Source organism: Phacochoerus africanus, chromosome 15 (genome assembly GCF_016906955.1).
Source record: "Phacochoerus africanus isolate WHEZ1 chromosome 15, ROS_Pafr_v1, whole genome shotgun sequence".
Classification (NCBI taxonomy): Eukaryota; Metazoa; Chordata; class Mammalia; order Artiodactyla; family Suidae; genus Phacochoerus; species Phacochoerus africanus.
In genome coordinates this window covers 131518056-131659720 of record NC_062558.1, presented here as the reverse complement: position 1 = coordinate 131659720, position 141665 = coordinate 131518056, and the positions used below count along the sequence as shown (strand labels likewise).

Sequence of the window (141665 nt, the reverse complement as noted above, 5' to 3'; positions counted from 1 at the left end):
TGAGTGGAACCATCTGGAAGACACAGGAGAAGACAGTCCTGCCTCTGCCCCTGCCCTGGGGCCTCTGTTTCCAGCTTTTGAAAGGCAGCTGTTGAGACTGAACCTGAATGATGTATCTTCCTGCACATACGCCCTCGCCGGCACTGACCTAGGAGCCCAGGCTGTCGGACCGTGGTCACAACCCAACTCAAACAATCCACGTGCTCTGTGGTGGCCCAGGCGGGGGGGGGAGACCGACCCCCACCCCCAGGCAGGCCCCTCTGGTCACCCCCCCCCCCACCCCGTCCACGGTCCCGCCAACAGGGGCGGCCCGAAGGGAAGCCCACATGTGAGAGTTCCCGCTGAGGGCAGGGAAGAAAGCCGGGAGAAGGCAGGGTTTGCTGGGACCTGGTGCCATCAGCCCAGGATCCCCCTTGGCCACCAGAAAGGAACAGAGGAGTATTTGTTATTCTTTAAAATGTGTCTTTTAAGCATCTGGCAAGTCACCGTACGTAAAAGTAATGCATGTTCCAGGGAAAGGAGGGCTGGAGGGAATAAAGCCGACTATTCACTGTCTGGCCCGGCGTGTTTGACTTGAACCACAGTCAGAAGGACGAGTGGGCACTTGACATTTCTTCTCAAGCTGGGTGTCTGATGCATTGCCAGACCTCGATGGGCAGCGGGAGAGGCCTCCTCTGTGTGCTCCCCCCCAACACCGTAACTTCCCCTGAGCCACTCCACGTGGAACCCTTTGTGGGGAAAAGACGCAGGGGGCCCACACTTCACTTCTTTGTTCCCACACCAAACTGGGAGTCATGCGACTCCCAGCTTCCCGTTTAAGTCACGCCACTTGGTAGCTGTGTTTCCGTGGACAGGCCGCTGGGCTTCTCTGTGCCTCGGTTTAAGGATCGGTGGAGAGCTGATGGCAGATTTGCCCGGGCGAGACTGTTGGGGGCGAGGGAGGAGCTGGGAGGACGGGAGGGAGTGACACACACATCCTACCGTGTAAAACAAACGATTAACAAGAAGCTGCTGTGCCGCCGAGGAAGACCGACTCCATAGTTTGTAATAACTTATATGGGAAAAAAGACTCGATATATTTACAACTCATTCACTTGGCTGTATACCTGCAACTAATACGACATTAAAAGTCGGTTAGACTCCAATAAAGTTAAAACAAATAAAAAAACCTTCTTTAGATCAGGGATTGGCACACTTTGGTCCTGGCCCACAGGTCAAGTCTAGCTTTTGTGTAGCTGGTGAGGTAAGAGAGGTTTTTACTTTTTTTTTTTTTCCTGCATCGCCTGCGTATGGAAGTTCCTGGGCTAGCAATGGAATCGCAGCCACAGCTGTGGCAACATCAGACCCTTTAACCCACTGTGCCAGGCCAGGGATCAAACGGGCGCCTCTGCAGAGACAGTGCGCACCACAGGGGGAACGCCTACATTTTTCAGTAATTGAAAATGTCAAAAGAAGTATCATATTTTGTGATGTGCACAAATTGTATGAAATTCACATTATACCCAGTGAAACAAGCCAGACATAAAAAAATAAACGTTGTGTGATTCCACTTACATGAAGTACTCAGGGTCATGGAGAGACAGTGAGTAGCAGGCTGGTTGCGGAGGAAAGGGGAGATGAGTTATTGTTTAATTGGCATGGAGTTTCTTTCGGGGAGGATGGGAAAGTTCTGGAGCTGCATGGTGGGTGTTGCCTACACGACAGCATGGATGTGCTTCATGCCACTGAGCTGCACCCTTAAAAACGGAAAAAACGGTCAGTTTATGCTGGGTGTATTTTACCACAGTAAAATCATGACATGAAATGAAAATTTCAGGGTCCGCAAATCTAAGTTTTACTGGACCGCCACCATTCCCATTCTCTTCTGCATCATTTCAGGCTCACTTCTGGATCAACTACAGGGTTGACAAGGGGCAGCAGAGATCGTATGGCCCATGAAGCCTGAATTTTTTTTTTTTTTTTTTGCCTTTTCTAGGGCCGCTCCCGTGGCGTATGGAGGTTCCCAGGCTAAGGGTCTAATCGGAGCTGTAGCCACCGGCTTACGCCACAGCCACAGCAACTCAGGATTTGAGCCGCATCTTCAAGCTACACCACAGCTCACGGCAACGCCGGCTCCTTAACCCACTGAGCAAGGCCAGGGATTGAACCCGCAACCCCATGGTTCCTAGTCAGATTTGTTAACCACTGGGCCATGACGGGAACCCCGAGCCTGAATTATTTCTATTTGGCCTTTTGCAGAAAATAGTCGCTGAACTCTGTTTAGAGACATAAAACCTAGGGCTTTTTTCAAGGGGGGCACAACTTTATATCAGAACAGCACCTTCAGCAAAGGAAACCATGGTCACAACCAAGAGACAGCCCACAGAATGGGAGACCTCGGGTGCAAGTGAAGCAACGGACAAGGGATTCATCTCCAAAATATGCAAACAGCGCATGCATTTCCATATCGAAAAAACTAACAACCCAATCAAAAAATGGGCAGAAGGGCTAAATAGGCATTTCTCCAAAGAAGACAGACGGATGGCCAAAAACCACATGAAAAGCTGCTCGACATCACTAATTATTGGAGACATGCAAATCAAACCACAAGGAGGTATCACCTCACACAGGTTAGAATGGCCATCATCAAAAAGTCTGCAAACCATAATTGCTGGAGAGGGTGTGGAGAAAAGGGAACCCTCCTGCACTGTTGGTGGGAAAGTCAGTGATGCAACCATTATTGAAAGCAGGATGGACGTAACTCAGGAAACTAAAACTAGAGCAACCCCATGATCCAGCAATCCCACTCCTGAGGATACATCTGGAGAAAACCATAATTTGAAAAGACACACACACTCCAGTGTTCATGGCAGCACTGTTTATAGTAGTCAAGACATAGAAGCAATCTAACTGTCCATTGACAGAGGAATGGATAAAGGTTGGCACATATATACAATGGAATATTATTCAGTCATAAAAAAACAAAATAACACTGTTTGCCACAACATGGATCGATCTAAGTTTATCAGGTAAGTCAGAGAAAGACAAGTATCATATGATATCACTTATATGTGGAATCTAACAAAAATAATACAAATGAACTTATTTACAAAACAGAAATAGACTCAGATTTTGAAAACAAATTTATAGTTACCCAAGGGGAAAGGGTGGGGGAGGAACAAATTTGGGAGTTTGGGTTTAAGAGATGCACACAACTCTGTATGAAATAGATAACCAATAACGACCTACTGTATAGCACAGGGAACTCTACTCGATACTCTGTAATAACCTATGTGAGAAAAGAATCTGAAAAAGAATGAATATATGTGTCCGTCTAATTGAATCACTTTGCTATACATCTGAAACTAACACAACATCGTAAATCAGCTATGCGCCAGTGAAATTAAAAAAAAAAAAACACAACAGATTGACAACCTGTATCCCTCTATATTCAGGCATCTCTGAATTCAAGGTGTCATTTGTAGAGTCATAATGCTGAGACAGAGATAGTGACATTGGGAGTCTGGCTCTGCCACAAATGGTCTGGGGGTCTGGGTGGCTTTGGGCGAGTCCTTTCCTTCCCCGGCCGCAGCCTGCTCAGAGGTGTGGGGGTGCGTGTGGGCCCCAGACTCAGAGTTCCTGGGTTTGTATTGATCCAGTTAGGGCCACATCATAGCTGTGGAATACTGGACCAGTGACCGCACCACTGTGTGCCTCAGTGTCCCCGTCTGTAAATGGGGATGCTAATAACCTATCAGAGGATTTCGAGAGTAGCTCTGTGTAATTGGGGATAATGAGTAAGTTCTGAAAGTAGGTGATGATTGCTCATCCGTGTGAACGAACTTGACCCCAGTGAACTATATACCCTTGAAATGTTTCATATGACACATTTTATGTTATGTACATTTTGCTACAAAAAAGACCCACAAACCATCGGATGTACCTGCAACACGTAGCTTGCGCCTGGTGTGCAGAAAGCACTCAGTCCATGCAAGCCATCTATGTGGTGAAGTGTTGAAACCAGATGATGGTGAAAAATTATGGTAGTGCTTGTGATCTGATTGAGCGTGTTCACTTTGGGTCTCAAATTTATTTCCCACACACGAATCCCCAAAAGCAGAAGCTTCTGGCTTGGAGATCCTCACAGACAAGCAGGGGAAATAGGGTAGATGTTGGGCTTTCCTTCCCCTGGAAGGAAGCTAAGGACCCAGGGAATGTGCTGGAATTCTTCCTACCTGATGGTACCCAGGTGGCCAAAATGTGGCTCCCCTCCTCCCATAGTCCCACCCAGCGCTTCCTCGCTAAGACTCAGGAAACAGCCAGCCTGAGATGACCTTGCCTAATGATCTTAGTATGTGGAGCCAAGGCGAGGTCCTTGCTGGATTTCTTTTGGTACCACGAGCAAAGAGTTTCCTTTAGGGATGATTAAGAACGTTACTGCTGCATAATTAATTGTCTTAAAACCAGCTCTTCCAGTGCAGTTGACCTACTATTTTTTGTAAGCTCTTCTAGGGCCTTGGTTGTGTTTCCAAAATAATTGGAAAGCTAAGTTAATATAGAGTGATGGGTTCATTGCCTTAAGAGGCTTGCCTCATCTCATGGAAACAGGCCCCAAACCCCGTCATTTCTAACAGAGTTAGAACCAGCTGGGAGGCCACTGAATTATGCAAGACTTCTCTTCAAGGTAAGCTTTATCTCTGGCTTTTAAAACACCATGAAGACGTGTTTGTGGAGAAAGGCAGCTGCAGCCCAGCCCTGACGTATCATCACCCCGAGAGCTCTTGTGCCTGGAAACTGACCCCCATGGAAGGTTCGTGCTGACACGAGCGGGTCAGGATTGGAGCGGGCTTGCTGGAAATCCCAATGTATGCTGCCCAGCGGCAGCTCAGATTTCAGCCTCAGGTCTGCCACAGTCTGTGACCATCCGTTGGGCCATAACTTAATTCAGTAAATCAACATTCCGCCAAAGGAGACGTTTTCAGCTGGGGTGGGGAGGGGCGCGGGGGCTTCTGCCCAGCCTTTTCTTGGCAGCCTGGCTTGGAAGCGGTGTGTGCCTTCACCCTTGTCCGATCCTTAAAGACAGGATGGAGAGCCGGAAAACTTTAGCCTGTTTAAAAGAGACTCATCCATATGGGGCCCCCTGACAAGACCTGGGGTGTGCTGGAGGTGGAAAAATGCGATGATCGCACTTTGTGTGGGAAGTGGGGAGGGGGCGTGGAGGGGAACCGGATAATTTTTTAGCAGGAAAAGGCATGTGTCGGGCCTGGAGTTGAAAGCGATTCTGTAAACACAGTTTTACAAGCAGCATACTCAATAGACTCCTAGGGGCGGCCGGGGGAGCTTCGTCGTGAAAGATTCTCTTCTACAGGATGTGTCTTATCTTTTGTAACAGTGACATTTTTGACTGTTCACAGTTGCCCGGGGGAGGGTACAGGCATTGAGAGAACTGGGAGAAATTGGGGGGACTAAGTGGCTGAAAGGCATGTGATGTGTGCCATCAGGCAGCGTTTGGTGCCGCAGATGCAGTGGTGGGCTGTAAATGTTCAACCAAGGAAACTCCTGATGTACACCGTTTGCCGATTTCCATGGTGCACATATTCCCACCATGGCCAAGTTCACGCCATCCACACAAACACCCTGGACTTGGTCTTGGCAACAAGTTGGTTCCTGTGAGCTAGGACGAGCCAGCTCCATCGCATGCATGCGGTACAGGATGATTCTCCAGGATTTACGCGAGAAATGGAAATGTGCACGAGGAACAAAGGGCTGGAGGAGGAAACCTATTGGGTGTAAACTAGGCTCTGTTATTTAGGAGGAAATGTAACCCATCACTTTGCATTGGAGGTAGGACGTTTTGGCAGGGATGTGTGGGGCCTCCTGGAGAATTTTCATGCTTTAATACCTGGGTTCCCATTGGATCATCAGAAATGTGATGACTACGAAGCAGCGTTATCTTTAGAAACAGACACGTGAACAGGTGGACACATGCAGGTGACACATAGGGAGCAAGGTGGAGGGGAGTGAACCATGACCAGGTGTCTGCATTGTGCACCAGTAACCAGGATGGATTGCTGAGCTCTGAAAGGCACAAAAGAAGATGGGAGAACATGGAGTTCCCGTCGTGGCGCAGTGGAAACGAATCTGAGTAGGAACCATGAGGTTTGGGGTTCGATCCCTGGCCTCGCTCAGGGGGTTAAGGATCTGGCGTTGCCGTGAGCTGTGGTGTAGGTCTCAGATGCAGCTCCGATTAGACCCCTAGCCTGGGAACCTCCATATGCCATGGGTGAGGCCCTAAAAAAGACAAAAAAGATGGGGGAACTGAAAGTAAGTGGCTCGTATCACACCTGACATCAGCATGCCAACCACCACTCATGCGGTTACAGACTAGGCAGTAATGGCTTGCACTTCCTGGAAGAGAGTCTGGGAGATGCTGCAGTCCCGCACCTGCAACGTGCTGCTGTGTGGCCTCCGGCAAGTTTCATAACTTCTCTGGGATTCACTGGCGTCCTTTGCAAACTGGAACCTTACAGAACTGCTGTCAGCACCTCACAGTGCCTCTCAGCAGCGCTTCTGTTGTTGAAGGCAGGGAACTTAGCACCTGCGGTGTGACCCTGAGCCTGGGGTCTGCTATTCGGCAGTGTTACTTCTGGCCACTCTTAACCTCCTCAGGGCTCACCAGCTCACTAGCTCCATGAGTCATATAAGTGGCTTGGATCTGATGATCTCCTAAAGCAGATAGGAACAGCCAGTGTGACCAGATGCTCTTGCTCCCCTGAACAGTCCTGGTTGACACCTGCTGTTCTGGAGTAATTATTATAGCTCCCTATTTCCTATCAAAAGTGTCCCTGTTTGAGCAATAGTGTATATGGTCAATTTTTTTTTTTCTTTTTGCCATTTCTAGGGCTGCTCCTGCGGCATGTGGAGGTTCCCAGGCTAGGGGTCTAATCGGAGTTGTAGCTGCCGGCCTACACCACAGCTCATGGCAACGCCAGATCCTTAACCCACTGAGCAAGGCCAGGGATCAAACCCGCAACCCCATGGTTCCTAGTCAGATTTGTTAACCACTGAGCCACAATGGGAACTCCAATTTTTTTTTTTTTTTAAGGGCCACTCTTGTGACTTGTAGAAGTTTCTGGGCTGGGGGTCAAATCAGAGCTTCAGCTGCCAGCCTATGCCACAGCCGTCACAATGCCAGATCCAAGCCACCTCTGCGATCGATACTGCAACTTGTGGCAGTGCTGGATCCTTAACCCACTAAGTGAGGCCAAAGATTGAACCCGCATCCTCATGGACACTAGTCGGGTTCTCAGTCTGCTGAGCCACAGTGGGAACTCCTCTATGGTCACCTTCTAAGGGCTGACATTTCTCAAGTACTTCCTGCTTGCCAGGTGATATTGGTGCTTTATAAGTGTGATTTCATTTAATCATTTTACCTTCATGTCATCACTTAAGCTGATGAAGACACAAGTGCAGAGAAACTGAGGTCACACCAGCAATGCTCAGACAGAACTGGGACCCAGACCAAGATCCTAGATCTGTGGGAAGCCAGCGTCTGAGGCCCTCGTAGCCAGCGTGCTCCACTGCCTCTGCGTTGTTCAGTCTCTCAGCAGATGTTTGTAGAGTGCCTGTAATTCTTTGCTAGTCCCATGGTTTGGCAGAGGGTTCTGGAAACAAGTTCAAAAAACCCTCCCTGTGAAGTTGGTTATTGCTAGTAAGGAAGAGGCTCATTAAGGAGGTCTGTGTCCACAGCTGACGCTGGAGGCTTTTGTGCATGAATGATGCATACAACGCCCACCCAGGCCTCAAGGAATTGTTTGTGTTTTGTTTTTGTTTTTGTTTTTTTTTTGGCTTTTGTCCTTTTAGGGCCGCACCTGCGGCATATGGAGGATCCCAGGCTAGGGGTCTAATCAGAGCTATTGCTGCCAGGCTACGCTGGAGCCACAGCAACGCAGGATCTGAGCCGCCTCTGCGACCTACACCACAGCTCATGGCAACGCCAGATCCTTAACCCACCGAGGGAGGCCAGGGATCGAACCCGCAACCTCATGGTTCCTAGTCGGATTCGATTCTGCTGTGCCACAATGGGAAGTCTTGTCAAGGAATCTTGAAGTAACCAAGCTTTGCCCTTTCTTTTCTTTTTTTTTAAAATGATTTTTATTTTTTTCCATTATAGCTGGTTTACAGTGGTCTGTCAGTTTTCTGCTGTGCAGGAGGGTGACCCAGTCACACAGACACATATACATTCTCTTTCTCACATTATCCTCCATCGTGCTGCATCGCGGGTGACTGGGTATAGTTCCCTTTTCGGCTTGATGCTTTCGGGGGAGGCTGACCCAAAGTGAAACGTTAGCTTAAGGAAGGCACCGCTGCCTAGGTGTGTTTCAAGCAGGGCACATTTCAGCTTGATAAATGTTCTTTATCACACCCAGATGTGGCTCAGATTCCCAGAGGTGCCCAACCCTGATGCCAAAGAAAATCAGGGAGACCTACCAGGGGCTTAAAGAGACAGCACAGCTTTTCAGGTACAACAGTGGGCTCAGTACGGGGTTACAGGGACTTCGAGACAAAGGGCAAAAAGAAGGAATCCTGTAGGATCCGTTGGAGGGTGAAGGTGAGGGGCGGGGCGGTGTCAGCTCTGCACTCACGCACAGTCATTTAAGGAGAGCCCCCCACCGCCGTGTGTCAGGCACTGCTCTAGACACGGACCTTGTGTGACGCTTACACAGGGCTTCTCTGTGACTCCCGACCGCCTTCTTTCTCTCTGTAGCCACTGCAGGTTTGTTTGTGCTGCACCAAATCCCAGAGAACTACACGCCCTGCTGACTCTCAACTACCTACCGACAAAGTTTTGGTCTGTTTCAAGGCTGGGTGAACAATTCCAGGCTCCTAGATCTGGCTGGTTGTTATGTGAACAACATCTGTTTCCCCTGATGGGAAAGCGGGGTGGGTGATGCTGGCCTGGGCACAGATGGGCACCCAGGCCAGGAGGTTGGATGCTTGTGGGCTGTGTAGCCGAGGCTGAGTGCCGTTGAGTCCAAAGTCGTGCTTTCCCCAGCACCCTGGGGGCCCGAGACTGAGTACAGCTCTCAGGGTCTTGGAGTTTCAGGAGTGGAAAGAGGCAGCTCCAAGGAGGGTAAACTGGCTGGTGCAGAGGTGAATCTCGTGGTTTCAGTCCACACAGACAAATCCACCTTCCATGGCTCGGCTGTCCATCCATGCCACACACCTGGCTGGAATAGAGGGGTTTTTTAAGGCAAAGGCAAACTTAGTTCTTGTTGTGGCTTGTTAGGTCAAGAACCAACTAGTATCCATGGGGATGCAGGTTTGATCCCTGGCCTCTCTCAGTGGGTTAAGGATTTGGCCTTGCCACAAGCTGCAGCATAGGTCATAGATGTGGCTCGGATCCAGGTTTGCAGCTGCAGCTCCGATTTGACCCCTAGCCCAGGAACCTTCATATGCCACCGGTGTGGCTATAAAAAGAAAAAAAAATGGTAAATTAATTTGCCTAAGTTTCCTGATTGTCCTGGCACCTGGTGGAGCCCCTCTGAGCTCCCCCCCCAACACAGGGGGTTGTTAGAGTGGCTGCCAATTATGAGCCACTTGGCTGGGGTTGCAGAGAGTCTTCCGTGTTGTGTGACCCCTGGACCAACAGCACCAGCATCATCTGGAAGCCAGTCAGACATGCGGCATCTCAGGCTCCAGCCCAGAGCAGCTGAGTCAGACTGCATTTTCATAAATTTTGCATGTGCACACCCACGTTTTAGAGGCTCTGCTGGGTGATGGGAGACCCACTCAGATGGAGGCAGTCCGCCTGGAAGGTTGGGGCCCAGAGTCCGACAAGGATGAGGTCCTTCTGGTGCTCCTGACTTGCACTGGTTTATTTTATTTCCCCCATTGCTCCAATTTGTAATTGTGTTGGTTTATTTACTTCCTTACTGTCTCGTCTCCTCCAGAATGTCCATGTTATGGGGACAGCAAAGATATTGTCTTATCAGTTCAGGATCTTTAGTGCCCGTGGCCAGAGTCCCACACAGGCAGGTGCGCAAAAATTATTAGCACATTGGCTGGTTGGTTGGATGGATGAAAGAAAGAAAGAATGAATGTGGAGAGAGGGGACTAAGGGAAGAGGCCGTGGATTGGCTGACATTCCCTGAAGCAGGTCTTGTCGGCTGCACTCGCCTGTAAAATATTTGTCACTCTTTGTCACAGAGCTCCATTAGTAGAAACGTGTGACGCTCACGGGTTGACTGTAAGGGGTGTAGCCTTGTCAGAAAGATCCTTTAGTCCCCGAGCGCCGTGCTTGTCACATTTGTTTCAGCTGGGAAACTCTTTGTAAATGAAGTCTGATGCGGAAATCCAGCCTAGGTGACACTTGTAGCTAGGTGTTCATTGCCTGGGATTCCAGGTCAGGGGACCCTGGCATACTTAGCCAGCGTTCCCCACACGGTGCGGGGTGGGGTGGGTATTCTCCTTGGCCACTCTTGGGGGCTGGCCTGGGTACCCCCTCACCTTGAGCCTGCTTGTTTTGACCTCGCTTTTTTTTAGAACACAGAGCTCTCCTGTTCCTCCCCTTTCGTGATGGGCATCGATCGGCTGACACCAGTGCCCCTCTGCAGACAGGGCGCCGAGTGATGCAGGCAGGGAGCCTGCCCTGGCTACACCGGGTGAGCATTTTGTCCTACTAGGCAGGTAACCGCAGAAAGGTCCCTGGGACAGCAGTGTGGCTGGGGGACCAGCGCCTGCTCCCCATGAGAAACATCCCCTACCTGCAGCTGCTTGTTGCTGTCGAAGATGCTTAGTGAGAGAACATGGTCAACCAATCCTTACCCACCTAATTTGCAGATGTGAAAACTACAGCCAGAGAAGGGCAATGACCTGTCTTTGGCCCCTAGTGGCTGAGCTCGGACAGCTCTTCCTCTGCCTCCCTAGACTGGCCCTGTCTTTTAGCAAAAGAAGAATGCAGGAGTTCCCGTCCTCGTGCAGCAGAAACGAATCCGACTGGGACTCATGAGGTTGCAGGTTCGATCCCTGGCTTTGCTCAGTGGGTTAGGGATCTGACGTTGCTGTGAGCTGTAGTGTAGGTTGCAGATGCGGCTCTGATCTTGAGTTGCTGTGGCTGTGGTGTAGGCCAGCAGTTGTAGCTCCAATTAGACCCCTAGCCTGGGAACCTCCATATGTTGTGGGTGTGGCCCTCAAAAGACAAAAAAAAAAAAAAAAAAGAAGAAGAATGCCAAGCACTGGTGAGTGCTATAGACTGAAGGTTTGTGTCCCCCCAACCCCCACCCCAAGTTCATGTGCTGAAACTTTGTCCCCAGATGATAGGAGGAGGTGGAGACTTTGGGGGGTGGTTAGGTCAGGGGGGTGGAGCCCCTGTGAATGAGATTAGTGCCCTTGTTAAAGAGACCACAGGGAGCTCCCTTGCTTCTTCCCCCACGTGAAGACACAGCAGAAAGACGGCCATCTGTCAGTCAGGAAGAGAGTCCTCCCCAGACACCGAATCTGCTGGTACCTTGACCTTGGAATCCAGCCCCCACAGTCGTGGGAAATAAGTGTTTGTCATGTAAGCCACCCGGCCAGGATTTTGGTTACAGCAAGCCAGGCAGAATAAAGCAGGGGCTCACTGGCGTGATGGGCTGTGGGGGTGGGTCCTGGGGAAGTGGCTTGTTTTCCTCTGCCTCGAGTGTCCACTCACTGCTGTGAAACTCAGCCGAACCTTTGTACCGTATTTGGTGGCTCCATCTTTCATCACGTGTGGGGATGTGATTGTGTCGCTCTAAAGGCAGCAGCGGAGAGCGTTAGTTCTGGAATTGTTTGTTCATAACGTGTTACTGTTTCAGATAGGTCTTTGGTTTATAGCCGCGGGATCGCAATCGCTGTGACCTTGTAATGATACCCAGGACGGATAACACGACTCGCTTCTGCAGCGAGGAGCTGTCCCCCCGGGCCCTGGGCCTTTCTTTCCCGTGGCCCGCTTCCCACTTGTACTGATTAGGGATCACCCACATTCCCGCCTGACCGAGGGCTCTGAGGGGGCCTCTTGGTCCCATTGGCTGCTGTCCCTGGCTCTGGCACCCCGGGTGCTGGGTCAGTGTTGATTGAATGACTGAGTACACGTGTCTACAAGTCCGTGGAACTTGTCTGGAGCTTCTTGGTTATTTATTGCCTGTTGGTCCACAATGAGGCCTTTTTATCAGATGCTCCCCCTCCCTCCCAGATGGGCCTTGACGTGGAGACCGACCATCTTTTTTTATCTCATTTCATTTGATTTGAAATTTGCTTTGGGAATACCTTGCAAAAGAAAGCAGAGGGGCCTGTTGAGGAGTTCCTGCTGTGGCCCAGTGGGTTAAGAAGTCGACATGGTATCTGTGAGGATGCCAGTTCCATCCCTGGCCTCGCTCAGTGGGTGAGGGATCCCACATTGCCAGAAGCGGCTCAGTTGCAGATGCAGCTCGGATCTGGCGTTGTTGTGGCTGTGGTGTGGGCTGGCTGTGGCACTCTGATTTGACCCTGAGTCTGGGAACTTCCATTTGCTGCAGGTGTGGCCCTAAAAAGAAAACAAAAGAAGGCTCTGTTGCGATGGCTGATTGGCTGTACCATTCGTCACAGGGTGGAGGTACCCAGTGGTGGCTGTCCCACCCCGCCAGGCCGCAGTCACATGCTATGGAATTGTCTTGGGTTGGGAAACCGCTTTCTGGAATGAAGTGCGGTTTTCACATTACTCGTTTGGGAAGCTGTTTCGGACACCCACACCTATCCCCCTGCTTCTCTAGGGGAGCGATTGGACTGGCCTTCTGGGTGTGCAGGGGGTCCTCTGGGGCAGCTCAGATCCCTGCTGGGCTGGAGGTCTACTCTCTGAGTCTGTGTATGTGACGATAACACGAAGGGGCGAGATGACCTAAAACACCAAAGCAGGCGTCTGTCTCTCTCTTTCCTGCATGTTCTCTACGTCGATTGAAATTGACTAGGGGGAAATTAAACCCTAGGCTGACACTCCACTCCCTTTAGATCACAGCACTGTCACATAGAAAAGAGGTGCTGGAAAATGTGTTTGGAGCTTGGGATGAAAAAGTGGGGAGAGAAGGGTATTTCCTAGTCTCTCCCACCAGAAGATCCAAAGCAGGTCTTCAGGTCTCCCATCCACGAAGGCCTCCTGTTTGCATCAGGAATGTTCAAATTCAAAAGGAGAAAGGAAAAAGATGGCTAGGCCAGGACAAGGGGCTTCATAGCCAAGGGCCCCCCCCCCCCCACCATCACCCCCCCCCACCTTGGCCATCACTCACTCATCGAGGGAAAGCTGGAGATGGACAGTCCTGTTTCCACGACGTCGTGCCTCCAGCTGTTGACCTCCCCGCCAGTTCCACGTTTCCATCCAGGACACCCATGTGACTGATCCTTCTCCCCAGGCTGCGGTGAGTCTGAAGCCGGCCAACTTTTATGCCAGCGTCTGTCTTTTGCACCTTAACAACATGGCCAAAGTGGAGGGTCATCCTTTATCCCCGTGGGTGGGTTAAAGATGGCTGTGAATTCTTTGCCACTTCTCTCCTCAAGAGGTGAAGCCCCTCTCTACTCCCCTTGACTTGCTTGGACCAGTAGGACCTGGTGGAGGTGATGTTATGGAGATGACATTTGAGTCTTCGCACATGTGCAGCTCCTGCTTCCAGGGCTCCTGCTGGGAACGCAGTGCTAGCCTGTGAGATGCTCGTGCCTGTGGGTGGCCGCGCAGGTGGGGAACTGAAACGCTTCTGCCCATCTGAGCCCCCAGCTGATGACCAGTGCAGATGGCTGGCCACAGGGCTAAATGAGAGGGGTCCTTCCAGCCTAGTTAAACTCCCAGATGAGTGCAGCCCCTAGTGACACTACCATAGAGCAGACAAACCCCCAGCTGAGCCCAGTCTGCCCACACAACAGCCATACCTACCGGGATGGGCTCTTATGCAACAGTGGGTAGCTGAGCAACCGGACGGTGGGCTTGCTAACAAGATTTCTGAAGGCTGAGATGCATTTTCCCCTCTTCCTATAAAATGCAGTGTTTAGCCAGGATGTAAATTTCCAATGAAAAATGCCTCGGGTTGGCGAATTCTTTAATGTCAGAGGCGGGAGGTGGGGGGGCATGTAGACTTTGTCATCCACGCTTCACGCCATAGCAACACTCCTGGTCCGTGTCACCTGGCAATCCCTGTCATCCCTTTGGCATGCAGAAGCCTTTCTTTCCTTCGGCCACTTTCTCAAGCTATTTTTTGCAACATGGATCACATGGTATTATTGACATACCTTCCCTGCCCCCAGCTCCAACCAGCCAGCAGCATCTAGATGCTTCTTTAAATCAAAGCTTGGCTCCTGTGGCCACAAAGTGCCAAAGCTCGTCTTTATTTGCCTTTGGAGCGCGAGAAGGCCCGGCAGAGATGGGGTACCCAGAACCTCGGTGCTGCTCCCTGCTGTCTCACGTCTGGGGGCCCATTTTAGCAACACTCAGGATATCTCAGCCAATGCTAGGGGTGCCGCCTCAGAGCTAAATGGACTAAAAGTTAATCCACTTTTATGGCAAGCCAGCCTGCATTGTCGGGGCAGGAAGGGAGGCCTGGAGGGAAGAATGGAAGCCTCTGGGAAGGGTGCAGCAGGCTGGGAATCTCGCCTTCCTGCCTGTGCCCCAGGGGAGCCTTGCTGGGATCCCTGTGATATGGCTGTGCTGCGCTCAGCTGGCAAAAAAAAAAAAAAGCACAACGTGTGTTACAAGTTCAGTCTCATTTGGGGCAAAATGAGGACTAGAGCCTGGGAGACAGCCTCTCAGTTGGCTCTGAAGAGCTGCTCCAGAGTTTGGGGCGAGGTCAGTGTGTATATGATTTCAGCGAAGGGGTACATGCAGGCGAGCACACCTTATGGCAGAAGGTTCCTGCTAGTCACGAGCAGATGTCTCCGGTCAGGATTTGAGTGCCTTCCTAGGTATGAGGAGATGCAAGAACGTGGGCTCGTAAAATCTCCTCCTGAAAAATATGTCGTTATGGGAAGGCCTGTTCTGCCAGTTTTGCCCAGAGCGCAGAGGCCTCATTCCTGATCTCTGCCCTGAGCGCCCTTCAGGGTGAGTTGAAGGTGAGCGACTGCAGCGGCTGGTGACCGGATCCTTGTAGAGGAAGGTGGCAAACAGCAATTTCTAGTTGGCACTGCCAACCCAAAATTCGACCTCTGCTATTGTCTTCGGTCGGGTTCCCATGAAACAGATTCTACAGCACAGGAAGCTTGTCGGGCGTGTCCGTGGGACCCACACTGTGGAGAAGCAGAGGAGGCAGGACTTGGCCAACGTGGAGTAAGGGCTTAGCCAACCCCCCGGGCACCTCTGGAGCTGGGACGGCCCTTTGGAGCTGGCTCTCGCTGGTCGAGGGAGGGCCCAGACTTGGGTGCCCCCACCTCATTCCACCAATGTGGTTACCAACCATCATGGGGCTGAGGAGGGCTCCTGGCCCGTGGGCCTTTCAGTCCCCGAATGAGTGGGTTGCCCTTCTGATGACCAGTCACTACACGTGGGCTGTCCAGGGAGGTGACATGACCTTGGGAAAGGGAGGGTTTCTCTGCAGCCGAGGCCAGTTCCCCTCAGGGCCTGGCTGAGAGCCGTGGCTGCCGCCACGCACAGAGGCTGAGGCCATGAGCTGCCTCTTCCCGAGGGCCACCTGGTGCCCGCCCGGCGCCCACCACAGCCTTGTGTTTCCTTGAGGTGCTCCTGGCTGCGGACAGGAGGCAGCTGGGGTGAAGGCTGCTGGAGCAGGCCCACTCGTGCTGGGAGCTGCGGCCTGGTGGCCTCTGCTGCGCAGGTGTGCGGCGGAGGCGGCGTTAGGGTCTAAGGTGGGTGCTACAGGTGAACATTCAGGTAAGAGGAGCCTTGGAGAGCCCTGAAGGGTGTGTTCCTGGCGGTACCCCCCCACCAGCTTGTCCTCAGGGCTAGAGCTGGTCTCTGCTTCCTTGGACCTTAGAGATAGGAATCGGCTTGCATTTTGGAGCCATGTGGTCGGCCGGAGAAGGACGGGCGCTCGCTTCCGGATGGAGGGCGCTCGCTTCCGGATGGAGGGCGCTCGCTTCCGGATGGAGGGCGCTCGCTTCCGGATGGAGGGCGCTCGCTTCCGGATGGAGGGCGCTCGCTTCCGGATGGAGGGCGCTCGCTTCCGGATGGAGGGCGCTCGCTTCCGGATGGAGGGCGCTCGCTTCCGGATGGAGGGCACGGACGCGGTGGCAGGTGCACAGCGTCAAGATGAAGGGCACCGGGCGCCCTGTCTCTCCGTCGCCCGTTGCCTGAAATGGTGGGGAGTGTGGCCTGAGCCCTTTCACCTGTCTCCCACTGCCCTCTTTCTCCTGCTCTCTCCCTCTTTTCTGCCCCTCTCCCTTCCTCCCCTTTCCTAACACAAAACCCTGGACGCAGAGTTCCCGCTGTGGCTCCGTGGGTTTAATGCCCCAGCTTGTCTCTGTGGGGGCGGGTTTAACCCCCAGCTGTGGCACAGCTTGTCGCTCCAGGTCACAGTTCCTGCTTGGATTTGATCCCTGGCCCAGGAACTTCCATATGCTGTGGGTGTGGCCAAAAAAGAAAAAAAAATTCCTTAAAATAATTAAATTAAAACAAAACCACCCCGTTAATGTGTGGACAGGACGCGGCTCCGAGGGACGGCAGGAAGACTCTGCATCTGGAGATCAGACCCAGCTCCTGGGTCTCTCTCTGCCACCTATAAGGCAAGAACTTGGCCAGATCCCCCAAGACGTCTCTGGGTTTCTGTCCCCTGAAACCCGGGCTGCGTGTCCCCGGGACTGTGTGCCCCTTGCAGACTCCTGCTGCCTTGCTCACCATCGCGCGGTGGCCACCAGGAGCAGGACCGGGTCCCAGGTGGCTCTTCAGTGACCTGAGGCACCAGAGAGTGAATGAGTGAGTGAACCAAGGGCCAGCTTGGAGGCTTCTGGGGGCCGCTGTGGGAACATGCTTTATGACCCGGCCCCCTAAGAAGACATGTCCTTTTTTTTTTCTTTCTTTTTTCTGGTCTTTTTAGGGCCGCACCCTTGGCATATGGAGGTTCCCAGGTTAGGGGTAGAATCGGAGCTGTAGCCGCCGGCCTACACCAGAGCCACAGCAACGCCAGATCTGAGCCACGACTGCAACCTACACCACAGCTCACGGCAATGCGGGATCCTTAACCTACTGAGCAAGGCCAGGGATCGAACCTGTGTCCTCACGGGTGCTAGTCAGGTTTGATACAGCTGAGCCACAACAGAAACTCCCTAAATGTCTTGCCTTTGTGACACCTCCGATCGAGGGAGGAGGTGATGAAATCTCGAGGTTCCCTGAGGTGGAGAAGGGGTGAAGCTCAGAGCCGAATCTCCTCCCTCCTCCTTCTCCTGTCTGCGCCACCCACGAGGGGCAGCAGGGGAGGCAGGCAGATGCCTGTCTAAGGTGCCTCAGCGTCCCAGTAAGAGGGGTCCCCACGTTAAAGACTTGGCTGGCTTCTCAGCTGGCTTACCTGACCGCCCCCCCCCCCCCCCCGCGCGAAGCTGGCGGCCCCCACCTGGCTGGTGCGGTGGGCCCGCGTGGACGGCCCCGGATGTCCTAGAAGGTTCTGCTGCTTGCACTGTCCCTCCCCCACATCCTAACAGGGAGTGTTTCCTTTTCCACACGGACCCAACAGGAGGGCCCCATAAACCGGGTTCATTAACCAGCTGAAAGGCGGGTAGCTGGGGACCCAGGGCCTTGACGCTAGGAAGATTCAAACATCACCATGTCTGTTTATTTCTTTTTAAGTTTCTGAGCGAATGTATACTTCTGCATGTTTAGAGATTGGCAGCCCTGGAAAATGAAGTTTATTTATCCACCAGATCCACATCATATAAACAGCTGTAAACGCCCCCCCCCCCCCCCCCGCGGCTGCAGCGCTCCGCTCTGACCTGCAGGCCTGCGTGCGCTGCAGCTGAAAGGCAGCTGCATTTCTTGCCTGTTCTGCCCTGGACTGGGCCAGCTGATGATGCCCGCGGGAGGTGGAGGCCTGAATCCTGGGACTCAGGTGGGGCCAGGACCCGTTCTCCACTGCAAGTAGTGGGGGTGGGGTGGAAGAATTGGGGTCCGGCTGCCTCCTGTCACTTCCAGATCTTCATTTGTTTCTTCCTTCAACCCGTCGTGCCCTTTGCCAGGCCCTGTGCTGGAGCCTGGCGATGCAAAGGTGAGCCACGCAGCCCCTGGGAGCCCTGCGCCCCAGAGGTGAGAGCTCCGAGGGGCTGTGTCTTGGAGGGCTTGGTGACTTCTCCCTGGGGGAGCTTTCAGCCCCAGGCCAGCCTGCCTGTCTCTTCCCTTCCTCCGGCAACGACAGCTGTCTCTCCTCCTCCCAGCTCTGCTCCCATCTGTGTGGGGGGAAGCGGGCTTAAGGACGGTTCCGGAAACGAGGCGAGGTCAGGACGCTCAAGTGTTTGGAAGTCGTCCCCGAGAGGGACCGCCGAGGCCGCCGCTCTCCTCAAGCTCTCTTGTGGCGGGGACTGCTCTGTGTTTGCACGTGTTCTAATTTATTACACGTGGAGGTACCAAAAAAAAAAAAAAACCCCAAAGATGGAGTGAGATTCCTGGACTGCTGAAGGCGTCTATCAAACCTTTTCCTCCTTTGCATTTAAAGTCAGGCCAGCGAAATAGTAATAGAGGCTCAAGGGTGGTAATTAGCCAGTTCCTTGTGCCTTGTTTGTAGGCCAGACCCCCAAAGAATTATGGCCCCAGGAAGGCTAACCTGGCCAGGGGGATTGGATGTTAGTGTTTTTCTTTCTGGAAAGAGCAGTTCACATTCATAAGATGGATTATCATCAAACCAGGAAAGGCAGAGGGTGCAATTTCTGGCCTGAAAATTACTCTTCTTCTGAGCCTTTCCACCACTGAGTCAGCACTTGCTTTATCTTCATTTCTCCCCTGAGTTTTCCACCCGTGTTTCCTAATAGGAAGGCCTTTTCCCCAGCCGGCGGAGCAGTGGGGTTTCCGGGCGGCACAGCCTCTCCACTCTCCCCCTCTAATTGGCCTAACCCGCCAATGGGCACAGCCACCGAGGGGCGGCCTTCCAGCACAGGTGGGCTTGGAAGAGTGGCCAAGATGTGGATTTGGACAGCCCAGGAAAAGAGAGAGGGCATCGGAGGCAGAGGGGCAGCCTGAGGAAAGGGCTCGAGGCGGGGGGGGGGGGGGGAAGCTGAGTGCAAGATGAGAAAGGGACCATCAGGACGGCAGGACAGAGGAGGCACCATTTCTAGGCTCCTGCTCCCCGCCCTGCCCCCTACTAGCTGGCCCAGGCCGTGGTCACAGTCACCAGGAGTGTCTGAGGCAGACTGGTGCATGCCAGCTGCGACTGTTCATTAAGCACCTTTGCCGAGGGCCCTTCTGGCACGACCTTGTTTTGGGGGATGAACTATGTCCCTTCTGCTCCCCACCCAATAGGTATTGAAGTCTTAGCCCCAGTATCGCAAATGTGACCTGATTTTGAAATAAGAATCTCTGCCAATGGAATCGGGTTAAGATGAGGTGGTGATGGGAGACCCTCATTCAGTGCGATCTTCATCCAGTATGCCCCTCAGTCATTCCTTCTAAAAAGGGGAATTTGGACACAGACATACGGGGGAAGACCCTGTGATGACAGAGGCAGACACTGGGGCGAGGCAGCTGCGATCTATTAAGGACTGCCAGCCCCCACTAGCACCAGGGCATGAGAGAGGCCTCTCTTCCGAGGTTTCAGAGGGAGCATGGCTGGCCCACACCTTGATGTGGGGCTTCTAGACCCCAGAACTGTGAGATGGTAAATTCCTGTTGTTTGAAGCCACCTCGTCTGTGGCGCTTTGTTTCAGCAGCCTTAGGAAACAGAGGCACCTTGTTTTACCCCAAAACATCACTATTCCCAGCAGTGGTGACCAGAATAAGGCCTCCTCTGGTCCCTCCGCCCTGCCCTGCCCCATAGACATCCATTCCCTAGTCCCCAGAAGCTGGTAAAAGGACTTTGCAGGTGGAATTGAGGTTATGAACATTGAAATAAGGAGAGTCCATGGTGGACCCAATCTAATCACGCGAAGCCTTAAAAGCAGAGAACTCTCTGTGCCTTGAGCAGAAGTGCTGCAGGAGAGGGAGGCGTCAGAGGGATTCCGAGCATGAGACACACTTGCTGTGTTGTTGCTGGCTTGGACAGTGGAAGAAGGGAGTGGAGAGAGGCTTCTGGCAAGTGGTCAGCCAGGAAACAGGACCTGCAGCCCCAAGGAACCATGTTCTGCCAACAACCTGAATGAACCTGGAAGCACATTCTTCCCCGGAGTCTCCAGAAAGGAACGCAGCTCTGCTAACACCTTGAGTTTCATGGAGCCCTCCCAGACTTCTGAACAACAGAACGGGATGTAACTAAATGTGAGTGGTGTCAAGCCGCTCAGTTTACAGTAATTTGTTACAGCAGCAGGAGGGAACTAGCACACCATAACATGTCGTGGGAACCGACACCCACAGAGCTTGACACGCAAGTTCCATGGAGAAGCTGGCAGGGGAAGCCAGGTTTGACAGAAACCAACATCCACGACTGACCTGAAGCTGAAGGCATTTGTGACAAAGGCGGATGACAGTAAAGCAAGCCCTGATACCGAGAATGTCACTTGACAAGACTTGACAGAGGGGATGGGAGGGGTGGGCAGTGGGATCCAGGATCCCCTGGGCTGGTATGCGGGGTGGTACCCAGAGCAGATGGCTGACACTGGTGGAGTCCTGAGAAATCCCTGGGAATTGAGCAGGCTTGAGCAGAAGATGGGCTTTGAGAAACGAAGCCAGGTAGAGCAGCAGGGGCTGGGACTGCACGGCGACCAGAAAAAGAGTATGGGGGGACATATTTGTAGCGGGGAGGTCTGCCTGCCTCCGTCTTGGACCAAAGTTCTGTTTTGCTCATCAGTTAGCTCCCCAGAGGATGGAAGAGATAAGCTGAGGAAGCATAGTGGCTGAGAGGGCTGTCATCCCAGGCTTTATGGCCAATCCCCTGGGGCAAGAACTGCCCAGGGCATGGACCCCAGCCACACCTTTTTTATAGACACTTGACCGAACACCTTATCTTCTTCAACAGCGTAGTCAACACCGCAGTTACTACGTTATTCAAGAGGAAGCACGGTTTCATAATAGAATATTATCTTTATCACCAAATATTCAAATAGCGCTGTCAGTACATATATTAATTAGGCCCAGGGTGGAAGGAAAAGGCAGTTGGTTCCCAGTGGTCTCTGGAAAGAATGCCCAACTCTCTTGGACTTGCCCCAATCGGTCACTTTGTGGGAGTGCCTTCTTTCTTGTGTCGGGCTGCCATATAAAACATAGAACAATTCAGTTCAATCTGAATGTCAGGTAAATAATGAATATTCTTTGTAACGGGAGTATTTCCATGCAGCATTCGTTCACACGATACTGAGGAATACTTATGCTTAAAAAAAGGTTTTGTTGGAGTTCCCGTCGTGGCTCAGTGGTTAATGAATCCGACTAGGAACCATGAGGTTGCGGGGTTCGATCCCTGGCCTTGCTCAGTGGGTTAAGGATCTGGTGTTGCCGTGGGCTATGGTTTAGGTTGCAGACTCGGCTCAGATCCCTTACTGCCGTGGCTCTGGTGTAGGCCAGTGGCTACAGCTCCGATTAGACCCCTAGCCTGGGAATCCCCATATGCCATGGGAATGGCCCTAGAAAAAGCAGAAAGACCAAAAAAAAAAAAAAAAAACCAAACAAACAAAACCACTTTTGTTGTTTATCTGAAATTCTAATTTAACTGAGTGTCCTGTATTTTTAGTACATAGTGAAATTTGGCACCCCTTTCCCAGTGGTAATCTGAAGTAGTGTCTTGTCTGACTTGGAGGAGGCTAACAAATGTCTCGATTCCTGTTTTGAAGCACATGGGATTTTTACAAAGAAATAAATGGGTCCTTTCCTTGTCTCCAGAGGTTGGGACAAAATAATGCCTCAGTTGTGTAAAGCGAAGAACCTACAGGTCGTCCCGATGAGCCAACACTGGAATGAATTTCCATGTGATACTGAGAAGACTTTAGAAGAAAGAGAGCAAATACTTTGCCCTAGACAGCTGGAACTGCCCCTCGAATCACGACATGGTTACAGCCGGAGCTCCCACTTTGGCACAGAGGGTTGAGTATTTGGTGTTGTTTCTGTAGCAGCTTAGGTTACTGCTCAGGTGCGGGTTCAATCCCTGGCCTGGTGCAGTGGGTTAAGGATCTGGCATTGCTGCAGCTGTGGAATAGGCTGCAGCTGTGGCCTGGATTTAATACCTGACCTGAGAACTTCCATATGCCCCTGGGTGTGGCCAAAAAAAAAAAAAAAAGGCATGGTTACATCCAATATTTCCCACCTATCAATAAGGACACCGAGGCACAGAAAAGCCAAGTGACTTATCCATGGTTAATACGGCAAAGAGAAGTCGTAGGAAATAAGGCCAGGGTTAGGATGAGGCTGCAAAGAGGGCGGTCTGAATGTCTCTAGCCTGGAAATAATACCAGCTAACATAATCTTGATCACTTGACAGGGACCAAGCACTTTACCTGAAGCCTCCCACTCAGTCTGCACAAAAACTCTTTTTAAGCAGGTATTCATGTTACTTCACTTTACAGAAGAGGATGTGGTCAGAAGGAGCAGATGTGAGGTCCATGGCAGGCAGAGCTGGACCCCAGGTCCCGCCCGTGTTCTCAGCCACTGTAGGACAGCAGAGGATGCAGCTTACAGCCCTACAGGCCAACGGAAAGAGGAGCCAGTCTCAAAACTGAGACAGCTGTCATAATCTGAACGGGAAGGCCAACTGCCTTGGAGGATCAGAAGAATCAGCTCTTTGGTCTACACTTCCATTCATCAGCTGAAGCTGCTGCCCAACCAAGACCTTACGCGGCCCCCACCACCTGCTTAGGGAATCCCAGCAGCCTAAGGGAAAAGCACTTGCTCTGAAACCAGGCTCTGTCCATCACGACTGTGATTTTGGACAAGGTCTCAATGTTTTAACTGCCCAATTTGTAAACGGGGGGTGAGAGTGGTACCCACCTCAGAGAGTCCTTGTAGCTGAAATGTGACAACACATGAGGCCATGATCACAGTAGCTTGGAACAGAGTAAGCACCCCGTAAGTGTCAGCCCCCAAGCACCCACTCTGTGCTAAGAGAGCCGCGGTCATGATTCTTGCGCATAGGGAGCCACCAAAGCTCCCCCCGGCATCAGGCCCGCGTCTCTCTGGCACCCGGTTTCATGGGTGCAACGTCCCCACATGTCATGGGTACTTAATATGTGTCGGATCAGGTTGAATAAACTCAAAGCCTCAAAGCTCAAAGTGATGAAGGAGCAGGGGCGTGGACCCCACCTCTGGGTAGAGCAGCTGGCAGAGACTGGAGGCGGAAGCTGTCCCAGAATCCTAAGGGATTAGGGAGCCAGGTCAGCTGCAGTGGACTCGGAAAAACCAAACCAAAGGGGAGAGGGGTGCGTGGCTTTCAAAAGACAGCCCAGATCTGGGCACGGACTGGCCTTGGTGGGAGACGAGCTGGAAATCCCTGGAGGATGGCAGTCCAGGTGGACACTGGGGCTGGAAGTCCAGACTGGGCCCAGGGCTGGAAGTCGAAGCTGGTGTAAGGATGAGGGTGAGGGTAGTTCTCAGGTTTGATCCAGGTGGAGAGATGATGCCACAAACTCGGAATGTGGGGGCAAGGCCATGCCGTGGACAGAGAGGAAGCCAGAGATAGGACACACAAGGCCAGGCTCGGATGGAGATCACGGCCAACCCCCCCCCCCCCCCCGCCCCCGCCCCCGCCCCCGCCACGGCCCCCGCAGGATCCTGGGGCCCCAGCCTTTGGGGCAAAAGACATTTCATTCCAGCTGTGCTTCGACAAGCACCAGGATTCCTGCTGCAGACACGCCAGCATTAATCGCTCATCACCTGGACAGCCTGCTCGGTGTCGGGCCACCCGCCCATTCATCCCGCTGGGTTGTCCCCGCGCCGCGGGCCCCGCCTCGTCCACCCGCCCACCCGTCCACTCTGTGCGCGCAGGGGACGCCCGCGGCCACACGGGGGCGCCAGCGCCCGCCGCGCTCCTCCGCGTTCCTCGGCGCAGAGCCCGGAGAACAAAGGGAGCTTTGGGGACTTCACCTCCCTCACCTGGAGACACCTGCTCCCGGGAGCCGCCGCGGGCCGAGCGCCACGCCGGCATCCGGCTCCCGCGAAGGAGTTAATTTTTGTTCAGAGCTGCTCTTAGAAATCTGTTAAAGAAATCCCTACCCCCCTTGATGGCCTTTCTCTCCAGCCTGGGGACAAAATACAGGACCTCTGGGACTCTAAAAGGGTTACTGGGTTTGTGGTTTTACGACGAGTCCTGCTCTGTATTCGCTGTCTCCTTCCCCGAGTTTACCAGGATCCTGGCCACATCATTTTTCTCCCCTTCGCTTTATTAAAATGAACTTCTTTTGACGTTTGGACGAAGTCAACACACCCTCGGGGACATGGTGTAACAAACCAAACGCAGAAATCCAGAGAAAAGAGGGAGGAAGGCGCCATGGAAATCGAGTCTTGCAAGGAAAGGAAACTTCCCCTGCACCCCTAGGTCAGCCTTGCCCTAAAATGGCTTTGATTCTCGAACTTCTAAATAGACTTCGTGCACTAGGGGCAGAACCCTATGTGAATGTTCCCACACGGCTTAATTAGGAAACCCCTAAAGAGCCTGAGTTACAGTTACAATCTATCAACAAGTGTCTATTGAGGGCCTGTAGGCACAAAGGCAGCTCATGAGCCGCCCACGACTAGCCAGGCAGCATGCCAGGCCCTGGACTGCAAGATGGGAGAGGCAGGCTGGGCTTTTCTGGGCGTTATAATCTAGTGGTACCCAATTAATCCCTCTACCCCCAAAGCGTTGTCCACAGTCATTTTGGACTGGGCTTTCTCCCAGGGTGTTGCCGTCTTTGTTCAGCCAGCCTTAGTCCCCCAGGGTTCATGGCTCTGAGCACAGGGCTGCGAGTGCCTGAGGATCTGAGGGAGCTGCAGTCCTCCTAGAGAGGAATGGAAGGCCTACAGAAACTCCCAGAGAGACCGGGGACTGCTTCAGGGGGCCCCAGAATCAGAAGGTGATGCTGCAGGCACCTCATCCCTGTGATTCAGCCAAGAGTAATATTGTATGTCCTGCAGAGTCTGTCCTGGGACTCTGCCGTGCTCCTCCCATTCTGGAGAGCAGAATTCCCATGTCTAAACCCTGCTGGTAGCGTAAGACATGGAGGGTGTGTGGGGGTTGGGGGAAGAAAGGCAGGAGCGGTTCCTGGGGACTCCCTTGGCTGAGGAGATCTTTTTGGAGGAGGAAGGGGAAGGGAAGGGAACTCTCTAGCGAAGTCTGTCTCATACGGTGTTGTGCCAGAGTGACAATTTCCTCTAATATCTCCACTCTGGTGGCCCTAGTTTCATGTGGCTACTGAGTACTTTTTTTTTTTTTTCTTTTTAAGGCCACATCTGCAGCATATGGAAGTTCCCCTGCTAGGGGTCAAATCAGAGCTACAGCTGCAGGCCTATGCCACAGCCGTAGCAATGCCAGATCCAAGCCACATCATCAGCCTACACTTCAGCTTGCGGCAACACTGAATCCTTAACCCACTGAGTGAAACCAGGGATCAAACTTGCATCCTCGTGGACACCAGCTGGATTTGTTACTGCTGAGCCACAGTGGGAACTCCACTCCTGAGTACCTGAAATGGGTTGGTTCTACCAAAGAGCAGACCTTTAAGTGTTGATGTAATTTTAATGAATTTAACTCAGAATAGTTACATTGGCTAGCAGCTGCCATATTGGACGGCCCCGGGCAGTGACAGTGGGCATGGGTGAGGAGGCGGCAGAAGGTGGCCATAGGACCTCATGGTTCATCTCTTCCCAGTTCGCCCTGCAGCAGCAAAAATCACCTGCATGTTGTGCTCCAGTCCACTGGGAGGTGGTGGTGTTGTGGGGGTGGCGGTCACGTGCAGGGTGGGATGGGGGAGGGCAGGGACTCTTGCAGCCAAGCAATGACAAGCCATACATTGCTCTTAAGCAGCAGTGGGCTGAGGTTAGAGGACTTTTCTGGCAGATACTGTTACTCATAGACAAGGCTCCTAGACTATGGTTTCAAATACTTCCAAGTGGATGCTGACTTCCTGTAACCAGTTTGCCCTTCAGTGATGGGAAAATGACAACTTCTCTGTTTCTCTGGAGGCAGGGAATGTTCAGAGTTGGGAGGGGCTGGAGATCATGGACAAATTTCTCTTTCCAGCTAATCGAGAGGGAGACCTCAATGATTCCAAAGTAGGTGATGCCAAAGGTGGTGGGGTGGGGATGGGGTCATGTTCAGTAACGCTGTGGGAATCACCCAGTCCGCCACAATGTTGGGATGAAAAGCCAGGTCTTCGGTGCCCTGGTCTTGGGCTCTTTCTACTGCAGGTTGCCTGTCAAACCCTCTGACCTTGGGTGTTGTAGACATCACCTCTGGCTGGTTTGGCCAACCAGTGAATTGACTCATCAGAGTTCCTTCATGTGTTCAGATTGGCAGGTGCCAGGTAGGAACCTGCAGCATGAGGGGTGGTACTAGGGGACAGTGTTGAGGCCAGCGTACATTTCCCCAGTTATTCCCCCTCCTGCTATCTTTTACGGCGATTTTTGCCTTTCTTGAACCAGAATGCGACCGAGGTGTCCAGATTTCTCCTCCATTGTGTTTTAAGCAACAGACCCGCTAACTGGTTACCAGGTTGCGCATAGCAAACGTGCAGTGGATCTGTAAGCCTTAATCTTTCAAATGCAAGCCTTGGCAGTTCTTCAGACTCTTCCATTTCCATTTGGTTTTATCATATCACTTTTATAAAATGGTGAGAGTCCCTTTATGAGCCACACATGTCGGCCCTTCCATCTGACCGTATTTTGAAGACTCTGCAAGTTCAGCTGTAGGTGTGTGAAAGAGATGACAGCCTCGTGCCCCTGAACCTGAAGGTTCTTGGAAATATTAACAGCAAGGATAACCCTCCCACGGATCCTTCCTGGAGCACCAGAAGAAGAAAAAATGGGCTGAACGCATGGTGCGTGGGTAATTTCTCTGGAAATATTGACATTTTGTGTGGCAGTGAATTCCGCTCAAAACATCTCCGTTTTATACCCAGTTGAAATGCCTACAAAGAGCTGAATCACCTGGTATAAATAGGTGAAAGTGGCTGACTTGCTCTGGTGGCCACCGGTGTGAACCCCAGCCTGACTGAGAGACCAGATTTCGGGGTTTCCTCGCCATTAACTAGTGTGGTGGCCCTGAGGCTGTCATTTCCCCTTTCTGCGCCCTGAATTCCTTCGCTGCAAAATTCAGGAGTCAACGTAATGGTTTCATACACTCTTCCCCACCGTTCGCCCAGTCTCCCTAGGAAGACCTCTCCATGTCACTCAGGCCTCTTGGAAATCCAGCAAGCCATCAGAGCAGGACATAGTGGCCGTTTTTATCAGATGCGCCTCATGTTTTCTAAGAAGCTCTTTCTTGGGGGGCTGAGCTGTTCACCAATGTTAAAAGGGTCTTCTGCCCGGCCATGCCCCCTCCACCTCCCTCGTCGCCCCAGTCTGCTTCGGTGAACAGTGGGTACCTATGAGCCTTGTAATGCCTTCCAACAGGGTGGCTGTTTGCTGCCTTGCCTGCCACAAGTCATCTCAGGCGGGTTTGGGGGTAGGTGTAGCTGGGCCCTTGGGCTGGGGCAGAGGGGGATGGGGAACCCAGCAGCGTTGGCTCTGAACTCCCTTAAAACCAGGTTCTTAATAATGTCCACGGGGTGCTAGTGGGTTCTTAGCTCTTCAGTGAATGACTTTAATTCTTCCAGTAGTCCTACGAGGGGGGAATAATAATAACAGCTCATAATAATCGTAGAGAACAAGTTCCATTTCCCCGGGGCCCAAGAGTCTCTCTAGAACCGCGGGAAGTATCTGCATAAAAAGGTCTGACAGCTTGTCACACCTTAACTCACTGAATGCTCTGCGTGACCCTGTTGCTACAAGAGAGGTACTTTTGCTTTCCTAATTTTACAGCGGAGAAAAATGGGAGACTTGGATAAGTTAAGTGTTTGTCCAGGGAAATCTTGGCTTTGAGATTTAGGCCTCGTTCTAAGTTTAGAATCATTGACGATGGTCAGTGCTTTTGCTTCCGTTAAAATGTCATTAGCTCCCTGAGGATGGGCCACCGAGCCCTCCCGACCCAGCCTAGGCTTAACTGCCCTTACCCTAGACCTTGGACTACTGGGGATTTCTCCGTTCAATGCTTCTTTTATGGTACAGACTTTATTGAGATGTAGGTGAGAGAATGAAATTCGTAGTTTTTCTGGGCGCCCAGAACCACATTAATAGGGCTCATTAGCATTAAATGTCCGTAGCCTTTTTTATTCCTCTAACTTTTCTATCGAGCGAAGGAACAGCCACCCATTAAAGAACAAATTATTAAAAGAGAAATTCCAGTTCTTTCAAGGAGAGAGGCCAGGGTTGCCCCCGACCCCCACCCCTTCTCTTCCTGGAACCAAAGGGCTGCAGTGTACCCCCCGACATTTATGGGACGTCGGAGTTCTGGTGTCCCCATTTTCCTTCCTTCCACTGATGTATCATTACTAGAGTGACAAAGAAGAGAAGGGCGTCTTGAGGGCTTTTGAAAAAAAAATGGGTGACTACTCAAGACATTTTGTAAAGAGGGGAGAATGACGAGGAAAAGGGACCTCAGTGGGGGGTGGAGGGACTGTGAATGTGGCCTTGTCTGGAGGTTCTTTCAGCCGAAACCTGGTGCTGGCGCTCGTGGTTCAGTTCAAACTGTCACCTTTAGTTCTTGCTGGCTTTTCTGCCCTCGGCCCTGAACCTCAACAGATTGGGGCTTATTTACCTATTCACACTCGGCCGTGGAAGCTCATTAATAGGCTTATTAGCCATACCATTCACGGGAGGCCATTGACAAAAGGGGTTCCAGCCACTTGAAGAGGGAAGAGAAAAAAACTGTAAAGAGATTATTTTCTCATTCAGAAGCCTCGCTGGTGTGAAAGCTCTCCTAGACCCTCTGAGGTCACTTGAAGCCTAAATATGATGACAAGATTTTTTTTTTTTTTTTTTAAATTCCAAACGTGCTTTTGCTTTTCTCAAAACCAAAGAGTTTGCTGCTGTGGGCTTGTGGGCTTCGCTCACTTAAAAATGTCCACTCTTAAAGGAAGAAGGGGCTTTTTCATAGATTGATGTCTTTTCATCCCTATAAAGAATAAATTCTCCAGACTGCGTCTGGACACTGAAGTAGGTGTTCTTATTTGTCATTTTCAGTGGAAGGCTTCCTTTTTATTTGGTGTACATAGAGCCATTAATGAATGGGGGACAGGGAGGACAGCTTCCTGCACCAGTAATTTATGTGAGAATGTGTTAACAGCATTTTCAATGGCTGATGGATTCCTTGCAGGATGGGAAAGGAATCTGTCTAGAGACACTTGTTTCCCATTGGCGGGGAATATAAAGATGTAAGTGCCAGCCTCCAGGGCAGGCAGACACTCAGCCAAGTCGCTTTTCGTGCCCCCCCCCCCCCGCCCCCCTGTCTGAGAAGCTGCAGAAGTATTGATGTGGTCAGAGCAACTCGGGTTTAGCGGATGGCTGAGGGTCACCTGGCTGAGATGTCCGTGAATTCAAAGGTCTTGGGACTGATCCAGGTTAGAAGCCTTGATCAAAAAAACAGCCCTTTCCCAAGCATAGGGACTGATCATTTTGCTGGAGAGTCGGACTATTCCTTTTGCTGTCAAATCGCCAAATATAAATTCAGAGCCATTCGCCTGAAGCATTTCAATGGGTTTGTTACTACTGGCTTTTAGGTTATTTTACACAAGAGTTTTCTGAGATGTATGGCGAAGAAAAATGATTTTCTAATGATGTGGCACCTTGAAAAAATATTTCCGTAGATGTTGTGAAGTGTGCAGTGCCAATGACCCATGAGCAACTGCATTTCTAAATGCAGGAAAAGTCGATTTCCCAGGTCGCTTTGGTACTACTGCTCCATCCATCTTCAGGACTCAAAAGGACTTCTGGGTTTAATGACCTTTTCTAAGGAAAAATAATTAAGGTTTGTATCTATATTGTCTCGGACTTAAGGTACCACTGCCTAGGAGCTGGTTGAGTGAGGAAGGAAAGTATATTAAAGAATAAATTATCCCATTGACACAGCCTAGTGGGAAAGGTAAAAGGAAAATATGAACTTTAACCAGTTACAGCTTGGCATTTAGTGGAAGACTTTTAAGACTCCGAGAGAGGGAATTGATTTGCTCAAGGTCATACAGCTATTTATAGCAGACACGCGACTTTTAGAATCTTCTGAATTTCTTTTTATTGGTCCGAATATATATTACCAAACACCTTTCACCCCTCCCCCACCCCAGTTTTGTAGTTTCCCCCTAGATTCAAAGTTAGGTTCTGCTTCCGCCAGTAACCAGTTGTTTAACCCCGGACAAACAGCCTCTCTCATCTTCGTTTCCTTCTCAGAAACTGGGACTATTGCTTTGCAGTGTGGCGGTGCCGATTGAAAAGAATCTCTTCCGTGCACCCTATTCATAGGAGGGCCTCCATAAACATTCGTTTATTTTCTCATCTATTGTTTTAAGGGCAGAGAAGTGCAACGTCCAGCAAGCATTCCCAAGTGGCTGCATCGCCTCCCAAAGTTTCGGTTGCATTACCCCCCTCCCGCAGCCTCCCCCCCCATACTTCGTAGACGCATTTTAAAGCCTCTTTGGGGGGTAGAGCAGGCATTCAGTCATTCGTTTTGACTTGAAATAAAACAACGTAACGCAACCACCCGACAAACCGTCGGTCAGGCTAACTCCCAAGGGCAAGAAGGAGGCGGGGGCGCGGGACCGGCCTGATTCACAGAGGATGCTGCTGCCTCGCTCCGACCCGGTCCCGGCCGGTGTCTCGGGGCCGCTTGCCGGCGTCGGGAGCCGCGCGCAGTCCGGGCGGCGGCGGGGCGCGCGGCGCTGATTGGCAGAGCGGGCGCCGCCGTCCAGGAAACGGCTCGGGTTTCAGCGGGGGCGTGACCCGCCGGGAGGGGGCGGCGGCGCGGGCGGCGGCGGCAGCCGAGAGCGCCGCGGAGAGCCGAGCGGGCGGGCGGCGGGTGCGGAGCGGGCGAGCGCGGCCGCCACAAAGCTCGGGCGCCGCGGGGTCTGCGGGTAGCGTAGCTGGCCCTGCGCGGCGACTCCTTTCCGGGCTGGCGGGGCCGGGCCGCGAGCCCCGGGCGCCCCGAGGCCGCGGCTTCCCTGCGCTCTGCGAACGTTCGCAAGTTGCGAGTAAAGTTTGGTGGAGGAAACGCCAAGCCTGAGAGTCCTTTCTTCCTCTCGCTCCCCAAATCCGAGCGCAGTCGGCGGGCGTCATGCCCGCGCGCCTCCGCAGCTTGGGGTGCGCGTGAAGCCTCGGAGCCTTGGCGCTGGCCAGGACTCAAGGACCACTTTTTGGGGGGAAGCTCGTCGCTTGCGCCATCCTGACCCACGCCGGGCGCGGGGACAGAACTGATTGCCGAGGAGCGTTGCCATTCAAGGTAATCGGCGTGTGGGGTGCCTCGGGGAGCCTCGCGAGGCGGGAAAGTGGGCTCTGTGGGAGCCCGGGAGGCGGGTGAACCGTCCCCCGAGCGGAGGGCTGGCACTGTGGAGCCTGCTCCCTGTCCTTCCTCTTTGGCTGCCTAGGTGATGGGGGAGCTGGGTGCGTGCTGACGACTGGCGTTAGGGAAATTCTGCCTCTACCACCCCCATCTAGATGCTGACATCTGCCTTTGGCGCTGACACTCCCCCTGTCAAACTCCGGCTGGCGCGCTCTCGCTGCCCGGGTGCTTTCCTCTGGCCCCAGAGCTGGCAGGCGAGCAGCGGGGCTGCCTCGCTGGTGGCACAGCCCCGCAGGTCCAGCGCTCGTAGGAGCATCTTCGGGGTGCCTCGTTCCGCGGCCGGAGGAGCGCCAGCCCCGTCCCATCCAGGCCCCGGGCAGGGGCCCTTTTCCCGGAGGGAGCCGCTGGGGTGGGGCGGGCGACACCTCCGTAGGGTAGGCAGTGCTCGGTGGTGGCACAACTGGGGAGAGGGCTGCTCTGGTGCCCGGCGCCCCTCGCCCGTAGCCGCCGTCGGCGCTAGGGGGAGCGCGGCGCGCCTGGGGCTAGGGGGCGAACTGGACCGACTTTTTCTAGTTCTCTCCCTGCTCTGCCGGCAGCAGCTCTGAGATGTCGAAAGCGCAGGCGAGTTCTAACTTGCGCGCTCATTCTTTCAGCGACCGGGCCGCGCCGGGGAAACAGCCGAGGGCCCGGCCTGGCGCGGGCTCGGACCCTCGCGGCCACGGGGCCAGGCGCCGGGGTCTGGCCAGGGGGCTAGGAAACTCCGCCGCTCCCCTCGCCGCCGACTCCCTACCAGACTCCTCTCCGGACCTTCTTTCCTTTAGCCCGATTCAATAAAACCTACCCTTAAAGGCAAACCTGCTTTTCACTCATTATGTGTTTGGTGTGAAACGCTATCAACATTTAAAACCCCATTGTCCCCTCGGTCCCAAATCCCCGTAAATCTTCCTCTGGCCTCGACTCATTTTCATCTGAAAAGCCTGTTTAGTTTGAATAGAAAAGCAATCAGGCGCCCCTCTCCCTCTCCCTGGAATGTCAATTAAAATGCAGATTTCTCTGAGCTCTTTAGCGCCCCGAGAAGGGGGAGAAAGCCGCGATCTGCCGGGCTAACAAATGAAAGAACGGCTACGGGGAAACCAGGTTGTTGGTGCTGAGTTCTGCCCAAGCTGCTGCAAGTTCTCATTGGCTTGCCGGCCTTAACAGCGAGGGGGAAGGCGGTCCCGGGTCAGCCTGTGTTTTGTATTCTTGGCGATTTCAGTATGGTGAGAACTCCCCAGCTCTGCTGCGTTTGACCCCTTGAGAGCTCCCTTCCCAGTTCAGCCCTGGGGAGAAGGGGCGCCTAGGGCAGCTTTGAGCCAGGAGGTGGATCTACCCCCTTGGGGGACCTGAGTGCCTCCCCCTTGCCTGTCACTCTTGGTGATGTGAAATCTACCAGGAACAAAGCTGGGGAGTGCTGGGCTGGCAGGCAGACCTCCACTTAGGGGTAGATGCTCAGTTAAGGCAGACGCTGTATTGGCTTGCCTTCTTGGAGCCTGTTTTTGGGGGGTAGAGGTGGGGAATGTTCTAGTAAACTGAGGAGCCCAGCGTAGACCTGGCGCAGAGACCACTTCCCAGCCAAGCTCTCTCACTTGTCGCTTTGCCCGTCTTTGGGGGCAGGCTTGTACCGAGATGAAAATGGACCAGGGGAATGGGTGGCCGTGAAGAGCCATCCATCACTGAGAAGGTGACAGCTCCTCCCTTGCCCAGGCGGGAAGAGAGTTCCCTTTCAAGGGGAAAAAATAAACATGCTCGGGCTTTCACTGAGGCTCAGACTCCAGGAAGGATTAGGGTATTGAAGGCAGGAAGCTGGGATTGTGGCCGCCAGCGGCATGCTGGGCCTGTGTTCCCAACACTGAGCCTGGGGACCTAATTATCCTGCCTAGGAGGTCCCTCTATACTTCGTCCATTCTGATGAGGAGTTGTACAGACCTGCCGTCCTGGGCCTCCACTTCCCAGAGACTTGGGGAGTTGGGGGCGGCCTTGGGGCCTGGACCTGGAAATGGTGACAAATCAAGTTTCTGGTGTGAGCTGATGGGATGAATGAATTGCTTGGGACTTAGCTGAGGTCACTCACTGTCCACCTCCCCCCTGCCTAGGGCAAAGGACGCCCCTCTGGGCTGGGACAGGTGGATGATGAGGCTGGCCAAGCAGCCTGGGGCCAGGCTCCTGCTAGGATTTAAGGTTGTTCCTGGAGTTGTGGGAGAGGCAGAAAATTCCCATGCATTCTGGAAATGCTTAGTAAATCAATGAGAATGTGTGCTTTACTCCCACACACATGTAGAAATAGATATGGAATTATCTTTCGAGGCTCTTAACTTTAAGAGGAAAGGAAAAGTCAGCCCCCCAAAATCCTTCAATCTGAAAACACGAAGTGGGCACTCAGGCTTTTCCTGCTTTTGCTTTCTTTGAAGCAGAGAGTTTTTTTTTTTTTTATTATTATTCTTCCTCTGGAGATAGTGCGGCATCCTCTTTCTCCTTACCCTTTTTAATCCTTACTCAAGGCTACAAGTTTTTTTCTGATGTAGCTTTGGGGAGGCTCAAGAAGTATTGAAATCCTGTGTCATAATTTGAAACATCAGGTTGGCATGCAAAAAGCATGGGGTTTAGAGATTTTTATATTAAAGGTCTCACCCCCACACCCCCAGTCCTCTAAAACGACTTGTGATTGTTTGAATCCAGTTCTTTAAAGTTTACGCATTTCGGTTCTGTGCTTAGTAATTGATACTGATTTAAAGTTACTTGGAATATCTTAAGCTTGGAAAGTTCTCTTTGCCTTTGATCAAATGGGTGAACAGAATAGAAAGTTGAGCACCCCCTCGTAACTTCTACTCTGACATCTTAGCCAATAGGTTAGCCTATTGAGCGTTGTTGGCCCAATCACATACCTTGGCAGTAATTTACATATCGTCGTCATCATCATCATTAGTAAATGCCTGCGTTCTTCCTCAGAGTTTGCAACTGCTGCGTTTCTTAACCCTCTGACTAATTTGAAGACATTCACGAGGCCTGGGCTGCCATTAGTCACAGTGGAAGGGAATTCAGGCTTCGAATCTTTGGGGATCAGCTGCTTTGAATGTATTGCAGTTCCGTTCATCCTTTGTAAGTGGCTGCTTGGCGAAAGATTGAAATACCTTTCTGCGCTTGAAAATGAGTCTTGACAAGTGTAAACTGATGGGAATTTTTGGTCGCCTTCCTGGGGTTCTTTTTATTTTGCTGGTCCCCTTTCTTCCTGAGGACTCTGGTGAGGGTGGAGCACACCGCTCAGCTCCAGCCCCCAGAAGCAGACGCCTCTGAAGCCCAGCTGGCCTCAGAGAAGTTAGCGAGACTGGGTATGCCAGCCCGAGCACTCTTAACTTGCTTTTGTACTTGCCCTTGAAACTAAGGTCATGGTGCTTCTGCTTTTTGAGGGCTGTGGAGGTGACAGTGGAGGGGGGAGGAGAGTACTCTTTGCTCAACTGAAGTGGCCACACGTATCTGTGTCCCGGAGCTACTTTTTTTTTTTTTTTTTTATATCTGTTTCTTAAACACAGGCTTTTTAAACAGTCAGCCCAACACGTTTCTGTGGACCAGTCTGATGGAAACCCCTTGGGAGTGAGGTGCGGATGGAAGGCATTTGCAGATGATGAAAAAACCGTTTAACCCACTTGGGTTGAAATGAATTGGCATTGGGGGAGCCTCACTGACTCGCGAATCTCTTTCCTCCAGAGGCTGCAGCAGCAGCAGAAGCGGCAGCAGGGCCAGCAGCGGCTGCCGCAGCACCTTGGTTCCTGAGCCCACGGCCGGCCGAAGGCGTTGCTGCTGGCTGTCCATGCTCGTAGAGGAAGTGTGCAGATGGGATTAACGTCCACATGGAGATATGGAAGAGGACGGGGGATTGGCAGCGTAACCATGGTCAGCTGGGGCCGCTTCATCTGCCTGGTTGTGGTCACCATGGCAACCTTGTCTCTGGCCCGGCCCTCCTTCAATTTAGTTGAGGATACCACGGTGGAGCCAGAAGGTAGGTTAAGTTGACTTTCAGGGTACCAAGTTTGTTTGGGGATTTGTCTGGGGGCTCTGACTTTTCAGGTCAAGGCCTGGTTGAGGATCAGCCACCCTTTTATTGCAAACGAGCAAAGGAAAGTCAGAGAAATTGGGGAGAAGGCTCCTTGCTGTAGCACTGCAGGCAGAGTGGTGTAGTTTGGTGGTTTCTTGGCGTGTGCGTTTCTCTGTGCTGGGTGAGGGGGCAGCGGCAGCTGATCCAGCGCCCAGGGGAGCTGCGGAAGGGGAGCGTGTAGATAAATGCTGTCTAGCGCTTCCTGCAGGAGCACGCTTACTGCAGAGTCTTGCTTACAATGTAAAGAATGGCTATTTTCTGACAAAAGGGAGATTGCCAACATCTGAAATGCTGACATTTTATTTTCATTGTCTAAGAAGCAAAAGCTGCTTCTGAAGTTCCGCACAGGGATGCTTGACACGTTACATTCTTTTTAGCCCTTGTAATTCATAATACTTCAGCCGGCCGTCACACAGCGGCAGATTCTATTTTAGGTCAGTTTGAAATGTACCTGGGCCTTTCCCGAATCTATGAGGACTTCCAGATGTAACAGGGCGTGCATTGGCGTTTGGGCTTTGGAGATGGAATTTTCAAGGCCTACGAAACAGGGCTGCATTATCCCGCTGGGCAGATTTGGAGCGTCTTTCCCAGGTCCTTCTGAGATGACGGTAGCCAGGCCTTGACTGGGGGAGCCCTGAAATCTGTCATCAGTAGGGAATATTGGTGGCTGAGTTATTTTTCGAGTGGTAATCCGAGAATAAAACGGCAGATCCCAGCACTCATCGCCACTTAATGAACCTGTTTGCCGCAAGCCCACCTGGTGCCGGCTGAGCTGTGGGGCCCTCGGCCAGCCTGAGCGGGCTGGGGTCAGCCCAGCTGTTCTGGAAAGGCACCCTGCGCTGAAGAGGACTGAGAGCCCGTCCAGGACCAGACGGGAAGCAGGGCTGTGTCCGAGATGAGAGGATGCAAGGGGTGGAGGTGGGGGGGTGGGGTGGGGTCCCACTGAGTCACCAAAGGATGAGGGCAACACTTTTTCTAAAAGGGTCCAGCAGTCGTAGGAGGAGGCAGGGGCCCTTTTTCCTGCACGGAGCTACAGAGGCTTTGGAATGAGCAGGTGTGGTGACACGGCAGTGGCCTCAGGGCTCCGGGAAGGGCGTCTGGTGGGACTCCAGCTGTGACAGTGCTGACCTGTCTCCTTGTGGCCTCAGCACGAATGTGCTGTGGTGTGGCAGCTTTCAAGGGCTTCACGTGAGGGAAAAGGGTCCCCGCTTCTGAAAGTCTTGCCTGTACTTTTTCAATTTTGCTAATAATTAACATGGATGTTTCACTAATTGCTGGTGTTCCCCCGGGAGTGGAGGGTCAGCACACACCGCGCTCCGAGGCAGCTGAGCTGGGATTTCCTACCGCGTGAGCCCAGGAATGGGCCAGGTTGGGAATAAAATGTCATCTTTCATTTAGACTTTTGGGGCAGCATTATTGGGAGTTTATTTCAACATCAAGTGTAAAATGGTCCTGGAGGACTTCTTTTTATTGTATTTCATTATTGAAGAGCGTTTAAAATGTGCATGTATATATTCAGGAAGAAAGAGGTGAGGTGGGGGTTGGGTTGGGGGGGACAGTGGACAGGGATGAAGTCCCCTCGGTGGTTCTTTGTGTAACAATGTGTGTCCTGCAACATGAGTATTGTTGGAGGTCAGTCTTCTCCACCTGGTATCTGTGGGTGCACTTGGGGGTGGAGGGGAGGTCTCTGGGTTCCCCGAAATGGTAGGTCATATTTTGTGCATGTCTTTCTGTGCATGTTTCTGAGTTCATAGCTCCTATGAGATTTGCGTCCAGAGTTGTAAGAGGTTAAAAGAAAAATAAAGGCTCCGTGGAAGGCACAAAACTCCGCAAAGAAGGGGCTTTGGCAAAGCGTACAACCCCCTGGTTCTCAGTTTCCCTTTCTGTCATCTGCGGGTTGGATGAGACACTCTAATCCAATACGTTAAAAGAATATTAATACCCTCTGCAATCTTCTGAAAGGCGGCTGGGAGAAGCAGATGTGCCTGGACACAAGGAGCGGTTGGCATGGGGTCTGGCATGTGATAAACACCTGGGGCGTGTTATCATTGTTCTCAGTGAGCTGGGCACATGCAGCTTCCCAGTCCCGCAGGCTGGCAGTCCTGTGGCTCCGTTGCCACAATGTCAGGAAACATCCAGGCTTTCGGAGACAGTTGAGAAGAAAGTTGCTGTCCGATGGAGGCGGCCCTTCGTGTTCCCAGGCGGCTGTGTTTGCTTTCTGCAGGCTCTACCCTTCCGCCGCCTCTTACTCCAACCCCGGCAGCCCATTCGAGCCCCAAGACGAGTTCTTCCGTGGCTGGCGTTGTGCTTTGGTGTCAGAGGTTATGAGGAAGGCCATCTAATTGTCGATGAGAAAGAGGAGTTTTTCGTAACTGGAAGCAGGCTGGGCAGGCCAGCTCCAGTTTTAGGCTGTGTCCTGGCGAATTGGAGAGAGACAGACCGATGAGAGACCGAGTCCCCCCAGCACTGGTGTCTGTCAGTCCCTGCCGGTCCTCCTTGGTGGGTGTCACGATTGCTGTGGTTAAAATTATTTCAACCTTGCAATCCTTCTATTCTGTGGCACAAAGGCCTTATCTGGGAAGACTTTTTGGTTTGCTAATTTGGAAGCTCCGTTTAGATAATGTGTATTGGGCTGAACCAGAGGAAAATGTGATTGAGTTCCCGCAAGGAGCCTGCGCTCTCCCACTAGAGGATCCTTCTCCAATTGTCTCGGCTTTTGTACGGTATCGTCGTATCATCATCTCACACATCACATCGTCTGTCATGTGTCATTTGTCTTCTGGACACGTCCTGATATAGTAGCAGTGCGTTTGGGTCGACTCAGCTGACTTAAGAAGAAAATAATCGCTAGGAGATTTTCGTCGTTACTACTCCAAAGTACAGATGACTGTTTTCAAGGGGTCGTTCATTTTTGTCGGGGGCCAGCTGTGAAGGGTGTAAACTCAGTTGTTGACTCAAGGGGGCCAGGCCTCAATGCCAAGGACTGTTCTGTTGATTAAGATGCTAATTATTTAAAGTATTGTCAAACCTGATTACCCTGTGGAGGAGGCACCTCTTACTTTCACGTTCTTTCTGCCGTCGTCACCTACTCTGGTTAATTAAGTCATTGTTGATATCTATGACATCTTTGTTTATGCCAGCCCGGTAGGAGCTAAAGGAAAAAAACGGCGTTTCCAACCCAAAACCCATAATTACTTTCCCACCCTCCACAAGTGTGATTCTGAAAAAAGCAACAACCTGGGAAGAAAGTAGTTTGCTTTTTTTTTTTTTTAAATGCCAAATTTTTGGCATCCTCCTAAGGGGTGATGCGGTCCTTGGCCAATGTGAGTTGGTCCAAAGTTCAAGAGCAGAGTGGTTGAGGAGGGGGCCCACGTAGAGACCTCCCTAAGTCAGATTTTTGCAGTATGGTTTAAGTCCTTTGTTAGAAGTATTGTAAATGCCGTAATATCAGCCATACGCATTTAATTGCAAGTTGAAAGAAAAGAAAAAAAAGAATATATCCGCATACCAAGAGTGAATGATTTAAAATAATCTTCTGTTTTGTATTAATCTGCATCTTTGTCCCTCAATGTGAGTGTTAATATTTAAGAGTTGACTGTAACTTGATAGTTACCTTAGGAACAAGGACTTATTCTTGGTAAATTAAACCAAATGCAGGCTTATGCAGTTAAATACACAATAAAGAAGTATACATTCTTTATTAGTATATAAAGTATTGCACAATTCATAGACAAAGAGCTGTGTTTAATATTACTTCTAGAGCAAAAATTTGGCAAGCTGCAGGAATTGGTATTTGTATACTTTCTATACTGGCTGTCGTTCTCATCTCAATTTGAAGAGTGAGTGAGTGTGTGTGTGTGTGTGTTTTGCCTTTTTGTTTTAGCCAGTTAAAACACTGACTACCTACTGGGGGACTAGTCGCCCCACCCCCACCCCCCAGGCCACAACTGAAGACTTGTTCCTATCAAGCTTTTCTCACTCATTTTTGGGTGAGAATTCAAATAGCTCGAGCAACCCAATATGAGATGTTTCCAGTATCAGACTTAATGAATAATTACATGGTTATGAAATAACTGGGGTGGTGTTTAAACAGGAAGAGTTTTGTTTCATGTTTGCATTTTCAAGAAAATGTGTCCAGGTAGCCCTTCGGCTTGCAGTCTCTCATCTGGATGTTTGCTTATCCAGGGTCATTGTTAAAAGGCTACCCCCCCCCCCCCCCCCGTTTCATCAGAGTCTGGCGTAATTTTAACATTTCCATTAAGGATGCTGTCTACTTTTAGTCTTGAAAGGAAAACGTGGGAAATTGAGCTCTGGGTGGCAGCATCTCAGGCTCAGTAGGAAACATAGCTTGTGTGCTACTTTCCACTCTGCTGGTTTGATGCTTAGCAGGGCGGCTGGTCTTGGTTGGCAGTTCAGAAGTGATCATTTGAAAGTTTTTCAGGCCATCCCACAGATGCTTCTGATCTGCTGGGGTTTGATGTGGCTGTGCTGAAATGCCCATGGCCTTTGTTATTGTTTTGTTTTCCTGGAGGGATGACTTGAGCCTTAGGTTTTGCATTCTTTTTATGCTTTTGCTGTATCCAAGTAAGATTTAGAGATGGCTCTGCTTTTCCAGCTTTCCTGGCATTGAAACGCCAGATGTGGTTAACTGTGCCGCACCCTCACCCCGCGTCCTTCTCTCCAACTCTCCTTCTTAGCGTTTCTTTTGACTGACAGAGACAGTGTCGAAGGCCATGTATGGCTGAATCATGAACCAAATGCACGAGGCTGAATGGTTGGCCTTACACGCAAGAGGTGGGCTTCTGATCATTGGTCCAAGATGAACAAACCCTGAAGAATTCCCCTTTGACATCGTGTAGGGGCTCTTGACCTTGAAGTGTTTTTAAAGCTGTGTGCAGCTTGTGTCCCCATTTTGGGGACAGTGTTTATCTTCATGGGAAACCTTAAGGCTCTCTGGCAGCCTGAGAGTCTCCACAAACTGGCCACTTCCTCCTGCGTGCCCAGGTAGACCTGGAGTGACCCAGCCAGGTTCAGCTGGGGCTCCCTTGGGTCAGGAAATGTGAGGAGGTGGGAAGGTAGTGTGGCCGAGCTCTGAGAAGAAGTCTGGTTGAACAGGCTGCTGGCCTCTTCATGGTGATGGCCCCACATGTCTTAAAGAGGTCACCTTTTGAAATTACCAAAGGTCGCCCTCTCCCCAAGTTTTCTCCCCCCTTTCTCTGATTGTTACCGTACCACTTTAGAGCATGATGGGAAGTTCGCAATGGTAGCTGCATCCGTAGTAGGTGGTGGTTGCGAGCGTTCACTGGCCACTGCTTGTCTCACTTCAAGCATTTACCATTTATATATTTGTGCAAAAGGATCTTTGATTATCGGGCCGGATCACGGTTGTCCTTGAAGAGTGCAAATCAAGGAAAATAGGCAAGCTTTAGATTTTCAGTTATTTAGGTTTTAGGAAACTTGTGCCCTGATGGAGTGTTAAGATGTTGGGTGTGAGCTGTTGTCAAGTTATTCCACTTTGGAATACCGTAAGTCATTACGTCCCATTCTGGACTTGGGCCATTTCATGGGAATATTAAAAATTTCAGCTCTTTTTTGGACTGTACTGAGTCAGGGAACCAAGATGTGACCTACACTTGTTTAACCCTTTGTTCAGTGAAAACATGGTAAATTTAAATTCTACGTCATGTCTGAATGGACTGCATGTGTATAGAATGTCATTAGTGGCGAACGTGTTTTATGAGGAGGTCAAAAACAGCGCTTATGAGGAAAATGCCGAAAGATACAGCACTGAGGACAAGGGGCATACGGACTTCATGATTTATATATAGCCCTTTCCTTGAAAGATAGAATCCAACTCTGAGCTCTGACGTTAATGTAAAATTAATACATAAGCTCTGTATCAAATTGTCATGACTGTTTTCTAACACTAGAACTCCAAGTTGCGATATGTGACTTTTTTTCCTAAAAGGCCAGTTTACTGTTAAGTTTTTCCATACATGACCAGTGTCATGTTTTAAAAATATCAAGACATTGAAAAGGCCGTGTGTGCGCATGTGCGTGTGTGTGCGTGTGTGTGTGTGTGTGTGTGTGTGTGTGTGTGTGTGTGCGCGCGCGTGTGTGTGTGTGTGTGTGTGTGTGTGTGTGTGTATGTGTGTATGTGTGTAGGGGAACAGGGAGGAGGTGGGGAGGTGCTGTAAAATGCATATAAAGATCTTTGCAGTAGTGAGTTTAGGGTTTAAACTCTTTGAAAACCCTCAAACTTCAGGTAGTTAGTGGACACTGGGATTGCCCCAAAGAGTGTGAGAGCCTTCAGGGCACCTCCTTGTGGTCCCACTGAGCCTCCTGGACGTCTCAAATCGGAAATTACTCAAATCTTTAAAAGACCAGGAATCCTCTCTATAGTGAGCCTCACTTCTGTATCTGACGTCTTTTCCCCCCAGAAAGGAATAAAATCATTGTGAGTGGTCTGTGATGTACTTTCTGGGGACAGAAACGCACAGAAGGAACTTGGCCTTGGGAGCCTGGCAAGTCTATCTCTTTACATCTCTTCCCTATCTGCTGGTGCTGTGACCTTGGATAAGTTAGATAACCTCTCCGAGCCTCTCGCTCTCTGTCCAAACATGAGTCTGATAATGTCTGTCTTGCCAGGGGACCATGCTGATTAAATGCAAGTGTATGCGAAGCCCTTCCTGTAGTTCCTGCAGACAGTAGGTGCTCAGTAAGTGCTCCTCAGTAAGTTTCCTCCTCGCCCCGCCCCACCTCCTTGTCTGGTAAAAACTGAGATAGGATGTGAAATCAGTATTTCAGGGATGTTTACCTACCATGCACAACGAACGACAGATCTTCTGACGAGAGGCATTTACGTTAATTAAAATAGAAAGGAAGCTCTAGGCCCTGGTTTTATTATCTTGGGTGTTTACAAGTCTGGATTTCAGAAAGGTGATCCGCTTACTGCTTGCCCTCCAAGTGGTTCAGGGTGAATATTTATTTTTCCCCTTCTGGAAAAAAGTCAGTGGCCGCCAGGTGATCACGGCGGGGCATGTGCTTGTGAAGATCAGTATATTTCGGAGAGGAGGTCTGTGTGGGATGGAGAGAGGGTTATGGGATGGGCGCAGGGGGAGGTGAGATGTGGCGGGTTCTGCTTTTGTCCTGGCCCCTGAGGGGAGCTCCCTGCCAGGCTGGTCTGGGGTGTCTCCCTCTGGGCAGCCTGCTGGGCCTTCCTAGGTGCACAGGTGGCTGGGCTTGCAGTCTGCCTGGAAGGGAGCTCGAGGAGATTGCCCACGGTACTAGAGGAGAGAAGCTGAGCCGTCCTTTTCACGTTATGCCCTCTCGGGATTATGATAGAGCAGGTGGGGTGGAGGTGGGGGCAAGGGGGGTCAGGATGGATGCGGTTGCGGTCAGTCTTCGAGCCCCTTCCTTGAGAGGAGGAGGATGCACGTGATGATAACAGCAATTCTTATTGTCATCCGTGAAGCACCTCCTCGTGCCCACCATGGGCTAGGTACCTTAGCGTCTTATTTCTAATTTTTTCTGCCAGCCTTAGTGAGGCTGTACAGTACGGTTTAAGGTGTGCAGCCCACTGATCTGAGTTGCATATACTGTGAAATGATTACCAGAAGCTTAGCTGACAGCCATCATGTCATAGAGACACTAAAAAGGAAAAGAAAAAGGGGTATTTTTTTTTTTTCCTTTGTGAGTGAAACTCTTTGGCCTTATGCTCTTTTTTTAAAAAATTTAATTTTATTGGCGTATAGAGTTGGCTTACAGGGTTGTGTTCGTTTCAGGAGTACAGCAAAGTGAGCAAGTGCCTGTACATACGTGTTCTTTTTCCCACGTGGGTCACCAGAAACTGCTTTTAACAAAGAATCGTTGATTTACCATGCTGTGCCAGTTCCTGCTGTACAGCAAAGGTACCCAGGCGCGCGCACACCCCCCCACACACACATATATTCTTTTTCTCCTATTATCTTCCATCATGGTCTATCCCAAGAGGCTGGATACAGTTCCCTGAGCTGTAAGTAGGGTCTCATTGCTTATCCATTCTAAATACGGATGTAGTCTCTTCACAACTTTCTTGTATACCAACCATGTGGCAGTGTTAACTCTAGTTGTTGCATTGTCCATCATATCCCCAGGACTTCTTTCTCTTTTTAAAAATGTATTTCTCTTCTTATTCTCGTTTTTAAGTTTTATTAAAGTATCGTTGGTTTACAATGTTGTGATCATTTCTGCTGTCCCGCAAAGTGATTCCGTTATACATAGAGACATATCCATTCTTTTTCAGATGCTTTTCCCAGGCAGATTGTCACAGAACATTGGGCCAACTTCCCTGTGCTCTACAGCGGGTCCCGCTGGGCCAGTCTTACAACCGGAAGTCTGTACCTTTTGAACCTCCTTCCTTCAAATCCTCCTCCCTTCACCATCTCTCATCTTAATCATGCAGCTGAGCCCACCTCTTTGTATTCCTAGTTTCTGGAGGAGAGTCTTGAGTGAGACTCTTGGCAGTGAAACAGTTCCTCCAAGATGCCATAGTTAGTGAGCGTGGGCCCAGGTCTTGGAGTAAATTTACTGGGGCAACAAAGATTTCCCACTGACTCCCCTTTCCTGGGCAGGAGAGTCTTTTGTGGGGTGTGTTAGGGGCCCCCTCCTTCTTGAATCTGTCATTTGTCTCTTAAACACGTAAGGACTCTGCTGGTCAATTCTGTTTCTTCCCCAGATCCACATCTAGTCCCCGAAAGCTGCCTGAAGGAAAATCACAGGCAGTAAAACCATTCCAATAATTACCACTTTGTGATCCTTCTGGAACAGCTTCTGGTGGTGTGCCGATTATTGGTAAGAAGCTAAGCCTCTCTGAGTCCTAGTCAGTGACCCAGGCTGAGTCACGTGGCAGGAGCCAGGCTGGGAGGGGCTGGCCGGCAGGCAGCAGCACCAGGCCCTCCTTGGTCCAGTGTTTCTGGTGGTCTGCCCTGGGGCCCACTCCATGTTTAGTTTTGGTCGTCAGTTTGGTATTGTGTCAAGCTTTTCTACAGCATTTCTGATTTGAGATTGGGTCAGGGTCCACTCTATGCAGCCTGGTAGAGCTGGGGCGCCTGCAGCCTGTGGTCATGCAAGTGACAAATGCTGGGTCTTCTAATGTCAGAGGCTAGGAAAGAAAAAAAAAAAAAAAAAAGGAAAAATTCCAAGAACGAAAGGGCAGAAGCAGGAACACCTACACTTCCTCTAGTCTTGGCCAGAAAGGGTGTCCCGAGGGGAAAAAAGAGGCTGGGGAGCAGAGGCCATTTTACAAGCAAACAAAGTTGAGTTTGGTGGGGTTTTTCTTCTTCTTCTTTTTTTTTTTTTTTTTTTTTTTTGCTTTTGAGGGCCACACCCATGGCATATGGAGGTTCCCAGGTTAGGAGTCATCGGAGCTGTAGCAGCCGGCCACAGCCACAGCCACAGGGATCCAAGCCACGTCTTTGACCTACACCACAGCTCATGGCAATGCTGGATCCTTAACCCCCTGAGTGAGATCAGGGATCGAACCCTCATCCTCATGGATCCTAGTTGGGTTCGTTAACCACTGAGCCATGAAGGGAGCACTGAATTTGGTGGTTTTTTTAAAAAAGTGAACTCTTGAGTGGTTCCAGCTAGATGTGGAGGTGAAGCAAGGCGGGTTCCATCAGCTGAACTTGGCGCTGGTCACCTGCTCCGTGGATGCAGAAGACCCAGGGGCCTTCCGAAGGGGGCTTGAGTCGGGGTGGAAGGAGACGTGACAACATTTCCTCTTAACCTGGCAGCCCTGGTGTAGCCGCAGCTCCCAGAGCCGAGGTCGTTGCTCTGGGACACCTCTCAGCTTGCACCAGAATGGCTGTGGCTTCTTTGCGTTTGTTCCCTCCAATAAGTTGTTTGAGACCCTGCTGTGTCCTTCTTTGTGCCAGGCTCCGGGGGATAGAATGGCAGCAAAGAAGTCTCAAGTCCAGTTGAGTGGGGGGTGAGGGAGGGGTTGGCATTTGTTAAATAATGACCCAAGGGTGGGGAAGGCACTTCTAATCCCAGGTGGAGCATGGTGTGTCCCAGGGATTCTGGGAACCCAGAGGAGGCTGGTGTGCTGGAGAGGAGGCAGGAGAAGTGGGCTGGGCCAGGCTGGGCTGCAGGCAGCCTTCGTGCCACGGTAAGGATTTTCCTGGGTCCTTCACCTGTGCAGCTTCCCGGGGCTGGTCCAGAAGGATGCAGGCACCACCTCGATGTGTCAGCAAACCCACCACGTCAGCCCTAGTCAGTCCCAGTCAGACGTGCCCCCTGGGTTGCTCTGTGCCCAGTTTGGACATCCTCCTGGCCTCTCCGCTCTCGCCCTTAAACATGGCAAGTGGGGAGATCCCAGGTGGCCCTTAGACCTTTGAGTGGGTCATTTCCTTCTGGTCCTCCACTGTCTGGATTCTTGCCCACCAGGCCAAGGTGGAGGCAGGGAGGTGGCCCAGGGAGCCAGGTGGCCCCAGGCTGGCTAGTGAACATGATTCTGCTCCCCTCTTGGGGACCTGGCCTGGGGACTCGAGAATCAAATAAGACTCCCCACTCTCCAGGGAGAGGGGTGCACCGTCTTGGTTTAAAAAAGTTCCTGTTCACGTCTTGGGACCGCAAGATGCTGCCCCCGCCCCCGTCAGCGCTTCCGAGATCCCGAGCTCCCTTGTCAGAGGGGCTCTTTTGGGCGGTGGGGACTCTGCAAAGTTTGTTTGTTTTCGGGAAGCTTTTACCTCTGCGCGACTCTGCGGCTTAGGTTGGGGAGAAAGGTTAACCGCGGTGGCGCCTGTCGTGGTCTGGAATTTCCTGAATGAACGCGGTTTCATTCCTCCAGCAGAGGATCCCTCCGGGGAGAATTTTTCTTTTCTCTCCAGGTCACCGGAGAAGAGTGATCCCTGCGGCTCTGCACTGCCTTGCTGGGTCCCTGCAGGGCCCAACTAGCGGGGGAGGTGCCCCCGCCCCGACTTTCCAAAGACCTCTCCACGGGGTCATTCTGATCCAGCTGCTCGCCCAGGACCCCTCGGGCTACGAATCTGTGCCTTCGCCTGAACGCAATTTCAGCAGCACAGGCCGGGCCTGAACTTGCTGAGACAGGGCTGCCAGATCAAACCCATTCAAATGAGGAGGCCCATCTGTTTCCCAGTATCCAGCTGCTGTCCCTTCGTTTGCAAATGGCCGGGATGCTGCTGCGGGGGTGGGGGTGGGGGACCAGTCTGGGGATACCTCTGCTGGCTCTGAAAGGGGTGTTGCCCCTGGGGTCCTGCTGAGAGAAGAAAGGCCAAGCCCTTTAAGTAAACTTGCTGAACAATACCCCAAAAGGTCCCCAGTCGGAAAAGCTGGAGGCTGCCTTGCCCTCCAGGAGTAACTCCCCTCCCCCTTCCCCTTTTCTCCCTTTCTTTTGTCCCTGGGGCCCCTTTAAAAGTAGTCTTCTATTCCGAAAATACTCACCCTGGGAGGGGCTGGGGAAAAAAGGCACCTAGGATTTGGACATTGCTCTGACCTTTAAGAGACTTAGGGGGCAGGTGTATCCTCTCGAGTTGGCCCAGTTTATTGACTGTTTGTGTCTGAAACAGGGACATGTGAGCGGGTCCCGGCAGCAGCTTCTGGGAGCCACAGGTAACACTTAGTGTGGAAAGGCCGCCGCCCCTGAAAACCTGCTTCTGGAATGTCGTCAGACCGCTGGCTTTGGGGCACGTCTCTGGAACACAGGCCGATTACCCCACTCGCTGCAGCCCAAGTCCTCAAGCTTGTGGCCTCCGGGTCTGGCGTTCAGGGTTTTTTCAGCAGCTGTGGGGTGGGTGTGTGGTGACCCATCCCTGAGCCCAGCCGGCATCCCCTTTTCCAGGGAATTCTGTTGGGGTTGCTCTGCTCCCCACCCCCCAACAAATAGCAGGCATCTCACATTTGTTGGGTGGGTGAATAGTAAATGGTATTTTAATAAGCCGCAGGCCTCTCTTCCCTTAGGCAAGTAATCAAACAGGTGTTGTACATGGCTGTTGATAATGCCGACTGTTACAAGAGCCTTGGATGTTTGGCTCTACTTGGGAACATTCCAGAAAGCCCCACTTTGGGAGCTTACAGATAGACGATGTGTCAGGTTTGTTCATTTGAAAGAAAACCCTGGGTTGCGTTTTTTTGTTTTTTTTTTTTTTTTTTTTTTTTTTTTTTTAGGGCTGCACCCACGGCATATGGAAGTTCCCAGGCTAGGGGTCAAATCCGAGCTGCAGCTGCAACCTACACCATAGCTCACGGCATCACCGGATCCTTAACCCACTTAGCAAGGCCAGGGATCAAACCTGCGTCCTTATGGGTGCTAGTCAGATTCATTAACCACTGTGCCACGATGGGAACTCCAAGAAAACCCTGTTTTAAAATCAAATGAATATAAGTTGAGGTTCTCACGTGATTGGAAACATAATCTGCTGACGAGTTAGTATCAGGCTACAACGCACACCCAGTAGCCCAGCCTGCCCTGGCCAGTGCTGCAAGGTCATCAGGCAGGGGACCCCTGCCTGGGTAGGGGCTTCTCTCAGATGTACCCCCACCCCCCTTTCTAGAGGTCTTCCCAGGCAATCTCTGGTTTTGTTCCTATGCTGACCTTGACATAGCCCAGAAGTAGCCTGTTCTACAGACCAGGACTCTGAGGCTCAGGGATGAGAAGGGCCACCCACCTCAACAGGGTTCATCACGGCCAGTCTCAAACTTGTCTTTAGGTATTGGAGCTGAACTGCTCACAAGGCAGCCCTTGGACCAGTAGCAGCAGCATTACCTGGGAACTTGTGGGAAGGCCAGAATCTCAGACCCCCATGTCAGGCCTCCTGACCCAGGAACTTTGGAAATGCCTCCCCCCGCCCCCACCCTACTCCCCGAAAGCTGTGTTTTAACAAACTGTCTGGGTGGTCTTGATGCAGAGTAAAGGCTGAGGAGCACAGGGCACCCCGACCCCCAAGAAGCTCTCAATTGGAGTGGGTGGGTGCCTGGGGGGAGGCAGACTGTATTTGGCTGTGAATCCACTAGGTGGATAAACAAAGACCTGAGGAAGTGGAGATGGGAGCCATGCAGTCTGTCTTCATGGGAATCAGAGGAGTTTTCACAGAGGAGACATTTGAGCTGGGCTTTGAAGCCTGAATAGGAGCTTACCATGCAGAATGTTGGGCCAGGGGATGCGTGTAGAGGGAACCGTGCCCATGTGACTAGACAAGCCTTGGGTGTGAGGGAGAGGGTGGAGAGAGGTGTGGGGCCAGGAGCAGCGGAGGTCTTAGTGTGGGTGATGCTCTTTGAGTTGTACCCTTTCAGCATCTGGAGTGGTCTGTGACTTTTTTTTAAAAGTAGAGCTAAGATTTGCTTTTCAGAAGCTCACTCTAGTGGCTCAAATTGGGTACAGGGAGTGGCCCACGAGTGGTGGGTTGGGGGCGTGGCAGAGGCCTTTGAGAGATGGCAGAGGCCTGGGAGGTGGGCCTGTGGGAGTGAAATCCATCCTTGCTTTCTTTCTAGCGCTTTTACAGAGAGAGAGTGAATGGGGCCGGGGGGTGGGGGGCTGTGAGATGAGGTGAGAGCAACAAGGGGGCTTGAGGGCAGATGTGGAGCTTGGGTTGATGCCACTCGGTGACTCTGCTCAGCGACAGGCCAGTGCAGGAGGACGAGGTTGGAGGGCATCCACCTGTTTTGGACAGGACCTCTGTAGACAGCCAGGTAATGTGTTCCCTCGGGCAGGTGGAAGTATGAACTTGCAAGCAGGGACTTGATGGCCTTGCCCGGGAGGGGGTGGGAGAAGCTGCAGAGATGGAGGCGATCAGAATGTAGGGAAAAGGACCAGAAGAGCCAGGGGTGGAATTCGGAGCATCCACAGGTCCGGGGGCCGGGGGGTGGGGTGGGGGGGGAGGAGGAGCTTCCAGAAGAGCAGGAAGATCTCCATGCACGTTTCTGTTCTTGAGAGTGCTCGTGTGTACACACACACACACGCGCGCGCGCGCACGCACGCTAGCTGAATGCTGCTCTAAATAAACCCCCAAAGTGTGTTAGGGAGTCTCTCATTTGTAAGGCCCCCGTCCTCCCATCAGTGAGAAGACCTGGTTGGGAGGAATGATGATTTTAGCCGCAGGTCTGACTGACAGCTGGTGCCTTTTGAGTTCTCACTAAGTGCTGGGTCTTGTTTCTTGGTGCTTTCCGTGCACCGTCTCTGATGGCCTTGTTTCTTGTCTTGCAGGGAAAGACAGGTGAAGAGATTAGAAAGCTGAGGGCCCTGTCCCAGGTCACACAGTCTCTAAGTGGCAGAGCTGGGACTCAGGCCTGTTCTAAGTCTGGTCTTTTAACAGCTCCCGCTGGCCCCTGCCTTTTCTGAAGACGCTCCGGGGAGGGGACGGAAGCGAGACTTCAGGCCGAGGTACCAGGGAGGGCTCGGGGAACAGCTACGGGAATTGGAGGAGCATCTGATTGGAAAGGTGGCCTCCTCCTTTGCACAGTGAGAGGGCTGCTTGGGGCCAAGGGCCACCACCAGAACTCAGGGGGCTGGAAATGTTTCAGGGACCAGGGATTATATTTTCAGCATCGGGGATGATGCGTGTTCCTTTCACAGGCGCGGCTTCTGCATGGCCACCCTTGACCTTAAAGATTGTGCTGATACAGCTCAGGCAGATGGCCGTCATCCTTCATTCCTTGACCTCCTCGTGAGGCCCCCATCCCCGCTCCCCCTCCCCCCACTTTCCCTTCTTGCTCATGGTGGTACAGGGAGTACAGATGCTTCCCGTGGAGAAAAAGAGATTTCCTCGTGCTCTGGGTCAGTCAGCAGGGCCAGCTTTTTGATGATGTGTTTTTTCCCTGGAATAGTGTGCCCTAGGAAGCCCAGAAGATTTTGAGACATGCCAACCTCCTCTGCCATGTCTGGCAAACGTGTTTCCAGAAGGCGAGAGTCATGGGGCCTGGCTGACCAGGTGGCCAAGCTCCTCTGACCTGGGGTGGGGGGACCACTTTGACATAACCCATAGTGCAGGTGTCTCCTTCCTGGGGACCAGAGGATGTAACGGCTTGTTTCTCTGGGAAATGGTTTTTGAGCAAAGGGCTCGATTTTGAAGTTCTTGCCCAAGCAAAGCTGCCCATACCTAGGGATTTTATGCAGATAGTTCTGTTGGATACCTGCATCCTGGTGGCCCAGTGGGAATTTTGCTCTCCTGAAGGTAAGAATTTGATGCATGTTTTGTGATCAAGAGGAAACCTCTTTTATACCTCTCATTCTCTCCTTTGGAGAACATTATAATTAGAGCCTAAAACACTGGATCAAAAGGAGATGGGATGCAGACAAAATAGGGGGTGAATGTTTCGTCTTTTGGGGTCCAACTCTTGGGCTGTAATAGCGACTCACTCTTACCTGGGTGCTCTCCGAGACACTCATTGACGTCTCCATTTTTATTTTCTCATGGGCAGCAGCATCATTTCTTTTCACTAACTCGGAGAGCTGTTTGCCATGTTCCTCCAAGACAGACCTAAATTGTGGGAGGGGTTGTGCCTAAAGCTATCCTTTTGAATGATGACCATTTTGGAAACATGAGCCATTATCCCGTCTGATCACGGGGGCTCTGAGCCAGTCTAGAGTTTGCTGGAACAGTCAAGCCACAGTGGCGGAGGTAGCTCTTAGTGGTTGTTCTGGCCCTGGTGATATTGACAAGGAGAGCTTCCAGTCCTGCCCTGAGTCTCCAGGACTCCCCTGCAGTGGGTCGGAAGAGAGCAGACGGCAGCCTGGCAGCCTGTTTACTCATCTGTGCTCCACTGCTCGGACTTCTCTTGGGCCCCCATTTTTCTGTTGGCAGTGTTTCTTGAGGTGGAGAGCTTTCATCTTTATATTGTGCAGTTTTTCGTCTCCGCCCCCCATGAAAGAACAAGTAGTACCCAGGCCTTATAAGGCCTCTGTTTGATGTCCGGATTTTGTCTTCTGCAAGCCCGGTCTTGTAAAGGGGAAGCTTCCCGGCTGTCTGAGCTGAAACAGCCACACAGCCAGCTCGGCCGCTGCTGTCTGGATGTCTGCAGAGCCCCCGTGCTGGGGCACATGAAGGGGGGGGTCACTTCTGATTGTGGGGACTGCTGTACCTTTAGACCTTTCTGCTGCTACGTTTTGAGGCCACCTCGGAGGAAACTGTGCCTTAGAAAAGTGGGGACCTGGCGCTTCCGAAGCCCCTGAGCTGTAAGACACCATGGATTCCTGAAAAGTAGTGCCAGGTGTCTGTCTGTCCCGACTCCCTCCGTGCCAGGTGGTGCAAAGTCCTCCGGCAGTGCTGTGTACAGGAGGGCTTCTGTGTCCTCTTCCTGTGGGCAGAAAATGGTGTGTTGACCATTAAAACTTCTTACTGGACCTGTGGTGTGGCCACTGCAAGCCACCGTGAAGGCCAGGAGGGCAAGGAGGGGACGCCTGGAACAGCCTCTTACCTGCTGTGTGCCCCACGGCCTGTGGCATCGCAGTGACATTTGCAGCAGCGTCCTGTGTGTTTCTTCTCTCAAGACAGGGGCAGCCCCACAGCCGGGATATTTATTCTTGGGCAAGGTGGCTGGATTATCTGGGGCACCAGGAAACCAAGGCTGCCGCCGATGCTGGTGGTAGTGCTGTTCCCATGGGAGCCCCGTTCGCCCACACCCTTCGCAGGCCAGGCCTCCGCTGGCTCTGCAGACACCTGCCTGCGTTTGGTCCCCTCCCTCCCTTCCTTCCGTCTGTCTCTGGAAGAGGGGTCTGTTTGGGGATTTCTTTCTGGCTTTTTCCCTCTTCCTGGAGGAATGCCTTGAGGGCTTGCATGCCCCTGACTTCCTGAGACGAAGACACCTTGGGGGATGTGCTCCGGGGTGACCCCCCCCCGCCCCTGCATCCTTGAAGCTGGGGCTCCCGCTTCTTCACTGTGAACATTGTGACCTCTGAAGAGACACGGGGGCCCGAGGAAGCCCCAGGAAAGGCTGAGTCTGACCTGTGGCAGAGTTTGTTGTCCCCTTGGCACCCACCCTCTCTTTCTTCCTTAATAGTTTAAATCTGTCATCCGTTCTCCGCGAAACGGTTGGACAGGGCAGGACGCGGGTTTCCATCTGTTCTCTGTTTGCATTTGGGCGCCATTTCAAAAACCACACGGGAAAAATTTACAGGCAAACATTATAAAAAGTGACAGTCTGAAGTGCTGCGATGGCTGGTTTGGCAACACCCAGTGTTACCTGAAATAGCTCCCTGTTCCAAACGCCCTCTTGCCGCTTCCAGGGTCCTGACAGCCTCCCGATGATGCCGGGGAGGGTTCAGCCAGTCGTGTGCAGTGAGTCACAGAAGCCCCGGCCTTGGCTGACTTTGCCAAGAACCCCTCTTCCCCTGCCCCCCCCCCAAGTCTCTCTTTACCTCCAGCAAGGATTGGTTTCCCCGTGTTGATTTACCGGGGAGGTAAAGCTGGTGACGTCAGCATGATGTCACATGGAGAGGCTGTGGCCTCTACCCTGCTACCGGGTGCCCAGTTGCCCTTTCTTCCCAGGTGGAGGCCCCTCCGTTCTAAATTCCAGTAGCTTCTGAGCAATCTGGCCCTGGAGTTTCTTAGGAGCAGGAAGGAGCTGAGCCCCTGGCAGGAATCACACACCTGGTGTATGCAGGGGTGCCTGTCACCCGGCTGCCACTTAACACCATTCACTTTTTGATGAGCTAGAGAGTTGCTCCTCTCCCGTTTTTTTTTTTAGTATCCAGTGAGTCCATTTATTGGCAAGAAGCCATGTGATAAGATGCCGCCAGCACTTCTCAGGTGGTGGAATGAAAACTCATGGGGAGAAAGTTCAAATTGATGCAGATGAAGATCTGCATGGCCCTGCCCGTCATGCGGCCTCAGCAAGTAGAAACAAGTGCCTTTTCGTCCTCCCAGAAGGGAAACCCAGCGCCTTGTTTGTGTAATGCAGGGACAAAGAGTGTCCAGCACTGGTGTACGTGCTCCAGCCCTCTGCTTCTTTGTAGATTGCGCTGTCTGTTAGGAAAGATGTGAGGAAACGTGTTCTGTCTGTGGAGGCCTCTGAAAGAGCCCTCGGTGGGTGGTGAAGCGGCTTCTGGAACTTTCTCCCACTGTGTTTTCGAGAACAGACGCAGGAGGTGTTGGGCTGTGTGCTCGGTGTGGCTTTCTCCCCTCCTCTGTGGAAGGAGGCTTAGACCTGTGCCAGAGCACCAGAAAAAATAAACGTGGAGATGGTCCCCTTGCTGTAAAATGGATCGTTGAGATCCCAGCGAGGGCTTTGCCCCGTGTCCGCTGTCACGTTTTAGGGAGGAGGCCGTGCAGCGTGGTGGCATCTTGGAAGGTGATCATGGCAGGGTTAGAGGGGCTGTGAGGGTGTCACTGATGTGAGAGGGAGCTGGCCTGTTGTCCCCATGGAGCGAGGTGAGGTCGGTACCCGGGGGGAGCTGGATGCAGGACACCCAGGAGCATGAGGCAGAGCATCATCTGGTGGATGGCAGTGCAGAAGAGAAACCAAGCCCCAGTGGCCACATGGGAGGGGCACGGATGGAGCTGCCTCCAGTGAGCCCGTGGTTTGGGTCCCAGGCTAGTAAGTGTCCGTGTTCTTGGCATCCTAGCCTGGGATGTCAGGAACCCAGCAGCTGGGCCCCAGGAGCCGCTGGGTGGCCTGGATGGGGATGGGTGCAGCACCCCCCAAACAACGTCTGCCTCACTTGCCCTCCTTGCCTCTCTCCCCAGCCTCTCCCCACTTCCCCATCCATTCCCCCATTCCCCCAAGATGCACTTGATGTCCCCCTTGCGGATGCAGGGGGTTCCCCAAAGACACCGCAGACCCCCAGATGAACCTGTTGTGAAATGACCATCTGGGGGAGGGAGGAGCACACGCGTCCTGAATTTCCCATGGCAGGAGTTACTGGTTTCAGACCTTGAAGGTGGATGGCTTGGTTTTATGGATGAGCATCGTTATCTTACTGATGTATTTAGGGGAGTGATTTTCCTCTCCTGGAAGCTCATCATCTAATGGGAATACTGGGGGGCAGTTGCGACCTGATGTTCTGGAAATGAAACCCCCTCTGAGTACCTCAGGTCACCTTGCCAGTCCTTTTGAGCTGGGAGCCCATCATCAGTAACATTGTTTTGTATCCATGGTGATACAAATCCAGATAGCTCTGATTATGCCCCGAAAAGAGGTCGTGTCTTCAGCCTTGAAGAATGACAGCAGTAGTGACCATCATGGACCCAACCACTCATAGTTGGAAGATTAGGTTCATATTGAATGGCTCGTGGGGTCCTCGATATAATATCCTCTGTTTTGGGCATTCTTGCTCCTCAGTAGATGGGGGTGCTGAGGCCGAGAGGTTAAGCGGGGGAGGAGTGGGCTTGGAACTCAGGGCTTCATCCTCTTCTTCTGCAGGTAGCACCCACTGCACCTGTCTGATTCTGAACAGGATGTGGTCCTTACTGTGCGGTGTTACCTTCTTCTACAGTGGCAGGTGATGGTATCTTTATGGTGATGTTGAGCCAGCATCTCAGATACCCCTGCTTTCAGCAAGACTTTCTGGTTTACCTATTTCAGATGAAGGAAAAGATTCTCAGTGAAAATACCTCTCTTTAAAAATGGGTCACTTTCTTGTACAGCAGAAATGATCACAGCCTTGTAAATGAACTGTACTTCAATAAAACCGAAAGAAAAAAGGGGAAATCATAATTCCACCTTTGTCTGGAGAGAGATTTTTCTGCATCATAATTGCCAGTGCCTTGTTTAAAAAATTTTTTTTAAATTTTATTTTTAACAGTCATAGAGCTTTTTTTCCACGGCCTCTGTGAAATTGGGACACGGCTTCCCTTTATCTGAGGGCCAGGACAAAAGCATGTTGGCTGCGCGGGTCCTGGGCTCTCCTTTAAGGGAGGGAAGTCTTGTTGCTACTGTCCAGCTGCTTGCCTGCTCAGTCAGCTCTTCATGACCAGTTCTGGCTCAGAGGAACGCAAATTCTGCCGCGTTTGGTGGCTTGATGACCGTGCAGTGTGGTTGTAATAAATATGGATGGTTTTACCATCCAGGTTAAGCCAAGTGTAAGTTCTAACAGGGCAGGTGCTGTTTCAGTAATCAGTTGTTCGAGACCCAGGACCTAAGTGACATCTGATTCTCACATTGAGCAGCTGTAAAAGGGGTCGGGCCGGGCGGCCTTTGGGGCTGGCCGTTCCTCCGTTGTATGGACCTGACTCTAGGATGAGGGAGGTGGGAGACAGTCTGAGATTTGGGACCAAACTGATTTCTTGGTTCTTCCCACTGCCTCTCTTACCTGCATTTCTCCCCTCTCCCCCTTTTCTGCTCAGGGGCCAGGGGTCCACATATTTCTGTCACCGAATGCAGGTGTTATGACTTAAAACAGCCTTGGGAGGTCTCCTCTGAGGACCTTCTTCTGAGTTCCCAGGGACACATCTTTTACTCTTGGCCCTTCCCTTCTCTCCAGATAAGGCTTCTCTGACCAGCCTATGCAACAGGGGTTGGCAGACTTGCTGTAAAGGGCAAAGCTGTAGATTTTTTAGGCTCTGCCGGCCATCAGGTATCTGTTTCAACCCCTCAGCTCTGCCCTCGTCACACCATAGTGGCCCCAGACAGTGCAGAGGTGAACGTGCGCGGCTGTGCGCCTGTGAAGCTCTGTTGACAAAAACAGGCGATGGCTGGGCCAGGCCTGGGGTAGTTTGCTGGCTTCTCTCTGCTCTAGAGCCTAGAATCTCCAAGTGTGCTGCAGACCTGCTGTGTTCTTCTTCCTGACACTTGGGGCCACCCCACATACTTTATAGTTTTGTAGATTTTACACACACACACACACACACACACTTTTCCTTTTTTGGCTGCACCCATGGAATATGGAATTAACCAGACCAGGGGTGGAATCTGGGCCACAGCCGTGGCAATACCAGGTTCTTAACCCACTGTATCACAGCGGGAACTCGTAGATGTTATATTTTTTTTGTCTGTCATCCCACTGTAATTAGTATCCTACAAATGCAGGGCTGTTTTTGTTTCCTGTTGCTTCCCGAGCATCTAGAATAAAATGCAGCCCATAGTAGGTATTCAATTAATAATTGTCGAATGAGAAAAACGCACTTTTGACATGTAGGCGGCTTGTCAGCCAGGGCTTTCTCCACGTGTTGTGGGACCTGTTTTCTGTGTTAAATTTGACTTCTGTTTTCTCGCCTTTGGTGTGGTTCCCTCTTTGTGTTCCTGTCCTGTTCAACGTCTGGGCCCTTGTATGGAAGCCCTGGTGGCCGGGGAGCCCTGGGCCTCTTGGTGGTGGTGGCGGGGGAGGGTTTCTAGAACCAGATGTACGCAGCCCTTGTTGGTCCTTCCACACTGGGACTGAAACGCGAAGTAACTTTATTTCAATCTCATGTGGCTTATTTGTCCAGACCACACTCACAAGGACAGAACGGCTGCCTTGTGATGCTGCCCGGATTTGACGCCGTCTCAGAGCTGGGAAGCTTTGTGTTTGCCGGGCCTGGGACTCCCGGTACCATTCATAGTTCTCACTGTGAGGCATGAAAGCCGATTGATTCACGACCCTCGTGGGTCCCCGCCAATGGCTCTGGCTGTTCTCCTCAAAGACACGTGGTTCCTTTTCACTCTGTTCGCAGAGGCTGGGTGCTGCTGGGCCCCGTCATGCCCGGATTTTGGGGACCGTGATCCTGTTCAAAAAGGTCACCTTGTGTGTGTCTGCCTGGGGCAGGGGAAGGGGAGGGGCCGCAAGGAACGGGGAGACCACGGCCAAGGATGGGGCTCTGCCGGGGAGGCCAGAACCCGGCGGTTTGGTGGGGCTGGTGGGCAGGAGGGTCCTGCCGCTCTCAGCAGCTTCTGTTTAGGATCCATTTCAGCGCCCATGGGGACCGCCTCCTGACTCCTTGGGGCACTTTTCTCCCTTTGGTTTGATGTTAAGGCTTCCAGGCTGTTGTCATTTTTAAGAAAACCAGTGTGTTCACCCAGCTCAGAACTAAGTCTCCAGATCAGCAACTTTCTTTCTTTCTTTTTTTTTGGCCACATCCACAACATATGGAATTGCCCAGGTCAGGGATGGAACCTGTGCCATAGCAGTGACCTGAGCCACAGCAGTGGCAAAGCTGGATCCTTAACCCCTTGAGTCACTGGAGAACTCCCAGATCAGCAACTTTCTGATCCGAGCCTGAGAGTAGAAGCATTTCTTTTGAAGAAGCATGGTTTTGTGACAACAGGCAGAGTCCAGCAAAAATGTGTGAGTGGGTGGGTGTGTGCGTGTGCGCATATAGCCATGCAGTCGTGTTCAGTGAAACCATTTGTAAAACACACATTCTTACAAACGGCCACAGTGATAGACTTGCACGGGTTTCACAGTGCAAGCAGGCTTTGGATTGGCAATCGACGTCAAAGGTTTCTCGTCCAGCATCCTTCCAAGCTAGGTTTTGGGTTTGCGTTTGATGCTCTACAGTTTGCGGAAAATCAGGGGGGCAGCTTTGGCTCCGGCTGGATGCAGAAGCTCCTCTGCTCTTTGGTGAGGGCAGCTTCCTGGGGTGCGGGGGAGAGGCGGATGCCCCCGGGGCCGTTTGCAAACCATAACCATGAACTGCCTCTCCTGGGAGTCGAGGGGCCGCCACTGACCTTTATTGGACATTCTCTCCTTTTCTTCTTTCCCATCTGTCTCCATCTTCTCTCTCCCACCTTTCTGCAGAGCCACCAACCAAATACCAAATCTCCCAACCAGAAGTTTACGTGGCTGCGCCCCGGGAGTCGCTAGAGTTGCGCTGCCTGTTGCGAGATGCCGCCGTGATCAGTTGGACTAAGGATGGGGTACACTTGGGGCCCAACAATAGGACAGTGCTTATTGGGGAGTACTTGCAGATAAAAGGTGCCACGCCTAGGGACTCCGGCCTCTATGCTTGTACCGCTGCTAGGAGTGTAGACAGTGAGACTGTCTACTTCATGGTCAATGTCACAGGTGAGTTGGCCTGCCAGCCCTCTGCTCTCTCTTCCCTGTAGCCACAGAGTGTTCCCGGACAAGTGAAATCATGGTGGGACCTGCTAATTGGATGCCAGGCACAGAGCTTCACAGTTAGTCCTTGATCGGTGTTTGAAGTTCTTCAGCGGGACCTGGTACAGCAGAGAGGCTGGTCGCTAAAAAATGACAGGATTCTCATGTGCAAAGTGACAGGTTTCTTTTCAGATGGCACACTTTCTAGAAGTAAAAACACTTCCCTTTTTTTTTTTTTTTTTTTAACCTGCCTACCACCGGCATCCTTGGCATTTAGAACATAGGATTGAAATGTGGATGCTGAAGATTTCTGATGCCTTTTATTAAAATTTGAGTTTCTCTCCTTGACTCTTCTTCCACGCGGGGAGGGGGCACTGCACAGGCCCCTTCTTACAGCCGAGTTTCAAGTTCTGCTTTCAGAATATTATGATCGATTATCTTCTGTTATGATCAGAAGGCCACACAGGGGTGGAGTTTTTCTAGGGACCAGTTCCTTTCTTGAAGGAGACCCCAAGTGCTGAAAGGTCGTGTTGGAAAGAATGTTTGGATATGACACCATCAGTCAGTTTGTGGGGGACTTGAATACCATTGGAAGCTTAAAATCCAGTTTCAGCATCTCCAATTTTATAGCATGTTTAAATAACTTGAAAGCAGAAAACACTGAGAATCATAATATAGACCAACTGTCATCATGGAGAGAAAACTTAAGCCCTTAAAACCATCTTAACTAAACACGGCGTCAGACGCTCTGCCTGGGCTCCTGGGTTGTTGCTTTCCCTGTGTCCAAAGACTGAGTTGTAGATAGATGATCGCATCCCTTTGCTTTGCACCAAGACAACCATGGCTGTGTTCTTTTGAATGCAGATGCCATCTCGTCCGGAGATGACGAGGACGACACCGATGGCTCAGAGGATTTTGTCAGTGAGAACAGTAACAGCAAGAGTAAGTAATCGCTGCCTCCAGAGGTCCCCGCGTGAGGAGAGCTTGGTGGGAAGTCCTGACTCTAAGCTGTCTTCCTGTCGCCTCTCTGGGATGCTATTGCCTGCAGCCCTCCCCTTTCTCCGCTGAGTCTGTGCCCTTGACTTGCAAATCTGAGAATAAACCAATGTTTCTGTACACCCTTCTCTGCTGTTTGTCCTTTCTTATTGTGTCAGTAGTCACTTTCTTTTGAAATCAGTTAGGACTTTTCCTCCCTGCTTCCTCCCCCGCCCCCCGCCCCATCCACCTTGCCCTCTCACTCTTTGGAGATGTACAGCCAGCAGAGCCGCGTAACAGCCTGGTCTTCTTCATAACTGCTGGCGATGCGCGATGCTTGGCTTGACCCAGTGCTTCTCCCCTGGGGGTGACTCTTTTCCTTTCCCTTCCTCGGGGGCTCACTGGGCCGTGTTTGGTTATTTCAGCTCGGGGTGGGGTGGGGGTTGGTTCTAGTGGCATCTAGTATGAAGAGGCCAGGGACGCTGCTGATACTCACCTTTACAACGTACGGGACGATAGCATAACAAAGAATAGTTTGGTCCCAAATGTCCACAGTGCTGAGGTTGAGGAACCACAGCCTTGTAAAGCGTGATTGCATGCAGAGCCGAAATAAGGGAAGCGCGCCTTACCTTGCAAAGAGCAAAAATGTGTGTAAAGGCAGTTAACACTGAGCACTGTCTCTGAGCCTTTACTTGGTGAGTGAGAGTGTGGCCTCTTAGAGCTGGGCAGCCTGGGTTCGAATCCTGCTCGACCACTTCTGAGTTGTGCAAACTTGGGCCAATAATTTAGCTTCCGTGCCTCCGTTTCTTCAGCTGTAAAATGGGAGTAATAACAATATCTTTAGGGGTTGTTATGAGGATTGGTGCGTTTATATTTGTATGGTGCTCAGAAAAATATTTGTGAGTATTTGTTCAATAAAGAATATCAAGGAGTTCCCTTGTGGCCCAGCAGGTTAAGGGACTGGCATTTTTGATGCAGTGGCTCAGGTTTGATCCTTGGCCTGAGCTTCCCTATGCTGCAGGTGCGGACAAAAACAAAAACAGAAAAAACACAACTTGCTGTAACATGACTTGTATTTTCCAATAACATGGCTAGAATACTATCATGCACAGTGATTTTAGGGTGGTCACTGGCATTCTTTGCATAGATGTTATAGTATACATTTTCTCAAAAGAATATTAGTTTAATAAATTTAAACATGGTGTAAATAGTAAGACAATTAGGCTATTATAGTGGACCCAGGGTTTTTTAAAGGAAGAAGAGAAAATCAGTGTTGCCCCGCAACTGGGATCATATTTTGCTTAAGTGGGGAATTGGATTTGTCTGAGTTTCCCAGTAGCTTAGGCAAAAAGGGAAATATTTTGGCTTATAGAGATTTACTCTTTGGCAAGAGAAAGCTTGTGGTCTGGACCACTAGCATCAGCATTACCTAGAAATGTATTAGAGATGAGAATTCTCGGCGTCCACCCCAGACCCCCTGAATTAGAGAAACTCTGAGAGTGATTCTGATGCAAACTAAGTATAAGATTCACTGGCTTAGGAGTTTCCACTACAGATCTGCCTTCCCCAGGAGTTTACTGTCAGAGATCTTATTGGTAAAGCAGTGGGTAGTAGGGTGGGTGAAAGCGTCTTCCTCTGAGATTTGTGTCAGCCTTCTAACGAGGTCGTCGTTATTGTTATTTGGTAATAAAACACTGGCACATCTAGAGGATGTCACTCACTTCTTGTTCATTCTTTGGCTCTGGCAGGAGAGGCAGTGACCCTGCCGGTGATGAAAAGGGTCTGTTTGGGGCCGAATCTGTGCCAGTTGCTGGTTCAGCCCGTGCCCCCAACAACCAGATAGGTGGAGAGAGGAGTTGTGTTTTATTGATGGGAAATTCGTGATTCGATGAGCAAAAAGGAAAGCTGTAATCCACTCCTGGGGCGGTCGCATGTCTAATCACAGCGCCCCTCTGCCAATACCCATGGTGATGATGGGGTTGGGGGAGAATGCTCGCACAGCTGTTTGTAGCTCTAAAGTGATACCCACATGGGGAGCCATTGCCATTGACTGGACCATCAGATTCAGCTTGATTCTGTTGGCCTGCCTGGGAACTGTGTTGTCCTGGCGATCAGTCCCCTGCCTAGTAGCCTGTTACCAGGAATATGCAGGAAGTAATAAAATGTAACAGCAAGGTATAGGTTACATAACAAGTAGGCTGCATGAACTGAATCTCTCTGATCTCTCTCTCTGATGACTCTCTCTTCATCCTCAACCCCAGTCCTGACCCCCCAGTGCCCTGGTTAGGGCCAGGTAGTAGGGCGTTCCATTTAACGAAAGCCAGGTATTGAGTGAATTGTGATACCTTTCTCTTGCAACAGGTTCCTTTGTAATTAGCTCTCGAATGACACCAACTCTGCCCCGAAATGGGTGCTCTGCAGTGATTAAGGGCTGGTGTTAGCTGTACCAGGGAGATGCTGCTGTTGGGAACTGCCTCTGTTTGGTGCCTGTGAAACATTAGATGCGATTTAAAGTGATAGCAGTTCTTAGCTGGCTACTTGGCCTCTGCCATCTGTTCGTGTGATTAGGCTGGTCTGATTCACAGGTGCAGCCTGGGGCAGCTGAGATTAAGCAGCTGTGGCCTCTGTGGACAGAGGAATGCCATGGCCAGGGTAATTGGCAAGGCGGGGAAGGGGATGTTGCCATTAAAACAATTTTTTGCCACCTCAAGTGTCAAATGCCTGACCTGATTAATAGGGAAAATTGTAGAAGCACCGAATTCTTTGCATTTTCAACCACCTGGAAACCACTCATGTGTCCAGATTGATTCCTTCGCTGCCTTCTGATTGTCTGAAAATGCCACTGGGGTGTGTTTGAAAGTTCCCCTTCGGTGAAGTTAACTAATGATGCTTCAGTGACCCTGTGCTGACAGTGATATTTCTGAGCTTCTCTGAGAAGGGGTTTTTTCTCTTTTGGGGTTGGTCAGTGTTGGTTTTACCATCTTCTGACTCATTGTTTATCTGATTTTGGTGGTCAGCTCGAAGAACGTGAGCTTATCTGCCTGGTAGAGTTCTTCTTAGACTCTGTACAGAGTATAGAGTAAAAAGGTATGGTAGCCGGATAGAGTGGCAAAAAATGAGATCAAAAATGAAGGCAGGGTTGTTGCATTTTGGCCGTGAAACTGGTATCCAGGAACCTCAAGGTCTGACTTGATTTTTATAAGAATGTTCTGCAGTGTTCAGGTTGATCGTAACTCTTCCCTCATCCTATGAGACCCAGCTCAAAAGTGGGATCCATTGTCGAGGATTTCATGGTTCACAGACAGAGTGGCTATGAGTGTTCAAGAATTCTATTGTTTATAAAGCTTTATCGAAGGGTAGTTGATATACACGGTTGTGATACTTTGTTGCTGTACAACAGAGTGATTCAATTATACATATACACACATCCATTCTTTCTCAGATTCTTTTCCGGCATAGATGATCACAGACTATTGGGTAGAGTTCCCTGTGCTCGACAGCAGGTCCCCACTGGCTCATCACTCCATCCATATACCTCCATGTGCCTATGCCAGTCCCAGCCCCCAGTCCATCCCTACCCCCGTCTGTCCCCTTTGGTGACCATAGGTTTGTTTTCAAAGTCTGTGAGTCTGTTTCTCTTCTGCAAGTAAGTTCGTCTGTATCCTTTTTTTCTGTGGAATAGTGCTTCTCAGACCTGCCTTTCCTGGTAGTTGGCTTCCGGAGAGCAAGGACTAGCTTCCAGGTTGAATATTTGGTGGAATGAACGTCCTCATATGTATCTTTAATGGATCCCATGAAAACAGGGAACAGTATTCAGGTTTGGTCTGCACATTAAAAGGATAAGCCCATGTTTCTCAAAGATCATCCCTGGGAACCTTAGTTCAGAATAATTCTCTGCCAAAAATGAGTTGTATTTTGAAATGAATTTGGAAGATACCTCATACTGTGACCCTTTCTTGGAGACTTTGCAGTGTCCATCAGCCTAAGACAAGCTCTGAGAAGTTCTGCAGTAAAACATCTGTTTCTTTTTGTCCTTTCCCAGGGTTTTCCAAACGTATCGACCATAAGACCCTTTTTAAAATACAGCATCTATTGATATCCTGTTGCACGTGCTTTGAAAATCCCTGCAATGGGCTGATTTGATTGATCTGACACCCCTGCTCCTTTTAAGTCAAGTTCTTCCATCACAGATGTGAAGGGCATTCTCCGGTCATAGTTTAGCAGCTGACTAGCTGATGACCTCACACCTGACCAGTGCTAGACGTTTCCCTGAGCAGAACAATCTTGTGATGTCATTATAAGCCTGGCTGCCAGGAAATAATGCTGCTACATATGCCCTTTGGTGAAAGAGACTTTCTCTGGACAGAAAGTGGTGATTTCAAATGCTAGTTTTTGAAATGCATCCAGGTTGAGGATTTTGAAAGGTTCAAGCCTTATGCTTTAGCCTAGGAAAGCATCGCTTAACTAGTCCTTGCCTTCCCTAGGAACTAGGTATCTGAATGGGTTATCTGGCAGCAAATAAGGAGACATGTCTGTCCATTTTTTTTTTTTTATTTCGAGGTACTTTCTTTTTATTATGTCCAGCTTGTGTTTAAGTGCTTACTGTTTCTGAAGAGCTTGAGACTTAGTTCTTGGGAAGATCGTGATGGATAGGAAGTTCATTCAGGTTGGCTGCTTAACTGGCAGGATTTGAGAGTAAGATGTCTGTGTCAAGATTCTTGATCTTGGAGTGGTTCTTTCTATTGAATGAAGGTACATTTCTGTTTTGGTTTTACTCCTGTTGAGACCTGCAGCTGCCCATATTCCATGTCAAGGAGAAAGGCAGTTTTTGTACCTAGGGAAAATGAAGGTCCTTGGCCTGAGATTCTGAATCTTCACTGATGGACCTGCTGTTAGTTCACAGTCACCTTTGCTCTCACTGGGCTATTGCTTGGTAGAGATTGTATCTAAGTTGGTAAATGCTGGTTTCTTAGTTGTCTTGAAGTTTCTGGGAATTGAAGAAAACAAATGGGAAAAAAGCCATGCACAAGCTCTTAAAATGTTTTGAAATGTCTTTGTAGCGGAAATCCCGTCACAATGTGGTTTGGGCTTTTTATCACAAAGGGTAGTGGTGGTGTTCCATCCAGTTGGCAGGGTTGAATATCCTTTCTTTCTCAGCCTCTGCTCTGGTCAAACAGAGTCACCAGCCACTGTGGAGTTCTCTTTTGAAGGCAGATCCTGGGAACTCCCACCAGCAACTGGTCTCCCAGTGGACACAGGCATTTCACATGTGGGTCACTTGCTTGGTTTGTTTTGGTGTATTTCTTATTGGGTGCCTCACTGGTCAGCAAGTTGTTTCACTGAGATTTCTCAATACAGTGCCCCCCTTCCTGCCCCCCACAATCACACCTCTGCTCATATCTCCATATTTTGTTAGATTTTTCTCTTTCTCTCTGCAGAACTGAAAACAGATGAACTGCAGTCTACCTCGGGGATTGGGTAGAGCTGAGACATCAGGGGTCATAGCATTGAAATGTCCTGATTAGTGATATTTTTAAAGGCCCTAATTATAGACTTAAGACAGAGGCCTTAGTGGGGCTTTGGGGAGTTTGTGAGACTTAATCTAAGAGCTGAAACAGGCTGTGGCTTTTTAAAAAAATTTTTTGCATCAATAAAAATACAGTTGGCAGTCATCAGCAGCCACAGCTCACATAAATCTTGAACTTTTGACTTAATTACCATGGGAGAGTTCAAAGAGCAGCCTGGGGTGGTTGAAAGAGCACTGCTCAGGGAGCTAGAGACTCAGGTCTAGTCTCAATCCAGCCTCTGGCCGCGTGACCTTGATCAAATCACTTAACCTTTCTGGATGACATTGATCACACCAACCGTTAGGCCAGATGGTCACTGAGGTCCCTTTGGGTACAGTGGTAATATGACTCCATGTTTTTGCTTTAAACCACCAGGCTGTATTCTCTCTTTTTGGTTTGAGAGAGAGGGGAAAAAAAAAAAAAAAAAAGACCATAAACCTTAGCTGTCATTGTCAAAATATGTAAGGGTCTTCATGGGAGCAGGCTCAGCAGCCTGTGTTTTCGCCGTAGGTTTAACTTGCAGGGTCACCATAAATCTTCGGATCCTACCATTTGTTGACAGAATCAATACCTGCGTAGGACATAGATACCTGGAAAGAATGTTGGGACTGGGAGGGGCCTTATCAGAACATTCAGTTCAACTCCCTCGTTTTATAGCTTAGGCTTTTAACAGTTGTCCACCCGTCCGTCCGTCTGTCCAGCCATCCACCCATCCATCCATCATCCATCCAGTAAACACTTGAGTGTAAACATGTGCTCCGTCGTCTGAAAAGGACTCAAGTTGTACCCTCCAGGTGACCCACTCTTGTTAATCGGCAGACAAGGAGAGGAATGCATTTTATTTTAGCACAGAAATGCCCTAGTGATGGAGGCACACAGAAATAACCAAAGAGGTGGCCCAGAGAAGGAGTGATGAAGCTTTACTGTGGGATGAAGGGGCTTAAAAAAGACTGTGTTGAGGGATCTTGGAGGGAAGTTTCTATGGGGTTATAAATCTACTTAACCAGCCACGTCTTGAGAGACTTCTTCTGTATTAAATTAAAATTCTGCTTTCGTGGCATTATTACTGACAGGCAATAACTGTTTCAGTGTAGAAAATGATAATGAGTAGGTATGCTAAACCTTGATGATGGTATGATTGCACTTATTTATTTTGGCTGGGTTTTACTCTTCCTTTAACGTGCTCATTATTAGTGTTTAATGCCTAAGAGAACGTCATTCTTTCGCTAGATGCTGCATCAGAAGATTGGAAAGTGTCAGAGCAGAAGGGGCTGTACCTGTCATCTAGGTCAACTTATTCACTCCTGATGGAAGTATAGTTCCTTTTTTATACCATTGGGGATTTATACCACTATTCCTTTTCTAGTAATTGTATCCCAAAGATGACACCAGGGAAGAGATACAAAGTAGATGCTGTACACGTGTCTTTCAAACAACAGGGTATGGCCTTGGCCGTCCGCCTTGAACGCCTCCTACGTGCTAGAGTCACCTCGGCTTCTGTAGCGCATTAATTTGTTGAGTGAGTTCCAAATGGAAATTGTTAAGACTGTTCACAGCCATGGCATGAAAGAGGCCTCCTTAGGTAGAGGAGCTTTTCGGGAGCCTGGTCCCTGCTTCTCTCCAGGTGCATTGTCATTCTGGGTGGGGAGAGGGACTGGCATTTCCACATGTCCAGACCGCAAACAGAGCAGGAAATATTGGCGATAGGAAGAGTTTATAGAAGACCATTCATGGTAGAAACACAGGGGGGCTATTCCTCTCATGTAATTATTTTTTGAGACCTTCCAGGGCCTTGAGGTTTTATATCGAACTGGTTGATTTCAGAAAGAGCCGCCATAAAATAAGACTGTCTCCCGTCCAGCGTGATGCTCTTAAAAAAGTGTGTGAGTTTGAAGCTCATCCTGCTTGTGTGATGTTACTGCTCATCCAGAGTGGGCTTGGACAGAGGGTTGGGGGTGACACTGCCACACCAGGAACCCCGAAAATGCGGCCCGACAGCCCTTTCTGTCAAGATTTCCCGTTATTCGGGGGCAGCCAGTGGTGTGAATTCAGGTTTCGAGGGACCGTTGTGGAGGGGATTGGCTTCTACTTTGTTGACTGGATTTCTAGGCGTCCCTCCCACCCGCCATCTCTCAGACTTTCGATGAGAAGCATGGCTGGGTGTCTGTTTTGCACAAGCGGGTTTTATAGGTACAGTTTTGATGGTTGAAATTTCACCCCAGGGAAGTGGCTACCTGCCAGAAATTCCAGCAAAATTCTTTTACCCCTGTCCTTAAATCATTCCTTAGGCGCCAAAAAAAAAAAAAAAAGTTGCTGGTTGCCAGCGTGCTGTGGCCCCAGGCCACGACAGTGCAGGCCCATGGGGTCCAGGGTGTTCCTCCTGGTGTGTGTTGCAGCCTCACCAACAGCTTAGCCCAGCGAGGGAGGGACAGCGCATTGTTCCCTGGTCCTAAAGCTCAGTCCTGCTTTTCAACACGGGACGTAGAAGTCACGCCTGACGGTGCGTAAGCACATATGGGCTGATTTCTTTTATGTCAAAAAGAAAAGACATTCCGTTGGATCAGCGCGGCGGTAATCAATGCTACCTGAAAGAGTGACTGCATTAATATTTAGCTAATTCGTATGAATAGGCTATTGTGTTTACTTACACATGTGACATGAATGCAGACACCTGACAGCATGAGGTAGGCTTTTCATTTAGGTCCGATTCGTAAAAGTCTTTGTGTAGCGACAAAGCTCATTATTTATTTTGTGCTCTTATTGCTTTCTTTTTTCATGGCTGGGGATGGCTTTTTCTCAGTGGAAGCTTTTAAAAAGAAAGATGATTGAAACTGTTTCAGGATATGGCAGTCCCTGGGAGACTGGTGATAAATAGGGATGGCGGATTCCCTGGGGAACCCTCAAAAGAGTAGGTGTGTTTGAGACCTCAAGTTAAGTGGCTCCCAAGTTGCCACCGGTTTCCGAGGAAAGAATGCAGCCCTCTTGCTTTTCCCTTGGCTCCCCGCTCGCCCTCCCTCTGGCTTCTCTCTCTTCCACGTGGCTGACACGTTTTGCCTCACTTTGCTCTGTCTTGGCATCCTGTCCACGCCACCTATATCCATCACCTTGACACTTAGATGAACAGAAGGATAAAGAAGACACAGTATGTCCTTGTTAAGAAATCCCAGCTCCACCTTTTCTAGCAGGTTTCAGGAGCAAGGGTGAGGCAGAGAAGTAGGTCTTTGGGATGCGGTTTTTCTCCTTCCTGGTTCTGTCGAGACAGCCTGCCTGGCTGTTCTGCAAAGGACATCGTCACCTCCCCCCAGGAGTGAGCCGAGCCATCCAAAGAGCAAAGGAGGAAACATCTAACTAAGTTCGCATCAGGGACAAAGTGCCTTCCTCTGCCCATTTTGCCTCTGGTTTGGGGAGGGTGTTGCTGTATGCTCCGTCTACCGCTCATCAGAAATAAGCAGTGAAAGATCTATGTGCTAGAATTTTCAGTGTTCTAGAATGTGCTAGGATGTTGAAAATCCTGTTGATGGAGGTTTGGTGGGGGAATACAGGGGTTTTGGTTAGCTGTATTGGCTAAGATGGAAACCCAACACGTGCAAAGTTAAATCGCTGTGCGAGCTTTCAGTGGAAATCCTGGGCAGTAATAACACAGGTGTCGAGCCTTCAGCCGAGGCTGTGTCTGCTGGACTCCAGCCTGCACATCAGAGAGGTTAAAGGGATGGATTCCAGGGCCTTGGAGAAGCTGGTTCTTACCTGCCATGGAGCATGTTGGGGGGCGAGGGAGGAGACAGTGGGCTCTGGAATCAAACTGCCTCGGCTTGCCGCTCTTGGCTTAAGTGGCTTCGGGCAGATTCTTTCTCCGTGACTCAGTTTCCTCGCCCGAAAATGGAGATTATAACAGAGCCTTTCTCGTGGAATCCTTGTCAGGATTAATGTGTTAACATGCGAGAGCTTTTAGGGTTTTGTGTCTGCCTGGAAGCACTCAGTCAGTGTGGTCACGGGCCCTTAGCAGCAGCCTTGAAGACGTTGTGGCAGTATTTGATCGATGCTGTGGTCTTTATTTAGGAAAAAATGTACTCCTTTGGCAATTTAAAACAGATATTCTCTTCTTTGGAAAAAAAAAAAACGAAAAACACTAGTATCCCTATTTTTGAGGACCCCTTAGAGGGTGCAACGTTAACGTTTCATTGGTGGCCTCCTATTAAGTTACCTGTTTAGACGTGATGGCAGAATGACGGCATTTACAACCGCTGCCGGAGAGAAAATGCCCTTTTTTTTTTTTTTCCATTTTAAAAATGAAAAAATATTTTTGTCATATGGTTTGTTGGCTTGTCACATAAAGTGCTGGGAAATTAATGATGCTTCCTGAGTTATTTGATCCTATTGGGAGGATAAATCATACGATTGATTCCCCTTTAAAGTGCCAGTGGATAAGCCCGGCACCCGTTGTTTATGCGTGTATGTGATCATTTCAGAGGCATGGCGATCTCCACGGCTGTATGTTGGGGGGGATTCAGCTGTTGTTATTGTATGTGTTGTCACCTTGGGTCTAAAGTAGCATTTTAACCATGATGCATGAGTTTATATGCTGGCACTAAGCACAAGGGAGAGAAGGTGCCTGAAACACTTTTTTCCCTGTTAATAGATGTAAACTATCAAGCGGTCCATCTCCAGGGACCTTCTGGGAGGCCAGCTGGATCAGACTTCAGAACATGTTTCCCTTATGTAAATATTATCCAAAGATTTGGAAAACACCGGGTCGGTCACATACACAAGGAAATGATCTTACCTGTTGGGAGTTTCATGAGGGGGACGGGGCTGTCCGTCTAGCTACATTGTAAAATGTCGTTTTCCAAAACAGGAGCCCCGTACTGGACCAACACAGAAAAGATGGAAAAACGGCTGCATGCTGTCCCTGCCGCCAACACTGTCAAGTTCCGCTGTCCAGCTGGGGGTAGTCCAACACCCACGATGAGGTGGCTGAAAAACGGGAAGGAATTTAAGCAGGAACATCGCATTGGAGGCTATAAGGTAGAGTGACGCTTTCAACATCTTCTGTTTCTTTTATTTTTATTTCTTCATTTTTTTAAGGGGTCAGAAGTTAGCAGAAACGAGAAGGAATTAAAAAAAAAATCAGTAATGATCGTTATTGATTGTTTCCATGTTTGGTATTTTACAAATGCTGCTCTGGACTTGCACGTGATTTTCAGGGACCGCCTCCACTTGCATTGTTCTCTGTGTGAAGAGGGTTTAACAACAGCAGGGTCGAAAGTTGAGAGTCTGTTTTCTATATGTTTTATAGTCTGTAAAACTAAAACTGGAGCAGCGTTGGAGACGTGTACGTACAGTTGCCAGATGAGTAGGATTGTATGAATAGCGGATGGACTTGGATGAGAGGCCGGGCTATGAGACGATCCTTACTAAGAGAGAATGCCACCAAGATGACAGAGCCATCTCCCGGTCCTCTGTCCTCGAGCTTTCCGAAGAGGCCATGCCATCACGTGGTGAAAGGCAGTTTCATCCCTCACTGGGGGATGAGGTGGACGTGGCCAGCTTCTCCCCCAAGATGTGTTCAGGCCTTTCTTCTTCCATTCAGCTATGTCAGTGTCTGCGGCAGGCATCATCTAGGCCCAAAGCCACACCTCATCAGGGCTCCTTGTCCAGCAGGAAGGGGGCCAAAAATCTGGCCGTCAAGACACTGACAAGGGTGATATTGGAAGAGCGGGTGGTGCTGCGGATGAGCAGGAAGAGGTGGGGTTGGCTGCTTAGGTGAGTCAGGCAGAGGAGATCAGGAAGGGATTCTGGGCTGAGTTGCAAGGAAGGTTGTCTCTCAGAAGAGTGATTATCTGGCTTCTTCGAATCATTTAGTGCGGAAAGGGAGAACTTTATGAACTTAGTGTAAGAGGAAGACCCAAGGAACCTTGCTGTGACATTCTCTGATGCATTTGGAACATGAATGGGTGTCTTAGTTACCCGTTGCTGTGGAACAAACGACCCCAAGACCTGGTAGCTTTCAACAACACCATTTCTCCTCTCCCACTTTCCCTGGGTCAGGCATCCAGGTGTGGCTTAGCTGGCCTTCTGTCTCAAGGCCTCTCGCAGGACTGTAATGGAGGTTTCAGGGAAGGCTGGGGTCTCATCTGAAGGATCAAGGGGGAGGGGGTCTGCTTCCAGACTCACTTAGGTGGTCGTGGTCAGGATTCACTTCCTCGCAGGTTGTTGGACGAGGGGCCTCAGTTCCTCCCTGGCTGTTGGCTGGAGGCCACCCTTGGTTCCTTGCCCTGTGGACCTCTCCATAGACTGGCTTGGAGCATGGCAGCTGGCTTCCTGGGGGGAGCAGGCAGAACAGAGAGAATGTGAGGGAGACACAAGTCATGGGCTTCGTCACGTGATCATGGAAGTGCCATTCTATCACCTTTGCTGTTTTCTGCTGTTAAAGCAGGTCACCAAGGGGGGGCAGTTACCAAGGGGTCGAGTATCGGGAGATGTGGGGATCTCTGGGAGCATTGGAGAAGCCTGCCCAGTGAGTCCGCAGGTCCTTGAGAACCATGTAGGAGCGAATTTCTTGGTGGCAGCAGTGTGATTGCTTGGAGGACGTTCCTGGGTGCACCTGTGCCTGTGTTAACACAGCAGCGTCACCTTAGATGTCCCGGAGTCCTAACCCCATCATGGCTCTGGTCATTATCAGTGTGGGCTCCTCTCTACACAGAGTGCCCTGGAGCCCTTTGCTGAAATGCCTTACGCCATAGCGCATCTCGAAAGGCTTAGTGTTTTCGTCTGCAAGGACTTTTTTTTTTTTTTTGTCTTTTTGCTATTTCTTGGGCCGCTCCTGCGGCATATGGAGGTTCCCAGGCTAGGGGTCCAATCGGAGCTGTAGCCACCGGCCCACACCAGAGCCACAGCAATGCGGGATCCGAGCCGCGTCTGCGACCTACACCACAGCTCACGGCAACGCCGGATCATTAACCCGCTGAGCGAGGGCAGGGACTTGAACCCGCAACCTCATGGTTCCTAGTCGGATTCGTTAACCACTGCGCCACGACGGGAACTCCTCATCTGCAAGGACTTTTGACTTTTGTTCTAACATTGAAAAGTTACTTTCTAGAAGCCACAACCCAGAAGATAATTGGGAAGGCCCGCGGGTCCATATCCAAGAGCATGTGTGGGTGGTTTATGTGTGAAACAGATGTGAGGCACATCTGCTGGAAGGTGGGCGCCTTTGAAGCTCTGGAGTAGAAATACTTGAGTTGTCTCCACAACTCCTGCTCATTGGTCGAAGCCGTTAGCAGGAGGATGCTTTGTCTCTTTGCTCAGTCCTCAGCCTGGTACCGTGAGATGGGAGGTTGGCTTTTTTTCCAAAGAATGAATAGACAAAGATGTCATCAGGCGATGCTCATGGTAAAAGGAGAGTGAAACCACTAAAACGAGGCCCCTGGGACTCTTCTCACCACCAAACGTTCTCCGCAAACATAATTGATGCGGTTCCAATGATTTATTTACATACAACTTAAGGATGAGGCTGGTGGTCAAACTCCCGGTGGTTAAAACTCGTTTCCGTCCTGAAGACAGCCCTGGAAATGAGCACAAAGGCTCGATGAACCTCCTGAAACTCCTAGTCTCAAAATACACAGGACCAACCTCATTATCATGAGGAAGCAGCTTTTTGCAAATCTGAGTGAGTGATTAAAACTGCGCTGGAAGACGAAGGGTGCCTAATGAGGCAATGCCGCTTGATTTTTAGCAGGTGCAGCTCAGTTTTGATTATTGGTGACAACAGGATAATGAAGAGCAGCAATGTTCTAAAAGCAAAGCGAGGAACCTTCAGTGGGATACCTTTCGCCTCTTTCCAGGGAGGCACAGATGGCCAGAGTATTTTTGTTGTTTGATGTTGGAGTCATTGCCGGAGTGAAAGAGGAATGGAATTTTAGTGTGTGGGGACGAAAATCTAAAATCTATTTTGCTTTTAAATGCAAAGGGCAGAGGGGAGGGCACCACAGCTTTTGAATGTGGGGTGCTGGCTGGCTGGGATGAAGTCGCAGCTTCATGCCCAGCTGGGCTTTGTCTCTGCAGAAAGAGATTGGGACAGTGGGCATGAGTGGCCTGGGGGGGAGGTCTCCCCATCAATGCAAAAGTAGTCGACCTGGGTGCCTGAGGGGTTTTCACAACGGTTGTGGCATCGATTGTTCATTTTGGGAATACTGGATACTTCTAGGGAATTCCATCCCGCCCCACCAGCCTCTGGGACTTAAAGGGAAAGACAGATTTCATCTCCTGGAAAACAGAGCTACCTGAAGCCCAAGCCTAACTGATAATGTTTTAGACCCATCCCAGGTCCCCAGGTTGTGAAGTCACTAAAGGTCACGGAGTCTGATCTCCACCTGCTGGCTTCCCCTGCCGGGCTGTGCAGGGAACACGGTCACGGTACGGGTTTTCCCTCTCATGGTCTCTGCCTGTTACCTACATCCTAATACACTTTTTCTTCTTCTCATTATTTTTATTTTTGGTCTTTTTTGGGCCATATCTGCAGCATATGGAGGTTCCCAGGCTAGGAGTTGAATTGGAGCTGCGGCTGCTGCCCTGTGCCACAGCCACAGCAATGCCAGATCCGAGCCACATCTGCGGCCTACACCACAGCTCACAGCAATGCCGGATCCTTAACCCCCGATCAAGGCCAGGAAATGAACCTGCATCCTCATGGTTGCTAGTCAGATTTGTTTCCACTGAGCCATGAAGGGAACGCCCACGCTTTTTCTGTGTAATGGCTGGAAGTTCCCTAGCCAGGGATCGAATCCGAGCTGCAGCTGCAGCCACAGCCGCACCTGTGACAACAGAGGATCCTTAACTCACTGCGCTGGGCTGGCGATTAAACCTGCACCTCCACAGCGGCCTGAGCTGCTGCAGTCAGATTCTTAACCCACTGTGCCACAGTGGGAACGCCACCTACATACACTTTTCAAGAACTGCACCTCTGCACATCTGCACATTTGACCTGAGGGAACCGTATTATACAGTTTGTAATTTCCATCCCTCAGCATTTTCCCCAAAGCAGAGAGACCTCAGTGTTCACTTGGAAGATCCAGCTAATATCTAAATGACCCCTCTCCTCCATCCCATCCATTAGCTCCTTTATTTAATGAAGAAGCCAAAGCATTAAGTTTCCCAAGATGTATTTTTCCAGAAAGCAAGACCTGAAATTTTCCGCAAACAAAATTGTGTTATTCCTGTTATTTTTTTTTTTTTCCTTCTCCTTCATAAATCTCATCTCATAAACCATGGCCATGCTCTGGTGGCCCAGCCGTCTGTTTAGCTCCTTCTACCTGTTTATGGGTCTGGCCCTTTGGCACATGTGGCCATTGAAGGGAGAAGGAACACAAGAAACCAAAACAAAGTCGAAGAGAATTATGAAACAGGGTAGAAAGCTCATTTTAATTAAAATGGCCCACAGAGCTCTTTGGTATTCTGTGTTTCAGTCTTATTTATCAAAGAACCCATGCTGAGCCATTCTTGGGTGATTAAGAGTCAAATTATTGTTTTTCTTTGTATGGGGGCAAAGGCTCTTTGGATGTTATTAATTTATTTAAAATGACAAAGCATGACTTGATGCAAAGCTATATCTCCCTAATTGTGCTGATGCCCGGGCTTTTGATATCAGTCTTGACGGTGGGCAAGTTGGTTGGGCTCCAGGCTTCACAGCGCTTATCCTTAAGATGAGAAGACGGAGTAGAAAATCCTCAGTGTCTGGTCCTTTCCAGCACTAAAACTTGTGGCTTAGTAGCATAACCGTTAACACAGCATCAGACATTTTTCGTCTTAAACAACAGCACAGGTTGTTTTAAATAAAGACGTTGCGTGTAACGCTAGACGGTCTGTAGGGCTATGATTGGTTATTACAATTGAATGTAGAGAGGCAAGAGAATGACTGAGAGAATTAATAGACCACCCCCGTTTCCCGCTCATTCCTAGGCATAGAGAAGGGTATTCTTCAAAACCGTCTTTCAAGCCACTTACTAGCTGCATAAGACCCAAGGGAGATCATAGGATGAAGCTCTCCTTCAACATGGCCATGGAATTGGCACAAGAGCCCTCAGCATCCAAGAGGTTTGAATTCCCAAGGAGCTCCTCCAGAGAGAAGCATCATAGAGTGGGGACTGTTAGTCCCCAGGTTTATACCAGGTGCAAGAAAAGACAACCAAAAAAAAAAATATTTTCTTCAAATCACAACTAAATGGGTTGTTTTGACGGGCAGGTTAGATTTACATTTTCTAGGTTAGTAAATGTTACGCTTAACCCCAATTATAGTTATTTGGAAGGATCACTATTAATGTACTTTTTAATCTATTTATACTTTGTCGAGCTTCTTTGCAACCAAGATACTCTGCTTTAATCTCCTCTGATCAGGCAGTCTGTGATGAGTTGCCGATATATGTTGGTATCTCCTGGCATGTACTGTGTGCTCACCTGTGTGTTGACTCTTATGGGTGCCTCCTGTGTACCTGGCGCTCTGTCCCCTGCACAGCCCAGAAAGGTGAGCACTGTTCTTTTGCCCCCTTCATGGATGGCGCTTGTCACATGGCTTCTAGGTGGTGGAGCTACCGTTTGGATGGACCCAGGCAATTTTTACCTCGAAGTTCATGCTCTTCTAAACTGCTTTTTTCAAATGTGGTTCCATGTTTTGTAAAACAAAACAAAATAAAGCAGTGTTATGATAAATGGAGAATACGGAGACAGTAATGGCTTCCCAAGAGCATATAAATACCAGTTGATGGAAAGTATCTTGCAAGGTATCCTCTTCGTCCAGCTTCTGTGACCTGTGTGAGATTTGGGGGTGTGTGTAAAAGTATGACATGAAATTTGCTCTTTATTTTCAAAACTTTTTCATCATCCCAAAGAGAAACTCTGTATCCATTAAGCACTAATTACCATTCTTTCTCTTCCCTAGGCCCTCGTAACCTCTCATCTACTCTCTTATCTCTGAATTTGCCTGCTGAGGTATCTCGTATAGATGGAATCATTGGGAATTTGTGCCTTTGTATCTGGTTTATTTCACTTAATATGTTCAGGGTTCTTCCATGTTGTATCATGAATCAGAACTGCATTCCTTTTTATGGCCAGATAATATTCCATTATATGGATGTATACCACCTTTTTTTTTTTTTAATTATTTATTATTATTTTTTCCCACTGTACAGCAAGGGGGTCAGGTTATCCTTACATGTATACATTTCAATTACATTTTTCCCCCAGCCTTTCTTCTGTTGCAACATGAGTATCTAGACAAAGTTCTCAATGCTATTCAGCAGGATCTCCTTGTAAATCTATTCTAAGTTGTGTCTGATAAGCCCAAGCTCCCGATCCCTCCCACTCCCTCCCCCTCCCATCAGGCAGCCACAAGTCTCTTCTCCAAGTCCATGATTTTCTTTTCTGAGGAGATGTTCATTTGTGCTGGATATTAGATTCCAGTTATGAGTGATATCATATGGTATTTGTCTTTGTCTTTCTGGCTGATTTCACTCAGTATGAGATTCTCTAGCTCCATCCAAGTTGCTGCAAATGGCATTATGTCATTCTTTTTTATGGCTGAGTAGTATTCCATTGTGTATATATACCACCTCTCCCAAATCCAATCCTCTGTCGATGGACATTTGGGTTGTTTGGATGTATACCACCTTTTGTTGAGCCATGTGTCTGTCTGGTGATGGACCTTTTGGCGACGGTGTATGATGCCACTAGGAACGTTGGTGTACTAGTATCTGTTTAAGTCCTCGCTTTCAATTCCTTTGGGTGTCTGCTGAGTTTTTTAAGGAAGGCCACGAGATTTTTTTAGAGTTAAGTTCAAAAAGCAGTGGATGCCCACTGGCCATCTGTCTGCAGAGGACTTTTCTGGGGACTATTAGGGAACAGACATCTAAGAGAACAGCCTTGGATTTTAGTATTCACTTCCCAACTCCTCTGGAGAGATCTGTTACTGAAAAGAGAAGATTTTCTGCCACTGGTCCTGGAAGATCAGAGCTTGCCCAGCACTGTTCTCCAAACCTCTCCTGAAAAGCAAACTTCTTGGCGTGTAAGAATGAAACAGGTGTTTGCCTCCACATCTGCGTGGTGATAGGCATCTGTATGTGCCACAGCCCTTGGCACATCTAAGCACAGTTCGTGTATACACTTCCCAGAGGGCTGGTTTGGAGTACCCCGGGAACCAGCTGGACATGGGGGGCTGGTGTGGGATAGTAAGATTTTATGCATCCTAATGACAACTGGTCTGTGTTGAATTGAGTTCACGGGGCACCTTAGGGAGGCCAGCTTTAAAAGGCATTGCTGTCCTTCTCCATAATTTGAGCCCTGATACTGGTGGAAGGAAGTCTTGGGGGTATTTACTATCTAATGGACAGAGCATTCCTCGATTTGGCACAAAGCAAAACTTTCCATCCAGCTTCTGGATGTTTATTCTGCTTGTCATTGAACACCTGGGTATTTAGAAATGTCCAGAGTTTTTTTGCAACGTGAAAAACAAACATCCAGGTGACAGCTGGGCCTTTGACCTTTGACCTTTCACCTAGGTGTTTTGGTGTCATACAGACTCAATAGACATTCCCAGTTGTTCCCTGAAGGCTGGGGGCTTAATGTGCAACTTGAAGGCTTTAGGTGACTGAGGAATTCCGAAAGAACCTGTCTGGGCCACCTTTTGTCTTTGTGATGACGGGGTGTGGAATGTTTGCGGATCCAGTTTTTGGATTACACGTGAAAGAGTTGAGGCCATTAGCTTCAGTCTGCTTGCTTTTGGTATTGAAATGTTATTTTTAAAAGCCTTTGGTGAACATAGTTTTGAAACCCCACGCTCTCTCGTTTTGTTCCTTGGCAGATGAAAAATGCTGATGAATTCCACAAAGATTTGGCCATGGGCAGGAATGAAAGGAAAGAATTGTGTGTGTGTTTGTTGGTGCAAGATTCCTCTTCTCCCTGGCTTTCGTGGTTGATCTGCCAGAGAGTTACATGTACAGTGGTTCTGCCTCAGAGCTACTGCTACCCCAGGGAGGCACAGAGCTGTTTTGTTTCACTTTTTTTGTTGTGTGTATGCATGAGATTTCTGCTGAAGTTTGAAAAGTGAAAATGAGAAAAGTGTAAACATTTTTAATCCTACCACTTACGTAAAGTTTATTGCTAACATTTTCTTTCTGATTTTACCTGTGTATATACAAGTCATGCTTCCAGATTCAGGCCTATATGCACCTAGATGGGTGTGTGTGTGTGTGTAGTTTTACAAAATGGAATCCTGAAGATACATATTTGTATTCAGGCTGCTTGTTTTCATTTATCAGTAACTATTAGTGGTATTTTACCAGGACTGAACATAAGAATGCCTCATTCTTTTTAATGACTGCATGCTATTCTTCTGGAATAAACTGTTCATTATGAACGAGTCTCCTCTTGACGGAGTCCAGTTTTTTTCCGTTACAAGCTGTGCTTGAAACCACAAATTTATTATGTGCCTGGAAGTAATCCTCTTTTCTGTGTCGGCTGGGTTTCTAGAAGTGGAATTAACCGGGTCAAAAAAAAAAAAAAAGTGTGTTGCTAATTTTAATAGGCCCTAGCCAGTTATTTGACAGAAAGATGTTTCTCGACTTGTGTGCGTGTTATCAATTTGCGTCTCTCCATCCTTACCAAGTGCTCTGTGACATTGATCTTTCTACTTTTTGTTAATCAGCTGGTGAATAACAGTGTCTCATCATTGTTTTAATTTGCATTTCCCTGCTCTTTAATGAGGTTAAGCATCTTTTCATATGTTTATCGGGTATTTACATTCCCTCTTCTGTGAAAGCAAAGATGGTTTGTGTGCATCTGACCTAACCGGCAGAAACACGGGAGCATGAAAAAGCTGAGGAATCGAGAAAAAGACACTGAGGATGGCATCTTACATTTTTGTAGTCTCTTTAGGTCTACCCTGAGTCTTGATATGGAAACAGTGCGTTTAAAAAAGCACTGAAATCTGGAGTTCCCATCGTGGCTCAGCAGTTAACGAATCTGATGGGTTACCGTGATGGAACCAAGGGTCCATCCCTGGCCTTGCTCGGTGGTTGGGGATTCGACGTTGTGTGAGCTGCGGTGCAGGTCACAGACGTGGCTCGGATCCCACCACGTTGCTGTGGTTGTGGTGCAGGCTGGCAGCTACAGTTCTGATTCAACCCCTAGCCTGGGAACCGCTATATTTCCATGCCGCAGGTGTGGCCCTAAAAAGACAAAAATAAAATAAAAAGGCACAGAAGTCTGTGCCTCTGTCCCCCATCTTTGTGGAAGTACCGTTTGTAGTCTTTCAGCTTGTCATGAAGCAGTCACCCAGTAGTGCTAGCGTGTCCCTTCCAAAAGTGTCAGAGTCTCTCTGTTGGCGGCTTCCAAGGGCATCCATTTGGAAAATGCCATAGCGTGTAAGGTCTGGGGTTGGTGGTATGTCAAGGAATCCAATACTAGAGCCATGGTGTCAGAAAATAAATATTAACCACACCATGTGGGGCACTATTGATTGAGGACCCAAGGTCTCTGTTGAGTAAATGTGTTTCTCATCGTGAAAGCATTTTATAGCCGTTCACTCATTAACGTTATCCTGGTGCATCTCTAGGAAGTAAATTTCCAGGGAGTGCGTGCCCTTCTCGAGGGAGCTCACGTGGAATGCCATAGTCCCAGCGAAGGACTGGAGCTGACCACATGCCCTCGGGTTAAAAAAGGCAGCCGAGCTGCACATGCCAAGATTGACTGTCTGGGGCAGAGGCAGACGATGCCCTCTCTGAAGAGTTCAGGTTCAGCTGCATTTGGAGTACGCGCTCTGCCAAATCTGGATCCAGGCACAAGAAAGACGTTGACAGTTTGGATGGGATCCAGAGACAGGCACTAGCCGTGATTAAGGGCTTATGGGCATGACATTTGAGCGGGGGGCTCAAAGAACTGAATATTTACAGCGGGGCTAAATGCTGGATTACGTGGCTTGGTGACGTCAGGGCCTGAGTTACCCTCCACGTGACTGGTTCCTCAGAGGCCCGGAGAGTCCCATTCCTGATATTCCTGAGAGCCTGGGGGCCCCACCATGGGGCCATCTGTCCTGAGTTAAATCAAGGAGCTGGTTCCTGCCTTTTCCAAGCTCTGAGCCATCAGCTCCAGGCTCGCCCTCGGGGGGTGGCGGGGGGGGGGGGGTGTCAGGATTTAGGTAGAAAAGTCTCCATGCACTGGAACTTTTAGCATCTACTTCTTCTCCTTCTGAACACCCCTTCGACATATTCTGCCAAGAAGGCATGCATCCCTCCTAAGAGAAGACGTGGCCGTTTGTTTTGGGTTCTCCTAAAAGTCTATTGCCCAGCCAAGAGCTCAGAGCAAGCCTTCTCCAGGATAGAGAATAGAGTTTCTCTGTTGTAGGTCTGATGCCTTCAAGTTCATTTACTGCCAGACATTTCTTCTGTGACAGTGAGACCAACGCCGGTTCCATGATGTTTTAGACTGAGACAATGTCCATGGTTGTGCCAGGGGAGTCAGTTTCAGGCAGCAGCTGTGAGGCTGAGGGACCCTGTGCCCAGAACTCCGTCTTAATTCAGTGCTTGTCCTCTGTTCGGAAGAAGAGTCCAGCCTTCACGCCTGTGACCCTTCGTGGGACTGTTAGTGATGAACGGCGAGCTTGTTTTTGGCCTCGGCCTCAGTGACTCCACTCTGTCGTGTTGGCTTGTGCTGAACTGAATGTCTGACATGAAGAGAGTGGTACTGGGGCCTGTTCTTCTTGTCTCCTACCTCTGTTGGCTCTGCTTTTCAAAGTGGACAGCTGCCATGCCCTGCTGTTGTTCGAATGGAGCGCTCACAAGATGATTTTCTTAGACTCTAATTTAGTTCCTTGAATCACTCATGTGTTTGCAGAGGCTCTGCTGGCATTATCAGGTTTTATGTGATTAAGGCAGAAAACACTTGCAGTGCTCTGGGCATCATTCAGAAGGTCAGCTGGGATTCCTGAAAGCGTAGTTGAGAGGAGTGGGCCCTGGCCTGTTATTCTTCCTTTGCATTTTTTTCCAGCAGGCCTTGTCCACAATACCTTTTAAGAATGATAGGGACTTGGAGAGAAGCATTAATGCCAGGACCCTGAAAGATGAAATCTGCATTTTGGTCTGAATCAGGAAACACCAGGCTTCCTTGCAAACCCGAGTCTATTGAAATGTTTTAAAATCAAGGTGGGAGCATCAGAATCTGGTGTTTGCATGTTGGCAGAACCAGAGGAAGAATCACAATAACTGCACATGTCCTGCTTATCTTCGCAAGGTCTCAAGGAGTTTGTAAACAGATGGATACGTGGCCTAAGTTTGCAAAGGATTCATTGCTCCCATATTTGGGATTCTGAGTGTATCTCTTAGGAACATGTGGCATCTATTCAGCCACCATTAGAGATGGGAGGGGCCGGCCTGCGTTCCCAGCTGAAACTTCTTGAGACGTCCTGACAGCATCGGAGGGCCCAGGGGAAGGAACCCTGAGGCCTTCGAACCACGGGGTTCCAGGGACAGTAAAAGCACCCCCCTTGTGGGCTCTGTGGGAGATGGAAGTTTAAATTAGCTGAGAGGAGAAGCAGTGCCCAGGAAAAGTGGCTGGTTTCCAGGGCGTGTTCACTGGGGTTGCTCTACGTGGTTCCTTGGGGCGGTAGGGCCTGAGGGCCCCAGTGGATGAGCCATCCGGTAGCTCACCTGCCCAAGAGCACTGATCCTGTGTTAGGTCCTCCGGCCGCTTGGAAGCTCCTGGAGGAAACCTCACACCCAGCGTGGGAACAGACCCGTTCCCCGCACTCTTCCGTATCGGAGCGTGTCACCGTCGCCCTGCCAGGGTATAGTTAACTGTTTTCCTTTGTCACCGTTCTGCACACTTATTATGAGACAGCTGAGAATTCAGGGGGTTCTTCTCTAACTCCTTTGTCTCTCCCAACGTCTTTTCAAGCAAGAAAGCAACGCAGCTGGTATGCTCTACTAAGATTGTTCAATAACCACCTTTTCAGGTACGAAACCAGCACTGGAGCCTCATTATGGAAAGCGTGGTCCCATCCGACAAAGGAAATTATACCTGCGTGGTGGAGAACGATTACGGGTCCATCAATCACACGTACCACCTCGACGTCGTTGGTGAGTTTGCCTCTCCCCGCGTGGCCGTCTCGTGCCAACCTGCGGCAGCTCGACTCACTGGAACCTGTGGCAGCGAGTCTCGTTTCTCCCCATACGTTAAGGAGAGTTGGTGTGTTTTCATTCTTTCTAAATCCTAGCCACTGTTTGGGAAGGATTCTTCCACACTTGACAGTGTTCTGTTTCTTGATTAGCCGGGTTTTGTGTTTTTGCTGTGATCCCCTTGGTTCCCAGGCCTCACCTTGTGTAACGTGGACATGCTGTAAAGGGTGCCGATGTCTGGAAAGCGGGGATTACTCTGAACATGGTCGTGTCCCAGGGGAACGGGTATGGTTCGGCTGTTGGAGAACATTTTAGAAAGAAGGGCAACCGTGTAACGCTGGCTGAAGAGTAAAGGAAAAGGGGCTGTAATGACGGAGCTTTGAGCTGCCTGGATGGAGGTGACTGTCCAGAGGCCTTGCAGGGCCATCAAAAGAAAGTCATCAGACCCTACAAGTTCAGCGGCTGTTCCTAGAGGCTCTTTCTTTTGTAAAAAGGGATCTGTTTGGGAGTTCCCGTTGTGGCTCAGGGGAAACAAATCCGCTCATATCCATGAGGATGCGGGTTTGATCCCTGGCCTCACTCAGTGGGTTAAGGATCCGACGGTGATGTGAGCTGTGTTGTAGGTCACAGATGCAGCTCGGATCTGCTGTGGCTGTGGCTGTGGCTGTGGCTGTGGGGGTGGCTCTGTTTGGCAGCTGTAGCTCCACTTCAGCCCCTAGCCTGGGAACTTCCATATGCCACGGGTGAGGCCCTAAAAAAAGCAAACAAACAAACAAAAAAACCCCCAAATGGAAAGGAACTGTTTCTATGGGTTTATGAGTACTTTTTTATCAAAGTGCTTGGCTACATAGGCTCCTTTAGTGCATATCTTAAGACCACATAGTGTATTGTTCTCGAACTCAAATTTCTTCCCATGTCTGATCTAGCATGAGTTTTGTTGTAACGATGGAGATAGGGTGTTTATCTTGTTGGAAGACCGATAAACTTATACACGTGTACGCACGTGTACGCACGTGTACGCACTTTATGTCCTGTAACCATTGACTGAATAGCACCTTGTTTGGGTGTTCGCGCCAGATCATGAATATCATGAAAGTCCAGCTACAATTGATTTGACTGTGTTAGGGCCTCGGACGGCATGTCTTATCATTTTGGGATGGTGGGCTGAGATCTTTTTTTTTTGTTTGTTTTTTGTTTTTGGGAAGCACCATCATTTCTCTTTGTCATCTACCCGGGCGCTCAGGGTGGCCACCTGTCCTTGTGTCCTCGCTGTGGAATCTAATCAGTTTGTGTATCTCCACACGCAGGGTGCTGACTCCTGCTAAGGCCTCAACTTAAAAGCTCACCTTGATTCATTTTGCCCTAACGTGGCCCTTTGTGCCCCCACAGACTCAGCCCCTGTGCATCTATAAACAAAGGCGTCCCTCCATCGTTTCTTCTCTGTGTGTCCCTCATGTTATTTCACACGTGGGCATTTCTTCTCCTTCAGTAAAATATAAACTCTTTGAAGAGAGAGACCCCATAGATATTCGAATTGCCCCAAGAGTCAATCAGAAACTTTGCAAAAGCTTAATTAACCACATGACGTAGATTGGTTCCATTGGTAAGGGAAGTTTTCAGTTAACTGAAAATTAAATAGAAAACCATCTTCGTTTTCTATCAAATAAGTTAAATCCAAAAGAAACTCTGTTTTAGAAAGCATGATATCATCTTTATTTCCTTCGTATGTAAGCATTCAGTGAAAAAAATAACATTTCGTTTATTTGGAAGCCTTTATGTGAAATTTGAAAGTTTTTTGTTTTTGTTTTTTTTTTTTTGGTCTTTTTGTCTTTTTTAGGGGCCCCGCGGCACATGGAGGTTCCCAGGCTAGGGGTCCAATCGGAGCTGTAGCCGCTGGTCTGCACCACAGCCAGAGCAACGCCAGATCCAAGCCGCGTCTGCGACCTACACCACAGCTCATGGCAATGCCGGATCCCCAACCCCCTGAGCGAGGCCAGGGATCGAACCCAAAACCTCATGGTTCCTAGTCGGATTCATTTCTGCTGCGCCATAATGGGAACTCCTGAAAGGTTTTGTGTAATGTAGATTCTGTAGATATGCATAAAAGCCTGAACTTCAGAGCCCTCCTTTCTCACAGAGGTATTTGTGGAACCCTTCTTAGTGGACATCACAACATACAGATATTTTATAAAACAAACCCAAAGAGAAGTAATACTCAGATAGGAGAAGAAGGTGGTTTGCGTTTATTTCGGCCTCCACGGTAAGTCTGTTGACCAAAGAGCACACGACCTGGATTTCACTCAGGGCCTCGCGTGTCCTGCATTTGACATGAAAGTGTTTCTATTTAAGGAAAGCAAGATTCAGGGCTAGAAGTTCTAAATAGCTAAATCAGTAATTTATTGTGGGAATAAAGTAATTGGGCTCGAGCCGTCTTCGGGGATCCAGAGGTCTCCCCATCGCTCGTTAAGATTGCTTGGGGTCATTCCAGGAATCAGGAGTCATAGCTCGGCCACTTGAGCCCTGGGCTCTTGCTTAGAGCAGGTTTTGGGTTGAGTTGTTATGTAAAACATTCAAAACCCCCTCTCCCCCCCGCTCCCCTTGAGCTTTCTGGCAGCTCATCTCTGTGAAGCCCTGAAATCTCTCTTAGAGTGGAGGGTTGGATTTGAATCGGGCTGCTGAATAATGGAATTGTGCCGTCTAATGTTAATCCCCTGGCAATCGGTCTTGTTGAAAAGAGCGTGTGATTCAGTGGTGTAATGTAGGGGGGGCGGACAGCGTATGGAGTAACGCAGAGAAAGGCCTGATTATGTCACAAATTTGGGAGATCGCCCAGCTCAACGCGGGCCAATAATGACACAATGCTGGTTGGGAATATCCATTAAAGCGCACCCCCAATCGTTTTCCAAGCCCTGAACCTTCTTTATAAATAGAAGCCAAAAGTCAGTGCAGGAGAAGACGTTTTCAGGAAAGCTGAAGGTGTGAAATACTCTCGTCTTTGCTCGAAACCCTAGGACTGGCTTTGAGACGCAGTCATAAAATAAGCATCGAGTCAGCTGAAGCCTCTCAGGGCAGACGCACAGGGCTGGCAGCCAGTCCTTCTGCGCACCTCGGCAAGTGGACACGAAAGGGGTTCAGGCTTGACCAGGGCACTTCTGGTGGCGCTAGCTGCCTCTCAGCTACATCTCTGTTCCGCAGAGCCTCAGAGACGCTTTCCCAGAGCAAGTCATGTCCTGTTGTAGGTTGCTTTCTCCGAGGTTTTATTTTCGTTGCTATGATACAGAGGCTTGTAGCTCAGATATTACGACGCGTCAAACTGGGGAAGATCTTTTTATTGAAATTCTTCCTTGGAAAGGCATCCCCGTAAGCACGTTCATGTAAAAGCCGTGTAATTTAAGTGACATTCTTGTGCTGTGGAATTAAGCAGCAAGCCATTGTTGGGTGCGAGGGAAATGCTTTCGTTTACTGGGAGCCCTTTGAGGGGGCTGGCTTGATCCTCATTAAAATTGACACCATTCCTTTTCAGCCCTTTGCTTGCAAGGGAAAATCAGTGTGAAGCTTCACATCTCAGTAACTGTGATGATAATCACAGGGGCTCCCCCTGAAAAGAGCTGGCGCCAGGAGGTGGCAAGGGTTTTGCCATAGTTCATCAGTGAATGAGGCAGAAGCTCTGCATTCTGCCTCGGGCCCTGCCATCAAGAAGCTGCGACCCTGGAGAGATCATTTAACTTTTGGTTTTACTCTCCGTGTGTCTCAAAGTGAAGGCATGGAGTCCCAGGAGTGCTCCGTAAAGGCAGCCTGGTGCTGTAAGCGTTGCGGGCTCGACTGCCTGTGCCCTGGGGACCCAGCACTCTGGGACAAGTGACTTAGCTTCTCTGAGCCTCTCTTAGCTCATGTGAAGGACAATGCTTATATCCCATCCCTGTGAGGGTTGCAGCACTTTCCTAGGGGCTGCGCGAACAAGTCCTTCCAGGCTGAACGGCTTAAAACAAGAGGAATGTATTTTGTCCGTTCTGGAAGCCAGAAGTCTGAAGTCAAGGTGTCCGCGGGGTTGGTTCCTTCTGCAGACTCTGAGGGCAAGTCTGTTCAAGCCTCTGTCCCAGCTTCTGGTGGCTGTTGACGGTCCTTGTCTTGTGGACACGTCCTCTCCGTCTCTGGCTCTGTCTTCCCATGGCTGTCCTCTCTGTGTCGTCTCAAATCGCCCTCTGGCTTTCATCATAAGGACACCTGTCATTGGGTTTAGGGCCCACCTTAAACCTAGGAGGATCTCATCTTGAGATCCTGAACTTCATCACTAAGATCTTATTTCCAAATAGGGTCACGTTTGCAGGTCTCGGGGGTTCGGATGTGGACTTGACCTTTGCTGGGACCACAGTTCAACCCACTGCAGTGTCTGGGAGGAACTCGGGTGGGTTAACAGGTGAAAACACCCAGTCGGTCGGTGCCTCGGTGGCCAGTAACAAATGCTGCTTTGTTTCTTTCCAAATCTGGAAACTCCTTTGAGAGCTAGAAGACATCTTACATAGCTTTTATGGACTTAATCAGAAGTTTCATTGAACAAACTGGATGCTCCTCTTGGGACCAATAGAACGGACCACCAGCTGGCATTCACTTGTCCTGCCGAGCTTTCCACCTTTGGTTCAATGCTGTCGTCAGGCCTGTCCCGGGACTGAAATAGTTGCTTGAACTTGGGGAAGAGGGTTGGAGAGTTTGGGAGCTTCAAGTTCATCGGGTTGGTCTCGTCCATCTCTACTTCTCACCCCATTTTTTACAGTTGGGGAAATTCCGGTTCTGGGCGGGGTGAGTGATTTGCTGAGCACTTGAAGGAACTCCTGAGCTGGGTCTTCTCGAACCCTAGATTAATGCTGCATGCATCCCACGTGAATGTCTCTGTTTCAGGATTGCTGTGGTGGAGACCAAGCAGTGACTGCTATAGCCAAACTCTGGAAAGGTGAACCCTGGGTTTAGCTTTTGTTGCCCAGAAAAACTCCCAAAACTAAGAGAGAGAGAGAAGTATGCAGAACTGACTCTGTGAGAGTAACTGGCTTTGAATTATGAGCTTTTTCTCCTTTTGATGTCCAGTTCTGCATTCCCGGAGCCCGTCAGGTAACTTGAGGGGATCACACAGGCCTCCTGGCCAGCCCCGACGTGCTTGGCGGCAGAGCAGGATGGCGCTGTCCACTGCTCCTTGACAGCAATCTGCTGCAGCCCGGGTCCAGACATGCTGGGACTCAGCCCGAAAGCATGAAGGAATCCATCCTGGTGCTGACGCTTCCCCGAGGTGTGTCCTGGGGAGGGATGAAGTCTATGTATTCCAGGCATGGACCGATAAGCCTGCTGGTGGGGCTGACACCTGGCGATGTGCGTCTGAGAGCCTGTCCCCAGGGGGAGAAGTTGTGTCCCTTGTTTATTGCTTGGCGCAGCCCCGTCCTGGGAAGCCAAAGGAGCCAGCATGGTCCCTGAGCCACAGGAAGGGGACTGAGGCAACTCAGGGACCCTGAAGCCACACTCGTGCAGTGTGAATTTTGTGCTCCTTTTTCTTGGAGGGGTTTGGAACAAAGTAGCGTTTCAGTAAATGAAGACACGGTGCTCTAGTTCAGTAATTACCTGGTTGGTTTATCGCTGAGGCTGTCAGAATTAGGCTCTCTCCCACTCACTTGCTCTTTATGGAAGGCCCTGCTCTGTTCTAGTTTCCGTCACCTTGTGGCTCCTCGATGCAGCTTTTGTTCTTCTGTGTGATGAGGGTGGCTGTGGTGTAGGTAGCACGAAACTACATCACACCGTGTATCTGGAGATGTGAACACATTGGACACCTGATTCTCACCTTCCAACTTTTGGCGCTCGTGTGTCTCCCTGGCACTCACCAGGCCACGGCTCCACAAAGCCCCTGGGGGTTCTGGATTGGAAGCATCTTGACCCAGAAGCTTCCTGGCCAGACCTGCTTTGATTTTCTAATGAAGTCTTTTCCATTTCTTGCTCTAAGTGTTAAGACTTGGTGTTCATCTTGATACTGCGTCTGCATGTCAGCTTGACATGAGGTCTCGACGTGAGGTCTTGCTGGAGGGAGGCAGAGACTCCCATTGTTGAGAATGGATGGAGGTGCCATGCTAGGTATTGGGGCACAGCGGTGCCTTCCGAAGTGGGCTTGCTCAGTTGACATGGAATCTTGGAGCTGCAGCAGGAATTGAGTAGGAAGCAAAGTTGTGCTGCCGAGTTTGTGGTGCCAGCAGTGAGTCTTCTTCTTAATCCTTTCTACCACAGCAACCCTCAAGGGCTCCTTGTCTGGTAGCGCCTCTGGAGGTTCTGGTGGGAATTACATGGGCGAGTGGTTCATACTCTGTTTGCATCCTTCTCTAGCTCTGTGGCCTTGGAAAGCATGGAACTGCTAAGCCTCCGTTCTTTCTTCTGGAAAATGGGGATGATGGCATGCCTTCCCTGCAGCACCACTGAGAGGATGCAGTAGGAGGTGGGGCTTTTTTTTTTTTGTCTTTTTGCCATTTCTTGGGCCGCTCCCGTGGCATATGGGAGGTTCCCAGGCTAGGGGTCGAATCGGAGCTGTAGCTGCCATCCTACACCACAGCCACAGCAACATGGGATCCGAGCCGCATCTGCGACCTACACCACAGCTCACGGCAACACTGGATCCTCAACCCACTGAGCAGGGGCAGGGATTGAACCCGCAACTTTATGGTTCCTAGTTGGATTCGTTAACCACTGCACCACGATGGGAACTCCCGGAGGTGGGGCTTTTAACTAATGGTACCCACGTGATCACTAGTGCCGTCATTAGGGGGTCCCACACCTCCTTTCATAGCTCGAGGCTGAGACAGGCACACTCAGCCCAGCCCTGATTAAAGGAGTGGCTGGTCCTCTCCTTTCCTTTAGGACAGAGATTTCAAAACTTCCTTTGGTAGCTACTGTTTAACGAGCTTTTTGGTTGCTCCAGAGTGGCGTTTCATACCTATTTCACAACAGGGGTTCCAGGGGGCAAAAGCTGGTCGGTAGGTGGCTACACCAGCCCCGAATGTACTGACCGGCAGCGAAGTGCCTTCCTACAGGCCAGATGTCAGCCCAAAGTTATTCCTTCCAGACGCTGAGAGCAGGCGGTGTCTGTGGGTGCCAGCTCCTGGGGTTGGAGCAGGCACACGCTGGCCTGGATGGAGTGTGTTACGACTTTGCCATCTCGGCAGATGTGCCATGTTCTCTGCAAGCCATCCGTTGCCCTCTCTGCCCGATAGTTGAGGAAAGAAACCTTATTGATTGCTTTAGATTCTATCAGGGGGCCTGGCTGAGGTGGCTGGGAGAAGGGCTAATATTTGATCTCTTGTCCAGTACTCTGGCATGGAGTCTGTGATGTGGGCAAAGAGGATGCAGAGGTGTTACAGGCAAGTTAATGACTTACAGCATTTTGGAAGAGGAGGGTACCTTCTCTGTAGCTGGAAATAATGCAGGTTGGTGGCAGAGGGCAGAGGAAAAGCAGCTGCTATCAGAGGGTGGGTGAGGAGGCTTGAACGAAGATATAATTCATCAGTGGCAGTCAGTGTCCAGTAGTGAACTAGAACTTAGCAAGATTTTGAGCAGTGTGAGCTGAGTTGAAATAATAGAAAAAACAGTTTGAGTCACTTATGTTTTGGGGGCGGGGGGAGGTTATGGTTCTTAACACACTATTGCAAGTTCTTTTTTTTTTTTTTATTTTTTTTTGGCTTTTTAGGGCCACACCTGCAGCATCTGGACCCAGGCTAGGGGTCCAATTGGAGCTACAGCTTCCGGCCTACACCACAGCCATAGCAATGCAAGATCCAAGCTGCGACTGTGACCTACACCACAGCTCACAGCAATACCAGATCCTTAACCCACTGAGTGAGGCCAGGGATCAAACCCACAACCTCATGGTTCCTCGTCAGATTTGTTTCTGCTGCGCCATGATGGGGACCCCCACACTGCAAATTCTAATTCAGGGAATCTTCCGAGTTCCTCGCTAAACTTTCACAGTTTCAGTTAATGGTCACCTTTATTAATAAAAGGCCCCAGTTGGGACATATTATGCATCTTGATTCGCATCAAGATGATTGTAGAGGAGTTCCCAGTGTGGCGCAGCAGAAACAAACCTGACTAGGATCCATGAGGATGCAGGTTCGATCCCTGGCCTTGCTCAGTGGGTTAAGGATTCGTGAGCTGTGGTGTAGGTCGCAGACACAGCTTGCATCTGGCATTGCAGTGGCTGTGGTAGAGGCTGGAAGCTACAGCTCCGATTCGATCCCTAGCCTGGAAACCTCCATATGCTGCAAGTGCAGCCCTAAGAAGACCAAAAAAAAAAAAAAAAGATGTGTAGAAGTGCCAACAGATTGCTCCGCTTTCAGGGGTACCTCCGGCAGAGCTCTGTTGTGGGCTCCCGTCCCTTGGAACCCTCCACGATGGCGTTCAGGTCTCACGTTTGGTTTATCTGCACAGTCAGGAGAAGGCAGGGCAGAAATGACCCACTGAACTAGGGATGCACTCCCGGCTTCAGGTTTGAGTTGGAAAGGCAGCCTCGAGGGTCCTCACACTGGGGTCAGATGCAGGTGGGACAAAGAGGCTGAGAGAGGGTGTTAGTGCTTCCGTGGGGAAGGTTTTCTGTTTCTCCTTCTGAGAAGAGCGATGAGGAGGTGAGCACATCCTTGCCTTGGTTTGGAGGGAGAAGGTGCAGCAGAGCTTTCTACAGGGATTATATCTGTTGATGACCTTGTAGTGACGAATCCTCGCTCTCCGGGGTATCACGTGCTTGGCCTAGAGGGTGTTTGGCACGATCAGTTGAATGAAATGCATGCTTTGGCCACTTAGGGTTCTCAGGTCACAGTATGAAAGACCCCAAACTGCCGCAGCGAGAAGATGATAAGTAGGGATGGAGCTTTCTGGAACTTGATAGAATTTCTCCTTTTTCTTTCTTCCTCCCAGAGCCTCCCCCTTGGAGAAGTCCCTCAAGGTCTGTAGGAATTCTGTCCCTCCCTAATAATGTGCAAATCACAGGCCAGATGGCCCCCTCATTCCCTCATATTCCCTACCTATCAGGATGAAGGCATTTTTCTGTTTGTTTGTTTGCTTTATAGGGCTGCACCTGTAGCATATGGAAGTTCCCAGGCTAGGGGTTGAATCAGAGCTGCAGCTACCAGCCTACATGACAGCCACAGCAACACCGTGTCCGAGCTGCATGTGCAACCTATACCACAGCTCACAGCAATGCTGGATCCTTAACCCACTGAGCGAGGCCAGGGATCGAACCCACAACCTCATGGATACTAGGTCAGGTTAGTTACCACTGAGCCACGAGGGGAACTCCAAGGTGTCCTTTTTGAAGATAAGCGTTGGGCATTATTCTGGAAGGATCTTTTGGCAGTCATGCTTTGTTTGGGGAAGGAGTTCCTCATTTTATCGGGTTCTGTGTATGCTCTGAACCGAGATGGGAAGAGGGTGGATGTGGTCCTTTCCATTTTACATTTTGGTGAAAAGAAACAAAACCATTTTGCGTGTGAACCATCACTGAGTGGCCAGTGGACCATGGGAGAGTTGCAGGCTGGCCTGAGGCCTTCCATCTGCCTGGGATGGTGAGAAGAGACGTCAAGTTTGGATTGGAACCTCTTATGATTGGGGTGACTCTTTTGAAGCCTCTCTTTAGGGGCTGCTTATAGCAAGGAATTATCTAGAAGCACTTTTTTTTCCCTGGGTCTGAGTTTGCCTCTGAGAAAACAAATGAGATTTTATTGTTCAACTTCTCATGTGGTTCTCACCAAAGGGAGGCAGTTTTTGTTTGCTCAGATGGGCTGAAAACCTTTGTGTCTGCTCGAACCGCCCCAGGAGCAGAATGAGGCATCTGAGAGATTAGCAGGGTGGGCTTTTCTGAACTTCCTCTAGAAGTAAAGGTTTTGTAATGATGGAAGCTGATGCACCTGTCAGCGTTACTGTCGTGGACATCTTTCCACCGTCTGTGCATATTGGGTCCATTCTTTCTTTTTTAAATTTTTTAAATTTTTTTGATTTTTAAAATTTTTTAAATTAAAAATTTTTTTTTTAATTTTCCCACTGTACAGCAAGGGGATCAAGTTATCTACATGTATACATTACAATTACATTTTTTTCCCCACCCTTTCTTCTGTTGGGTCCATTCTTTCTAATGGCCCGTGTGCTGTCTGTCGTGGACAGCGTTTAATGTATTTAATCATCTCCCTTTTGCTGGGTATTTACTTTATGTTCATCTTGTTTTTTTGGCCTCACCTGTGGCACGTGAAGTTCCTGGGCCAGGGATGGAACCCAAGATGCTCTGGTGACCGGATCCTTAATCGACAGTACCGCAAGGGAACTCCTGTATCTTTAGTTTTCTGGAGAGACTCCATTGATAAGCATAGCCCTCACCTATTTCTTGGGCATCGGGGGTGAATATTTCTCTAGGACCTATTTCTAAACGGGGTTCATTGGGTCTCTTTTGATAGACATCAACATTTTCCTCTTACACAGCCTCATCTGAGTGCTGCTATCTTCGGGACCTTCCCTGTGGTTTGGTTTTTAGCTTCTTTGCAGATCGTTTGAGAGAAGATATTCTAATTCAGAGTTCCGCCGGTGTGACCACAGGGTATGTTTCATTCCTGGCCTTAAAAAAGAAGTTTCCAGCATCCTCTCCCCATGCAGGAAGCCTGGCTCTGCAGACCCCGCTAATAATCTTACATTCCTGAAAGATGCTGTACCCGCTGCGGCGAGTGGCAGGGTGCTGAGGCTCTGGGAGGGGGCTCCCCAGCATGACGGCTCTCAGCTGTGTTTACCCAAGCTCCTCGGGACCGAGCCTGGGGAGATTGACGTCTGTGTCTTGCATCAGCGTGAAAACCAAACACAATGCAGGGAGGGACCTTATGCAGAGTCTTTGTGTCAGGAGAGGGAAAAGCGGGACAAGATAAACACGCGTCACTAATTGAGAAGGCAGCTTCCCCCCCCCCCCCCCCCCCCCGACCCCAGGACTCTGTCTTACTCTGGGATAGTGTCCCCTTGGCCATGTCTCTCTCTCTTTTTTTCCCCCACTTGTCGTAAAATACGCATAACAGAAAATGCACCGTTTTAACCATTTTTGATTGTTTGTTTCCGTGGCATGAAGGACATTCTCACTGTTGTGCAATTCTCACTGCTCTCCACCCCAGAACGTTTCTTCATCCAGAAGCCCTGTTTCCTTTTAACCAAAGCAAAGGCATTTTTGAACCTAAAATTGGCATAACTCTGTGGCCGCCGAAGAGTCTCCAGTTCCAGTTTAACTTTTCGAAGGCACAGATCAGGGTATCATGAACATTTGGGGTATAAATGACACACAGCCCCGCTCCTGTAATTTGCCCAAGAAGACCTAAATTGACACCCAGCTGGTAGAAGCCACTCAACTCCCAGCCAAATAATACCATCTATGACATTAATTAGGGAAGGCACGGCGTCTCCGCCTGCTCTGGGCTTCGTAGGCCGCCCAGAGTCAGCCAGCTCTTCACTCTGCGTCTCCACCTCATCGAGCAAGCACAAAGGAATGAGTGGTGTTTTGCTTCTAGCATTTCACATGGGGCAACCTCCATAAGTCCCTGTGGAACTTCATTGCTGGAGGGGAGGCACTTCGGCTTTTCCCAAACCAGCTTAGTCCTCGACTTTGCTCTCTCTGCAGACATGTATGTTGTAGGGGAAGTTGGACCCCCAGCCCAAATCTGCAAGACTTTCCAGAGTCAGGAGGAAACTGAGGCCAAGCATAGGATAGAGAAAAAGAGCAGCAAACCAGTTACCTTCTACCGAAATACATTTTTCCTTTTTTTTTTTTTTTAAGTAATTCTAGGAGTTCCTGTTGTGGTTCAGTGGGTTGAGAACCCAGCTATTATCCATGAGGATGCAGGTTCAATCCCTGGCCTCACTTAGTGGGTTAAGGATCCGGCATTGCCACAAGAGGCGACATAGGTTGGGATGTGTCTTGGATCTGGCATTGCTGTGGCTGTGGCGTAGGCCAGCAGTTGCAGCTCCGATTCAACCCCTAGGCTGGGAACTTCCATATGCCACAGGTGAGGCCCTAAAAAGACCAAAAAAAAAAAAAAAAGTAATTCTGAGTACCCAGCATCCCCAGTCTGTTCTAGAAGATGACAAGCAAAATACTGGCCACAGATCCTTTGACTCTTTTTGACAATGTGATACTCCCTCTCATCCTTTACCTGTCCCTTGTCCTCCAGGTCGCTTTTGGTTCTGACCTCCTTTTGTGCCGATCTCTAGAGGCTGGAGAAAGCTCCAGGAAAAGAAAACTCAGGACCCAGCTAGGTATATAGCCTGTCTGGTTTGAGGGCATCAGGCAGAGTCTTGACAAGGCAATGAACTCATTCTACTAATTGCAATTAGCATGAGGTCTTTAGCAGGTTCTTGGGCTCCTCAAACATCAGAGGGCTTTGATCAACTCCCCTAATAACCATGCCTCATGCTAACTGGTTCAGTGTGGGTTTTTTTTTTTTTTAATGCAACAAAAGCTGCCACCGCCTACTCTTTAGAAGAAAGCCAGGCTGGGCTTTAGAAACAAGAATTCTCAGTTGTTTTCACTTGCCCTCCAACTCTCAGAATGTTCTTGCCCTATTCAGCCCCTTGGAGTTGCTAAGAAACTGCTGTTTTGGAGGAAGAGTAATTAAATTTTGATGTTAATTTAAAGTCGGGGCAGGCAGGGTTCTTCGTGTTCCTTAAATCACTGGTGCCCAAGAGCAGGAGCCTTGCTCCTTCCAGATCAGTCCTGGGCACACGATGTGATTGGAGTCTTGGTGGTTTCTTGCCAGAGGGCCTGGCTTTGAAATGATTCTTTGCGGCAAGTGCGGCTGAACTTTGGGGAGAGACACTCAGAAGGCCAGTGTATGCTGGGAAACCAGCAGCGCCGGGCTTGATTAATTTATAGGTGTAATTTAAGAACCTGGTTCTCCTTTGGATCCCCAGGATGTGTTTTTACTGAGCCCTTAGATGGGAAGGAGGCCTCTCTGCCCAGTAGATGTTTTTTTATGGCCTTTGCTATGTCAGAGCAAAAGTTGTAGATCTCTTATGAGCAAACATATTATCGTGTCCAGAGAAGGACTGGCATGTTATAAAGTTTCAAATGGTCAATTAACAAAGATTTATTCTTTGTCGCTTGGGTATTTTCTCTCTCTCTGTTTCTTTCTCTCTCAATAATTACCCCTTGGAATGAAGCCGGGCTGTTTTCCTTCTGCCATCCTGGTCGTGGCTCCCAGCTTCAGGGCCGGATTGGAGAGAGGCTATCTTGAAATTTAGACTCCAAAAAAAAAAAAAAAAAATTTAGACTCTTAGCAGCTGGGCCTTCTGCTTCCATGCAGTGGACTCCACAAAAGGGAGTGGGAGAGAGAACGCGGGGGAGAGGCTGTCTCTTTGAAAGCACTTCAGTCTATGTTTACTACACTTTTATTTGGTGGAACTTCATTCCAGCCGTGCAGCCAACTGTCCCATCGGCAGCAGCCGCACCCTTTGGCCTGCCCTCCATCCTGGCTTAATTTGGAGCTCGCCCTGGTGACCTGCTGTAAAGGCTCTTATCCTCTCTCAGCTCCACCAGAGGTTTGTACATCGGCAACCTGCAGGACTCAGAATATGTCTTTTTAAACACTGCAGTAGAAGCGTAGAGGTGAGGTGCCTGTCAGCTCTTCTGTTTTCTGAGTGTGTATTTCCCTCCCCCTGTAAAGAGAAGAATCTGTTCTTTGTAACGTGGGAGAGTTCAACGCGCCGAGAACCTTGCCTCAAAACGAGATCCTTCCTGGCGGAGAAGTGGGACTTTGGTTCTGACAGAAGACCAAGGGCTGGGCCAGCTCTGGGGTTTAGTGTCTCTTTGGGCGACTCATTCTTTTTCTATCCGTTTGCTGCCAGAAGATGATGCAGACCCAAGGGCTCTGGGGTGCCCCGGGCCGAGGAGAACACGGTGGCCGTTGGAGGGCCTGGGTGTCCACCGTCACTGCCTTATCCCTCAACTTGCTTCCCAGATGCCCGCAGGGCCAGGCCGTGGGAGCAATGGCCCGCCTCCCTAGAGGCCGCCTGGCCCGCGCTCCCGGCTGCCATCTGCATCCTGCTTTCACCCTGGTTTTGCAGAGGTTAGAACAGGAGACCCAGTGCTGTCATCCCCTCGCTGCTGGTCCTTGCTCTTAGGGTCCGATGGACACCAAGGGAAGGGTGACGGCTGAAGGATCTGAGAAGGGGGGTCGGGGGGCGCCGCGCTCCGCAGAGGCTGGCATCCCGGGACCTTTTCCAAGCCGTTTCAAGCCTCGCTCTCTGACTTGTTTCAGGGCAGAGAATAAGGTTGCAAAGGAAATCAAAGCCTGATGTGGAGAAACGAAACATGAGGCCTACTGACTTTTTAAAAACATTTTAAAGAACATTCTCTAAGGTTTCATTTTATACTGAAGGCAGCTGTAATAAGTTTTGGAAGACGGTGTAAGGTTTCGATTACACAGCGATCCCACTCGCAGTTTTTGTACCCAAAGTGAGAAAGGGCTGGGGGTATGGGAGGGGGGGGAGGGCTAAGGGGTTATTTTGTATAAGGTGAGAAAATTTGAAAGGATGAATTCAGGACTGAAAGTGGTAACACTTGGCCCGCTGTAATTTGCAAACGCAATAGCATTAAACCATGGCAGAGGTGGTTGGGTTTTTTTGGGGGGTGGGGTGGGGTGCGGGGAAGTAGTTGGGGTAGCAATGGAATAACTTGCACGTTGACCACCAGTCAAACAAGACTGCAGCTCCGCGCGCGCCCTGCCAGTGCTGCCGAGTGACGAAGGTCTCTGCTGAAGGCTGGCGCGGGCCGGGGCTGGCACGCTGTGTGAAAGCGCTCATTGTTCGCAGGCATCATTACTTGGAATTACATGCACAGTGTTTGCTTGTGAAACGATTTATGAGAAACAAGCATGTGTAAGAAAGGGGACTTGGTTTGAAATTCAGCTGATCTGGCTTATGACATTTAAGATTCCAGAGTGCCTTTGTTTCTAAGAATAAATATTTAAGTGCACCGTAAATATTTATCTTTGAACGCGCACACACACCCACGCAAAACTGGCAAACGGAGCCAGAGTGCGAACTGATACCTACCGTTCGCTTTTCTGAGGGGAGGAGTAAACTCCCTCCATATGTGATAGGTATGAAGAAGCGTTATGTTGTGAGCGTGGCCGGCAGTGTCCAGCCTGGAGGACCATGTCCCTCGGGCTGTTAAGTCTCTTGGGAGGAGGCCTGGAGGAGAGAGTGTGTATGGGCTTAACTCGGTTCTTCTCACGTGGATGGGGCGAGCCGGGGTCGAATCAGAGCTCCGTCCCTGCCAGCTGCTAGCAGGTCCCTGTGGCATCCAGCTGGCCACCAGACCAGACCTGGAGGCTCACAGTGGCCCATCGCTGGGATGGGGTGCCACCCAAGGAGGGAGTGTTTCTAGTGATGCTTGAAAGGATCCCAGCCGTGGGATGTCCTGCCCACCCAAACTAGGAACCTTGACTTCTGGGCTCTTCACCTTAGCCTATGTGGGTGATAGTGGGCCAGTGAATGACTTCTTTGGGGCTCCGAAATCCTTCATCTTTTTACTGTGAAAATGTGGGTGTCTGTGAAGTGATGGGAGATTCTGGAAGGAAATGTTCTGGGAGTAACTGCTAGCACTGTTTCTTCCTTTCTTGCTTTCTTTCCTTTAAAAAAAAAATTTTTTTTTTTTTTTTTTTTTTAAAGACCAGCAACAGGCTTATGCAGTGAAATCAATTTGCACATGGTCTGGCTCTTGTCCAACAAATTCTACTAAATGACATTTTAATCTGAAAGTCCAAATATAGAAAGGCTGAGATATCGATCACTCTAATTTGCTGTTTCCAGCCCAGGGCTCAGGGATGCTCAGGTGCAGTGTGGGGACATCCTTGTGTGCTGGGATGTCCCCCGGCGATGTTCTAGGTTGGAGGTTGAAGGCAGTGGTACCCACAGTGTGGGGAGGGAGGGAGGTCGGCTGGTACATACAGGTATGTGGGGTTGGGGTGATATCTGGGGACAGGTGATGGGTGTCTGACTGTTCACTAGGCTGTCGTGTAGGAAGATTCTAGTCCATTGGTGATCATGGAGCCTTTGTGAACAAGATCACACAGCAGGCTGGTCTGGTACTTGCTTCTTAAGGAACCTGGCAGGTAGTTGCTTCTGTCCCTGGATGCGGTCGCCTCCACGAGGTTTCTGCAGAGACCGCCTCTGGAGAGTTTCCCTGGAGAGAGAGGCGGACGAGTGCGAGTACAGGTGGGAAGGGCTGGCTGGCTCACCCTCTGCGGGGCCTCCTTTAAGATGGTCTGGGACGGTGCCAGGATCGGGGACCCCATGTCGCTTTCTGTTCCTTTCGGTGCTCTCTCTGGGCCAGCTGAGGACTGCCTGCCTGTGCCCCTGGCGTTGGGCACACAGCCACTGCTTATCGAGGACACGGATGGGAGTGTGGGGCAGGACATGCACGAATGGAGTCAGTTCCACTGCAGGAGATGAGACCACTTGTTCGTACCTTTGGGCTTCGGCTTTTCATTTCTTTTCGTTTCCCTTTTGTTCTTTTTGGCCGCATCCACGGCATGCGGACATTCCCAGGTCAGGGATCGAACCTGCACCACAGCAGTGACCTGAGCCACAGCAGTGACAAGGCCGGATCCTTAGCCTGCTGCGTCATCAGGGAATTCCCTATTTTCTTTTTATAACAAGGGATTAGAGGTCTTCTCGGGGCATCTTAGAAATGTATCAGGAGACACTGCATTCGGGTGCCATTTTGGAATTCAGGGTGACCTTGAAGTTAGTCTTGTCACTTCCCTGGGATGTCAACCTTATGATCAAGGTGAGTTTCTGATATTGTCCCAAGTGGAAACTGGGAGGAGGCATTCTTTCCCCCGCCATTGGTCTTCTTGATTGTCACCATAAAACCTTATCCCTTGTACATTAGGTGGCTGTGGCCATGGACCACAAATGACTTGAGATGGAATAAGGTCTTAGTTTTCTAAATAAGTATTCCTTTTACAAGGGTCATGCTCCAGCCGTCTGCCTTGAAGTCGTCGTTGTTATGCGTTGGGCCGTGGTGTTATTTCAAAGGAGTCAGCCAGCAGACTCGAGGCCTTTTTGGCTTGAGTTCCCGGGCAGCTTTCTGGACAACACCACTTATTTGTTCTGTTCGTCTCTGCCCCCCTCCCATCCCCGCTCCCCCTTTCCTCCCCTCTTCTCCACCAGAGCGATCGCCACACCGGCCCATCCTCCAAGCTGGACTGCCGGCCAACGCCTCCACCGTGGTTGGGGGCGACGTGGAGTTTGTCTGCAAGGTGTACAGTGATGCCCAGCCCCACATCCAGTGGATCAAACACGTGGAAAAGAACGGCAGCAAATACGGGCCCGACGGGCTGCCTTACCTCAAGGTTCTGAAGGTGAGTATGGCCCGAACCCAAAGGTACCCACAACCGGGCAGGTGTGTGTGTGTGTGTGTGTGTGTGTGTGTGTGTCTTCTCGATGGGTTCGGCCCCAGGTTCTTTGAATTTGATCGAAGATGACTCTCCTATGTGGTCAGCACAGGGTGCATTTGGGAATTAGCAGATCGTAGGCTCACAAATAAGATCTCAGAAGGGAGCTGTGCGGGGAGTGGGGAGGGCTGCTGAAGTTGGGGTCAGAAGAGTTGCGTATTTATGACCCTGAGATCTTAGGTGAGACGTTTAGGCTTAGCTGCACATCTTTAAAGTGGAGATCAGGATACTGTCTCCCCCACAGGGCATGGGGCAGAGTCAGTGGGATGGAAGAGCTGGAAAGAGCTTTGTAAACTCCAGGCCTTGTACCCATGTGCATTGTTACACTGACCTTGTTTTCTCTTAATAGGACTTTAGGATCCAATTTTAGTAGCCACCTTTTAGAAACAATTTAGATTTTCCTTTTATAAGAAATCCTGGAGTTCCCATTGTGGTGCGATGGAAACGAATCCGACTAGGAACCATGAGGTCGTGGGTTCCATCCCTGGCCTTGCTCAGTGGGTTAAGGATCTGGTATTGCTGTGGCTGTGGTGTAGGCTGGCAGCTATAGCTCCACTTGGACTCCTAGCCTGGGAACCTCCATGTGCTGTGGGTGTGGCCCTAAAAAAAAAAAAAAAAAAAGAAATCCCTTAGCCTTTGCAATTGATTCACACATGGTTTAGATGATAAACTTTAGACGATATTCCTACCCAGGGCAGTGTTGCACAGGGACTCATTCTTTCCCCTTGTAGTTCTCACTTGGTTCCTTGCAAGACCCTGTGTTGAGAGCACCAGCGTCTTTAATTTTTAGATGTCACTCTTCAGGATGGTGGTAGCAAAAGCGGCAGCTAAGTGTGTGCGAATCCTTTTCAGTTCACTGCCTGCCATGTCTCCCACATTGAGCTGCTCCTAGAGAATGTCCTTAAAAAGAACAGTCTTCCAGTAGAACCACAGGTAGCCCAGCCCAGCTCAGAACTCTCAGCCAATGAGGTGTTCTCTCCAGCTGTGAATACCACGAATCCAAAAAGCTGGAAGAAGATGACCAGCCTGGGGAACTGCGGATCCATTTTGCACGGGGATTGATCCCAGCCGCCCACCCGTCTCCATTGGGTCACTTCTGCTCTCCACCTGTTGACTTAATTTTGTTCTTCTAAACCCACAGCCCTTGTCTGCTGCTGTTGAGATGAGATGGAGATTGTGGTTTTTTTGTTTGGTTTTCGTTTTTTTTTTGTGGTGTGTTGGTGGTGGGACCCTAGGTGCTGCGACATCCTTGCTGGCTGGCCGTCATATTGTTCTCCTGTGTCTGTTCTAGCACTCAGGGATAAATAGTTCCAATGCAGAAGTGCTGGCTCTGTTCAATGTGACTGAGGCGGATGCTGGGGAGTATATTTGTAAGGTCTCCAATTATATAGGGCAGGCCAACCAGTCTGCCTGGCTCACTGTCCTGCCAAAACAGCAAGGTAACAACGTTTTTGTTTTTTGTTGTTGTTGGTTTTTTTTTCCTTTTTCTTTTTTTCTTTTTCTTTTTCTTTTTTTTTTTTTTAAAGAAGGCTGGATGATAGCAGCTGAAAAGACTTGGTGCTTTGGGAGACTGAAGGCGGCTTATAGGATAACTCTGTGGTCTTGGTATATTCATCATAATCTTTCTTTGGTGCTGCAGCTGGTATGATGCCAGCAGCCATGGAAAAATGCCCACAATGTTCAAAGTGCTTGCTCTAATTTCTTGTAAAGATTACCCTCCCCACCTCCCGCCACCCAGTTTTTAAGTTGTTCCTCTGGTTTCTCTTGTTTGGGCTGCACAACTCCTGTCACCCCTGCACATCAGCACCCTTGTAGACACACACACCGGCAGGCCGATTGGATCTGTGACGTTTGCTATAGCAGCAGAAATCATACCTCCTCTGCCCTAGGTTTTCCAAGAAATATCGGCACCATGTCATTCCTTCAACAGAGCCTCATTTTCTTGGTTGCCTAACTGATACCTATGAGATACTGTCCTTGACCTTGTTATCCCAAATTCGAGGATGCACCGTCTCGCCGAGTCAATGTGCTGCTGGCTGCCATTGAAGACAGCAGGTTGGCTTTTTCAATTTGCCATGACTCACATTCAAAGGTTGATATTAAAAAACAACAAGAAGAAACAAGTCCCATTTCATTGCTCCCAAGATAAGACTTCATCCATTCGCTTTCAATGCAATGTATAGCAAGCTGGTTATGCAGGAGTGAAAATATCCAGAGCCTGGTAACCAACACAGATTCCCCCCCTGGCGGTTCCTGCAGGCCAGGAAGGATGTGCCCAGTGTCCACGTGGGCTTGTGTGCAGGGTGCTGGCTCACAAATGACAGTTGAGATGGAACCATCCTTTTTTCGAGGAGGGAGTCTGCAGCCAACAGGACCAGAACCCAACTTGGACTTCGGGGTGTCCTACTTTTGGAAAATCACCCCCTCAATCGGAAGCAAAGCAAAGGCTGAGAGAACGGATCTCTGTGGGTTGATTTTTCCATGCCTCTGATTGCATGCATGTATGTCTAGGTGGTGATGCTGGCGTGGTGACGGGCCTGTGGAGGTGAGCCGCTCCGTGTCGCTCAGTGTCTCTCGGTTGCGGGCTTTGTGGACGGGCTGCGATCGGAATCTCCCGGTGGCTGGTACCCACCGGAGCCCCCGGTGCGACGCCTTGTGGTTCCATGGCCCCCTCCACAATCATTCCTGTGTCGTCTAGCCTTTTCTCTTGCTTTCCTTGTTTTCTAGGCCGCCGGTGTTAATACCACGGACAAAGAAATTGAGGTTCTCTATATTCGGAATGTAACTTTTGAGGATGCTGGGGAATATACGTGCTTGGCGGGTAATTCTATTGGGATATCCTTTCACTCTGCATGGTTGACAGTTCTGCCAGGTACATACTGCTCTTTCTCTCCGTGGTTTTTTTCCCTCCTCTTGGTTGATTGCTATAAACTGAACACAGCTTCTGTTCTCAGAAATGGCCCCTTTCCCCCTTGCATAAAGATTTTAAAAAATGTTTAAAATTATCCCCCAGGGATCAGAAAGGTGCCTCAGAAATTCACTTACGATGAGATTCCACCCTCGCATTTACGATCAAGTGAAATGGCACCCTTCACACCCGAAGGGAGTGAATGAATGAGCTTTTGAGTTATTGTGTCAATTCACCCATCCCCGTTTCAAGAAGTTGAAATTACTTTGTAAAATTCAAAGTAATTTTTCTCATTTCAAAATGCCATTTTGCCGAAGTCCCATATGTCCTTGTATCACTTTTGTTCCATTTTCTATTTTTAATGAGACGTGAATAGATGGGTGTATCTTGAGGTGCCTGGGGAGAAGCCCTCTGCGTGTAAGGTGTACAGAAGCAGTGTGTTACCTACCTTGGGAGTTGGTGGCTTGCTGCATGTTGTAATGAAACGGACTCTCAGTTGGCTTTTCCTGCAAAGCATGCTCTTGCCATCTTGGGCTGGATGTTATTTCTACCCTACGGAGAGATCAACATCAGTGAAGCTCTAAATATTGCTGCTGTCTGAATCTTTAACTGACATCTCTGTCCTCGTCAAGCTTTCTTAATAATTCCTATCTGCTTTAACGCTTCTGTCTCTCTGCCGTTTCCTCTGTGAGACTGCATAGACTGTGGTGTGCCAGCTCATCATGTTCCGCTCCGGTTATTAATTCCTTATTTTTAGAGCACGGTGCCTACATGCATGCTTATGTTATATTTAGTAAAAACCACATTGATTGTTTCATTTTGTGCTGTGCTGCTGAGAGGGTTGACTGTCTTGCAAATATTTTTCTGATTCAAATGTATAAGCTTTGAAGTAATGCCTTGGCATTTATTTTTCCTTTTGTTGTGAATCCGCTCTGTGAATATTTGCTTTGAAACAATGAGATGCCTCTCGTGTTAAGCTTGCTTTTACTTGCAGTCCTGCATTCTCCAAGTGCCCGATTGGCACTGCTTAACCAGGTTGCCTGACAGTACAAGCACATTAACTAAGAATGCAGTGGGAGAAAAGTACTGTTTGGAAATACACTGCTTGTAGATTGACCATTGAGGACTAAGGCGGGAGCAGACCTTGGTAGAAGCTGGTGTAAGAATGTGCTAATAGCTTAAGCATTTGTATGTATCCTTACATGCAACCGCATCTTTATTTTTTTCTTTAAAAGTTGCAGTGACGTATCCATCAAACCAGATACACAGACATTTAAATGGTTTTTGATTAAGGAATGTTACAAACTTTTTATCGTAAGAACGTAATGATTATTATAAACAACTCAGTCTTTATATTAAATGCATTTGTTTGGTAGAATAATATACACAGGACTATATGGAGAAATTTGAAACTTTTTCGGACGAAACTACTATATGAATATTTAGTTCATTTCCTGTGGAACTGTGGTCATCTGGGTAGATGACCTTATCACACCCTCCTCTTAGCGAAAGAAGACGGAGGCCCTCTTCCTTTAGAACAAAAGTGGGCATCGTTCCTACTTAAGGCTTGTTAAATGGTTTGCCTCAGAGACGGTCAAGGTGGAAGACAGTCCTTTTGTCGTGGGCGTGGTTGGCTGTCTTCCTCTGCCCAGATGTCTAACGGAATGTGACCCCATAACCTGCCCCTTGTACTTTGGGGGCAGCCAGTCCATCATGATCACAGGAGGCCCACCGAGGCTAGAGATAGTGCCCTCCTGGGCCCTGGTGGTAAAGCGAGGCGCCCTTGGTTGGCGACCTTCATTTGGAAGAGGTGCAGGGCAGGCCCACGGCTCCTGCGGCACCGAGCTCTCAGGAAGGCCGTCGTGCCTTGGGAATGGTCGTCTGATTCCTTGCCTTGTGCCAGGATCACCCGTGGCGTGCCCTAACTCTGTGGCCTGCTTGTCTGTCCCTCTCCCGTGCTCCGCACTCCAGCTCCCGTGAGAGAAAAGGAGATCACAGCTTCCCCAGACTACCTGGAGATAGCCATTTACTGCATAGGGGTCTTCCTGATTGCCTGCATGGTGGTGACGGTCATTCTGTGCCGGATGAAGACCACCACCAAGAAGCCGGACTTCAGCAGCCAGCCGGCAGTGCACAAGCTGACCAAGCGCATCCCCCTGCGGAGACAGGTAACAGAAAGTAGATAAAGAGTTTGAAGACGTGTACCCTCCCCGACGCCCAGCCAGCTCTTGGGTCTCCTCCATGCCATCTAACCCTGGGAGCATCCCTGTGTGAGCGGCGCCCACGGGCCTCTTAGTGGCCGTCTGATCAGCGTCTGGAGCTTGGAGGGTCAAGTCCTGGAGCACCGCTGGGGTCAGCTGAGTCTAGTTCCAAGGTTGAGAAAGCACAGGGGTGAGACTCCAAGCTCCTCCGTAGAGCTGGACGGAACCCGGGAGGCTGTGCCCTTGTGTGTTGGATGGGACTCAAGGGCAGTGGTCTCTTTGGAGCACAGACCCCCTTTGTCGCCTGTGATCTAATGCTGTTTTGGAGACAGGCTTTATGCTGCTAACTCTCTTGGTCTTATTTTTTTAAATCAAGGCCAGAACCCTGTGCCTGCAGGTGACTGAACTACTGGCTTGTGATGTCTGTCTTCACTGAATTTTGGCTCTACCTCTCTGATTCTTAAAAATAGAATTGTTCAGAGTTCCCATTGCGGCTCAGCAGTAACGAACCTGACTAGTATCCATGAGGATGTGGGTTCGATCCCTGGCCTCGCTCAGTGGGTTAAGGATCCAGTGTTGCTGTGAGCTATGGTGTAGGTCGAAGATGTGGCTCGGATCCTGCATGGCTGTGGCTGTGGCTGTGGGCTGGCAGCTGTAGCTCTGATTTGACACCTAGCCTGGGAACTTCCATATGCCGTGGGTATAGCCTTAAACAGACCAAAAAAAAAAAAAAAAAAAAGAATCGTATGCCTAGAGTATGTTATTTTTAGCTGTTAGCACTAACATGGTGACTATGGATTTGGTGGCAGAATGGCTTTTATATTGAAGGGCAACAGATTGTTGTTAATCTCACACTTGGTCTTAGGTGGTTACTTGTTGCTCGTATGTGCCTTTGGCGGGTTTTCTTTTGCTTTGGGCAAACGGGGCAAGAGGGCACCTACATCCTCGCCTTAAATCAAAGCCCCACAAAGCTGATGAAGCAAGAGGTGCTCTGACCCTTGTGCTCATGAAAGGCAGAAGATGTGAATGCCGTGTTTACGAAAGTACTTGAAACTTGGGTTCGACAAAGGTATGTTTTTTGAAACAGCAAGAAAAACGGCTAGCTTGCTGGCTTTAACTCCATGTGTTTTAGGCACAGTTACAGGGCCCTTGTTAACCCTGCAGATTCCTTAGTCGTAGCCCCAGAGATTCTGGCTGGGGAGGTTTGAATAGGACCAGGAATCTGCGTTTGAAGCAAATCCTCGGGTGATTTCTGAGATGCATGCTGAGAAACTCTGGGTTAACCCTAGCCCTCCCCTCCTGGGACTTGAGGTGGTCGTGACAGTTTCTGGCCAAGGCATTAGGAAGGATTAGGAGCCAGCTGGTCAGCTGTGGTTTGGGCAGAGATCCGGCTGTTCTCAGCTCAGCTCTGAACTCCGGGCCGAAGGGGTTCGTGCTAACCTCTTTGAAGCCATGTTTCTAGCAGGTCTTTCATCCTGGAGGCTGAGGGTAGCGTTTGGAGCATGTGCCAAGTGCAGAAGAACGCCCAGATTGTGTTAAGAGGGAGGCAAGAGAGGTGCCCCCTGGGGACAGAGAAGTGACTCTGGGAGAGTCCAGTCTAAGGTGCCTCTTAGAAGACAGGCCCTCGGTGACTTCAGGGGATGTGGCCACCCCCCCTCCTCCTCGCCGCTTACCAGTTTCTTCTGGGCCATTCCTACCTCATGCCCCCGTCTTGAGCTCCTGGCCTTAGGCAGTTGAAAGAAGGAGTGGCAATTCCATCTCTCTCTCTCTCTCTATATATATTTTTTTTTTTCTAATAAGGAAAAATGCTACCTTTTGGAGGAAGCCTATCATTTGGTATAGCTAGACCATTGTCCTGTAATTATTTCATCATCATTTTTCCTGCCGGTGTTACAGTGCTCTTCTTTTTCTTTATTATCAAAGAAGCAGATGCCCTTAAAATCCCCCTGACTCGGCCCCTGGTCCTTGTGTTTTTGTTTCTCTCTGGGGCTGCCTGACCCTTCTTCATTTCCCTTCTCCGCTTGGTCCTGGAGGGAATGAAGGGAACGTTAGAGTGCTTCCTTTTTTATCCCTCCCTCCTTCCTTCCTTTGTAATTTTCTGAGCGCCTTGTCTAACCCAGGTTCCACATAAAACATAACCTGTCACCTGCACCAAAACCTCCAAGGTTATTTGGGGGCCTTCATTTGAGATGCAATTACCTCGTGTTGCAGCAGGATCAAGTCTTAGCAGAGGAAAATGGGCATATACCAGTCCCTTGGAAAAACAAGTTTCTGGGAATTTCTTTGGAGGGGTGTTGACACATCCCAGCTGCTCTTGTGGGATGTGCTGATTCTTCACAAAAAGCTCGATGTCCATGAGCACAGCCCCTTTGGTGGAGGAGATGCTTATCAGGTAACTGGTAAGAGAGGCTTATTGGACTGTAGCTGGAATGAAAAGCCCCAGAAAGGCAGGCGGGTAGGTTGATGACAGAGAGCATACCACAGGGATGCCAAACATGCCTTTACCTGGCGACAGGTGAGTCTGTAATCAGATGTCTTAAGGATGGGTTGTTCCCAGGCATTTACCAGGCCACCTGTCATGGTGCGTTTGCCCTGCCATCACACAGATAGGGCTCAGTGTCTGCGACGGAGTTTCATCTTCCTGGCCCTCCTTGGATGTACATAGACTGCATCTCACTCAGTTGATCATTGCTCCCTTTTTAGAACAAGAGAAGGGGTAAAAAAACTTTTTATCCTATTGCAAATTTTTCCTTATTAACATTTACTAGTCTGTGTTGGACTTACCAGTATAAGATGGACATTTCAGTTTATTGGCTTTTGAGATAAAAACTACTTCTTCTCTGGTACCCAAGAAGAAATTCCCTGTGATCATGTCCCAGGAACCACGCAGTTTGGTTCCTTTTATGCCTTTTGATGCTTGAGAAAGAGAAACACCATTTTGGTGTGGGGCAGGGAGGAGGGTGGCACGGGGCTTCTCCTGGTTTCCCTTGATGCGGGTTCCCCCCACATTCTGAGCCGGGGCTCAGACAAGGGAACCAGCAAGAGCCAGCCCAGAGAGGGGCGTCTGCATGAGCCCTTCAGCTCTTGTCTGCATCTCCGGGCTGCTGGTGGCCATTGTGAAGCCGTCTTCACACAGCCATGAATTCTAGCGAGGGCTGCGCTTTCCATGATTTCTTTATACTGGGAGGTAAAGGGAATTGAGGATGTTTGTTCTGGAGGCCTGCGGTGTGGCCGGGTTTTGTTCAATCCATTTTTCAGTGAGCACATCAGGTTCTTTCTCTGGAGCCAGATGCTTCCATAGGGCATCTGGGATGGAGATTCAGTTGTCCCCATAAGCAGATGAACCCAGCTGCTGGGTGGGGACACGTGCATGCCTGTGCTCTTCCACCTGCATCACCAGCTTCTGAGAAGGGGCCGCAAGGGTATTTTGTCTTTCAGGCTTTAGCCTCACCCTCTTGGCTGCTGATACAGGTAGATGGAACACCAGAGAAAAATCAAGGGCAGTCAAGGTCCTGTTTTATGACAGGACCTTGGGGGCAAATGGCACATTCCCAGGGACATCACGCACCAGGCGAAGTGGGCACGTGTGATTCAGGAGCCTGTTCTGGGGGCCGCGTGTTAGTGGCTATTAAACACACTGAATTCTGTGAAGGACACTCGCACTTCTGGAAGCTCACGCACTACCTGTCGGCTAAACAGCATGATCTCGGAACATTCCCCGTATTTTGCTCAATCAAGTGGTCTAATGAAACCTTGCCATTTCCAGAAAGTGTTGGTGTAATTAGATAGTCATGGATGACTTAACTGCCCTTAATCTGCCCTTTCCTGTGGGTGCCTGGCCCTCCCCGCCCCCATTTGGCTGTTCTCTCCTCTCAGCTTTCAGAAGACACAGCAGTTGGGCTAAGAGTTGACCTAGCTTTTAGCTGATGAGATCTTCTGTGATGACTCGCCAGTCCTGGTCTGATAGGTTTACTTGGGGCAGGGGGTTTGGGGAGGTGGAAATTTGCCAAGGGAGAGACGTGTCAGATTTAGTACCCACCTAATTACCTAAAATTTGTCAAAGGAGGGGAACCCCCCCCCCACCACCACCCCAAACCCCTTGAACCTTTATTTCAGCCACTTGGTTTGAGGTGGTGAGGGGCTTTTGTTTGCTATCAGGGAGTGAATGGGCAGAGCTTATAGTGAAGTGTGTTAACTCCAGGGCCTTACGCTCTGCTTTGGGAGTGAAGGTCGGTAGACTGAATGTCAGAGAGTTTCTCTGGCTGGTTGTGGTCCATTTGTGAGTCCCCAGAATAAGCTCCTGTCTCCTCCACTCTGGCATCTATGCCTTTGCCCGCTGTGTGCTCTGTGGGAACCCCTCTCGTTGCTGAATCTAAGCTAGCATTAAACGGTAATACCATTTCTTGGTGGTCCATTAAAAAGAAAGGGGATAAAAAAAAAATCCACTTCCTTGCTTAATCTCCTTTATGTACTGTGAAAATAGACAAAAAGCACATTTAGTTAAGGGCTTGATTTATGGCACGAGGAATTTATGGTAAAGAGATCCTGGAAAGTGAGGAAGCTGAATTGAGGCGGTGAAAAAAACACGCCACGGAAGTGCCTGCCACGGGTGGGGATCAAGAGACAGCTGAGCAGGGCGTTAGTGTTCATGTGGCTCATGACTAAGTGGTCTCACTGTCAACGGAATATTTTAACATTAGCTGAAAAGGAAATGAGACTGGCAGAAATGCCTGATTGGGAAGATTGCGGTTTTGTGCCCTAAAAAGAAGTGAGCATCTAAGAGGTGCTTCCGAGGTAGGGTTCAGTGGTGGACGGTGGAGTCCTTGGGGACCCTGGTCCGAAGGAGAGAAGCTCTAGAGCCTCGGTGTTCCATGGAGGGAGTGCCTGCAAGGGGTTGAGCAGCCCTGGAAACACGTTAGTGCTCAGAGTCAAAGGAGCAGAGAGAAAGGCGAGCGTATTTCACAGTCCCACGGGCGGATTTTAAAAGCGTAGTAAAAACGCATGGAGGGAAAATGAAGATAGACCTTTGCAGACAGAGTGATTGTGAATTCTGTAGTTTCTCATACTTGGAGCATTTTCTTACCTTTTCTCTCTCTCTCTTTTTGCCCCAAACTATTTTCCAGATCTGTACCTTGACTCTAAACCCCGATACTTAATCTGAACAAAACTTCCATAACTTGAATCGTAACGACAGCAGCAACGGTTGTTAAGGTTTTCCATTTTCAAAGCTTTCACAATGAACCCTTGATGGAGACATTCCGGGTGGGGAGAAGGTGTGTACAGCTGTGAACCTCCCCCACAGGCTCATGGGCAAAGATTTCTTTGGGGTCATAGGTTAGCCGCAGAGCAGTTAACTTCTGGCTGGATGTTGTGTTTCTCTTTCTTAAGCGGCTTCGAAGCCCTGCTTGTTCCGATGATGTTCTTACCCTCCAGTTGTCCCCCTGTCCTGGGACGTCCCCTGACTCCTGGATCCTTAACTTGTGGGGTTTGCTCTTTTGCTCACTGGAGTCCCAGCCCATCCTGGCTATGAGCAGAGGGTCTCATCTTTCAAACCATGAAGGCAGATCCTGCCCTTAACCCCAGAGGGGTCTGACCACTCTCACCCCCACCCCCCATCACACACCTTGTGACAGTATCTTACCCACAGACCAACCCTCAGGTCCAAGTCTTCAGGGGACCCCGAGGGAAGTGCCATCATATAAACTCCCGTGGATCTGAGCAACAAGTGACTCTAAAAAGATGCGAAGAAAAATCACTGTGGTGTTGGTAGCAAATGTTAACTGAGCTCTTAGCATGTGCCAGGCTCAGCACGCAATGCCTTATGGGTGTGACCTCATTGTCCTCCCACAGAAATTCTGTGAGGGGCAACTGTTCTGGTCTCCTTTTAACAGACAAGGAAACTCGAGTTTCGGAAGCTCAAGTGGCTTTCCGAAGCTCTCAAGGCTGGCCAGTATTGAAACAGAGACCGCACAGCCCCGAAAGAATGGGTGCATTTGGTCAAGATGCCACCACCCGGGAGTTTCTGTTGTGGTTCAGTGGAAATGAACCCGACTAGTATCCATGAGGATGCGGATTCAATCCCTGGCCTCACTCCGTGGGTTAAGGATCCGGTGTTGCTGTGAGCTGCAGCATAGGTTGCAGAGCAGCTCGATCCTGTTTTGCTGTAGCTGTGGTGTAGACTGGCAGCTGCAGCTCTGATTTGACCCCTAGCCTGGGAACTTCCATATGCCATGGGTACAGCCCTAAAAGGAAAAAAAAAAAATGCCATCACTTGACTCAGGGTCCCTGGCAAAAACAGATGGCAGAGGAAGGGCACCTAGGAGGGCTGGCTGCTTGGCTCAGGGCAGTCACTGGGTACCCCATGGAAGGATGCAGATACAGGATGAAAGCCTGTAGCACAGGGAAGAGGCGAGAGCAATGATCTCTCTTAACTCATTTTAGAGTCAGGGTATGTCAAGCCGATGCCCCCTTTTCCACCCCCCTGGATATGCCTCAGTTCAGATCCTTTTTATTCTAAAGAATGTTTTTATCATTAAAGGAAGTAATTTGTTTTTCTGGAACATAAAAGGGATACATGTACATGGTACTCGAAGTCAGATGGTTTAGGAAGTTCTGAAATAAGACATAGTCTGCCCCATCCTTCAACTTCTCATCTCTCTCCCCAAAGGTGACCACTGCTAAAGCTCTTCTTCTAGAGCCTTCCCAAGACTTGTTTTCAGTGCCTGGGTTACCATGCTTATAACGAATATGTTCATACAGACTGTGTAATAAAATTTAAGCATCATCCCCTTTGCCAAAAGACTGCTCAGAAGGCTCAGAAATGTTCTCATGTGCACTCTAGAAGATCATAGAAACGCTGTGTTAAACACTGCCTGCTGGAGTTCCCATCATGGCGCAGTGGAAACGAATCCAACTGGGAACCATGAAGTTGCGAGTTCGATCCCTGACCTCACTCAGTGGGTTGAGGATCTGGTGTTGCCGTGAGCCATGGTGTAGGTTGCAGGTGTGCCTTGGATCTGGCATTGCTGTGGCTGTGGTGTAGGTCTGCGGCTAAAGCTCTGCTTCAACCCCTAGTCTGGGAACCTCCATGTGCCACAGGTGCAGCCCTAAAAAGACAAGAGACAAAACCAACAAAACAAAACAAAAACTCTGCCTCCTTCTTGACGTCAATGCTAAAATCACCTTCCTGTTCCTAAGATGATTGTTCCCTCTCAGTCCATCCTTGGACATCTTCTCAGGTGTCCTAGCTGCATGAAGGATAGTCTGGATTTAAGGAGGAGAGAATAAAGATTTTCTAAATAGGACATTCCCGGGAAGGGACCGCCCCATGGGTCCCCATAGGAATGGCCCAGGCTCCCCCTTGGAAGTTCATCCCTGCTCACTGTGGTCATCTGCACTCGGTCCTTGCCACCTTGATTTAGAAAGTGTTTGTGAGCACGGCAGGGGAGAAGGGCTGACACGGGCACTCATGCAGGGGACAGGACCGTGCTGGATGGGTCACGCTGACCCGCTGTTCCAGCTCTCCTGGGCCAGAGTCCTGTGCACAGTTTAGAATAAGAGGGCAGTCAGGCAGCCCGTGATGGCATTTTTCTGTATAAAAACCAGCACAAGGAGGATGCTCTATGTAAGAAATAACCATTTTATCAAAAGCAGACTAACATGGGTGAGAGTAAATGAGAAAACTCAGTGAGGGCTCAGTGAGGGCCCACAGGCTGCCGAGGGGGAGGAGCTTCCCACCAGATTATGAATAAAGAGCTCTTTTCTCTCCCTTGACTCTTCATCCCCTGTGTCCAATGCACTAGTTTCTGAAACCGAAGGCGGCAAGAGGCAGTTGATTTTCTCCAAATGGCCTGGGCATCGACCCGTTCCCAGAAGAACCGGAGAGAAGCAGGCTGGTCCCCATGTCCAGGTCTCTGGTTACAAAGGCGCCTGGAGCTGCTGGACTGCTTTTCTTAAATCCTAGAGCTGGTTCCTTGAGAGATTCTGCATCACGTTGCAAAAGCCGGAGCTGACTGGAAGAGCTGATTTTCCGTGTTTTTATGGCATTTCACAAGCACAGCACTGACTCACCATGTGAGCTGGTCTGTAGGGAGGAGATTGAACTGGGACTCCAGGACAGGCACAGGCAAAAAGGCAGTCATGAAGCCTGAGGGGTCTGTCTGTCTGTCCTCAAGTGACTGCCCTGAGGCATGGGGACAGAGGGAAGACGTGTTTTTTATCAGGCACTGTCTGGAAATGTTGTTAGGAGTTCTGGTCTTAGGGACATATAATGTGGATGAGGTCGAGTAGGCACTGCACGGCTGGGAGGTCAGAGGCGTTGAAATCCAGTGGTTCTGGTCCCAAATCCTGGCTTTGGCCAGCGCCCACCTTCCTTCCTCTGGGAGAGCTGACCGTCTGGCTGGGCTCTGGCCAGCTGCCAGCCCGCTCACGTCAAGCCAGGAGTACATCTCTGTCTTTGCATTTTGTATCCAGGTTTCTGCTGAGTCCAGCTCCTCCATGAACTCCAACACCCCACTGGTGAGGATTACAACTCGCCTCTCCTCCACAGCAGACACCCCCATGCTGGCGGGGGTCTCCGAGTACGAGCTGCCGGAAGATCCAAAGTGGGAGTTTCCCAGAGATAAGTGAGTACCCCTCTGGGACACATCCCCGAGCGGGGACCTAGGTATAGGGGGGGACAGTGGATTGACACTTTGCTTTCATGACCCTTAACCGCCAGGGTCTTGTCCTGATGTCACCAGGAGTGGGTACGATTGCATGCCTAAATCACCAACTCCAGGGAAAATAACTGATTCCCTCTTGTTTCATAGTTCTTTTGAAACAGAGCTCCTCAGCCATGGCTGGTCCCCAAACAAAGTGGTACCTTGTTAGCATTTTTTAAAAAAAACATGTTGGGTAATTCCGACCCAGTCAAATGGAATAAAAGTGGGATCATGCCATTTATAAAACAGACATTCCACTTTTGAGTTCCTTGAACATGACTGTTCTGTAGTTCAATTCTTTGGAGAAATTGGGTTTAGAGTATAAATTGCCTTAAGAATTTTCACCCAGGAGTTCCTGCCGTGGCTCAGTGGTTAATGAACCTGACTTGTATCCTTGAGGCCGCAGGTTCGATCCGCAGCCTTGCTCAGTGGGTTAAGGATCCGTAGTTGCCGTGAACTGTGACCCCTAGCCTGGGAACCTCCATATGCTGCAGATGTGGCCCTAAACAAGCAAACAAACAAACAAAAAGAGAATTTTACCCAGTGTGCTATTTTTAATAGTTATGAATATAACACTGGGTTGAGAATCCTTGAATAGGTAAGACCTGACATGGAATTTCTCGTGGTCCATGATATTTTCCTTCTTGGATGCTGTAGAGGTGTTCCAAGCAGATGTTCAGCCAAAGTGTAGCCACCTGAGCTCTGGTGAAGGCATTGTTAGGCGCAGTGTATTTCTTGGTCTGGCTTCAAGTTCATGTGCTCTAGGCTCTGTTGAGCTGGATGTGAATCCTGGCTCTGTCAGCCAGTGGCTGGGCAGCCTGGTGTGCGTTACCCGATTCTCTTTGAACTTCATTTCTCTAAGGTGAGGGTCATGGTGTAGACCTCCCAGGACTGAGCACTATTCTTGGCTGCGAGTGTCCGTTCCGTTTCCCCTCATGTCTGGGTAACCTGAGAGGTCTGGACTGGTGGCGGAGCTGGGCCCAGAGTCCCTGGACAGATCTCGGGCTACCAGCCCTTCGTCTTCCAGCCGGGGACCAACCTCCGGATCCACCTTCTGAAAAGAATGTGGTGATCCTCAGTGAAGCTCGTTTCCAGGGTCCTTCTTGTAGATTCCAAGCAGCTCAGGAGTAATGGAAGGGAGAAATCACTGACGGTTTATCTGTATCCGGGCAACTGGAATAACACGCTTTTGACCGGCTTATATACAGCTACCCTGTTTGTCTTGACATTTGCGCTATCTCCCTGAGATTATGTCGGAGAAGTGTCTGATTACCGGAGAAGGAACTTGTACACAAATTTGGAGATACCAAGATAAGCTTTCACAGAGGTTGGATGTGAAGAGCCCTCTTTGGAAGGCAGGGTAGCTTGCACGGCACTTGTCAGTTTGGCTCACACAACACCAACCAGCTCAGTGAAGTAACAGCTCACCCAGAGATATTCAGTACTATGCCCCGCAAGTTGGAACCAAATTACGGTACCAGGGTCATTCTGTTCAGAGTGTTAATGGCAGTGATTTCCAGCTTATTCGTGTACTATTCATGCATTCAGGACTTGGTTGCTGAACAGGTACCAGTAAGACAAAGAACACAAAGGATGGTTTCTTTACCCCGTAGAATGTGGGAAAGGGAGTGTTTCTCATGTGCCCTCCCAGCTCCCTGGTTTGGTTAAACAAGTAGGTGGGTCCATGTGCACAGTTCCCTGGGTATAGGACCACGCTGGGGAGCTGTGATCCTATTTTAAGAAACGGCAGCTCTCGGGTTCAGTCCGTAGTCTCTGCCACCTGTGGCACCACCAGCAACAGTGGGAGCCTGTCTGTTAGCTCCCACCCGGGGTACCCTGAGTGCGGAAAATCTGAGTGCTAAGCATTTCAAAACAGTGTTTAGCACAACCGTAGGTGGAGCAGATTTCCAATGAATGAAGGCTATTTAGAAGCAGTTTATTAGATTGGAGGCAGACGTTATACAAAGAAGGGATTGTTATGCTTGTAGTACCAGGGCAATAGGACATAAATTAGCCATTTTTCCAATGCAAATGTTTATTTTCTGCCAAGATATTAAATTTAATTTTAGCTCAGGATAGCAAGGCAATGACCTCAGCAGAGCACGCGTTGGCCTTGGTCTTTGCTTAATTTTTGCAAGCCATTGCGTACTTAAAAATACTACTTGCTAGCAGCAGCTCAATGCTTTGCCGTGTTATGCTTCAATGAAAAAAAACCACGTTCATAAGTTTTCCAAAGTCTCTTCCATTCTGCTGGTTTCTGGAACGCCCAAGGAGACTCTATGGCCGGTAGTAGGATGTGCATAGGGCTACCGAGCTTACAAATTTAGTTTGTTCACTTTGGATTTTCTTCATTATTCATTTTGGGTCGTCTTAAGGATTTCTTAACTATTATGTTAAAAAAAAAAAAAAAGTCCTCCCAATTTCTAGAAGTCTCTTTTTCCTGAAGTGAAACATTCGAGATTTCCTCGAAATGTGTTTAAGATTCGTATCTTGTAACTTGGCCCGAAATGTGACCATAAAACCCACTGGTGTTTGAATAATAGTGATGTTTAAAGACCTCACTTCACAGGGACAGAAAAGAAGCATGGCTTTCATGGGTGTTTTTGAGATGTTCTAAATTACGAGTATTGGACGGGCTCAAGATCAAAAGCTTCTCATCGTTAGCACTTGGGAAAGAAGGCTGACCACCTCACTCGCAAGGATCTCTTCCATAAAGAAAATAAATCGAGAGTACAAATGTGAAATTCAATAGCCGTTCCAGCAGTAATTGACATTCTTGAAAACGTCACTAAGAAAATACTCAAGCGTGTGTGTATCCCAAGTCTCATTAGTTCCATATGATAAACGCTCTGTGCTTTTGCAAGCCGCTGAAAGATTTTTATATTTCGTTCTGGAATTTCCCTCGCTACACCCCTTCGCCAGATGCTGTGTGCTAATCCTCTCTCTGCACATGTAGGCTGACGCTGGGCAAACCCCTGGGAGAAGGTTGCTTTGGGCAAGTGGTCATGGCTGAAGCGGTGGGAATCGACAAAGAGAAGCCCAAGGAAGCAGTCACTGTGGCCGTGAAGATGTTGAAAGGTGAGCAGGGAGGGGGTGGGGGCCGCCTTATCAAGAATGTTCCTTTTGTGGCATGTGAACTCTGTCATGGCAGGGGGTCAGAGAGCACATAGTTGACCTAGGGGTGGAGGAGGTTTCGGTGTAAATCAGCATCCTGGACAGACTATTTATCTTGAGCTGTGTACACTTATAAAAAAGAAAAGCCAGTTTTGTTAGAAAGGAGCAGTCTCCCGGATTCTGTTATTCTTCCACTCCTTGGAGGTGCCCATGCTTCTTTATGCCCCTTTTCTCCATAGCTGCTTAGAAAGTATCAACTTGGGTAGAACTGATGAATTTAGGTGAGCGTTGGTCCATTGGCTCCAAGACCCGAACCTTAACTTACGAACAAAGGAAAGTTGGCATTTGGGGCGGGAGCAGGGACTCTCAGAGAGAGGCGGACACACTTTCTTCTTTGAAAGAGGAGTGCCCCTGAACCGAAGGGGGTCCCGAGGAAGCTAAGAGGGAATTGACCAGATTGGGGCTGGGCAGAATCTTCTGGATTTGTGTGAGCAGTTACCCAGAGGTGTGAAACATCCAGTGGTGTGCATGGAAGTCTGAGCAGGTCTGCATTAACCTTCCAGCCCTGCTTTGTGCCCACATCCAAGGAGCTTAAAGAACTTTTAACCATTAACTTCACCCTCCTGCAGTATTCTTTTATGAGAGGAGTTATAGGGACCGGTTACATTATAAATCCTATCCTGGGCATCTTACAGAGGACATCCCAAGCAGCGTGTTTCCCATGTGTCCCGGCGGAGAGTCTGTTCTCGGGATATGGGGGGGGGCCTGACGCTTTGTGGATGCCCAGGGGGCAAGGCTTTTCCTTCCTTGTGTGGGTTCTCCTGAGAAAGTCATTATGTCTTTCCCTGAGGGGAGGGAGCAGGGCGGAAATAGTCAAAAAGATGTTGGGGGAGTTCCCACTGTGGCACAGCGGGTTAAGAACCTGACTAGTATCCATGAGGATGCGGGTTTGATTAGTATCCATGAAGATGCTGGTTCGATCCCTGGCCTTGCTCAATGGGTTCAGGATCTGGTGTTGCCTTGAGCTGCAGGGCAGGTCTCAGATGCAGCTCAGATCCAGCATTGCTGTGGCTGTGGTGCAGGCTGGTAGCTGTAGCTCGACTTGACCCCTAGCGGGGAACCTCCATTTTCCATTTCCCTAGCCGGGGAACCCCTAGCTGGGGAACCTTCATTTTCCTAAAAAAGAAAAAAAAAATTTTGAAAAAAGGTGTTGGGATGGAGTTCCCATTGTGGCTTGGTTAACGAATCTGACTAGGAACCATGAGGTTGCAGGTTCAATTCCTGGCCTCGCTCAGTGGGTTAAGGATCTGGCATTGCCATGAGCTGTGGTGTAGGTTGCAGACGTGGCTCGGATCCCACGTGGCTGTGGCTGTGGCGTAGGCCAGCAGCAACAGCTCCGATTCGACCCCTAGCCTGGGAACCTCCATATGCTGCGGCAGCGGCACAAGAAATGGCAAAAAGACCAAAAAAAAAAAAAAAGATGTTGGGTATTTAAACATTTTTTAGCTATAGATCTGAATGGCTCCCAAGGAGAACTAGAGTGTTTTGAGCTGCTCCTCACCTTGGGATTTGATGCCCAGGCGGACCAAGCTCTCCCACCCTGAATATCCCACATCCACTGACAGAGGTGGCCTGCTGCCTGCGTCCTGTGTGGCCTGGGCCTACCCCTGTGCCCTCGTCTTTCTGCGTGGCAGGCGCATTGGGCTGTGTGCCCCCACCAGCTGCCTTCGGCAGCCCCAGCTGTGTACCAGGGCTGAGGATGAGGAAGGTCCCGATTCCTGGTCTCTTTGGGCAGAGCCTCTGATTTGGTCTCCAGAGCCCAGGGGACAGGGAGGCCTGGGAGTCCTCATAGCTGCTTTACACCAAGGCTGGCCTTCCCTTAGGACGGAGAAGGACATTAGCCAAAGCCCTTATGACGCGGCTGTCTTTACAGCCATGGGTGGCTCAGGGCCTGGAGTAGACCCTAGCATGTGATTGCTGTGGAGCCCCTCCCTCCGAGGGGTAGGCACTGGGGTGTAAAATCCACATGGACGTGTGTAGAAATGAGTCCTCTGTGTGCGTCCACATGGATTTTACATTCCAGGCAATTGTGTGCGGCTCGTCCTTTTGTGAAGCTGAAGAGCTTTTTGAAACATGCTTCTACCCGTGCCCTAATCTCATTTTTGTAGTGAGCCTAGGTCTTCCCATATTGAATTAGCCTGACGAGGAGCAACGGAGAAGTCTTGCCACTTTTTAGAAGCTAAGAAGGGCGACTGCATATGCAGGACCCAAGCCATTCTTGCTTGAGATTATGGAGCAGAGGTTTTCAAAAGTTTAATTTGTTGGGATGGGACTCACAGCCCCTTTGGAAGCCCGTAGAAGGCATGGAGCTCCCCCTCCCCCAAGATGCCTGTACATACTCGCACCTTTGCCCACAGTCACAGCCATCCGGGGATGCTCTGTGGGCTGGGAGGCCCAGGTTAGCAGCACATGGTCCAGAGAACGTCTGTAGGGGTGTGAAATGCCCAGTCCTCCGCCCCGCTGGAGGTCTCCACAGCTGCTTTCAGGCCCCGTGGAGTTTGATGTCATTTGCAGAAGCACCTTAGATCTGCCAGAGGATGAAATTACTTCACAAGAGAGAGAAACACCCCCACATTTGTGAGGTTTGCTGGGAAAGAATTGGCCTTTGCATCCAAGCCCTATGTACTTGTTCTGACTTTTGACCCTATTGACCCCAAATTAGCTCTTTGACACGGAGCAGGGCAGTTAGTTCCCTGTCTGGCCCTTTGCTGCTTCACCAAAAAGATGAGGGAGTCTCTTCTGGTTCTAAAATTTGATTTCATGCTGGTTCAGCTAAGTTTTCATCAGCTAACAGTGGCAACTGATGGGTTAGAGGAAACTGACCTGTAATTTACCTGATGTTTGTAGATGACGCCACAGAGAAAGACCTTTCTGATCTGGTGTCAGAGATGGAGATGATGAAGATGATTGGCAAACACAAAAATATCATAAATCTCCTTGGAGCCTGTACTCAGGATGGTGAGTAGAAGGAAAAAAAATGCTTCCATCTGCACGAGCTGTGATTCAGTGTCAGCATCATTTAAGAAAAGGGTAGACTTTTAGATCTTGCTCCTAGGGCCCCTCAAGTGCCTGTTTAAAGCTCTCTTTAAAGCCCCCCACACCCCCGCCCCAGGAAAGCGTTCCTGGCCATGAGCACGAAGATGACTTTGGGGCCACCATGCCTGGCAGGAGGGAAGGTGGGCGTTGGGTGATTCTGGATGGGAAGGCCTATGGGGTCCTGCTGTTTTAGGGTATAACCCAGAGGGTGTTTGGGGAGGGCCGTCTTTGTATGTTTGTGATTTGTACGTGCCAAGAGAGATTTCTGAAAATAAGATCCCACGTGTTGGGAGTTCCTGTTGTGGCTCACGTGGTAGCAAACCTGACTTAGTAATCATGAGGATGCGGGTTCAATCCCCGGCCTCGATCAGTGGGTTAAAGATCTGGTGTTGCCCTGAACCGTGGTGTAGGTCACAGACATGGCTCAGATCTGGCGTGGCTGTGGCTGTGGCATAGGCTGGCAGCTGTAGTTCCCATTCGACCCCTAGCCTGCAAACCTCCATGGGCTGAGGGTGTGGTCCTAAAAAAAAAAAAAAAAAAGGCAAAATAAATGCATAAGAAAGATCCCACATTTTGATTGACCAGTCCTTCCCTTCAAATGGGGGTTAAGGAAGCCGTGTCTGAACCAGCCACCATGTAGGCATGGGTGGCTGAGCTCCCAAGAGTGGCCTGAAAGAAGGGAGACTGATAGAAAGCCCGCGTTATCTCCCTCAGGAGAGAGGGGCCCTTGGCTTCTGTCATGGATGATGTGTGGCCCTTTGGGAATCAGTGTGATGATAATTAACAAACTTGAAAATGCCAGTCTTGGCCTTGGCATTTTCTCTGTGTGGACTAAACCAGGATATGGGACATTTGTTCCATAAAGGGTGATTATAAATATTTTTGGCTTTGTGGGTCTTAGGGTGTTTGTGGCAACTACCCACCTCTGCTGCTGCAGTGAGGAGGTGGCTACAGACAACACGGATGTGAACAGGCCTCGTTGTGTGCCAGTAACATTTACACGCAGAAACAGGCAGCAGGCAGGGTTGGGCCTGCAGGCTGTGAGCCCACCCTAGTCTATGCCACGGGAAGTTCTTGCACATGTATATATGGAGATATGCAGAGCAGTGTTCATTGAACACTGTTTGCAGGGGCCCAAACCTGGAAGCTGCCTGTAGGGAAATGGATGAATACAGTAGGATGCATTTCTTTGATAGAACCTGTGTAACTGTTAAAAGAAATGATTTAAATGTATTTTTGTCAGTCTGACTGGCTTCTAAAAGGATAATATATGGGGGAAAATGTTGCAGAGCTGTATCTCTGTTATTTGTTGAGGCAATTAAAATAATACATTGTTTATTGATACATAGGTCTGTGGAAAATAGTTATACCAGAAGGAGCAAGTTTATGGTAGCCATTACTTTGCAAGAGGGTGCAGAGAGAGTGGGCATGCCAGGGAAGGGACACTCATGGTATCTCTCTTTCCTTTCCTTCCTTCCTTTCATCTTTGTTTTTTCCTTTTATTGGCTGCCCCACTGCTGCATATGGAGTGCCCAAGCCAGGCCTCAGATCCGAGCTGCAGTTGCAGCCTACACCACAGCTGCAGCAACGGGATCCTTGGCCAGGCCAGGGAAGGAACCTGCGTCCCAGCCCTCCGGAGATGCCTCCAATCCCGTTGCGCCACAGCGGGAACTCCATCTCTCTTCTTTCTCAAAGGCTGCGGAGACTCTCTTTGGGGGAGATTCGAATGCAGGTGTTTTATTTGTGTGTGTGTGTGTGTGTGTGTGTGTGTGCGCTCTTCTGTATGCTTAAGTCAAAAATCATCATGATAACCAAGCCCTGGGTTGTCCTCGCGGGGCTGCCCCCGGACGAGGCCGGCACATCCGGGGTCCGCTGTCTCTCCAGCTTCTCTTCTCCATCATCAGGGCCACTCTACGTCATAGTCGAGTACGCCTCGAAAGGCAACCTTCGAGAGTACCTGCGCGCCCGGCGGCCTCCGGGGATGGAGTACTCCTACGACGTCAACCGCGTGCCCGAGGAGCAGATGACCTTCAAGGACTTGGTGTCCTGCACCTACCAGCTGGCCCGGGGCATGGAGTACTTGGCCTCCCAAAAAGTGAGTCCTTGCCCTCTCCGCGGTTGGGTGAATTCCAGCTCAAAAACGTCTTTGAGGAAAACAAGCAAGTTGGACGTGCTTGTTGGCTCAGTCCAGCCCTTGCCTGTCTCGTACGACCTGGAAAATATTTATTGCATCATTCACCCTGGGGTTTAATGAACTCTTTGAAAGCCAGGGCAGCCTCGTAAACCTGTAGTGACACCGCAGAGATGAGCAGAAAAGTTGTCTCTTGGCGGAGGCAGGGCCAGCTGGCACCGTCCTGGGAGTCAGCTCTCCAGGTGGACAGCAGGTGGGCCGCAGGGGTGGGGGTGGGGGTCACTGCCTTTAATTCTGATGACTTTTTGGGGTTTCTGTGTTTTGTGGTTATTGAATCTTTGAACGTGGACTTCAGGTGTTGTATTTCTGGTGTCGCGTTTGAGACAGCGGTTAACATTCTAAGAATCAAGATGGAGCAAAGGGATAGTTGAGTGGCATCCTGTGCTGAGTGTTCTCTGGATTTATTTTGACTCCTTAGCGGGGTGACCCTCTTCGGTTAGAAGTTGGGCAGGTCCCCTGAGGTGAATCGCCTGCATTCCGAGCATGCCACATGCACTGGAACTCGAAACATCTCGGCTATTCTGAAAGTGGTCAGACAGGTGCCCAGATGTCCCCCGGGGCATTTTGGACAAAGCAAGGCACCCTTCCTTAGCCCGCGATGTGGGGGTAGGTGCAGAACTGCCTCCTCGGGCGGAGGTGGGTCAGTTCCTCTTTGTGGTGGAGCTTAATGCAGCATCAGGAATTCCTCGGGTACCCAAAGACATAAGAGCCTCTGGCAGGGGTGGACCCTCTGCCACCCTGTGGCTTTGGCTGGCTCATGGCCACGCCAATCACACAAGTGAACGAGGAAGCCGTGGAAGGATTTGGGGAAAGGGTAGCTGCATCTCAGCCTCAACTGTGGCCGCATGGGGACGTGGCCAGAGTTACCACATGTTCTGCTTTTTGCATTTTTTTTTTTTAAATTTTATTTTCAAGAGTCCAGAATTGAAGACCTTTTGGATTTTTTTTTTTCCTGAAAAATCTCCCAGTGCAGATTTTAGGAAACCAGAACCGTGTTGAGGTCTGCCGTTATGTACACATGCGTGTGCACAGTGGAATTTGCCAACCAACAAGTTTTGGCATGAGGAAATAATGAGATCCAGAATGTGGGACATTTGACAAGATATCGCTTCAAAATGTCAGTGTCACGAGAGACAGCAAATGCTGGGAAGACGGTCCCAGATGAAAGGAGGCTTAGGAGATGTGACAATATACCTGTGACTCCTGGGTGGGAGGTGTGTGTGGGGGGCAGCTTTTATAAAGGACATTTGTGAATAATCGAAACACGAATGTAGACTGTTGATGAGATAATGTCCCCGTGTCAGTGTTGAATTTGGGGTGGCGATAGAGGGCTTGTGTTATGGTGGGAGGTATATGCTAGTGAGGTCTGCAACTCACTTTTAAATGGTTCAGCCGTGGTGTGTGTGTGTGTGTGTGAACGAAGAGGCTGGGTATCGAGGGAAAGAGTAAGTAAGCCGAAGAAGTGAATGTGACAAAATGGATATTCGTTGTTTTATTTCACCTTTTCTGCAGCCTGGAACTATTGTTAAGTAAAATCCTGGGAGGGCAGCCTGTCTGCAGGTTCCCTGTCCTGATGCTCTGGCCCTGGTCACTCTGTGGCCTGGTCATTTTATTAATCCTTCAACGAATATTCCTGAGTGTTTCTGATTCAGATGCCTGGTGGCCTAGGTCAGGCTCCAAATGAGGTGCCCAGAAGGGACAGAGTCCTTGGCCTCTTGGAGCAGGAGCTGCGGAGACAGCAGGTGCAATCAACAGTGAGCGTGGACATACACATAAGCTGTGGAGGAAGTCTCGGGAGGCTGGGGAGGGAGGGTGGCAGGTGAGTGCTGCAGCAGAGGGACAAGCTGGGTGGACCCTCTAGGGAGGCAGGCCCTGCTCATGCCAGGCCCGACAGCCCCAGGCAAGGACTCTGCACCGCACTCTCTATCTTGGCTCGGGGGACGCCACCGAGGGGGGGTTGATTTGGGTCAGGTTTGTGCTATAACGTTGGCCCTTGTGCTGCTTGCCTGGTGCATTGGAAGCTCTGAGTCCTGTGGAAGGTGCTGGTGGTTTGGGCCAGGGGTTATTGGCTCTGATAGACAATAGAGATATGCATTGGTTGAGTTCCCTGGTGGCTCAGTGGGTTAAGGATCTGGTGTGGTCACTGCTGTGGCTCTGGTTACTACACCGAGTGACCACATTGCTGTGGGCATGGCCGAAACACACACACACACACACACACACAAAAAAAAAAAAAAAAAAAGAGAGAGAGAGAGAGAGAGAAGCAGATTGGTGTTGGTATATTGGGCGGTTAATGGATGGAGAGACCTGGGAGGGAAAGATGCAGGGAGGAAGGCTGACTCTTGGATTTGCAGCTTGAGAAACTGCGTGGTGGTGCAGGATGAGGAGGATGGGGAAGGGGAGGGGGTTGGGATAGATTCTGGTGGAAAATCCAAGGTGCACTTTGACGATGAGGGTCTTTCAAGGTCAGATGTCGACCAGAGGGCTGGACCGGACACCAGAGCCAGCAAAGGGAGTGTAGTTTCGTTTCAAGCATGGCAATGGACGAGTTCATCGTGGCGGGAGGGTAGGTGGGAGATGAAACCTGGAGAAAACCCTCAAATCCAGAGCATGGTTAAAGCGCAGGGAAAGACAGAGGAGACAGGGTCAGAGAGGGAGGCGCAGACCCGGGACGCGGTTCACAGGGGCTGCAGGAGGAGCCTCAGGACGGCGAGCGGTCAGCTGCAGGTCCACCTGCTCAGAAGGAGGAGAAAGAAGGTGCGAGAGAAGAGTCCGGCTTCTGGAGCAGAGGGGGTCCCCCCGCCGCCCCCGGGCCCTGACGACCAGATCCTTCCCCCTGTGGAGCCGCTCGGTGTGATGGAGCGATAACTAAGAGTCAGATGCACTTTGTGAAATGGGGCAAATGGATACATTTTAGAATGAATGACAGGCTGCACATACCCTCATTGAGCGTATCATGGTGGTAGTAATGGTCCTTATGACGAATCCCGGCCACTTTCTGGGAGCTGAAGGTCCTCCCGGGCAATCATTTTTGCATACCGTTTCATCCACCCCCTCAGACCCACTCAGAAACATCTGTGGTTAAATCCCCATTTTCTGGAGGCGTCTGGGGCCGTTAGCTAGCTGGTGTGTGTCACCGTCCTCATTTCTGAGATGGAGAAGTGTCAGCCCTGAGAGTGAAGTGGCTGGTCCCAGAGCTGGCCTTTTGCCTCTCTGCCCACACATCCCGCAGTACAGCCCCTCTGCTCTCAGGCAAGCCCTGCCTCTCAGGATTGAGAAGAGGACCCCAGAGATGCCCTGTGCGGGGGGCCTTGTTCACTAGCCCAGGATGGGGTAGTCCTGCTTCCCAAGGCTTTGCAGTCGTGTTCGCAAGGTCCTTTGCTGAAGGCCACCTGCAGGTTAGGACCTAGAACAGGTGTGAAGCAGGTTTGAGATGAAGGTCCTGAGAATGGTCCCCCATGTGGAAGCTGCTTCCAGATATGGGGGGCGTATTCCTGATGGTGGAGAATGAAGAGGCAAGGGAAGGGTCGGATCCTGGCCCCCCAGCACCCATCCCCTCCCGGAGACGGTGATGAGCTTGTTAGAGCAACTGCCGAGGGAGGCGTCTGGCTCCTGGCTGGTGGAGTGTGATGAGGAATTCAGCTCACTGGACATTTATGGGGTCAGGCTCTATGCTGGAAGTGTAAACATGCATGTGCAGTCCTGTCCTTGACCTGGGGATGCTGGGGGTGACCCAGGAAAGAAACACCACGATGCACACAGTAATATGTTCAGGGACGTGGTATCTGAGCCTTCTACAAATTAGGAAAGCCTTGCTATTTTTAGTTCCAAGTACACTAATTTTTCTTTTTTACAAAATCCCGAAGCCAGTTAAACCTCCAGGGTGTTCACCTTGTGCAGGTGCTTTTGTTTTTAGCAAGCCCTGGCTTCCCCACCTGTAAAATGGGTGTCATAATACCTAGCTCCGAAGTCACCGTGGGAATTTAATGCCGACGGCTGTGCGGAGGCAGCCAGCACAGCTTCATGATCAGAAAGGTGTTAGTCTTCCTTCCCTTAATGAGCCATTGACCTTCACTTATTTAAAAAATCGACTTCCAAACAGTCCGAGAGCTCTGCTTGTGTGAGATGGCCAGCTCTTTGCACTGGAGAACAACTCACATTTCCGCAGATGATGGGAATTTGGCTTGATTTTGATTATTTTCTTTTTCTTGCGCATGGGTGCCAAGTCTCTTCTTGTTTAGCCCAGAGGGTGGGCTTTGGTGTTTCCTAGCACCCTGGGATGTGGGAGGTTGGTGCCGAGTTCTGGCTCTCACGGGGGACGTGGAGGTCGCCGTCATGGTGACTCCAAGTTGCGTCCTGATGTGTGGTCGGAGCCCTGTACACAGGGAGTCGGATTCTTCTGGCCACATGGCTGCCAAATGCATAGAGTGTCAGCAGGGAGCACTGCCCTGGGAGAGTTCGGCCCAGGGCTTGGAAGGTCAATAGGAAAAGGCCTCCAAAGTCCGGACTGCAGCTGGATCCCCCGGCGGCTGTTGGGAGCGATCATATTTCCTGCTTCCATCCTGGCTGGGCACAGGCATGCCTGAGAGGCTCTCCTGCTTTCCCTTCAGTGATCTTAGCCCGTCCAGTGGGCCACAGAAGCACATAAAAACAAGGACTCGTTGGAAATTCTTCCTAATGTATCCTTCAGAGAGGGTTTGGTGTGCTCCTTTTTTTCACTGGGCCATTTCATGGTATCCTCTACCTTCAGCCCATTGCACCCATGTCAGATGGACTGATAACGACTCTCTGTCATATAATAGTTAGTTAACCTTTGCTAAGGACCTGTGTGAAAGTGTTGATAGGTTTGTTTGTTTGTTTGTTTTTCTCTTGGGTCGTGCCTGCGACATACAGGGGTTCCCAGGCCAGGGATTAAACCTGAGTCCCTGCAGTGACAACGCCACATCCTCGACTGCTAGGCCATCGAGGAACTCCAAAGGACATTGGTTCACTTCTTTATGCCTTATCATTCCCACAAATAGGGGGTGATGATTTAGGACCCTAATGATCACTTAGCATGATGGAAGCTTGGTCTATTAACGTACAACTTTGAAAACACTTTTAACAGTTTGCAGAAACATATCTTTTGAAGAAAGGAAAAATAGACGTTTGAATGCCTAGAGCTTTCTGAGACCACAGAGTTAATAGCAGGACTAAATCAGCTGCCCTGTAGCGAGCACCTCCCCATCTAGCCCCCATGTGTGGGGCAGACATTGGCTGGGCTTCTCTGTGGGGTCAGGTGTGGGGTGAGAACTGGACAGAGGATGTGGATAGGCAGGTGCTGGCCATGATGTAAGCCAGGAAAGAACATGATCCGTTCCCTTAGAAAGATAATTTGAGGGAAGCCCAGAAGATGCAATAGGTCTGAGTTTGGAAGCAAGAAGACTTATTGGGCAGATTGTGTGGCTGTCTGTGGGGATGGGGGCGGGGTAGACAGTGATGAGCCCCTGGACCAAGGGGCTAGCAGGTGACAAATTGGAGAGGCATTTGGGCGTTGAAATCAACAGAATCTGGGAGGAGTATGTAAAGAAGTCTGGTGTATGTACCGCAGGTGTTTACATGAGCAAGACCAAGAAGAGAGAAGAATTAGGGCAGTTGAGACCTTGAACTTGAGGTGCCAAAGGGCTCTCAATGTAAAACATCGCAGAGCCTGTTAAAATGAGAATCTGGATCCCAGGCGAGAGGTCAGGATGGAGATAAGAATCCCCAAATGGGACCTGTCCCATTAAAGTTTGTATATTTCCATACTTCCCTATGGCTTCATAGGGAAGTATGGAAATATACAAACTTTAATGGGACAGGTCCTCCATTTTGAGGGACAGAGGGAGAGAGGAGCTAGCCAAGGACTCTGGGGGAGAGAGGGGGCGAGCGAGCCAAGGGAAGGGATGGGATGAAAGAACTCAGTGGGGGGACAGTTTCGAAAATGAGCAGGAAGTCAACAGCGTCCGGAACCACAGAGAGAGAAAAACAGACGTTAGAGAGGGTCATTTGGGTCTGCCAAGGGGTTCTTCATAAACTTGAGGAGGAACAGGGATGGAAACAGGTTAGAATGTTTGGAAAGTGACCAGGAGGGGAGGATGATGTGATAACTGGAGTTGAGCCAGCTCTTCCAAACCTTTGGCTGTAAAGGGCAGGAGAGCCAGCGTGGAGATCAAAGATTTCTGACACAGATCTGTGCAAAGGACAGCCAGTCAACTGCAGATAAAAGAGAATGTGGATTCTTACCCACCTTTGCTCTTTGACATGACTGGGGCCTTTGGTTTTTGGCTTTGAATTAGAAGAGAAATAACCAAGCCGAAGCTGTATTTACTCTCTGGGTTATAAGACGTATGTTTCTTTTTATTCCTGAAGCATTTTGAAAGGAGTTCTTTCTCGATTTCAGTGTATCCATCGAGATTTAGCTGCCAGAAATGTTTTGGTAACAGAAAACAATGTGATGAAAATAGCCGACTTCGGACTGGCCAGAGATATCAACAATATAGACTATTACAAAAAGACCACCAATGTAAGTCTGTGGCAGTGGTAGGGCGGGATGGGATTAAGAGGTGGCATGGAATGTTCCAGATGGAATATGGTGCTCCGAGCTTTTGCCTTACTCTTTACAGCCTTCTCAGTAAGCGAATTTAGGCTGCTGTTAAGCTACTTCTAGTAAATGGGAAGCAGTCTTATTGTAGACGGAATAATCCACAGCGCCTGGGGGCATCATAAAGCTCCTTCCCTGTCCAGAACTTTCCTAGCAAAGATTGGAGCTTGGGAGTTTCTGGATTAATTTCACCTAGACGTTGGTCAAGGTGTGTCTGTGTGCTAGGGAGACAGATGACAATGAGAAGCCAAGGAAATGGCATCTTATTAATGTGCCCAGATCTGGGCATCCCCCACGCCCCATGTGCATCTTATTAATGTGCCCAGATCTGGGCATCCCCCATGCCCCGTGTGCATCTTATTAATGTGCCCAGATCTGGGCATTCCCCCGTGCCCCGTGTGCATCTTATTAATGTGCTCAGATCTGGACATCCCCCACGCCCCGTGTGCATCTTATTACTGTGCCCAGATCTGGGCATCCCCCACGCCCTGTGTAGTCCCAGCTGTAGCTTGTTTCTGTGCTAATGACTGTCCAGCAAACACCATTAGAGTGCCAGCTCTTAAATACACAGGGCACAGCCCAGTTGAACCTGCTAAAGTAAACTGGTTTTAAAATATCGGTTTTGACATTTCTCCCACACCTGCAGGGCCGGCTTCCGGTCAAGTGGATGGCTCCAGAAGCCCTTTTTGATCGCGTGTACACCCACCAGAGTGATGTGTAAGCAATGCCTGTCTCTGCTTTCTCCCCCGGGTTGGGTTGCAAAAATCTCATACACCTTGGCCCGTCTTCATTCTTTGGGGCCTGCCGCATGTCCCGCATGCATAGATGGTGCAGGAGCCGGCCTTCAAAGGAGGGGCAGATTTTATGGTAGGCTGGTAACCAATGCTCTGTTACTAATCTGCCCAGCTTCAAAGCGCACACGAGGTAGAACCGCTAACCTGCTCCTGCCAGAGCGGAAGTCCCCCGCCTTGAGCTTATTCATGGACGTGCAAGCACAAAGCTGCTGTCTAATTTGCCAGGCTGTTGGCATGTCCTCCGTGCCCTTAAATGTCTCGCACTTGAAAGTGGTTTGTTGTGTTTCCCCTTCCTGGGTCTGTCCTTTCAGGCTGAAAGGTCCACTCAGATGACCTCGACAGGGTCTGCTCCCTGTTTTTCCTTTAAGAAAATTCTAATCTTAGCATCCTTGATAATGTTATAGAAATGGAGGGAAAACCATACAGTATTTCTAGGACGAGACACGTAAAAACACTACCAAGGCCAGGCTCCAGCTGGTGTTTCAGAATTTTAGCTTTGGAAATGGGGTTGAAAGATGTTCCCGTTGTGAGAAACTGGGTGAAAGGTACAGATGGTCTCACTGTTCTGTTTTTGCAAGTTCCTGTGTATCTGTAATTATTCCAAAATTAAAAAAAAAAAATCACTTGAAGAGTTCCCTTGTGGCTCAGTGAGTTAAGAATCCAGCATTGTCACTGCAGTGGCTCAGGTCACTGCTGTGGCACAGGTTCAATCCCTGGCCCAGGAACCTCCACATGCTGCAGGCGAGGCAAAACAAAACAAAACACACACACATTTGAGCTACTCTGATTTGTGTGGGTGGGAGGGTCTCTGGGGCAGGCCTTGATCCCAGGCTGTGTACAGCAGCTGGGGGTCTTCAGTGATCTGAGAAGGGGAAGCCGTGTGCCTCCCGGTTTTGCAGTGAGCAGACGGCCTGGATTGTGCTGCTGCTCTAGCTCCACACAAAACTGAAGGCAGTTTCACATCTGAAACTCACCCTAATAGAATCATGGAGGGCGTGTTTCCAGTGACCCAGGCAAATGCGGGATTCTCAGCTTGATCAGCCCGGGAGCTGTCTCTTGAACAAGGCTCAGAATCCAGCTCTGGGCCTCTGCGAGGTCCGGTGTAAACTGTGCCCTGTGGAGTGTTTTCCGCTTCTGTTGTATGACAGTCATCCCGGGCACAGGATGCCACGTCCTAATCCCAGCTCGGCGCTAACTTCCTTTATGACTTGAGTAAGTTGAGAACATTTGTGCCATCAGATGAACCACTTGCCACCTTGGGCAGCTGTTACCTCGCAGGATCAGCACGCTGGCCTCATTCTGTCCACTGCCCATACCCCATACCGCCCTGGGGTCAGGTACAGAGGCTGAGGGAAGAACTGGACAGGAGCATAAAGAGCTTTGCAGCTTTGAAATTCACGCTGCTCACACTGCATTAAGACAAAGAGTTTTAGGAGTTCCTGTCGTGGCACAGTGGTTAACAAATCTGACTAGGAACCGTGAGGTTGCGGGTTCGGTCCCTGGCCTTGCTCAGTGGGTTAAGGATCTGGTGTTGCCGTGAGCTGTGGTGTAGGTTGCACACGCGGCTCGGATCCCGCGTTGCTGTGGCTGTGGTGTAGGCCGGCGGCTACGGCTCCGATTCGACCCCAGCCTGGGAACCTCCATATGCTGCAGGATCGACCCAAGAAATGGCAAAAAGACAACAACAACAACAAAGACAAAGAGTTTTAGTTGAGAGTGATGGAAGGAGGGAAAAAAAATCTCTAGCAATGGCCCCCCGCCCCAGCAAAAAAAGAACTGGGATGGTTTTTACCATCAGTTACCTGTTGATGGAAAATTCCGTTGGAATATCCTTCAGCAACATCATTTGGGGATGCTCTTTGGGGGGCAGGAAGGAGCCTGCTGCGTGAACTGCAGGAGGGCCGCCGGTCATTTGTCTTTGAATGCAAGATGCCAGCGGGCGTTTATTTTCTTAACTGGGCGCGTAAGGTTTCTGTGATTCAGATGGCTTAGTAATACTGTTTTCTCCCTTCGTTGCAGCTGGTCCTTCGGGGTGTTAATGTGGGAGATCTTCACGTTAGGGGGCTCGCCCTACCCAGGGATTCCCGTGGAGGAACTTTTTAAGCTGCTCAAAGAAGGACACAGGATGGATAAGCCAGCAAACTGCACCAACGAACTGTAAGAGCCATCACCTCTCTCGACGCCCCAGGGGACCCGCCACACCAGTAACTCTTCTCCTGGCTGGCTTGGTTTTCTAAGCATGTCCTAAAAGAAGAATGGCGCTGGCTTTCTGGGCTCAGCCCCAGAACTGAGCTACTAGCTCCACTAACGGCCCTGACTGTCCGAAAGAGAGAGAGCGTCCTTGTGCGGTGTATGGAGGGAGCTTGAAAGCACGGGCTGTGGCTGCCTGGCCGACGGCTCCTGACTTGGCTCTGTGAGCCCAGTGGTCCTCCCGGGCCACTGTGCTGCCCCTTGCTGTTGTCAGAGCAAGGTCCACCGGGCCTTTTCTCATCCACAAGCTTGAAAGCCATGGGGTCGTGCCCTTCCTCAGGGGTGGTGCCCGCCCCTGCCCCAGCACATGGGGAATGGGCGCTTCTTGCAGCTTCTTTGTGACCACAGAAAACAGAAACAGACCCACAGACACAGAGAACAGACTTGTGGTTGCCAAGGGGGGCAGGGGCAGGGGGTGGGGTGGATGGGGAGTTTGGGATTGGTAGATGCAGGCCGTAACATTTAAAATGGATAAGTGGAGTTCCCATCGTGGCGCAGCAGAAATGAATCCGACTAGGAACCATGAGGTTGCGGGTTCGATCCCTGGCCTTGCTCGGTGGGTTAAGGATCCAGCATTGCCGCGAGCTGTGGTATAGTTTGCAGATGCAGCTCGGATCCTGCATTGCTGTGGCTCTGGTATAGGCCGGAGGCTACAGCTCTGATTAGACCCCTAGCCTGGGAACCTCCATGTGCTGTGGGGAAGCAGCTCTAGAAAAGGCAAAAAAGACAAAGGAAAAAAAAAAAAGAATGGATAAGCAATGAGGTCCTACTGTACAGCACAGGGAACCATATCCAGTCTCCTAATGGGAAATAATATAAGAAAGGAATATATGTATGTGACTGGATCAATCACTTTGCTGTATTGCAGAAATTGGCACAACACTGTAAATCAACTATACTTGAATGTTAAAAAAATGTTTAAAAAATTGCTATAATAGGAGTTCCTGTTGTGGCTCAGTGGGTTAAGAACCTGACTAGTATTCATAAGGATGCAGGTTTGATCCCTGGCCTTGCTCAGTGGAGCTTGTGGCTAAACATCCAGTGTTGCCACAAGCTGTGGTGTAGGTCACAGACGCAGGTCGGATTCCTAGGGGCCGTGGCTGTGGCATAGGCTGACAGTTGCAGCTCCGGTTGGAACTCTAGCCTGGGAAGCTCCATATGCCATGGGTGCAGCCCTAAAAAAAAGAAAAAAATGTGCTCTGATCGATAAACATTGACCACGTTCCTCAGCGTGTACGTTACCCATGTTTTAGTGCAGAGAATTAAATCTTTGTCCAGGGGCCATCCTTCGAGTGCCCCATCCGACTGGAAAACCGTGAGCTGGTTTCTAGCAAAACCTACTCCTTTCTTTCTGTGGAATTACATTATCTTGTTGTCATGCGTCTCATGCAGTAAAATCACTGCTTTGAAAGGAAATCTCTCCTCCCAACCCCCAGAATCAACTGAGACAAGGGATTGTCCCAGAGACCTTGGACTCTTTCTTGGGGATCTTATATCAGTAATCCCGTGAGTGCTTTTTGGTACCATGGACGTCTGATGAATGGCCACATTTTATAGTATATTATATAAAAACATTTATTGTGCTCCTTGTCATTCCTCGTGCTCTTTCTACTCAAGAGGGTCTGTCGAAACCCATAATCAAGATAAGGCCTGGGAACCGAGACCTATCCAAGAGTTAATCAGGAAGTTAGGGTGCAGCCCAGCGGGGGCAGATTAATTCATAAGAACCTTGCCTTAAAGTTGTGGTTTTCAGACTTCTTTTTTTTTTTTTTTTTAACTGAGGAACCTTTGTCCAGAGTGTCAGGAAGATCACGGTAGAGCTGCTTTGGTCCAGGCAGGGGGCGTGTCGGGAGGAAAGGCTGGATTCCCGCCTGCCTCTATGTGGGTCTCCCCACAGTGTCCAAAAGGGCTGTGGAATGTGACCCCTGAATGATCACTGCCATAGGGATACCAGAATCAGCCTTGAAAACACGTACAGGTGTCTTTTCTGATGGCCCAAAATGTTTTGGATAAACTGGTGTTTTTATAAATCATAGTGCCATTTAGAAAATCCAAGCAGTGCATCTTTTGGCAAAAATGAATCACCACTTGCTACTGCAGTTGCCAGGGGGGACGTCCTGATACGTTTTCCTCATTTAGGACATCTCTCCATATTGCTTCTGAAAATCGCCTGGTAGCCACACACCTGGCCCTTGGGACATTAACTCAGCACGACATCCATCTCTTCCAGGTATATGATGATGAGAGACTGTTGGCATGCGGTGCCCTCACAGAGACCCACCTTCAAGCAGTTGGTAGAAGACTTGGATCGAATTCTCACACTCACGACCAATGAGGTAAGAACGTCCTTCTGGAAGCCCAGGGTCCACGCCTGGGAGGCCAGGGCAGCTTTTCCAGGGCAGCCTCCCCCGTTGGCGTCTGGGCTGTGGTTGATCATTTTTGCACGGGGTGAAACTGCGTTGCTCTGCAATCCTGACTTTGCTCAAAACTGCCTCTGGAGAGTTCTGACTCACAGAACCAGAGATGGAGCACCCCACCCACCCCATCTGAGGCTGCCCCTCACTGTGCTTATGGGTGCTGGGTCTCGGGTGTGTGGGGGTGGGGCGGGGAGAGAAATGTCCACCTGGAGCCTTTGGATGGGAAGGAGCTGGGCTTTTGTGCTGGTTGGATCCTGTGTCCGGTTGTTACTGTGAGGGCTGCTGACTGTCCGTTACCAGGGAGCTGGATGGGATTCACTGAGGTTGTGCTATTTCGGCTTCTCTACAACATGTGACACAGACCCACGTGACTCTGCTTGACCCTGCCTGGCCTGTCCCTGTCCCCGTGTCTGGAAACATATACACAGTTTCCTTTAATAAGTAACTTCTGTAGCATTTTTAAGAGAAAACGTGTACCTTTGTTAAAGTATTTATTTTCGGAGTTCCTGCCATGGTGCAGTGGGTTAAGAATCTGGCTGCAGCGGCTCAGGTCGCCACAAGGTGTGGGTTCAATCCCCGGCCCGGCGCAGTGAGTTAAAGGATTTGGCCCTGCCAGGAACTTCCATATGCCATGGCGCAGCCATTAAAAAAAATATTTTCTATAAAATATTTATAACCTATACCGACCCCCCCCCCAAACGCTTTTCTGTCACTTACTGTTTGAACTCAGCCATGTCAGCGTGGCTGGTTCAACATGTAGAGAAAGTGATTGCTGAGGCTGAGGTTGTGGAAAGGAGGTGATCTGGGCAGAAAAACAAACAAACAAACCCACAATAGAGAGAAGTTGTTAGTGAATGAATTCGGAATATTTAATGAGGTATACAGAATAGTATTCCTCCAAATCAGGGGGAAAAAAAAAAACCCACAATTGTCTTAACAGCAAAAAAGGTTAAACTTGTCTAAATATTTTAGAAGGAAAAGGTATATTTCATTTATTTTAAAATAATATATTTCATAGTTTTAGATTTTTAAAAAAACAATAATCAAATGTTGTGATTCGAAGCCTTAAGCCAGCAATCCATTATCTGTGTGTCGGACCGGCTGATAAAGAGAGATTGCATTTAAATGAATACAGCTGACCTTCAGAAGTTGAAAGGAGCAGTTCAAGGGGAAAAAAAAAACTTTCTTCTCCTGCCAAAATTGTTGTTCCTAGTATAAGTTCCTTTAACCCTAGACTCAGAATCCACTGATATCCCTAGTTTTTTTTTTTTTTTCTGATCAGATCTGAGCATGTATGGCTTCAGTTAGAAATGAGGAAAGCACCAAAGTTCCTGTTAATGATCCCCAGTCGGTGCTTATGCTATTTATTTATATATTTACATCTCAGATGGGCCCGTTCACACTGCAGTTCACATCTAGCATCCTACAATGAACAGAGCAGAAGGCCGCATTGTCTAACGGATATAAAAATCGAAGTTTCTTTCCTCCTGAAAATCATTACCATATGCTCGAGAAAAATGGTTCCATTTAGGACAAAATTTCATTTTTATCATTGTAAGCAAAAACGGTCCCTTTTGATGTGGTGGGCGTGTTTGTTTCCAGTTGTGCGGTTCATGCTGATGTTGTTGGAAGTGACACCCCATTCTGGGATGGGGACCCTTTCTCTTGCCAAACCTGCTGATGAATGATAGTGGTGGTTTGGTGAGGTTTTTTTTGCCTTGGTCTTTTTAAAATGTATGGTCGCCAACATTCTGTGGGCTCTCTTCTGATATCACTGAGGCTGGCTGTGCTCTGGGCTGCACTTTTTCCACCCCTCCCCTCCCCCTCCCCCTCCCCAGCAAAACCGCACATCATAGATAATGTACTTGTTGGCGTCTGGAGTGTGAGCAGAAGCACCCCGACCTGCTAGCCCAGTTGAGGCAGTAAGACGTAGAAGTTCCCCAGTTTAGAAATCTCTCTGTAGTTTCAGAGCAGGGACCTGCAAACCTTTTCTGTCAAGGGCCAGACAGTTTTCATCCTTAGGGACCTCTTGGTGGGGCTCTGTAGCAGCAGCTCAACTGCCGTTGCAGGAAAGCAGCCACAGACAATGTGTAAATGAAGGGGTCTGTGGTCTGTGTGTCTTCATGGACCCTCACATTTCAGTTTTATATGAGTTTTGTGTCATCTGATTTTAATGCCGGGAGATGGTGTTCTTCCTTTGATTTTTTTTCATTCCCCAACCAGAAATGGCAAAAACCAGGTGTTCCCATTTGTGGTTCAGCAGGTTACACATCTGACTAGTATCATCTGTGAGGATATGGGTTCGATCCTTGGCCTCGCTCCATGGGTTAAGGATCCGGCATTGCTGTGAGTTGTGGTGTAGGTCACTGATTCAGCTTGGATCCCGCATTGCTGTGGCTATGGTGTAGGCCGGCAGCTATAGTTCCAATTCAACCTCTGGCCTGGGAACTTCCATACGCTGCACCTGCGGCTCTGAAAAGCAAAAAAAATAGTTTAAAACCAGGAGCGGGCAGGGACTCTTACCCTGTCATAAGTCAGAAGAAATGTTATCCTGGAACCACTAGGTAGACGCTCCAACAGCAACACCAAAGGATGTTTCAGGGAGCAAAAGGGCCCTTTTTGAATTTCAAACCCTGGCAATTTTGAAACGTAACCTGGATTTTCCTAAACTTCTCTTGAACGAGTCCATGATTATGCATACACGGGTCTATCCAAGCCTTTTTTGAACCTGTTTACATTTTCAACTCGGAGAGCTTCTGAGAGTAATGCATTACATCTGTGAAATTACCCGCCGAATGAAGACATATTCCCCCTTAAATTGTCCCAGAAGCTACCATAGTAAAACGTAATTTGTAAAATAAATATTCATGGTCTCGGCTGCGGAAAGGGGTCCTGGGCACCCACCGCATCTTAGTTTTTTCCGTTCGGATTTGTTGGGCAGCGCCAGCCAGCGGGGCCTTGGGTCTGTGCCCGACGAGGCGGTCGCTCCACCTGGTGGCCGCGTTCCCTCCTTGCCCCTCGGTTCTCCGGGAGGGTGGGTTGTAGAGGAGGCGTCCCGGGCGGCCGAGAGGAAGTGGGGCTGGGCTCTGAAGGAGCCTGCGTGGAGCCAGGACGGGGCAGGCGCTCCACCTGCTGGGGGTGCCCCGCCCGCTTCCAGCCCCCGCGTCTACCTTGATGCCCGTTTTATTTGTGCCCGTTGTATTTCTGTGCGTGGGAAATAAAAGTCTTCTCTTCCCTTCTTTCAGGACTACTTGGACCTCAGTCAGCCTCTCGAACCGTATTCGCCCTGTTATCCTGATCCGAGATGAAATAAAAGTCTTCTCTCCCTTCTTTCAGGACTACTTGGACCTCAGTCAGCCTCTCGAACAGTATTCACCTAGTTACCCTGACACCAGGAGTTCTTGCTCTTCGGGAGATGATTCTGTTTTCTCTCCGGACCCCATGCCTTATGAACCCTGCCTTCCTCCGTACCCACAGAGAAACGGCAGTGTTAACACATGAACGGGCTTGTCCCCCTGTCCCCAGACAGGGCCGCGCCGGGAGCCTAGGTGTACTGAGCAGGGGAGGCCATGCCTCCCGCAGCCTGTATATATGGATCAGAGGAGTAAATAATTGGAAACGTGATCGGCACACGTGTAAAGAATTTAACCTGTTGGCAACTTGTCATCTTCACCAGGGGAAGAAGAATGTTTCTGGGGCAGTGGACGGCCACGGGCCCCTCCGTGCCCGTGACCCACTGTGCTGGCTGTGGACCAGCCGGACTCAAGGCCGACATAGGTTCGGCCTTCCTTGTGAATTTTGTAATAATTGGAGAAAATATATGTCAGCACACACTTACAGAGCACAATTGCAGTATATAGGTGCTGGATGTATGTAAATATATTCAAATTATGTATAAATATATATTATATATTTACAAGGAATTATTTTTTGTATTGATTTTAAATGGATGTCGCAATGCACCTAGAAAATTGGTCTTTTTTTTTTTTTTTAATAGCTATTTGCTAAATGCTGTTCTTACACAGAATTTCTTAATTTTCACCGAGCAGAGGTGGAAAAATACTTTTGCTTTCAGGGAAAATGGTATAACATTAATTTATTAATGAATTGGTAATATACAAAGCAATTAATCGTTTATAGGGTTTTTTTTGGTAATTTAAATGGCATTTCTATGCAGGCAGCACATCGGACTAGTTAATCTGTTGCTTAGACTTAACTAGTTGTCAGAGCCTTTGAAAAGAGAAATATTTACAGAATATGACTAATTTGGGGAAAATGAAGTTTTGATTTACTCGTGTTTCAACTCTGCTGTCAGAGGATTGTTCTTGACACACCTAAAGGCCCGTAGGGAAAGAACCCACCAATGAGGTGTTTTGTTTTGGTGTGCAGCGCTGTTCTTGGGCCCGTAGCGATTTAACTGGACTTCTCAAGATAAATGGTACCAGCAGTCTCTTAAAAAGATGCCTTAATCCATTCCTCGAGCAGGGACCTCCGTGGAGATGCTAGCCCAGTGTACTGCTTTTCGGCAGCTGGCCTTCTGCCTCCGACTTGCACGTTAATCAGATTAGCCTGTATTTCTTCAGCGAATCTTCCTAATAGCTTCCAGATTCATTGGCGACAGAGGAAGCCTTTTCAAATCTTCACGTCCCATCGTAGAAATTTGAAACACCGAGTTGTCGTGCTGATGGTTTTAAGCATCCTTCCATCTTTTTAAGGGATTGCTTCCGCCTCCTTCCTGCAGGACCTCCTCCAAAGATCCCGCCCAGTGCCAACGTCACACAAAACACTGCCACGTCGTTCGTTCCGTATGAAAGAGTGTTTTGCTTCCGAAACACCTACTCCCTCTGCTCTAGCCATGCAACATGAATGCAGATCACACTGATTTTACGTGTTACGAAATGGGAGAACGTATTTAATAAAACCTGTTAATTTTTATACTGACAATAAAAATGTTTCTACAGATATTAATGTTAACAAGACAAAATAAATGTCACGCAGCTTATTTTTTTAACACTCGTGTCTTACCAAATGGTTTCCTGTGCTCGGAGGGGCTGACTCAGTGCAGTGTGGTGTCCCTGCACAGAAGGAAGGCTGAGCTGGGGGAGGTCTCGTTGGCTGCATAAAGGGTGACTGGCCAGAGGGCTTGGCCGGGAGCAGGACCTGGGTCAGGTGGACCCAGTGGGAAATCAGAAGAGGCTGGCTCAAGCCCTGGCTGAGTTGCTTCCTGGAACCCCCGGAGGGAGGTGTGTGTCCCTTTCTGGGCTCCAGATGCTCCCAGGGGAGCGAGTGAAGCCTGGTGGGGGGGGCGGGGAGCAGGGGAGGCTTTCCCCGGGGGATGGGGGGCAACTTTTCTAAGGACAGGAGGTACTGAAAAGGAGGAAGTGCCCAAGATCTGAAACAGGGCGCTTCTTGGAGGCTGGCTTCCTCCTGATGTATGGACAGTAGAGATTGCTTCAAAGTTTCCAAGAGACCACCTGAACAGACGTTTAAAGGGATTTGACTCATTTCCATGCCACCAAGAATCTGCAGAGGGAAATGGTGTTTTGCCTGTTAACAAAATGTGCATCTGAGACTCTCGGCCAGCCGGCCTCCCCATCAGGAAGGGGAGACGAACACAGCCTATTTCTCCGGGACTTCAGCTCTCAGAACCTCCTGGGGCTGTTGGTGGTTAAAAAGTATCTTCCTTCAGAATTCAGTTTTTCAGTTCAGAATAAGATACTTCTTTAAAAAAAAAAAAAAGTGCCACCCTGGGTGTTTGAGGCTGTTACTGGTGGAACAGGTGAGGGTTTCCACCAGCCAATTAAAGAGCGGCCTCCAGGAGTTCCCGTTGTGGATCAGGGGTAATGAGCCATACTAGCATCCATGAGGACTCGGGTTCAATCCCTAGCCTTGCTCAGTGGGTTAAGGATCTGGTGTTGCCATGAGCCACAGCATTGGTCAAAGATGTGGCTCGGTTCTGGCATTGCTGTGGCTATGGTGTGGCGTAGGCTGGTGGCTGCAGCTCTGATCCCGCCCCCCACCCCCAGCCTGGGAACTTTCATATGCTGCAGGTGCGGCCCTAAAAAGAAGAAGAAGGAAAAAAAAAAAAAGTGGCCGCCAGTCCTGGTTCTGCATATCCCCCTGTGCTATTTAGTATCAGAACGTGCTGATCCTCCCCAAAAGAACGTGACTTCCAAAATAAGGAGCACAACACTGTAAATCAATTATACTTCAATTTAAAAAAATAAGTGAAAAAATAAAAAAAGATAAGTGAAAGCAGTCTTTAATCACACGTGTCCTGGAAGAAGACTATTCCTGCTGCCCTCTGGCCATCGTCACTGGGGGTTCCTCTTGGTCAGGTCGCAGGAAGGACCTGCCTGTTTCCTGTGTCCAGGCAGGTTCTTTTCTCAAGATCCGTGGTGCCTCTGCTATACTTCTGAGACTGAGGGGGCGGTTGGTTTTGGGCTTTTTACCATGTAAGTTATATGGCAAAGAGATGAAGTAGGTTATCATCCTATGCTTGCTGTTAGCTGTTTGAGCCTTCAATTTATCATCAAGATAAGGAAGTTAATATGGTCCACGAATAGGAAAAGAGATACGTCCATTTCTTAAACCTGCCTCAAATAGAGACACGGCTTGGGGAGGGCTTGATAAGAATCCTGCAGCCTGTGACTTGTCCTGTCCACCTCCGGACCTAAGGAAACCATGGGAATTCGTTGAACCACAGTGTGATTGTCATTGAGACGTGAGAAACTAAAGGTCACGGGCATCTAGGTGAGGAAGGAGTGGTACCCAGCTCTGCAGTCTCCGGTCCGGAAGGTGACAAATTCAAGAGGCTCCCTCAAAGTCCAGCTGGTGGTGGCCTCGGCAGGATGGGTGGATGGAGGAGGAAGCTGGAGAACCTGGGCCCTCAGGGGAGCTCAGTGGATTCCTTAAGAACTGGGTACCCTTACCCACTGTTAGCTTCTCCAGCCCTTGTTCACTCCAGGAGATTTCCTCCACCAGATGCGGGAGGTTCCTTGCTCCCCCCACAAAGGAAACTAAAACGTGAGGTTACAGTAAAACATCTGGCTGACTTGCACAGCTAAGGATTGAGGACCCAGCCCCCATTCTGGAAACAAGATGTTGGTCCGCTGGCTTGTACTGTATAATTGAGGCTCCAGGAGGGTGAGGTAAGGAGCCCTCCACCATCACAGATGAGGAATTTGAGGCTCTGCTTGAGGCTCCTGATGGGCACATGGCTGGAAATCAGACTAAATAAACAAGGATGCTACGGCCTTCTGCCGTCTAGGGGAAAGGTGGTGGAGGGATGGTGGATTGAGCCGGAACTGGATTGCTTTATTTATTTATTTATTTATTTTAAACTTTTTAGGGCTGCACCTGCAGTCTATGGAGGTTCTCAAGCTAGGGGTCCAATCGGAGCCATAGTTGCCAGCCTACACCACAGCCACAGCAATGTGGGATCGGAGCCATGTCTGCAAGCTACACCATAGCTCATGGCAACATCGGATCCTTAACCCACTGAGGGAGGCCAGGGATCG

At 49.8% G+C, this 141665-nt stretch overlaps 1 protein-coding gene across 15 annotated transcripts; it reads left to right on the top strand.

The window, feature by feature from the left end:
• The first annotated feature begins 31114 nt into the window (after nt 1–31114).
• FGFR2 (fibroblast growth factor receptor 2) lies at nt 31115–139109 on the top strand. 15 transcript variants are annotated; one of them, XM_047762596.1, is made up of 18 exons: nt 31115–31520; nt 35322–35613; nt 58358–58624; nt 59522–59599; nt 70052–70221; nt 82193–82316; nt 99567–99757; nt 101142–101289; nt 104730–104926; nt 113432–113583; nt 116618–116739; nt 119683–119793; nt 121776–121966; nt 128484–128606; nt 129331–129401; nt 131498–131635; nt 133959–134064; nt 137482–139109. In XM_047762596.1, exons 2-18 carry the CDS (start codon nt 35448–35450, stop codon nt 137644–137646), a joined length of 2520 nt encoding a protein of 839 aa, XP_047618552.1. In that variant the 5' UTR covers nt 31115–31520; nt 35322–35447; the 3' UTR covers nt 137647–139109. The 15 variants fall into 15 exon arrangements, with proteins under 15 accessions (XP_047618552.1, XP_047618554.1, XP_047618555.1 ...); XM_047762598.1 differs by having other exon boundaries at nt 104730–104932; nt 137391–137663; XM_047762599.1 differs by lacking the exon at nt 101142–101289 and adding an exon at nt 102578–102722 and having other exon boundaries at nt 137391–137614.
• Nucleotides 139110–141665: the final 2556 nt, after the last annotated feature.

Excerpts from the sequence above, each read along its gene's own strand:
- FGFR2 (XM_047762593.1), top strand. The coding sequence starts at position 35,448 with ATGGGATTAACGTCCACATGGAGATATGGAAGAGGACGGGGGATTGGC. Across the intron at positions 104,933-113,431 it reads CCCTGCGGAGACAGGTAACA|GTTTCTGCTGAGTCCAGCTC; the intron begins GAAAGTAGATAA and ends TTTTGTATCCAG. Across the intron at positions 129,402-131,497 it reads TACACCCACCAGAGTGATGT|CTGGTCCTTCGGGGTGTTAA; the intron begins GTAAGCAATGCC and ends CCTTCGTTGCAG.